The 144,179-nt window shown below is 42.5% G+C and overlaps 3 protein-coding genes and 1 long non-coding RNA gene across 4 annotated transcripts in view; all 4 read left to right on the forward strand.

Annotated features, from left to right (window-relative positions):
• Window positions 1-342: 342 nt before the first annotated feature.
• On the forward strand, window positions 343-23,905 carry LOC118360492 (serine/threonine-protein kinase H1-like). The gene is made up of 4 exons (XM_035739741.1): window positions 343-1,030; window positions 1,283-1,382; window positions 1,588-2,361; window positions 22,302-23,905. The coding sequence occupies exons 1-4, from the start codon at window positions 747-749 to the stop codon at window positions 22,737-22,739; spliced, it is 1,596 nt and encodes a 531-aa protein (XP_035595634.1). The 5' UTR covers window positions 343-746; the 3' UTR covers window positions 22,740-23,905.
• Window positions 23,906-40,162: 16,257 nt separating this feature from the next.
• On the forward strand, window positions 40,163-51,800 carry LOC118361558 (uncharacterized). The gene is made up of 3 exons (XR_004821017.2): window positions 40,163-40,473; window positions 50,863-50,957; window positions 51,194-51,800. It is a non-coding gene; the product is annotated as an uncharacterized LOC118361558 (long non-coding RNA).
• A 1,751-nt stretch (window positions 51,801-53,551) lies between these two features.
• LOC118361560 (enhancer of polycomb homolog 1-like) lies at window positions 53,552-100,920 on the forward strand. The gene is made up of 14 exons (XM_035741581.2): window positions 53,552-54,020; window positions 66,658-66,817; window positions 67,648-67,793; window positions 68,050-68,256; window positions 68,476-68,624; window positions 70,086-70,242; window positions 71,518-71,676; window positions 71,967-72,056; window positions 72,340-72,488; window positions 75,744-76,165; window positions 91,022-91,179; window positions 96,670-96,811; window positions 97,065-97,482; window positions 99,238-100,920. The coding sequence occupies exons 1-14, from the start codon at window positions 53,868-53,870 to the stop codon at window positions 99,308-99,310; spliced, it is 2,583 nt and encodes an 860-aa protein (XP_035597474.1). The 5' UTR covers window positions 53,552-53,867; the 3' UTR covers window positions 99,311-100,920.
• A 40,818-nt stretch (window positions 100,921-141,738) lies between these two features.
• The window catches only part of LOC118361561 (kinesin-1 heavy chain-like), a 27,953-nt gene continuing 25,512 nt past the window's right edge, over window positions 141,739-144,179 (forward strand). The window contains exon 1 of the mRNA XM_035741582.2: window positions 141,739-142,273. Within this exon, the coding sequence (XP_035597475.1) occupies window positions 142,148-142,273 (126 nt within the window). The 5' untranslated portion in view covers window positions 141,739-142,147. The remainder of the gene's footprint in view (window positions 142,274-144,179) is intronic.

Here is a 144,179-nt window from a genome sequence, read left to right on the forward strand (position 1 = left end):
CACAATGCATATGAACTAACAGGTTATGGAGAAAACAACGCAATTACACATAGGTTGTAATATGGCATTTTTTCTGGCTTTGCTTCCCCAGTCATATTGCCCACACACCGCTACTGCAGACAGACACCACACAATTTCATTTACATTTAAGTCATTTTTAACAGACGCTCTTATCCAGAGCGACTTACAAATTGGTGCATACACCTTATGACATCCAGTGGAACAGCCACTTGCATCTTGACAATTATAGAAGATGAAAGCTATAATAGGCCTATGGTAGGTTACTCTGTCATCAACCAGCATCATGGGCCAGGGTGGGTGGCAATACTACCAGAAATAGCCTAGTTCTAGAGGATAGCCCAGTTCGGAGATGATTATACTTTAACGAGCACAGTGAAAGAATGTCAAAAGCTTCAAAACAACTCATACTGACGTGTTATCTTTGGCAACTGACTGATGTGGAAGAGCATCCGCACCTTATGCACCTGCGTGACAGAATGTCGAGAAAATCCTTTTCAGTGAATCCATTCATTCACACATTCTAAGCGTTGCCTGCACCTGCTTACTCACTCCTCCAGACGTCTCTTCACCAATTTAGCCGTGTATGTGTATTGTAGTATAGGTGCAAGTTGGCGTTGCTGCTGATCGAGTCTGTTAAGATTGTGTACGTTTTTCTTAGCGCACGCAATTACGCAAGCAGCAACTGTCCCTTTTCTCTTCATGCCTTCGTTAGTTGCGCTTTAGTAATGGGCTGCGGAAGCACCAAGGTGCTGCCAGAAAGCTCGGTTAAAAACGGTTACGTGAGCTTCGTGAAGTCGGTAGTGGGCTACAGTCACAAAAGAAAAGAGTTAGACGATGAGCTACAGAAGTGTAAAGGGACGCAGAAAAACGTTTGGAGTGTTGTTCAGAGCAGTGGAGTTACGGGTACACAGGCGCCGTCACGCGTTCTACTGCCGACGGGCCCGGATGGGCAGAGGCACAAAAAAGTGGCCAAGTACAAGGCGAAGTTTGACCCCAGAGTCACAGCAAGGTAACTGTCTAAAAATCGTTAACGTTTGAAGATCAGTAGTAGCAATATAAATCAGTGCCGATTCATTGTAGGTACTTAGACTAATTAATTTGCTAATGTTGTTGATGATGATGATGACTCCATATTCTATGATATTTCATATTTATCTCCCATAGAAGACCTCACCTCACTAGAGTTGAATACAGTAGAACAGAACACTATTCTACTTCCCACTCGCCCTTTTCTCTTCTCCCTCCTGTCCTCTCTGTCCAGGTATGATATCAAGGCCCTGATCGGTAGGGGGAGCTTCAGCCGGGTAGTACGCGTCGAACACAGAGCCACCCGCCAACCCTTCGCCATCAAGATGATAGAGGTCTGTAAACTTATTTCTTCCAGTAGACCTAGGGAAGAGGTAGGGGGACAGCGAATGTTCATGAGGGGAGAAACAGAAGGAGAAGGAGGTGTGCAACATTAGTAAGGGCAATTACACCAACAAATTAAAAGGGCAGTAATATCAGTTGTCAAACTATTCAGGATTGTGTGTCGTTTTCTAAAATGAAATTCAACACCTGTTGCAGGTGGAGGCCAGGGAAGGGCGAGAGGTGTGTGACTCGGAGCTGGGGGTGCTACGCAGGGTCAGCCACCTCAATGTGGTACAGCTGGTGGAGGTGTTCCAGTCGCCCCAGAGGGTCTACATGGTTCTGGAACTGGCCACAGGCGGGGAGCTGTTCGACCGTGTCATCGCTAAGGGCCACTTCACCGAGCGTGATGCCACCAGAGCCCTGCAGATGACTTTAGCCGGGGTGGGGTATCTTCATTCTCTGGGCATCACACACAGGGACCTGAAACCTGAGAATCTGTTGTACTACCACCCTGGAGCCGACTCACGCCTGCTGGTGACTGACTTTGGACTGGCCAGCTTTGGGAACAGGGACCCTGGAGGGGGTAAGGATGGAGGTGGGGATGGTGTGGGCAGTGGAAGTGGAGATAGTGGAGTTGGAAGAGGCAGTGGAAGGGGTGCAAGTCTGGGTGGAGTTCCAGGTGGTAAGGTAGCAAATAGGGATGGTAAGGAAAGCTGTGATAGAAGGGATGGAAAAGGAAGTGGAAGAGATGGAAGAGGGGATGGAGGAGGTGGCGGTAGAAGAGACTGGTCCATGACGACCACTTGTGGGACACCAGAGTACATGGCCCCAGAGGTGGTCTTGAGGTTGCCCTACTCCTGCCAGGTGGACATGTGGGCCCTAGGGGTCATAGCCTACATCCTACTCAGTGGCTCCATGCCCTTCGAGGACGACAGCCGGCCCAGACTCTACAGAGCCATCCTCAGGGGAAGGTACAGCTTCCACGGAGAGGTGAGTTGTTGCGTTCCATCATGCGTTTCTTAAAGGGGCAATTTGGGATTCAAACAACAACAAAGCTGTCACCCCACTGCTTTCTTGTAAACAGCAGAGGGATGGGGCTGGAGCAATGTAACCACTCTCAATTCATAGAGTTATCGGTGCAAGGACTGACCATCCGTGAGATCCAAATCCTAGATTTCCTTCTTTAAATGTTTTTTTTCTTTCAACTTTGAATGGTCCGTCTGTCTTTTTGCTGGTTTGGCTATGTAGTCCCATCGTGCACAGCGGGACAATGATCTGAGTGAAGTCCTTCTACATCCACTGCCTGCCACGCATCACACACTTTCAAACACGGTCTTTCACTCATGCAGAAGACACACGCACACACACAGTCACACGCTCTCACACAATTTATCTCAACACGGAAACATAACCATACAGTTACACACATCATATCCTCATCATTATTTCACCAGATCATTTCTAATAGTCTGAATCACTGAACTGAATGTCTCACTGAACATCTCAGAACCATCATGTGAAGTTCTTCTCCATTGATCTCCTTCAGCAGATCAGCATGGTAACACACTTGAATGGACACATATGTTTGATTTAGCTCTTTGAAAACGCTTAGAGGGTAAATAGGGCCTTGTCGTTCATGTCCTCTCTGCTCCTTTCTGCTCCGTGCTGTAACTGAACTGGATATTTTAACACTTTTGTTAGAGCGCTCTCTCTCTCTCTCTCTCACACACACCCACACACACACACACACACACACACACACACACACACACACACACACACACACACACACACACACACACACACACACACAAGCTCAGTCTCTGTGGTGGTGTGTTTGTGGGGAGGTTTGGGTCCGTTCTTTCACGCTGATTACACCCCAGCCTGGGATTATTCAGTGGGCTTTAAAGCATGGCCCCATTCTGTTGTATGCAGCGGCTTGACATTTCAGTCTGCTCTATTATTCCAATGTTTACTGCGGCTACACTGACCAGACAGACCACCAAAGGAATAATGGATATGGCTGAAACCCTGGGTGGGATTTACAAAAAAAAACATATTTCACATATTTATGGCTTTCTAGAAATATTTCTTATGTAAAACTGAGAAAATATATTTGTGTTTCGGCTGTATAATAACCTTGTCTGCAACGGTTCCGAAATGAATAACTAGTCTACTGATTTTGCTGCACTATTTATGTCTAGGGGTCTTAGGCCTAGCTACGTGGTCTGTAACCTGATTTGATGTGTGCATAAATGTAAGAAGTAAGCGTGTGCGACTAGGTGTTGAATGTACACGTAACTGCCAAAGTAAAAGAAACACTTGATTAAATGAGGGAAAGAAAGTATTTTGAAAGCAGGTGCTTCCACAGAAGTGTGGTTCCTGAGTTAATTAAGCAATTAACATCCCATCCTGCTTAGGGTCATGTATAACAATGCTGGGCAGGCGGTTATTTTGGCCGTTATTTTGGCTCCCATGGCTATGCCCCCATAGGATGACAGTGCCCCCATCCACAGGGCACGGAGTATGTGAGCGGAGTTGAGCTGTCGGAAATGCCGCTCATCTCTCATGGAGTGGTGCTTGCGCACTGCTCCCGCGCTCCACGTCCTTTCCAACCGTTCCGCTAAAAAAAACGCTCCTTGCTCAAAAAATAAAAAATACCTGCCTCTCCAAATTCACTCCGTTCATTAAAATCACAATTTATCCAACAGCCACTGATTTTTGTGACTACCTGGACCTACCATTTGGATATGAAGCATCGAAACCAAACCATATGATTTGAATAAAAAGTATTTTAATAAACAACAGGAAACTTTAAGAAGCGCTCATCATTTTAAATAGGCTATGTGTTGTATTAAACAAGATATAAACACTCTCAATAGGTCAGGAGTCAGACAGGTAGCCTAAGAAGGATGAAAATGAATTATTTAGGCTATATTATTGAAATTATGTCAAGGCTGGCAGGGACATTAACCACTCAGCATTTAAACAACATTTCGTTTTACTAAATCATTATAGTCTATGAATTGCACATTTGGGCTGTGACTTAATTAGAATGAAATACAAATGAAACGAAAAAATGCCTTATTAAGCTACATCTACAGTGCCTTTGAATTCATTTTTAGAAACATGAGTTTGGCCAGAGTCTGTGGCTTCAGGCTCATGCGATGGTGCCATATGCCATAGCTGACTCAGTCACCAGATCACAACCCAATTGAACAATTATGGGAGATTCTAGAGCGGGGCCTGACAGAGTTTTCCACCACTTTCTAATAAAACACCAAATTAGAGGTACAGAAGCCCATCCTTATACATCACATGTTCACAGGTGTGTGCAACCAGACTGTCTGTCTCTCATACCACCCACACATACTTACAGTGCCTTGCAAAAGTATTCATCCCCCTTGGCGTTTGTCCTATTTTGTTGCATTACAACCTGCAATTTAAATAGATTTGTATTTGAATTTCATGTAATGTGAACACACACAAAATAGTCCAAATTGGTGAAATGAAAGGAAAAAAAAGACTTGTTTAAAAAAAAAATACAACATTTTAAATGGAAAAGGGGTGCGTGCATTTGTATCCACCCCCTTTGCTATGAAGCCCCTAAATAAGATCTGGTGCAACCAATTACCTTCAGAAGTCACATAATTAGTTAGATTGCACACAGGTGGACTTTATTTAAGTGTCACATGATCTGTCACATGATCTGATCTCAGTATATATACACCTGTTCTGAAAGGCCCCAGAATCTGCAACGCCACTAAGCAAGGGGCACCACCAAGCGAGCGGCACCATGAAGACCAAGGAGCTCTCCAAACAGGTCAGGGACAAGGTTGTGGAGAAGTACAGATCAGGGTTGGGTTATAAAAAAATATCAGAAACTTTGAACATCCCACGGAGCACCATTAAATCCATTATTAAAAAATGGAAAGAATATGGCACCACAACAAACCTGCCAAGAGAGGGCTGCCCACAAACTCATGGACCAGGCAAGGAGGGCAAAGAGACCAAGGATAACCCTGAAGGAGCTGCAAAGCTCCACAGTGGAGATTGGAGTATCTGTCCATAGGACCACTTTAAGCCGTACACTCCACAGAGCTGGGCTTTACGGAAGAGTGGCCAGAAAAAGCCATTGTTTAAAGAAAAAAATAAGCAAACCTGTTTGGTGTTCGCCAAAAAGCATGTGGGAGACTCCCCAAACATATGGAAGAAGGTACTCTGGTCAGATGAGACGAAAATGTAGTTTTCTGGCCATCAAGAAAAATACTATGTCTGGCACAAACCCAACACCTTTCATCACCCCGAGAACACCATCCCCACAGTGAAGCATGGCGGTGGCAGCGTCATGCTGTGGAGATGTTTTTCATCGGCAGGGACTGGAAAACTGGTCAGAATTTAAGGAATGATGGATGAGCTAAATACAGGGAAAATCTTGAGGGAAACCTATTTCAGTCTTCCAGAGATTTGAGACTCGGACGGATGTTCACCTTCCAGCAGGACAATGACCCTAAGCATACTGCTAAAGCAACACTTGAGTGGTTTAAGGGGAAACATGTACATGTCTTGGAATGGCCTAGCCAATGCCCAGACCTCAGTCCAATTGAGATTCTGTGGTATGACTTAAAGATTGCTCTACACCAGCGGAACCCATCCAACTTGAAGGAGGTGGAGCAGTTTTGCCTTGAAGAATGGGCAAAAATCCCAGTGGCAAGATGTGCCATGCTTATAGAGACATGACCCAGAGACTTGCAGCTGTAATTGCTGCTAAAGGTGGTTCTACAAAGTATTGACTTTGGGGTGGGGGAATAGTTATGCACGCTCAAGTTTTCTGTTTTTTTGTCTTATTTCTTGCTTATTTCACCAACAAAAATATTTAACATATTCAAAGTGGTAGGCATGTTGTGTAAATCAAATGATACAAACCCCCAAAAATCCATTTTAATTCTAGGTTGTAAGGCAACAAAACAGGAAAAATGCCACGGGGGTGAATACTTTCGCAAGCCACTGTACATCCATGAACACACACACACACACACACACACACAAACAGACGTGCATACTAGTGACGCGCAGGTCAGCAGTTTGTTCAACCACACGCCTGCAATAGCTAATAACCCATCTGTGATAGTGTGAAAATTTGAGGCCCCCACCTGACCGTAACTCGCAAATAGGCCGATAGAACATGTGCTGTTACACAGGTGCACCTTGTGTTGGGCACAATAAAAGGCCACTCCAAAATGTGCAGTTTTGTCACAAAACACAATGCCACAGATGTTTCACTTTTACAGGAGCTTGAAATTGGCATGTGGACTTCAGGAATGTCCGCCAGAGTTGTTTCCAGATAATTTTGTGTTAATTTCTCTACCATAAGTCACCTCCAACGTCGTTTTAGAGAATTGGCAGTACATCCAACCGGCCTTACAACCGCAGACCATGTCATGTGTATGGGCTCGTTTGGGCGAGCTGTTTGCTGATGTCAACATTGTGAACAGAGTGCCCCCTGGTGGTGGGGTTATGGTATGGGCAGGCATAAGCTACGGACAACAAACACAATTTTATTTTATCTATGGCAATTTGGATGCACAGAGATACCCGTGATTAAATCTTGAGGACCACTGTCATGCCATTCATCCGCCGCCATCACCTCATGTTTCAGCATGATAATGACCCCATGTCGCAAGGATCTGTAAACAATTCCTGAAAGGCTTGCATACTTACCAGACATGTCACCAATTGAGCATGTTTGGTGTGCTCTATATCGACATGTACGACAGTGTTTACCAGTTCCCGCCAATATCCAGCAACTTCGTACAGCCTTTGAAGAGAAGTGGGACAATATTCTACAGGCCACAATCAACAGCCTGATCAACTCTATGCAAAAGAGATGTGTCGCGCTGCATGAAGCAAATGGTGGTCACCCCAGTGACTCACTGGTTTTCTGATCCACGCCCCTACTTTTTTTAAGGTATCTGTGACCAACAGATGCATATCTGTATTCCCAGTCATGTGAAATCCATAGATGAATGGGCCTAATGAATTTATTTCAATTGACTGATTTCCTTATATGAACTGTAACTAAGTAGAATCTTTGAAATTGTTGCATATTGCATTTATATTTTTGTTCAATATAGTTGACATCAGTAAAGTTGTCTTTCATCTCTGCTTCTCTCGCTCAACAGACATTTAGGGACCGTGGAATTTTCAAATGACATCACTTTGGCCAGTTTTAAGGAAATTAAAAGCAGTGGAAAATACCCAACATGTTTCTGATAAGATTTCAGTACTGCTTGGATGCATATTATGGGATCCTGAGTGGCACGGTCAGCTAAGTCGTCACTACAGACCCGGGTTCGATCAAGGGCTCTATCACAACTGGCCGTGAGTCCCATAGGGCGGTGCACAATTGGCCCAGCATCGTCCGGGTTAGGGGAGGGTTTGCCCTGGGAAGGCCATCATTGTAAATAAGAATGTGTTCTTAACTAACTTGCCTAGTTAAATAAAGGTTAAATAAAAAATAAATACAAATATTTTATATGGTTGAAATACTATCAGCTTTTATGAATCTGATAGAGATAGCGCCTTTACAGACAGTCCCTAAATACGCATTCATTCTCTCAAGATGCTGAAAGAAAAAAAATCTTATTTCTCCACTCCTGTTCCCGAGTCAAAATGTACATTTGGTGTATCATTTTACTGCAAGATATGCTTAATTCTGCAGGAGTTTGTATTATATTGGTTATGTGAGAGGTTATAGACCTACACGCAGTGTCCAGATTTCAGTTAGGCTTTTATCAATTTAACCCTCTGGATAAGAGCGTCTGCTAAATGACTTAAATGTAAATGTAAATGTAACCCATCTAAACAGTAGGCTATAGTTCCCTTGACTTGCCATATTTGAAGTCCCCCGTCTTGTAACTCTCGAACGTGTGTAGCGCCTCACAATAATCACACTGCACACTTTTACCACTTCACAAAATCACACCCAAACATTACTTTTATGGCCCTCCTTTCTCTTTATTTTAAACTCTCCTTTTCTCTCATTGAATTCAACTTCGACATTGTCCTTTTTGCCACAGTGGATCGCCATTAACTTTTTCTGGCCAAGTTCCCAAAAAGCATTTGGCCATTGGCAAATATTTCGCGCATACAGTTAGGCCATAAAGCTTTGGCTTACATACTCCACTCAAAGCGTTAAAGGAGCCCTATAGTACAGTAAATTGTGAGGAGCCAGCCAGAGATGGAGAGAGATAGGAAGATAGAGAGGGAGACAGTGAAGAAGAGAGAAATGGAGACAGAGCGAGAGAAAGACGGACAGAGAGAAGGAGAGCGACGGAGAGGAGAGCGAAAGAGTGGGGGAGGAAATGGAAGAGGAATGATAGCCCAGGTGTCATCCAAACTTCTTCCTTTTAAGAATGATGGAGGCCACTGTGTTCTTGGGGACCTTCAATGCTGCAGAATAGTTTTGGTACCCTTCCCCAGATATGTGCCTTGACACAATCCTGTCTCGGAGCTCTACGGACAATTCCTTTGACCTCATGGCTTGGTTTTTGCTCTGACATGCTCTGTCAACTGTGGGACCTTATATAGACAGGTGTGTGCCTTTCCAAATCATGTCCAATCAATTGAATTTACCACAGGTGGACTTCAATAAAGTTTAAGAAACATCTCAAGGATGACCAATGGCAACCGGATGCACCTGAGCTACATTTTGAGTCTCATAGCAAAGGGTCTGAATACTTATGTAAATAAGGTGTTTTTAAATGTTTTTTTATGCATTTGCTAAAAATTCTAGAAACCTGTTTTCGCTTTGTCATTATGGGGTATTGTGTGTAGACTGATGAGACATTATTTTTATTTAATCCGTTTTAGAATAAGGCTGTAACGTAACAAAATGTGGAAAAAGTCAAGGGGTCTGAATAATTTCTGAATGAACTGTATGTGCCGGTACTCATTTTGGGTGCCGGTACCTTTTTATATTTAGTTGCAGTGACTCGTGAATACTTTTGAGCTAATATTCTATAGGAGCTGTCTTTATCCTTTTGACTGGTGTTTTTTTTTACCAAACTAAATATGCTTCTCTGCATCTCTGCTAAATCTGGGTAAAGGATTGAAAGGAATGTGAGTGTTGTTCAGTACATTTAGTAATTGCTTGCTTTTCTAAAGTCTACCAACCTTGCCAGCAGGCATGCCAGCTAACATAGTTAGACAAGCTAGCTACTCTAGCTTGATTGATAGCCTAAAATGGCTTCTTGGTGGCTAGTTATGAGGTTAGGAGATTGGGAACCTAGTTATGAGGTTAGGAGATTGGGAACCTATCTGGGCTGAAGACAACTTTATAAAAGTGCTAGGTGGCTAGTAGTATTACAGAGAAACAACAACAAAAATGTTTTAACGGGACAAATCTGAGGGGCACATGCCCCCTATGGGCATGACGCCCCGCATGCACACACACACACACATACACACACACACACACCACTTCTCCTTCCCTCACTGCAGTACAGCATCACAGGTGTCACAACCCTGGCCTCGGGCTGTGTGGTAGAAACTCTGAACTGTAGAGGTGAAGGAGGAGGGATGGGGGATGGGGGATAGGTGGTGGGGAGGAAGTTGCCTCTGGGCTATTTGAGCCTTATCACTCAACCTGTTCACTGCAAGCATGAGTTCATTGTGAACTTGCCTTACTTAGCATGGTGATTTTTCTGCATTTGAACAACAAATTACAACAGCTACACAATATTGACCTAAGCATCTGCATGGTAGATTTAGCAGCAAGAACTATGCGTGATTCTAATAGTTAGCCCAGTCTGCCACCTAGTGAGGGGACTGTGAATGAACTCAGCAGTCCATATAGAAAAACAATCTCCTCTTTATATTCCACTTGAGTCATGACATTTAAATTGTTTACCACCTGCATTTGATATTTAGACTTTGAATGGTCATTTATGTTTGGTATTACAATATACATGCAGGCCAGTTATTTGTTTGATTTAAAACACCTGGCTACATTCTTCCATTGGCCTTACTAGCTGTGCTATTATAGTGGTATATACTGTATGTACTAATGTTATATAAGGTTGACTTTGTTGCTATGGAAAATCTGTGCTTGGGTTCCACTTCCCATAACAGCAGCTAATAAATCTTTAGCAGTGACTGTCTGAGAGGCTTGCGTGCAGTTTTACATTATTCAGAGTGCATTATCCACACAATCACATTAGAGCTGTAATCCTAGCCTCTAGCGTTTTCTTTATTTGTTGTAATTATATGTTTGTCAGGTGAGGATGGATCCTGGCGCTAAAAGAGCCGGAGCGAAGCGACTCACTGACTCCTTACATCTTTCTGTCTCTCTAACAGCTAACGGCATGTTGCTCAATAAACCAGGCACTGTAGTGTTTTCTCTTCTAAGGTTGCATCCCCAAATGGCACTCTATTCCCTACATAGTGCACTACTTCTGACCACGGCCCTATTAGTAGTGAACGATGTAGGCAGGGAATAGGGTGCCATTTGGGACGTAGTGTTATTCACCTTCTTCCTCTGCCCAATACCTTTCCCTTTCTCTCCTAATCTGACTTTCTCCTCAGCAATGATATATGGTTCAGGCTCTTGTCCCTTTCCACCAAACCTAATAAAGCCACTGTTTTTTTTATGTGAAAATTTTACAAAATAAAACAAGAAAATATACTTGTATTTCAGGTCGTTGGTGCACCACCACAGACAGAGTTGCCACAACTCTTCCCTCTTCTTCAGTTGTATTGATAAAGAAGAATACTTGGGGAAAGTATGAAGATCCTTCATATTATTGTAGTGGAGGCTGCTGGGGAGAGGACGGTTCATAAGGACAGCCATGATTGGGAGTCCCATAGGGCGGTGCACAATTGGCCCAGCGTCGTCGGGTTAGGGTTTGGCCGGGGCAGGCCGTCATTGTAAATAACAATTTGTTCTTAACTGACTTGCCTAGTTAAATAAAGGTTCAATAAAAAATGGATTGGTATCAAACAGTTGTGGAAAAACTGTCGTACTTGAGTAAAAGTAAAGATATCTTAATAGAAAATGACTCAAAAGTGAAAGTCGCCCAGGAAAATCCTACTCTTAGTAAAAGTCTAAAAGTATTTGTTTTTTATGCTTAAGTATCACAAGTAAATGTTATTGCTAAAATATACTTAAAACTATAAATAATTTCAAATTCCTTATATTAAGCAAACAACACTCAGACATCATTGACAAACTATGCATGTGTTTAGTGAGTTCACCAGATTAGAGGCAGTAGGGATGACCAGGGATGTTCTCTTGATAAGTGTGTGAATTAGAACATTTTCCTGTCCTGCTAAGCATTCAAAATGTACTTTTGGGTGTCAGGGAAAATGTATGGAGGAAAAAGTACATAATATTCTTTAGGAATGTAGTGAAGTAAAAGTAAAAGTTGTCAAAAATATAAAAAGTAAAGTACAGATACCCCCCACTTAAGCAGTACTTTCAAGTATTTTTTACTTAAGTACTTTACACCACTGGTTTCAAACACATTTTGTTTGGTTTTCATGTGTTTGATACCATTCCATTATATCCAGACAGCTGATGTTCTGAAAGAGCTACAAAATCTGTATCCCTACAAATCAGCTGGGGTAGACAATCTGGACCCTCTCTACCTATTACCCGCCGCCATTGTTGCAACCCCTATTACTAGTCTGTTCAACCTCTTTCGTATCGTCTGAGATTCCTAAAGATTGGAAAGCAGTCGCGGTCATCCCCCTCTTCAAAGGGGGAGACACTCTAGACCCAAACTGTTACAGACCTATATCCATCCTGCCCTGCCTTTCTAAAGTCTTTGAATGCCAAGTGAACAAACAGATCACCAACCATTTAGAATCCCACCGTACCTTCTCTGCTATGCAATTTGGTTTCCGAGCTGGTCACGGGTGCACCTCAGCCACACTCAAGGTCCTAAACGATATCATAACCGCCATTGATAAAAGACAGTACTGTGCAGCCGTCTTCATCGACCTGGCCAAGGCTTTTGACTCTGTCAATCATCACATTATTATCGACAGACTCAACAGCCTTGGTTTCTCTAATGACTGCATCGCCTGGTTCACTAACTACTTCGCAGATAGAGTTCAGTGTGTCAAATCAGAGGGCCTGTTGTCTAGACCTCTGGAAGTCTCTATGAGGGTGGCACAGGGTTAAATTCTCGGGCAGACTATTTTCTCTGTATATATCAATGATGTCACTCTTGCTGCGGGTGATTATTTGATCCACCTCTACGCCGATGACACCATTCTGTATACTTCTGGCCCTTCCTTGGACACTGTGTTAACAAACCTCCAAACAAGCTTCAATACCATACAACACTCCTTTCGTGTCCTCCAACTGCTCTTAAATGCTAATAAAACGAAATTCATGCTCTTCAACCGATTGCTGCATCACCAATCCAAAGTTAAATCTAGAATCGGCTTCCTATTTTGCAACAAAGCCTCCTTTACTCATGCCGCCAAACCTACCCTTGTAAAACTGACAAACCTACCGATCCTTGACTTCGGCGATGTCATTTACACATTTTCCTTCAACACTCTACTCAGCAAATTGGATGCAATCTATCACAGTGCCACCCGTTTTGTCACCAAAGCCCCATATACTACCCACCACAGCGACCTGTATGCTCTCGTTGGCTGGTCCTCGCTACGTATTCATTGCCAAACCAACTGGCTCCAGGTCATCTATAAGTCTTTGCTAGGTATAGCTCCGCCTTATCACAGCTCGCTGGTCACCATAGCAATACCCACCCATAGCACGCGCTCCAGCAGGTATATTTCACTGGTCATCCCCAAAGCCAACGCCTACTTTGGCCGCCTTTCCTTTCAGTTCTCTGCAGCCAATGACTGGAACAAATTGCAAATATCACTGAAGCTGGAGACTTATATCTCCCTCACTAACTTTAAGTATCAGCTGTCAGAGCAGCTTACCGATCGCTGCAGCTGTACACAGCCCATGTAAATAGCCCATCCAACCAACTATCTACCTCATCCCCATATTTGTTTTTGTTTTTCTGCTCTTTTGCACACCAGTATTAATACACATCCTCATCTGCACAAATCACTCCAGTGTAAATTCCTCAATTGTAATTACTTCGCTACTATTGCCTATTTATTGCCTTACCCCCTTACTTCATTTGCACACACTGTTTACAGATTTTTCTATTGTGTTATTGGCTGTACGTTTGTTTATCCCATGTGTAACTCTATGTCGTTGTTTTTGTCGCACTGCTTTGCTTTATCTTGGCCAGGTCGCAGTTGTAAATGAGAACCTGTTCTCAACTGGCCTACCTGGTTAAATAAAGGTGAATTAAAAAATAAAAATAAGAACACAATTATCTGTAAGGTCCCTCAGTAGAGCAGTGAATTTATAACACACATTAAACAACAAAGATCAGGGACGTTTTTCCAATGTCTTGCAAAGAAGGTCAACTATTGGTAGATGGTTAAAAAAATAAGCAGATATTGAATAATAATGGAAAAATTATTAAATACGCTTTGGATGGTGTATCAATGCACCCAGTCACTACAAAGATAAAGGCGTCAGTTGCCGGAGAGGAAGGAAATCACTCAGTAATTTCACCATGAGGCTAATGGTGACTTTAAAACAGTAACAGAGTTTAATGGCTGTGATGGATCAACAACATTGTGGTTATTCCACAATTACTCACCTAATTGACAGAGTGAAAAGAAGGAAGCTTGTACAGAATATAAAATATTCCAAAACATCCTTTTTGCAACAAGGCACGAAGGTAATACTGCAAAAAATGTGGCAAGGCAAATGAACTCTTTGTCCTGAATACAAAGTGTTATGTTTGGAGAAAAAACACTACAACATTACTGAGTACCACTCTCCATATTTTCAAGCATCATGGTGGCTGCATCATGTTATCAAATCAAACCAAACTTTATTTATATGCGCCGAATACAACAAGTGTAGACTTTACTGTGAAATGCTTACTTACAAGCCCTTAACCAACAGTGCAGTTCAAGAAGAAGAACACATTTACCAAGTAGACTAAGATAAAAAGTAATAATAAAAAAAATAACACAATAAGAATAACAATAACGAGGCTATATACAGGGGGCACCGGTACCGAGTCAGTGTACGAGGTTACAGGCTAGTTGAGGTAATCTGTACATGTAGGTGGGGGCGAAGTGACTATATATAGGTAACAAACGAACGAGTAGCAGCAGTGTACAAAAGGGAGGGGGGGTCAATGTAAATTGCCCGGTGGCGAATTGTTCAGCAGTCTTATGGCTTGGGGGTAGAAGCTGTTGAGGAGCCTTTTGTTCCTAGACTTGGCACTCCGGTACGGGTACAGTGCCTTGCAAAAGTATTCATCCCCTTGGCGTTTTTCCTATTTTGCTGCATAACAACCTGTAATTTAAATGGATTTTTATTTGGATTTCATGTAATGGACATACACAAAATAGTCCAAATTGGTGAAATGAAATGGAAAAAAACAACTTGTTTCCAAAAAACAAAACAAAGTGGTGCTTGCATATGTATTCACCCCCTAAATAAGATCTGGTGCAACCAATTACCTTCAGAGGTCACATAATTTGTTTTAAAAAGTCTGCAGTCTATGTGTCACATGGTCTGTCACATGATCTCAGTATATATACACCTTTTCTGAAAGGCCCCAGAGTCTGCAACACCACTAAGCAAGGCACACCACCAAGCAAGTGGCACAATGAAGACCAAGTAGCTCTCCAAACAGGTCAGGGATAAAGTTGTGGAGAATTACAGATCAGGGTTGGGTTATAAAAAAATACCCGAAACTTTGAACATCCCACGGAGCACCATTAAATCCATTATTTAAAAATGGAAAGAATATGGCACCAGAACAAACCTGCCAAGACAGGGCCGCCCACCAAACTCACGGACCAGGCAAGGAGGGCATTAATCAGAGAGGCAACAAAGATAACCCTGAAGGTGCTGCAAAGCTCCACAGTGGAGATTGGAGTATCTGTCCACTTTAAGCCGTACACTCCACAGAGCTGGGCTTTATGGAAGAGTGGCCAGAAAAAAGCCATTGCTTAAAGAAAAAAATTAACAAACACATTTGGTGTTCGCCGAAAGGCATGTGTAAGACTCCCCAAACATATGGAAGAAGGTAATCTGGTCAGATGAGACTAAAATTGAGCTTTTTGGCCAAGGAAAACGCTATGTCTGGCACAAGTCCAAAACCTGTCATCACCCCGAGAACACCATCCCCATAGTGAAGCATGGTGTTGGCAGCATCATGCTGTGGGAATGTTTTCCATTGGCAGGGACTGGGAAACTGGTCAGAATTGAAGGAATGATGGATGGCACTAAATACAGGGAAATTCTTCAGGGAAACCTGTTTCAGTCTTCCAGAGAGTTGAGACTGGGACGGATGTTCACCTTCCAGCAGGACAATGACCCTAAGCATACTGCTTAGGCAACACTTGAGGGGTTTAAGGGGAAAGGGGAAACATATTAATGTCTTAGAATGGGCTAGTCAAAGCCCAGACTTAAAGATTGCTGTACAGCAGCGGAACCCATCCAACTTGAAGGAGCTGGAGCAGTTTTGCCTTGCATAATGGGCAAACATCACCAGGGGCTAGATGTGTCAAGCTTATAGAGACATGCAAGAGACTTACAGCTGTAATTGCTGCAAAAGGTGGCTCTACAAAGTATTGACTTTGGGTGGGTGAATAGTTATGCACGATCAAGTTCTGTTTTTTTGGCTTGTTTATTTTTTGTTTCACAAACAAATTATTTAGCACCTTCAAAGTGGTAGGCATGTTGTGTAAATAAAATGATACAAACCCCCAAAAAACGATTTTAATAATTCCAGGTTGTAAGGCAACAAAATAGGAAACATGCGAAGGTGGATGAATACTTATGCAAGCCACTGTATGCTTGTAGTCGCTAAGGACTGGGGAGTTTTTCAGTATAAAAAAACAAACAGAATGGAGTTAAGCACCGGCAAAATCTTAGAGAAAAACCTGGTTCAGTCTGCCTTCCACCAGACACTGTGAGATTATTTCGCATTTCAGCAGGACAATAACTTAAAACACAAGGTCAAATCTACACTGGAGTTGCATACCAAGAAGACAGTGAATGAGTGGCCGAGTTAAAGTTTTGACTTAAATCTACCTGAAAATGCTTGTCTAGCAATTATCAACAACCAATATGACAGAGCTTGAAGTATTTTGAAAATAATAAATGGCTAAATGTTGCACTATCCAGTTGTGGAAAGCTCTTAGAGACATAACCAGAAACACTCACAGCTGTTATCGTTTCCAAAGGTGCTTCTACAAAGTATTGACTCGGGGGTGTGAATACTTATATAAATGAGATATTTCTGTGTTTTATTTTCAATATATGTGCAAAAATGTATAAAAACCTGTTTTCATTTGGTCATTTATGGGGTATTGTGTGTAGATGAGTGAGAGAGAAAAATCTATTTAATCCATTTTAAATTCAGGCTGTAACACAGCAAAATGTGTAATAAGTTAAGGGGTATGAATGCTTTCTGAAGGCAATGTAAGCAATCATCAGTCAGAAAATTATGATTCTGAAGGACAGACAAACACCGGCATGTGGTGTGGGAGCTCAATCAAAAACTGCTTCTCTCAGGTGTGAAATAAAACAATGAAGGGAGTCTGTGAGGAGCATGTTTATGGTGCTTTGTGTGCAGTACTTTCTGCTCAGTTACAGACAGACAGTTGACTTCTCCCTCTTTCTCTTCATCTCTCTTCGCTCTCTCTAGTGTAGTACACTGTGTCTATGAGTGAGACCTGCTTCTCTTTAAATTCATCTCCCTGGCAACAGTTTTGCAATTGTCAATTTCATGGTTGATTAATTGTCATTACTGGGTGAGAGACACAAAAGGAGAAATGCACTTCTGGATTAAAATAGAGAGGAGCGAGACCTTCCCCGAAGAGCGAGGTTTATCTGCTTTTGCGAGGTTGAATTAAAGAATAAGAGAGAAACATTCATTCATCCACTGTTTTCCTTGGGTTGTTGTTGTGGCCCTTATTGTACAGAAGAACATTTTAAAGTGAGATGTTTGATATATTTTCATTGAAGGTATCATGCTCTATTTAGCAGTAAAGTGAGAAAAGCTTATCAATGTGCATTGACAGTAATAATACAAGTAAATGGCACTTAGCCTGAGGTAACAAATGATTACACTATTACCAATAATCAAAGCCTCAAAAGTATTTATAGAGAGAGCTTAGTGTGAAGGAAATTAGTCATTATTTTGGGGTTTATGACATTATTTTCTTTGTTGAATGACATTGATGAGTTTGAGTCTTGGTTGTTTAGGCGACAGGCAGATTTGGTAGATTTTGTTCTTGAGCTATTATGGTATTAAAGTATTATAATCAATATACAGTACCGACCGGTCAAATGTTTCCACACACCTACTCATTCAAGGGTTGTTCTTTATTTTTACTATTTTCTACATTGTAGAATAATAGTGAAGACATCAAAACTATGAAATGACACACATGGAATCATGTAGTAACCAAAAAAGTGTTGAACAAATCAAAATATATTTTATATTTGAGATTCTTCAAAGTAGCCACCCTTTGCCTTGATGACATCTTTGCACACTCTTGACATTATATCAACCAACTTCACCTGGAATGCTTTTCCAACAGTCTTGAGGAAGTTCACACATATGCTGAGCACTTGTTGGCTGCTTTTCCTTCACTCTGCGGTCCAACTCATCCCATCTCAATTCAGTTGAGGTCGGGTGATTGTGGAGGCCAGGTCATCTGATGCAGCACTCCATCACTCTCCTTCTTGGTCAAATAGCTCTTACACAGCCTGGAGGTGTGTCGGATTATTGTCCTGTTGAAAAACAAATTATTGGGATGGCGTATCGCTGCAGAATGCTATGGTAGCCATGCTGGTTAATTAGGGATAGCCCCCTTTTTTTCAATTTTCGCCAAAAATGACATACTCAAATCTAACTGCCTGTAGCTCAGGCCCTGAAGCAAGTATATGCATATTCTTGGTACCATTTGAAAGGAAACACTTTGAAGATTGTGGAAATGTAGGAGAATATATCACAATAGATCTGGTAGAAGAAAATACAAAGAAAAAAAACAACCATTTAATTTTTTTTTTACCACCATCTTTGAAATGCAACAGAAAGGTCCTACATCTAGCCATCACTCTGGTTGTAATTCTGATGGTGTAAACAAGATGGCAGCCGTGTGTGTGCCAACGGATAACTTGAAGTATGAGCAAACTACATGACATTTAGTGTGAAGTCACCCAGGTACATTTGGGCAAATCGTGAAGAAGACATTTTTTATTTATTTAACCAGGGAAGTCAGTTAAGAACAAATTCTTATTTACAATGACGGCCTAGGAACAGTGTGTTAACTGCCTTGTTCAGGGGCAGAACGACAAATGTTTTACCTTGTCAGCTCAGGGATTTGATCTAGCAACCTTTCGGTTACTTGTCCAACGCTCTAACCACTAGACTACCTGCCGCCCTATTACATTTTTCTGCAAGAATATCGTCAAATCAGAATACATGGACTTTTATTTAGCTTTTCCAGTATTAGTAGCCATATTATAAGTTCAACATTTGCAAAAAAAAAAAACAGTTTTCATAACTTCACAACTCTCCATATTCTAATAATTTTTGACCAAAAGGAAAAGTCTTGCAGTCGCACAGCTACATTTTGCATCAAATACGGGGTTTACTCCCGTAAAGCCCAGTTCATTGGCTATCTAGCTAGCTTTGTTTGACCCCGATTGGTGCTTATTTGACAAAGTTATAGTCAATCAAGTGAAGACTGCCCATGTCATCGGCGTGCCATGAAGGTTTCGCTCTCTGACCAAATTTGGTGTCCTATAGGATGTACTACACCCCTAATGATATAGTGAAGTCTGGTTACTTTCTAGGATCTCTGGGGAATAAATACGAACGTGATTTGACTGGTTGAAACAACGTTTAGGGTTAGATTTTCACAGATTCCTTTCTTTGCAAATTGAACGAGTGGAAATACAAAATCGATCATGCATGCTATATGGACTTTTTTCTGATATGATATAGGATTTTATCTAACAAAACTACACTTCATGTTATCTCTGGGACTATTTTGATGATAAATCAGAGCAAGTTTTCAGAATGTAAGTACAGATTTCACCTTCAGAGGTGAATTTACCAACCCTATCCTGGTGAAAAAAGTGTTTTAAATTGGACAGTGCAGTTATATTAACAAAACTTTAAGCTTTCAGCCGATATAAGACACTTATATGTACCGGACAGTTGTTGTTTCTCTAAAATCTGCGATCGTGACACAAGGCGCTGCGTGATTTACAACTGTCCCGTTGATGGGTTGCCTATCCCTAAGAAGTTTAAGTGTCCATTGAATTCTAAAATAATCACATACAGTGTCACCAGCAAAGCACCCCTACACCATCACAGCTCCTCCTCCGTGCTTCACGGTGGGAATCACACATGCAGAGATCATCTGTTCACCTACTCTTCGTCTCACAAAGACACGACGGTTGGAACCAAAAATCTCAAATAGGGACTCATCAGACCAAGGGACAGATTTCCACCGGTCTAATGTCCATTGCTCATTTTCTTGGCCCAAGTAAGTCTCTTCTTATTATTGGTGTCCTTTTAGTAGTGGCTCCTTTGCAGCAATTCGACCATGAAGGACTGTTTCACGCAGTCTCCTCTGAACAGTTGATATTGAGATGTGTCTGTTACTTGAACTCTGTGAAACATTTATTTGTGCTGCAATTTCTGAGGCTGGTAACTCTAATGAACTTATCCTCTGCAGTAGAGGTAACTCTGGGTCTTCCTTTCCTGTGGCTTTTGCGATTGATGTTTTTTGAAATTGACTTAAAGAAATGCTCAAATTTCTTGAAATATTCCGTATTGAATGACCTTCATGTCTTAAAGTAATGATGGAATGTCGTTTCTCTTTGCTGATTTGAACTGTTCTTGCCATAATATGGATTTGGTATTTTACCAAATAGGGGTATCTTCTGTATACCACCCCTACCTTGTCACAACACAACTGATTGGCTCAAACGCATTAAGGAAAGAAATTCCACAAATTAACTTTTAACAAAGCACACCTGTTAATTGAAATGCATTCCAGGTGACTACCTCGTGAAGCTGGTTGAGAGAATCCCAAGAGTGTGCAAAGCTGTCATCAAGGCAAAGGGTGGCTACTTTGAGGAATCTCACATGTAAAATATATTTTGATTTGTTTAGCACTTTTTTGCTTACTACATGATTCCATATGTGTTATTTCATTGTTTTGATGTCTTCGCTATTATTCTATAATGTAGAAAATAGTCAGAATAAAGAAGAACCCTTGAATGAGTAGGTGTGTCCAAACTTTTGACTGGTACCATATGTATTATTAATATTGATTTCACCTGTCACTGTTGTCAACGCCGATGCTAAGCATGCTATACTTTCTAATTGTCACGCCCTGACCTTAGAGATCCTTTTATGTCTCTATTTTGGTTTGGTCAGGGCATGAGTTGGGGTGGGCATTCTATGTTGTGGGTTCTATGTTTTCTCGTTCTGTGTGTTTGGCCGGGTGTGGTTCTCAATCATTGTCTCTAATTGAGAACCATACTTAGGTAACCTTTTCCCACCTGTGTGGTGTGGGTAGTTATTTTCTGTTTTGTGTGTCTGCACCAGACAGAACAGTTTCTTTCGTGCTCTTTGTTGTTTTTTTGTTAATCAGTGTTCACTTCAAATAATAAAGATGAACACGGACCACGCTGCACCTTGGTCCTCCACTCCTTCCAACAGCCGTTACACTAATACCAAAACAATTGCATTATTGCCAGCTGCACCTGTGAAGGTGGAGAGGTGACACAAAGGTCACTAAGTCACAGTGCACTTCAGGCTTTTTTAGCACAATTTGGGTTACTGTTAAGAACAACTTGATTATGAGGATCATTGTCTCTATGACAGAATGCCAAAAGGATTCTGATTTATTAAACAAATTATATATTCTTTATTGAAAAGACACTGCGCGTTGATGACGGTCTACTCATGAGTGTCATTTTATTCATTACAAAGGGGGATCATTTGTTATTTGAATTAACAATGAACTGAAAGACCCCATAGATGTGGTGTGAAGCAGGGTTGTTTTGTGAAGCTAGTGTAAATTAAATAATTATCCTAGGACCCATTCCCACATAGACCTAAATCCAGTTTTGTCATATTCAGGTTTCAAAGTAATTCAGCCAATACTGGTCCATTTACCCAGTGACATTTAGCTGTGCTTTTGTAGTTCTCATCCTGACTGTTGGGCAGCAGAGGTCAGGGAACACACTCGTAGAGACCTATTTAATCAAATCTTGGTCTGTGGGTCCCATATGTAGTACAATATAAAGGGAATAAGGTGCAGTTTGGGATGTATACCTGGAAGTTGGTGTCAATTTTGATTGAACGGGACTTTGAATACGTCCTGTCGTCGTCCAATCAAGTATTTAGAAACTAGATTCACCGAATCAAGGGGCTGTTACACTTGAAGGGTATCTAGGGAATAGTGAGAATGGACTCTGCTATTTTAGAAATGCAGTATAATCTGCAGTATAGACCATCTGGTATTAGTATTTTATTAGGATCCCCATTAGCTGTTGCGAAAGCAGCAGCTACTCTTCCTGGGATCCACACGAAACATAAAACATGACATAATACAGAACAGTAAAAGACATGAACAGCTCATGGACAGAACTACATCAATGTATGTGAGCAGTGGAGTCTAAAGTAAATGAGTTGAGGTAAGTCCTACTAGGACAGATAGCTGTTATTATGAAAGTTGACCTTTCATTTCTAGTCTTTATAACAGGTCTAAGTCTGTACTGTATACATAGTGTGAATGATTACCTCTCTCCTCTCCTCTTCCCATCATAGCCCTGGCCCTCTGTTTCCAACCTGGCTAAGGACTTCATTGAGCGCCTCCTAGGGGTGGACCCTTCATCTCGCCTCACCGCCATCCAGGCCCTCCACCACCCCTGGGTGGTCACCATGTCAGCAAGCTCCTCATCCATGACCAACCTGCATCGCTCCATCTCCCAGAACCTCCGGCGGCGGGCATCTCGGGCCTCCGTACCCTCCTCCTCGTCATCCTCCCGACGCCCCAGCAGCACAGGGTCCGGGGCCAGCCACAGTCGATCTACACATCTGCTGGAGAAGAAGCAAACCCAGAGACCCACCACCCAGAAACAGAGACGACAGCCAGGGAACCAGGCTACGACCCAGTCTCTAAGACCCACCTCCCAGCCCAACAAGCCCCCTGAGCAGGTTCAGCCAGCGTGCTCCACCACCACCACCCAGCCAGGGTCGCCCTGACAAAAACCCAGTCACAGTCAGGCTAACATCAGCAGCACCACAGCTGTTCAGGCTAAGTCTGCTGTCTTGCTGCTGCAGACATCGGCGTGTCTCCCAAATGGCACTCTATTCCCTATTTAGTGCATTACTTTTGACCAGTGGTGTCTGTGGATCAGGCTGAAAGCTTTAGCCTGTTCTGTTGCTGCCACTCTGTCTTAGTTACAGACCCATGCTCAGCTATACACTCTGATCCCACTCAGGCTACCTCAACACTTGGTTGCTCACAAACACGCCACACAGACTGAGGCTTTTCCTAAGACAGTACCAGCTCCAACCCCAGCAGAGATGATCAGACTTTGCCTTAAAGAATAGGCAAAACATCGGATCATTTTTAAGGTGTCGTATAAGTGAATCTCTAGTACAGGCCCTATTTTCTTTCAGGAAAGTAAAGGGTTAAGTAAATAGGTGTGAGTGAAACTCTGCGAGATGAGGCTTGACAGGCAGGGGTACGCTACCTCTTGAAACACCCAGCTCTGTAATAGTGTAATAAACTATCATCAATATTTAAATTGAGTACCTGAAAACTTTATTTCAAATCCAAAACGTTCTAGGAAAAGGCTATGCGGAGAGGAAAACAAAAATAAAATCAAAGTTTGAAAGTGCATCAAAATGCAAATAGGATGGGAAGAATAATTGCTCCATTTCATCTGGCATTATCACAAATTATATTCATGATTTTTTTGTGTTTTGTATTAATCTTGGTGATTCATGTTCTCAGTTGAAGATGACTTGGGGTATGTGCTTAATGGCACTCTATTCCCTATATTGTGCACTACTTTTGACCAGAGCCCTATGGTTCCAGTGCACTATAAAGGGAATAAGGGTGCCATAAGGGATTCAGACTTGCTGTCTGACTTACTTGGCTAGTTACCACTTTGGAGAGGAGAAGAGACAGTATAACTTATAGAGGACAATGGGTCCTCACTGATGCTGGTTCAATGGTGGAGTCAGATGTAACATATAGCCTATTTGTGTGGAAAGGCCTCACTACACCACCTCTTTACCCCAGTGAATGGTTGTAAATATAAGTATGAAATCTAATCTGCCTGCATGTTTGTTTTCTTAGTGTCTGCATCCTTTTTCTCATTCTGACGTAAGGTGAAATAAACTGTATATTACTCCAACAAGTTAATGTAACAAACTTTTTTAATCAAATGAACATCACCGTGTTTTGATGATATATAATGATCTGTATTATTTGTCCACAAGTTGAGCACCCTGTGGCATGGCTGAATGAATGCATCCTTAATGGAAATGATGAGAGGCACTAATGTGTGTTCTTCTATTGTCCCTTGGTGTTGAATTATCTTTCCCATCACAGGCTCAAGGGCCTAAGAGTGAGTAGACTTCGTGAGTTGGTTTAAACACGTCCATCATTTCTCCTTTGGATTGACAAGAGATGTGATAGCACTCTTGTAGATTGGCTTCTCACCCTGTAATGGTATAGAGGAACACTATCGGTACGCATATGATCCCCAAGGATTTCTCCCTCCACAATCCTCATTCACAGACTGTGAAGAGACAAAACAGCTCATGTACTGTATATTCTTGTGAGTCTGGTGAAACACTTTCCCTGATACGTCTGACCTGTAGCTTCCATGGTGTCTACAGCCACACCAGGGCAAGCCAGACAGTGGGAATAGGCCTACGTCCCAAATGACACCCTATTCTCTATATAGTGCTAGGGGGCCTGGCCAAAAGTAGTGCACTATATAGGGAATAGGGTGCCATTTGGAATAGAGCCTGGGCCTGCGGTCAGAGGGTATAGCAGGGCGGGCAGGACTCGCAATTAGCCAGGTCATCCCTCCCAGGTCTTTGTGGAAGCGGGCAAACTCTTGATGGTCGTGGGTGGAGGTGAGTCGTTACCAGAGCAGTACAGAGAACTTTATTTCAAATCCAAAACGTTCTAGGAAAAGGCTATGCGGAGAGGAAAGCAAAAATAAAGCAAAGTTTGGACCCAGACACCACTACAGTCAGCTGAACTACATCAGCACCTGACAGGCAGAAAATAAGATCAAACATTAAAGACACAACCTCCCATTTCAATAGCCTCACTTTGCCACTTTGAAGAAGCAATTGGTGTGTCATTAATTTAAATTACCTTCGAACAGCAGGAATTATGACAGAGTGTGGCTTTAAATCTGGGATTTAAACAGCAACAAACTGGTCACCCAGCACTTTTTTGGTGAACAACTGAGGTATGGGGCTGGAGAAATTAACCACAATCAAATGAATGAACATTCATGAGTGCAAAACGATTATTATCTTTGACAATATAGGTTTTAGTACCTCTCTTTAGGGCTGCGTGAATGTGGGCAAAGCCCTGTCTCTGTCTGGCCAGATACAAGAAGAGAACCAAGCACCCGTCCGTGTCCCTCTCCTTATATCTGTGGAAACTGTTGGAGGGGTGGTGGTGCTCAGAGGCAAGGGGTAGCTGACCAGGTTGCTTCCCACCAGGGTAAGGTTCAGGTGGGCACATCTCCTCTGACAGACCCTGGTAAAAGGCCAGACACAGGATGCAATCCCTGTGGAGGGAGGAAAGTAGGATCGATGCAAAGTCGAAAAGCACGATGGTTGACCTGACTGAGGAACTATTTCACTTGCGTTTTCTCTTTCTGTATTGCTATGTGATTATATGTATAACGTTTGATGTGTCTCTCTTTCATGAATACTTGTATGTAAACATTTAACATTTTTGTCATTTAGGAGACGCTCTTATCCTGAGCGACTTACAGTTAGTGCATTCATCTTATGATAGCCAGGTGAGACAACCAAATAGCTAAGCCATAAACTAGGTTTCCATCCAACCTTTTCATGCTAGTAAAGTACATGTCGGATAAAAATGTCACAACAGGCCTGATGGAAACAGAACATTTGTTGGGAAACTTTCCAAATGTCGACAAAACAAAATAAGCTAGACAAGGTGGGTTCTTTTCGTGTCGGTAAAATGAATTATGCGAGAAATGTCTGTGCGCAAATATTGATATAATAACCATCATAACAAAGTCAACTTGGAGTCACGCGATGACATGTTGTGTGGTCCATGTTGTGTGGTCCATGTTGTGTGGTGGTCCATGTTGTGTGGTCCATGTTGTGTGGTCCATGTTGTGTGGAAAGCATGCAGTTTATGAGGCTACAGATGAAATAAATGATGATGAATTTCACAGGGTGGTGTCACACCTGCTCCCGCTCCCCCCCAGGCTTGCCCTGCATTACGCACTCCTGCCATCATCAATTACGCACACCTGCCTACCCTCATCACACGCATCAGCGATTTTGGACTCACTCACATCACCTGTTTATTCCCTCCCCTATATTTGTCAGTTCCCTAGCTCTGTTCCCGGCTGCTGCATTGATCGTTATTTGTCTGTGTTAAACGGTGTGTTACACTGTTCCTGTCTCGTTCTAGGTCCGTTCCATATTAAATGTTTGACTCCTTGTACCTGCTTCACCTCTCCAGCGTCATCCCTTGGCAGGTGGTGAAAGTGCAAGGTGATGAGCTTGATGCTCCTTTCCAATAAATGTCCATGGGCTTATTTCGGTGGCATGATCATCTATGCTTGGCTGCGGTTTGGCAAATAAAGATAATCTCGCTCTTTAGTCCATAATGATCTCATCGTGTAGGCTATACCCGTGCTGTATCTGCAAGCTGTTGGCTAGAGTGCGCGGTGCCAATACCAGAGTGGGCACACTCGCTATGTGACGCAACAATTTTTGTGAGAAAACCATCAGTTGAGTTGAAAATGTGATGGAACCCCAACCCCAACTTTTTATTTAGTACATGGGAATTGTCATCACGCAAAGCCTTTTATGTCCACAAGTCAATGTGATGGAAACACATCTCTGGTGGGGAAAGGCCCATATTGTTTTTATGAGGATTTTATAATACTCACATGAAAATCTGTCGCCAATTGGATGGAAACCTAGCTATTGTAAGTAACATTGTCCTCAATAAAGTAGCTATCAGCAATGTCGGTGCTTCTAGGAAAAAGTCAAGTCTGAGTGTCGAGCTCTCCTTGCAGTCAAATTCCAATGCATGCACTTGTTCTTACAAGTGTTAGATATAAATGTTCACTTGGCTGCCACTCCGTATCTGTGTGCGGTGCATGCGCTAGGGCAGGTGGGGCAGAGGTCACAGGCAGGGCCCTTGGTAACGTCCGTCCTGGCAAAGACAGGCACCACAGCTGCAGACGCCCCTCCCTGCACAGGCTGCTATGGGACAAACAGTGGGCACTCAGCACGGAATCACAGAGACGAGACGAATGTGCACACACACACACTGACCATTACAAAGACAACGTTACAGTTGACCTGCCTATGTAAAGCAGTAGAAAACAACTGTATGTCAGATGTGAGAGAGAGCACACACCTACCTCCACATGGTAGGTAAGCCCCGGTACTGGTCACAGCGGAAGTCACTGCACTCACAGAGCTGCACATAGTAAGCATGAAATGTGGGATTTTTGTGGCTTTTATGGCACAAACACTTTCCACAAACATACTCCCCATACCCACTGCACTCTTCTGAGGCATTGTCATGGCAACACAGGTGTCTCCCATGATCCCCTTTGCCCGGCTTTACTTTCTCACACAACGTTCTGACACACCCCTCCCTATAAGTGTAAGAGACATGATGACCTCGTCATTCATATTCAGTGGGGTAGGATTTGCAACTAGCACTATATACGGAATAGGATGCCATTTGGGACACAGATTCTTACCTTCACACTCCACACTCGAGGGCACTGTTACCATGGCTACAGGCTGGGCAGTGTGGAACCCTGTCCCTCTGACATGGACGGTCACATATGGGCTTCAGCAAAATCTCCAGCTCCTCACTATACGCCTGGGGCTTGATGACCCCACACAACTGTCCAATACTTGTACCAGACAGACATGGAGGGGCAGTGGTTCCATTAAACTTCACCAAGACGGGAGATGTGACTATAGCCTGAATATACTGTAGTTATGTAGCCCTGAAATAAATCTGAAGTCAGGAGTTTACATACACTTACGTTGGAGTCATTAAAACTTGTTTTTCAACCACTCCACAAATTTCTTGTTAACAAACTATAGTTTTGCCAAGTCGGTTAGGACATTACTTTGTTCATGACACAAGTCATTTTTACAACAATTGTTTACAGACAGATTATTTCTCTTAAAATTCACTGTATCACAATTCCAGTGGGTCAGAAGTTTACATACACTAAGTTGACTGTGCCTTTAAACAGCTTGGGAAATTCCAGAAAATTATGTCATGGCTTTAGGAGCTTCTGATAGGCTAATTGACATCATTTGAGTAAATTGGAGGTGTACCTATGAATGTGTTTCAAGGCCTACCTTCAATCTCAGTGCCTCTGCTTGACATCATGGGAAAATCAAAATAAATCGGCCAAGACCTCAGAAACAAATTGTAGACCTCCACAAGTCTGGTTCCTCCTTGGGAGCAATTTCCAAACGCTTGAAGGTATCACGTTCATCTGTATAAACAATAGTACGCAAGTATAAACACCATGGGACCACGCAGCCGTCATACAGCTCAGGAAGGAGAAGTGTTCTGTCTCCTAGAGATGAACATACTTTGGTGCGAAAAGTGCAAATCAATCCCAGAACAGCAGCAAAGGCCCTTGTGAAGATGCCGGAGGAACAGGTACAAAAGTATCTATCTCCACAGTAAAACGAGTCCTATATCGAAATAACCTGAAAGGCCACTCAGCAAGGAAGAAGCCACTTCTCCAAAACCGCCATAAAAAAGCCAGACTACGGTTTGCAACTGCACATGGGGACAAAGATCGTACTTTTGGAGAAATGTTCTCTTGTCTAATGAAACAAAAATATAACTTTTTGGCCATAATGACTATTGTTATGTTTGGAGGAAAAAGGGGAGGCTTGCAAGCCGAAGAACACCATCCCAACCTTGAAGAACGGGGGTGGCAGCATCATGTTGTGGGGATGCTTTTCTGTGGATGGTGGATATATTGAAGCAACATCTCAAGACATCAGTCAGGAAGTTAAAAGCTTGGTCGCAAATGGGTCTTCCAAATGGACCATGACCCCAAGCATACTTCCAAAGTTGTGGCAAAATGGCTTAAGGACAACAAAGTCGAGGTATTGGTGTGGCCATCACAAAGCCCTGATCTCAATCCTATAGAAGATTTGTGGGCAGAACTGAAAAAGCGTGTGCAAGCAAGGAGGCCTACAAACCTGACTCAGTTGCACCAGCTCTGTCAGGAGGAATGGGCCAAAATTCACCCATATTTTTGTGGGAAGTTTGTGGAAGGCAACCCAAGTTAAACATTTTAACGTCAGTGCTACCAAATACTAATTGAGTGTATGTAAACTTCTGATCCACTGGGAATGTGATGTAAGAAATAAAAGTTGAAATGAATCATTCTCTCTACTATTATTCTGACATTTCACATTCTTAAAATAAAGTGGTGATCCTAACTGACCTAAGACAGGAAATATTTGCTAGGATTAAATGTCAGGAATTGTGAAAAACTGAGTTTAAATGTATTTGGCTGAGGTGTATATAACTTCAACTGTATGTATCTCTCTCACACACACACACACACCACATCACCAATGGATATATTGGAGAACCACCTTCCCTGGTCCTCTCTCTCCAGCAGCTCTTCATCATTGTTCTTACAATGGGAGCTGTATGATATCTGGAAGCCTGCAGGCAGCTATCTCTTCTCCATAACAACCTCAGAGGTCAGGTCCTGGGGTCAATAACAGAGTTAACCTTTTTAGCTGAGGAGGAGTGTGTGTATGTGTGGGTCTGTGCGTGTGTGTGTGTGCATGTGTGTGTGTGTGTGTGTGTGACAGTTAACCTCTGTAGCTGAGGAGGTGTCAGCAGTTCGTCAGCAGCATCATACACCCAGAAATAATGACCTGTGTAGGAAGGGAGTATTTTGCTGCACTTACGTTATATGCCTATTATACGCGGGATGTTTTGGGAGTTGTTGGAGAGCGTTCCGACAGCACTTTTTGAGAAGGTGCTCTTCGGGATCTGCCAGAAGAATAAAACAACACTACATCCATCTTGATAAAATACAGAAGAGTTACTGTTAAACTATATATACTGTATTGTGCTGTCAAAGATATTTAGTGTAATGTTGTGGTTGGAGGGAGGGAGGGAGGAATGGATGAGGAGGAGGAGGAGGAGACAAACATGGGTTTCTACCTCGTACAGGTGTGTGACGTCCTCGGTCACAGCAAAGATGATCTGGATATATTTTTTTCTCTCAGCTTCTCAGCAAGGTGAGCCACAGAGGGATAGTCCTACCAGGAAGACAGACAGTACATTCTCTCTATTCCTATCTCTACCCCCACTCAAACATTCCATGTCCTTCTCTGAGAAGGGATAAATAAATCCAATTTAGAAGGAGTGTGGGGATCCATATTTCACATGTCCATTCCCCACCCTGGGTGGGTACTTATCCAAACAGAAATGGTCTGTAACACACTCAGTAGCACAGTGTGGAGGGAGGCTCGATAAAACACACACACACACACACACACACATAGACACAAACACACAGACTTAGTTTAGGAGATAAAAGGCTCTGTCAGGATTATTCCATCGTGACCCCGGCTGTTTCAAATCAGGAAGTGCCTGTCAGTATCCTCTTTACAAATGATATTGACCTTTAAATCACTGCCGTTGACTTCTGTCTGTCGGCTACTTCTTCAGCCTGTACTGCATGGATTTACTGGCACTCCCTAATATCCTCTCACACTAGCTACTGTAAGAATATAAAGAAAGATACCACTATTTAGTCTTCCGTTAGAGACATGCTAGTGTGACCAATGGGATACAAACCAGGGTTTCCTGCATGCACTCTACAAGGCTGTGTTATCCCACTGAGTTTTAACCTTGGAATTAGCTCAAGGAACTCTGTTATACTTGCAAATCCTATTGTGTTTATTGAGGGGTTCTGGATAGAGCATAGCTGTACCCGGAGGTTACCTCTGGCGTACACATTGTTTTCCAGGTGACATTTCCCATCGTTGGGCAGAACGATCGCTCCCAGGTTCACTGTCTCCAGCAAAGTGGAAGCCAGCATCAGTGGAGAACACCAGCAAACGGGTGACGTTCCTCCAGCCAATATCCTCCAAAGAAAGAGAAAGAAAGAGAGAAGGACAAAGAGAGAGGCCCATTAATACGCACAGCCAATTGGTCTAAAAATGATCCCAAAAGGAGTTAGTTAAGGTAACACAAACACACTAACCCAGACAAAACAACATAACAATCCAACACAGCAGCTCTACTGGGTGTGTATCCGACCTCACTTTATTTCACACATGGCGGCCTGCATCAAGACATCCAGGCCCCCTCTGGTGAGTCAAGGTTTCCGGAGTTTCAATGCCCCCCTCATGCCCCCCTCGTGGTCTCGTCAGAATGGTTCAAAATAATGGCATTTAACCATTGTAGTTATATGTCCCCTCTGCTGACATACCGTATTAATTATATGTCACTATAATGACCAATGACTTATATATACATTTTATATATACACATGCCCTACCAGGGCACAGGTGCAGCAGGACTCTCTGGGGCTATAGCTCTCTGGGGTCCAGGTGTTTCTGGTCCTGGGGTCTGGAGGTGACCTTGTGGTTCTCCAGGAGGCCTGTGGAACCTCTGGGGTTCTCGAGGTGCTCCACCAGGCAGCCTCTCTCCAGCAGAGCCCTGGAGGTGTCACAATGCTCCCACATATGCTTACCTGGTTCTATGAAAGTCTACACATCATGGAAGAACAGTAAAACAAAGTATCATGCTATTTGGACATTATATGAAGAAAACAAATATTTTCTAAGACTAATGTACTCCAATAATTTAAGTAGCAAATGTAATTCAAGTAGGTCAGATGACTCAACCCTCTGTTACAAGAGCTTACAGTACCTCCTCCTTACACCAGGCACAGTGTGGTCCAGACTCCAGACACTCTCCACAGCTCTTGACCCCTCCTGTCTTCTCTGGCCTAGGGCGAGGACAACAAGTAGAACAACAACCTTTCACTGCCTCCCACCACAATGTGCTTTATCATTCTCTAGACTCAATAGAACGATCCTCCTGTAGTTAATGTATTATGAAATTGTGAAAGGGGAAAGAATTATGATCATCATAGTTTTTTTGCATTTATACCTCTATTATGAGAAAGGTATTGATTTCCCTTGATTTCTCTTAGTGTAGTCCTGGCAGCAAAATAACAGCACAGCACATCTGACCATAAACACAAAAACAATTTGCTGACTAGAATTTGATAGCCTTTCCTTTGTTGAGGAGAGAGTGGAGAATGATTGATCAGCAATTCTTTAGCTTCTGTAGCCCTTTCCTGCAGTCAATGACCAAAAGCGCCCTCTGATCTCATGGCTGGAATGTTATTAATATTATTCAAAATGTCATAATTAATAAAGACTTGTAGTTTAATTTTCGAAGAAATTTCTGTGTTCCTATGCAAACTGTTTTGTTATATTTCAATCTTCTGTGATGTATATAAAGTGTAATATTGGGATGCAAACTCAACAGAGACCTGACCATTAACCCCTCCCTCCTGCAGGACAGCCCTCCCCTACCACTAATCCAAGACCAGCTCTAACAGCAGCCAACTGCCCTGGGTGTCCCAAATGGCACCCTATTCCCTACATAGTGCCCTACTTTAGACCAGAGTCTTATGGGTCCTGGTCAAAAGTAGTGCACTATATAGGGAATAGGGTGCCATTTGAGATGCTGGACAAGTGTTAAATAATACACGGTGCTGAGCAGTGAACAATCTCTCAGTGGAGGCAAAGACCTGAAGACGAGGGACTCCTCCTTACTGAATATCTGGCAGTAACACAGCCTATGCGCAGTAAGTTGAGGAAATGAAGAGGACTCTCTCTCTCTCTCTTTCTCCTTCCATGCAGTGAAACTTCACACAGTGCTGCTCTGATGATATGAATTATAAAGAGGAAGGAACACTCACTTCGACTCTGCCACATACTGAATCGAAGGACATTCATTACACAGGCCTGCACTGCCCTCTAGATGAGGTCTCAGCCAGGTATGTACATTACAGTGCAAAGTAGAGAACAGTAAAGTGTATTGTACTTTAGTCTACTCTACTGAATTAAACTATACTCTACTGTACTCTACTAAATTGAACTACCCCGTTGAAATGTAAAGCGGTTATGGTTTCGGGTAGAGGCGTCCTAAGGATCACGGATAGCACTGGTTTTTATAAAGGGTAACACTAGTGACATGCAGTGGAATGACAGTTATTCCCTGTAAAAGATTGTTCATATTTAGTTGATATTGTAGTTTTTTAAGTTGTCAACTATGCAAAGTTAATACTTTATTTTGCATAATGACATTTAAAGTGTGAACAAAAATATATTGTTTTACTCAAAATATGTCATTAACCTTGACTCATGACCCGAGGGACAACCCAATTTCATGCTACTGACCATGTTCTTCAATATATATTTGTAAAAATGGTTGGCAATTTATCTGTCATACATATGTTTTATTAACAATAAAACACTTCAGTGCAGTGCTAGCTGTGCCACAAGAGATCCTGGGTCGAGTCCAGTCTCTGTCGCAGCTGGGAGACCGATGGGGTGGCACGCATTTGGCCCAGCGTCGTTCGGGTTAGGGGAGGGTTTGGCCGGCAGGGATGTTCTTGTCCCATTGCGCACTACCAACCCCCTTATGGAAGGCAGGGCACAATGCACTCTGACACTGTCGCCAGGTGTACGGTGTTTCCTCCGACACGTTGGTGCGGCTGGCTTCCGGGTTAAGTGGGCATTGTGTCAAGAAGCAGTGCGGCTTGGCTGGGTTGTGTTTTGGAGGACGCACGGCTTTCGACCTTCGCCTCTCCCGGGTCTGTACAGGAGTTGCAGCGATGGGACAAGACTCTAACTACCGATTGGATACCATGAAAATGGGGAGAAAAGGGGGTAAAATAATTAACAAAAACATATATATACAAAAAAATAAAAACACTTAAATTTGAACAAAACCACATATTTTGTGTCATTATCTGACACTTTTAAATGTTTTTCCTGGTGGTTAAGGCCAGGATAGGAAATCCGCCATTTTTGTAGAATGAACCGCCAATCATATCTTTGCTAGACTGTTCTCACTGTTAACCACAGGGCAGTTAATCTCTTTTTGATCACATGATGCCCAATTTTCACACTGTCAGTTTATCATAAACATTTGTATAAACCTAGATGGCTGCTGATGACATTGCTGAGAATGTAATAAATTGTCAGATTAATCATTATGTGCTGTTACCATAGTCCCTCAGTGACATTATGCAGACAGCTAGCTAGCACAAAACTCTGTGTGACACGCATAGTTTTTACAGCCAACAGGGGGTGGGCCATGACTAGAAGGGATCAAATTAACATCAAAAGTAGATTTTTGTTGGTTTCATTTTAGCTATAACCCTGACCCTAACCGTTTTCCTAACCTTAAGAATGTGAAATGTCAGAATAATAGAAGAGATAATGATTTATTTCAGCTTTTATTTATTTCATCACATTCCCAGTGGGTCAGAAGTTTACATACACTCAATTAGTATTTGGTAGCATTGCCTTTAAATTGTTTAATTTGGGTCAAACGTTTCAGGTAGCCTTCCACAAGCTTCCCACAATAGGTTGGGTGAATTTTAGCCCATTCCTCCTGACAGAGCTGGTGTAACTGAGTCAGGTTTGTAGGCTTCCTTTGCTCCCAAAGATGAACCAGACTTATGGAAGTCTTGGCTGATTTATTTAAATTTTCCCCATGATGTCAAGCAAAGAGGCACGGAGTTTGAAGGTAGGCCATGAAATACATCCACAGGTACTCAAATGATGTCAATTAGCCTATCAGAAGCTTCTAAAGCCACGACAAAATTTTCTGTAATTTTCCAAGCTGTTTACAGGCACAGTCAACTTAGTGTATGAAAACTTCTGACCCACTGGGAATGTGATACAGTGAATAATAAGTGAAATGATCTGTCTGTAAACAATTATTGGAAAGATGACTTGTGTCATGAACAAAGTAGATGTGCTAACCGACTTGCCAAAACTATAGTTTGTTAACAAGAAATGTGTGGAGTGGTTAAAAAACGAGTTTTAATGAATTCAACCTAGGTGTATGTAAACTTCTGACTTCAACTGTACATCTTTTTTTTATCACCATCAACATTGAATTGGTTTGGACATTTGAGAACTTCTCCAAACTACAGTACTCCTGCAATCAACTAGCTAGTTGTTTTGACTAGCTAGATCATTTCATCTTCTGGAGCCAAGGACAATTGTGATTTTCGTGTGTGCAGTTTTCTGTACATTGCTTTGGAATGGTTGCTTCAACTGATGGATGGAGGGGTTTTGCCATCAGAAGACTTTCAGCTCCATTGTTGCTGCTTTTGATGTGCTTTTCACCTGTGGTAACCATGGAAACTAAAGACGCAACTAGACACCGGCGCACATGGGATACCCTGTTTCGTCTTAGACCTCAATTCTACTCTGCACCAGGACTGGATGAGATGCTGAACATAGTCAAGCCACACCAACAAGCCCATGTTTGGACAGGACATCCCAGGAAGCCAGGGAGAATATGGGGAGTGAGGCACAGGCTAAAGAGACTCGCTGCGACCAACGCCGGCAGGTTACAGGTGGAGGGTGTGGTCGCTCCACCATCCGAGACAGAGGCTCAGTGCTGCATGAAGATGACAGAGTTGAACCCTTTGTGGGAGAGCGGACAGAGGCTCATTCAATGGTTCAGCAGCCTTCCTTGGTGAAGGGGAGAACTCAAGAGGGGGAACTCAACCATGTGCCCCAAACGGATCTTCCTGAGGTAGTCTCTTTCAAGCCACTCACGCCCAGAAATGTGCATTGTTTACATCTTAATGTATGCAGTCTACTGCCAAAAATATATGAGATTTGCTTGCTGTTAAGTGCAACAGGAGGAGGGTAGAGTGACTCTTCACTGTCTGCTATGAACCAGCGCATTGGCAGCATAATTGGATAGACCCCAGTGTCTGGCATCATTTGTGATGGTGATACTGAGGACCCTCTCCCAGACACTGAAAACCAGATACACCAAATGATAATGAGTCAAGCTTTATTTTCGCAACCATATTTAGACATGAAATCTTGACAGATGTGGGTGATTTGCCTGACCCCCTCATCCCCAGGCCTACCAGAACGGTGTCCTCTTTGGTGAGCGCTTCAGGACTGAATCAGTCCTGAAACAACAAGCAGAGGACAAAACATACTCTTGAGGATGTATGCAATGGCCTGAGAGGGATAAATCAATCATTGAAAGATCTTGATTGTGTCAAACATTTGAGACAATAAGTTCTGGTGCAATGTAAATGTGTTTTCCTGGTCGATTTGATTACAATATTTGGAAGAACAGATACCTAAAACCGATATTGACTATTGTCCTCAGTGCCAGAGCTATGGGTGGTGGGAAACACTCCCTGTCAGGCATGGGCTCATCGGGTCTGGGTGGATCCTTCAGTGGAACGCTGTTTTTGATTGCAATGTTGTGGAGCGCAATGCAAGCCTTGACAATGTAGCAAACCTAAAAAGGAAATTGTACATTCTATTACATTCACGTAATGGCATTTGAAGGACTGTCATTTCAGAGGCAAACCTTGCTAGGCTGGTATTGCAGTGTGCCTCCTGTCCCAGACAAGCACAGCCAACGCCCTTCCAGCAGGCTTATGGTGCGCTCCGCTGTTGTTCTTGTGCGTGTGTGGTCTTGGTTGTACCTGGCCACTTGTTGGTTTTGAGGGGTTTGTGAGGGGAGTCATTAGCCATGTTTTTAATGGGTAGCCCCGGTCTCCTGCGTTTATGAACACAACATTCAGATATCGTTTCCCAGTAGAGGTCTATGAATTTGTTCAATGATGGTGCTTTTATTGAGATGTGGGTGCAGTCAATTGCTCCAATGACATTGTGAAATCCAGCTATGGCATAGAAATCCCTTTTCACTCTGGCCTGTTGCACAGCAGTGTACGGAAACTGTAGGTATTGTGGGGTCAATGAAATAATGCCATGAAGGACTGCAGGCAATATTCTGCTCCTGGTTGGTTGTGAAATGCCAGACTGATCCGCAATCTCCCTTTGGAATGTTCCAGTGGACAAAAATCCCAGGGTGGAGAGGACTTGGATATGCACTGGGATGGTATTGGTGCGATTCGTCTCCCTTTCTAATACTGGAGAGAGTTGGTTGCAGAGATACAATAAAATATGCCTTGGAAAACGAAATCTACTAATAAGCCAAGTGTCGCTCTCAGCAAAAAAATCTGCAAGCTCATTGAAAACACGCTCCCTGCTTAATGCAGCTTGTGCCAGGTCCTCCAGCAATGCAAGATTTGCCATTTTTGACAAGTCACAATGACCCAGTGTTGCCTTTTATATTATTGAACTGGTTTAACTAAATTGACTCCAACCGTACATTCCACTCCCTTTTTAATTGACTTTATTATTCAATTAGGCTTAAATGGCTTCATGTTTATGAATTCGATAGCACCCTGAGAAAACTATTTGTGGCTTAAGAGTCTATAAAATAAATACATTAATAAACTATGAATGTATTATCTTTTATCGTCATAGTTTATGATTTGGTCCAGTATGTCAATCCTTTTTCCATTTGGTGGGTGGTATTTCATAAGCAGTTAGACTTTTCTACCACAAGGTGCTGTGCGTACGCATGGTCCGAGGCGTGCTTAAATTTACACACATTCTCAAGTATAAGTACAAATTGAAAATTCCACACTTTGCTTAGAAATGATTGCACGCATGGTTTACGTGTTCGTACGCAACATTGATAAATGAGGGCCCAGGACAATAAAAACGACCCCAGGGACCTCTGGAAGACTTTCAACAACCTAGGCAGTAGCAACAAGCCCCAAACAAAGTCAACCAGCATTGGACTGAACATCAATGGTACTGTAACCTTTGACAGAGCACAGGTGAGTGATCATTTAATGAGTTTTTCCCCATTATTGCCAGCAACCTTGTTGACAAACTCCCAGAATGCTCTGGCACCTTTGGAAACCATCATATAAAAAAAAACCTGTTATTCAGCTAAGGGCATCTCCGAAGGACAGTTTGCGTTTTCCCAGGTTTCAACTTCAGATGCTTAAAGATCTCGACAAACAGAAAGCCACAGGACTGGATAACATCCTCCTCAGTGACGCTGCTGATCATTTTGGACCTTATGTAACACACATCATCAATCTTTCCAGTCAACATGGAAAGGTACCACCAGAGTTGAAACATCCAAGAGTTGTTCCTTTATACAAGAAAGGAAGCAAAGTTGAACAAGGGAACTACAGACCAGTGTCAATCTTGAGTTTGTTGTTAAAGGTTTTCGAAAGAGCACTGCATGAACAGATCATAAAGTACATTGATGACCATAACATTTTATATGACCTTCAGTCCAGTTTTAGACAATCATATTCTACCGATACTTGTTTAATTTTAATGACAGATTTTATCAAGCAAGTAATTGACAAGGGCAACTTCTGTGGTATTGTCATGCTTGACCTACAAAAAGCATTTGATACTGTGAACCATAATATTTTGTTGTACAAACTGAGAGCAATTGGTTTTGCACCGACTCCTTATTATGGGTGGTCATACTTAATTGATAGGGTCCAAAGGGTGGATGTGGGCTGGACACTGTCTGATGCTAAGGAGATAAACGGTGGTATCGCCCAGGGGAGCATTTTGGAGCCTTTGCTTTCTTTGCTCTACATAAATTATATGGACTCTGTGTCTGTTCATGCCCTCTGTTCTGGGATGATTCTGCCCTCTTGGTTTTACATAAGAAAAAGGATATTGTTGAAAAGACCCTAGGCATCAAACTGACTAAAGTCAGTAAGTGATTATCCAACAGCAAACTGTCTCTGCATTTAGGAAAGACAGAATGTATCCCTTTTGGTTCTCAACACAAAGTGAGAAACTCTTCCAACTTCTTGGTCAAGTGTAATGGTGTAGAGCTGAAGGAAAAATGCTCTGCTACATACTTTGGATGTGAACTGGACCGACACACGACAGGTGAACTCATGGCTCTGAAGGTCATTGGGAAGGTTCACTCCAGGAAAACGTTTACAGCAAGGGTAGCCAAGTTTCTGGATACAGAGACTATGAGGACCCTGGCAATATCTCTGATACAGGCCACTATGACCATGCTTGTATCGCATGTTTCAGAGGCATGACAAAAAATCTTAAGTACAAATGTAAATGGCCCTAATCAAACTCATGAGAATTATGCTCATGCTCAGCCCTAGGACGGACATTGGTCCTAATAATTTCAAGGAACTGAACTGGCTTCCAGTTGATCTCCGGGTGGTGCAAATCGAACTGTTGATGTTTTTTAAAGTTATACATGACTTTGCCCGCAGTTACCTGTCTGGTTATTTTAATTTCGTTAGACTCTCATAGCCATCACACCAGAGCCAGTGTTGCTCATATCAGACTCCTGCACTATAGGAGCATGGCTGGAAAAAGCTATTTACTTAACACTGGTGCAGAGGAATGGAATGGTGTACCAAACAATATAAAATCCATCCCTACAATAGGGAGTTTTAAGATAAAGCTTAAGAAATGGTTTATGGGCAAAATGCTTTAAAACTGCACAGGCTTAAATAAAGTATAATTGTTTCCAGAACGTTAGTTGGTAATCTATTTGATTTGTTTTACGGTTTCCTCCCTATTGACGAGATGTATTTTGTTTTGATGTTATAATCTTCTATATATTTTGTTTTCATGTATTTACATGAGGGCCACAATGAAAATAAGTATTTGTTTAATTTTTTGTCATCCACGATTATTTTAATGGCATAGTGCCATATCCACATGTGTAGTTGTATTGTTTTAAAATGGTCAAATAAATATAATCAAAACTCTCATCTGTGGTTGATGGGAAATAATTAGCCCATCCAAAGGGAGGCAGAAACAGATGAAAGCAGGACAGATCTCCTCCCCCTCCTTTCCCTTGCATCACACTGCAAAAATCTATTTCAGAAGGAATGTTGTCACTGTGTATGTCTGATCAATGTGTCTACACTACACTACCTCTCCAATAATACTCTTCCACAATAAATCCATATTATCGGGTCAGATGACCCATGTACACAGTCTAGCCCCATTGAAGGAAATTTACATCAGATTGGCCATACATTTTTAAAATATAAAAGTACAACAATTCATTTGGTAATTTCACAGTTTTACGATTGACTTTAATTTTAATAAAAAAATATTATGATATCTGACCCTTTGTACCAGTTTTTTTTGTTGGTTTTTACTCAGTCCTTCGAAGTAAACTAACCAGTGAGCTCATCGTCCCCTAGCTCTCTACAGGTGATTGGTGCCACTCGCTGTCCAATCACAAACAGTCTGTTTGCCATTGCAAAGTTATGGCTTGGTCAGCTGTAAGTAACCTTTTGGGTGAACTGATTTTTCGCTACAGCTAGCTAGTTATCCCTTTCGAGTAAGTTACCCGACGTTGACAGCAAACATAAAATGTTGCTTCATTCTAAATACCGCATAGTGTTTGTGGATTGCGTGCTAGCCAGCAAGATAGCAGTACCAACCCAGCAAGAACTATGTATGCGCGGTTTGCAATGGATAACGTTCGCTAGCTAAGTACGCTATTGCTAGCTGGAATATTCGTCATGTCGACTAGATATCATCCTCCCTGGTAAGTAAATGTTCTTGTTTTGTCTTTTAGACCCAGTAACTATTATAGCTACGTTGAGTAACACATTTAATCATTTACGTTTTTGAATGTAGTTAACCAATACAATTAGACTTCGCCGAGACAATCGACGCCCATGCCGTTTTAAATCACAACCCTCGTTTTAAATAACTTGTTGGTGTAAAATAATCAAATGTCCTTCCCCATAATCTAGCCATCTACGTACACTTTTCATTATATATACGTTAATGTTGTAGCTATAACGTTAAATAATTAACGTTAGCTACCTGCTAGCAACCGCTCTCGTTCTTGAACTATTTGATGATAATTTCAGTAACTAACGTTAACGCCGCCCCAACATCTGTCTGACCATATTCGCTGAGGGCAAGCACTGAAAAACAATTCGTAAAAGCAGATTTTATAGTGGGCGGAACTCTACAAGAAGTTGGCTGGCTACTGTGCTGTTTGCTAGTCAACAGCTATCTAACGTACTTTTTGATGGCCGCTAATTTAGCTAGTTACAAATTAGCCAACCATTTGTAACCAAGTCAAGCGACCAAAGCGCAAATCTCACTAGCTAACTTTAGCTAGTTAATGTTGTAACTACCATTTTTGTGTCCGTCTCTAACTAACTGAAACGTTTGGTACATTTGATTCGCACTTGTGTCTGGAATCTGGTTGCGGCCAGCTCATTTCCTCAAATGGTCTTCTCTCTTTCCGCAGTTTTATTATCGACAGCAAAGTAACCTTCGTTCAGTTTATATTTTCTTGGCCATCATTGAAGGCGGGTTGTTTTTTTCAACTAACGTAAGGTAGACAGACCACTGCTTGTCGTTACCAATTCAGAAAATGAATCATAGTGGGCAAACAAGCAAGGTGGGCAGAGCCAAGAGCGAGCTAGCAAAATCCTATTGGCGCATTCTAGCATGTTATTTGCATATTTCCGTTCGAGAACGTCTACTCTGAAATGCGCATTTGCAGTAACTCAATTCGCCCTTGTGCTCTTAAACAACGCAATTTACTTAGGCAAAGGGTAAAGTCTACAAAACTTAGTCCATTCTGTTCGTAACAAAGCTGTATTGAGATCAAATGTTTTATGGATGAGAACATTTGCAGAATGTCGGCCAAAATCCATCTTGCCCAATCTTCTCCCACTGGGCATCCTTTCATCACCATATTTGGTGTTGAGTGGAAACGCCAACGGGATGCGTCAGATTTCTACATAGTGAAGTATCTGGGTCATTGTTCTATATGTGCTGTTGCTCTCTCATTGACTGACTAGTGGCTACTCATGCACATGGCTTGGCTACATGAAATCTAGCTAGTAACTGTAGGGTCAATAGCTATCTGGTATCTTTGGGATGTTCCTACACCATTGCCCATTCTAGTACAGTTAAATAGTTAACACACACATGGACGCAGCGGTCTACGGCACTGCATCTCAGTGCAAGAGGCGTCACTTACAGTCAGTCCCTGGTTCGAATCCAGATTGTGTCACATCCGGCCGTGGGAGTCCCATAGAGCGGATTACAGTTGGCCCTGCGTCGTCCCGGCTGTCATTGTAAATAAGAATTTGTTCTTAATTGACTTCCCTAGTTAAATACAGGTTACCCACACACCACACTGACCAAAATGTTATTTTGTTGGAATTTACGTATGTCCCCATTACCAGTAAGACATAACTGAAACCTATTTCTTTCACTTACTTGCTGTGCTATTTCGTTGTTCATTTGTTGAGTTGTTTCATTCTCAACCAGGATTTCTATGGGTGGCCCTATTTGACGTGTCAAATAACACTATGGCCAATCAGGACTTGAATATAGCTGCACATCACATAATTTAATGGGTTCATACATTTTTACGTAATTATTACAGATTGATTACACTATCATTCGTATTTCATGTCACAATGATTCATCGTATGCTATGATGCTGGTAAAGTTATCTTGCGGACCTACAGTGCTGGTAATTTTATTTTAAAGGTAGCTAGCTCATGGATGCAAACAATGTTCTTCTCCAAAAACATTGCAAAACTGCATCTCTTTCAGTTGCTATAGTTAGCTAGCTAACTACACTGCTCAAAAAAATAAAGGGAACACTTAAACAACACAATGTAACTCCAAGTCAATCACACTTCTGTGAAATCAAACTGTCCACTTAGGAAGCAACACTGATTGACAATAAATGTCACATGCTGTTGTGCAAATGGAATAGACAAAAATGTGGAAATTATAGGCAATTAGCAAGACACTCCCAATAAAGGACTGGTTCTGCAGGTGATAACCACAGACCACTTCTCAGTTCCTATGCTTCCTGGCTGATGTTTTGGTCACTTTTGAATGCTGGCGGTGCTTTCACTCTAGTGGTAGCATGAGCCGGAGTCTACAACACACACAAGTGGCTCAGGTAGTGCAGCTCATCCAGGATGGCATATCAATGCGAGCTGTGGCAAGAAGGTTTGCTGTGTCTGTCAGTGTAGTGTCCAGAGCATGGAGGTGCTACCAGGAGACAGGCCAGTACATCAGGAGACGTGGAGGAGGCCGTAGGAGAGCAGCAACCCAGCAGCAGGACCGCTACCTCCGTCTTTGTGCAAGGAGGAGCAGGAGGAGCACTGCCAGAGCCCTGCAAAATGACCTCCAGCAGGCCACAAATGTGCATGTGTCTGCTCAAACCGTCAGAAACAGACTCCATGAGGGCCCGACGTCCACAGGTGGGGGTTGTGCTTACAGCCCAACACCGTGCAGAACGTTTGGCATTTGCCAGAGAACACCAAGATTGGCAAATTCGCCGCTGGCGCCCTGTGGTCTTCACAGATGAAAGCAGGTTCACACTGAGCACATGTGACAAACGTGACAGTGGAGATGCCGTGGAGAAAGTTTTGCTGCCTGCAACATCCTCCAGCATGACCGGTTTGGCGGTAGGTCGGTCATGGTGTGGGGTGGCATTTCTTTGGGGGGCCGCACAGCCCTCCATGTGCTCGCCAGAGGTAGCCTGACTGCCATTAGGTACCGAGATGAGATCCTCAGACCCCTTGTGAGACCATATGCTGGTGCGGTTGGCCCTGGGTTCCTCCTAATGCAAGACAATGCTAGACCTCATGTGGCTGGAGTGTGTCAGCAGTACCTGCAAGAGGAAGGCATTGATGCTATGGACTGGCCCGCCCGTTCCCCAGACCTGAATCCAATTGAGCACATCTGGGACATAATATCTCGCTCCATCCACGTTGCACCACAGACTGTCCAGGAGTTGGCGGATGCTTTAGTCCAGGTCTGGGAGGAGATCCCTCAGGAGACCATCCGCCACCTCATCAGGAGCATGCCCAGGCATTGTAGGGAGGTCATACAGGGACGTGGAGGCCACACACACTACTGAACCTCATTTTGACTTGTTTTAAGGACATTACATCAAAGTTGGATCAGCCTGTAGTGTGGTTTTACACTTTAATTTTGAGTGTGACTCCAAATCCAGACCTCCATGGGTTGATACATTTGATTTCCATTGATAATTTGTGTGATTTTTGTTGTCAGCACATTCAACTTTGTAAAGAAAAAAGTATTGAATAAGAATATTTAATTCATTCAGATCTAGGATGTTATTTTAGTGTTCCTTTTATTTTTTTGAGCGGTGTATATAGCTAGGTGTCATCTAAAATAATCCTAATTTATAAGACAGTTCTTATTTGATTAATGGTGGTCAGACCATCTATGTGAAGCTAGCCACAATGACGATTAGCTAATAGTCGACTTTGCAGTTAGAGTTGAAAATGATAGTATGGCATAATTCAACTATTTGTATTAATTTGCATCAGTGACATACTTTTATTTTGAAGGCAAACTGCAAATTCCACTAAAGTGCCTACATCCTTATTGTGGCTAGCTTCACAACACATAACCCAGTCTGGTTGAGCTTCACTAGCCAGGTGAAGCGAACTGCCTGCTTATAACGTTAGCTTTGGGCAACAGGGTTAAGTAGCTGGCTAGCTATTTATTTTCATGAACTCAAGTTAAATTTTAGTAGGTGAACAACAAAAGGCAACCTAGCTAATACTTATCATTGCTAGATTCCTAAATCATTGCTAAGAATAATGAAAATGACTGCAGTTTCTACTGGTCATGGTTTTCAGGCTAGTTGTATTGGTGATATCTAGGTACCAAGCTTAAACTAACTGTCCCAGAAGTTGTGGTCAACAAATAATGCTTTATTACCAACGCGGTATTGTAAACACATCTTTCGTGGCCGGTGTTTGTTTGTTTGCAGACTTTTTTTGTTGTACAGCTTTGACAGTGCTACGGTGCCTGCTTTTGACACGCAAAGACCCAAACGGCGTTCTATAGTATGTATGCTGTGTAGCTAATAGCAGTGACGCTATTACTGTGTAACTCCGGTAGGGTGACATCTGAAAAATAACGCACTTGGTAGTGTGTACTGGTGCTCGACGAGTCGGCGAAAGCCAAAATCACCCACGACAGAACGGTTGATTGTCAAGGGCAATGAATGCCATTATCTTGGCTTTAATGGATTTCGTCTTTGAGTTGTCTCGCTGAAATGTTCTTCCTCTTTCAAATGACTGCTCGACTTGACTGCTCAATCCACAAAGCAGACATTGTGGGTGTCATTACGTCATGTTATCTAGGTATGCACGGTAGCTTTAAACATCGGCGTTAAACTAGACATCGGGTGGATACCGTTGTTGGCCTTTTTAGCTAATATCGCCCGATATATCGTGCATCACTAAATAAGTGTTTAACATGCTTTTTGAATGACAAGCATTCAGACCCATTGACTTTTCCCACATTTTGTTAGGTTACATCCTTATTCTGTATTAGTTTCCCCCTCATCAATCTAAATATAATGCCCCATTATGACAAAGCAAAAACACGTTTTTATAAATGTTAGCTAATTTATATATTTTATTCAATGGGACATGTACATAAGTATTCAGACCCTTTACTCAGTACTTTGTTGAAACACCTTTGGCAGCGATTTTAGACTTGAGTCTTCTTGGGTATGACGCTACAAGCTTGTCACACCTGTATTTGGGGAGGTTCTCCCATTCTCTGCAGATCCTCTCAAGTGCGGTCAGATTGGATGGGGAGCGTTGCTGCACAGTTATTTTTCAGGTTTCTCCAGGGATGTTCAGTCGGGTTCAAATCTGGGCTCAGGCTGGCCCACTCAGAGACATGTCCCGAAGCCACTCCTGCGTTGTCTTGGATGTGTGCTTAGGGTCGTTGTCCTGTTGGAAGGTGAAACTTCGCCCCGGTCTGAGAACCTGCTCCACAGCGATCAGGACTTCATCAAGGATTTCTTTACTTTGCTCCGTTCATCTTTCCCTCGATCCCGACTGGTCTCGCAGTCCCTGCCACTGAAAAACATCCCCACAGCATGATGCTGCCACCACCATGCTTCACCGTAGTGATGGTGCCAGGTTTCCTCCAGATGTGAACCTTGGCATTCAGGCCAAAGAGTTCAATCTTGATTTCATCTCACCAGAGAATGACCTCTCCACCATAAAAGGACTGATTAGTGGAGGGCTGCAGAGATAGTTGACTACCATCTTGAAAGAGGAACTCTACAGCTCTGTCAGAATGACCATCGGTTCTTGGTCACCTCACTGACCAAGGCCCTTCTCCCCCGGTTGCTAAATTTTTGCCGTGCGTCCAGCTCTAGGAAGAGTCTTGGTGATTCCAAACTTTTTCCATTTTAAGAATGATGGAGGCCACTGTGTTCTTGGGGACCTTCAATGCTACATAAATTGTTTGGTACCCTTCCCCAGATCTGTGCCCCGACCCAATCCTGTCTCGGAGCTCTACGGACAATTCCTTCGACCTCATGGCTTGATTTTTGCTCTGACGTGCACTGTTAACTGTGGGACCTCATAAACACAGGTGCATTTATTTAATACATTTTAGAATAAGGCTGTAACGTAACAACATGTGTAAAGTCAAGGGATCTGAATAATTTCCTAATGCACTTATATGCCGTTATAGGCCTAATGAATACAGTTCGTTATATTGATGTTCTTTTATTGGTCTTCATCATCATCCAACGTCAATACCACTGCCTTCAGAATACCCCAGGTTATAGATAGACTGCTGCGCCACTCGGGAGCCATAAACTAAGGCACTGCATCTCAGTGCTAGACTAGTCACTATAGACCTTGGTTCGATCCCGGGCTTTATCACAACTGGCTGTGATCGGAGTCCCATAGGGTGGCGCACAATTGGTCTAGCATCGTCCAGGTTAGGGGAGGGTTTGGCTGGGGTAGGCCGTCATTGTAAAATAATGATTTGTTCTTAACTGACTTGCGTAGTTAAATAAATGTAAAAAAATAAATAAAAATTTCCCTTTGTTTTTAAAGATCCTGAACACTGAAAATCATGTTTTTCATAAAATTGGATCTTATTTTAATGAAACCAGTTAGTGGTACATTGATCAGGGTGGATCATAAAGTTACTGGTCCCCCTCCCCAAGTCAAACACTTAGATTCAGGAGGCAGGCATTACTATGGATTTACTTCCAGCTTATACAACGTCACATAAACTGGAAATGTAATACACCAATGCTAGCATCATATTATCTTACCTAAATTTAAATACAGTACTAGTCAGAATTTTGGACACCTACTCAGTCAAGGGTTTTTCTTTCTTTGTACTATTTTATACATTGTAGAATAATAGTGAAGACATCAAAACTATGAAATAACACATGGAATCATGTAGTAACCAAAAAAAGTGTTAAACAAATCTAAATATATATTTTAGATTCTTCAAAGTATCCACCTTTTGTCTTGATAACAGCTATGCAGACTCTTGGCATTCTCTCAACCAGCTTCACCTGGAATGCTTTTCCAACCATTTGAGGAGTTCCCACATATGCTGAGCACTTGTTGGCTGCTTTTCCTTCACTCTGCGGTTCAACTCATCCCAAACCATCTCAATTGGGTTGAGGTTGGGTGATTGGAGGCCAAAAACAAATTATAGTTACACTGCTTGCTAACCAGATGGGATGGCGTTTCACTGCAGAATGCTGTGGTAGCCATACTGGTTAAGTGTGCCTTGAATTCTAAATAAATTACTGACAGTGTCACCAGCAAAGAACCCCTACACCATCAAATCTCCTCCATGCTTCACGGTGGGACACACACATGCAGATATCATTCGTTCACCTACTCTGCATCTCGTAAAGACACTGTGGTTGGAACAAAAAATCACACATTTGGACTCAGACCAAAGAACAGATTTCCTCCAGCCTCTAAAGTCCGTTGCTCGTGTTTCTTGGCCCAAGCAAGTCTCTTCTTATTATTGGTGTCCTTTAGTGATTTTCTTTGCAGCAATTCGACCATGAAGGCCTGATTCACGCAGTCTCCTCTGAACAGTTGATGTCTGTTACTTGAACTCTGAAACATTTATTTGGTGCTGTAGTCTGAGGTGCAGTTAACTCTAGTGAACGTATCCTCTGCAGGAGACTCTTGGTCTTCCTTCCCTGTGGGGGGTCCTTATGAGAGCCTGTTTCATCATAGCGCTTGATGGTTTTTGCACTTGAAGAAACTTTCAAAGTTCTTAATTTTCTGGATTGATTGACCTTCATGTCTTAAAGTAATGATGAACTGTCATTTCTATTTGCTTATTTAAGCTGTTCTTGCCATAATATGGACTTTGTCCTTTTTGGTAAAATACCATCTTCTGTATACCAACCTATCTTGTCACAACCCAACTGATTGGCTGAAACGCATTAAGAAGGAAATAAATTCCACAAATGAACTTTTAACAAGGCACACCTGTTAATTGAAATGCATTCCAGGGGACTACCTCATGAAGCTGGTTGAGAGAATGCCAAGAGTGCAAAACTGTCAAGGCAAAGGGTGGCTACTTTGAAGAATATTGTTTTGTTAAAATAAATCCTTGGATGAGTAGGTGTATCCAAACTTTTTTAACTGGTACTGTATGTATAGCCTTAACCATCATGTGCACCTACGCCTTGCTTTGGCTTTATCTACTAGTAGCTAGCTGAAACAGAGCGTACTGGTAACCTTTCATATGTGGTGTGATTGTTAGTTAACAAGCTACTTACCAGCGTGCCGGTAAAAGCACACCGACTGTATGCCGTAGTGTGACATTAACCGTACACAGTTTTTTGAAGAATGAAGACATCTGAGAGCAGTGGCTGCTTTTCATTTGGGGTGGACAGACTGCACTGAAAATTACCACCATATCATGTGTGTGCAGGGCACATTTTGGGTAAAGTTGATTTATTAATTGTGGAAAACATTCAATGGGTCTTGTCAGGAAGCTAATCCTGAAGATATCCATTCCATTTGGTATTTTATTAGGATCTTCATTAGCTGTTGCAGAAGCTACTTTTCCTGGTGTCCACATGGAACTTGTCTATCAATGTTCTGTATAATGTCAAGAACAGCTCGAGGACAGAACTACATACAATTAAAATGTCACACAGCCTACGTATCAGTACATACACACTAAATATGTAGGTCAAGTAGGGGAGAAGTGTTATGCTGGGAGGTGTTGCATTCACGTTTTTTAAACCAGGGTTGCTGTTCACTTGAACAATCTGAGATGGGGAGTTCCATGCAATCATGGCAATGTATATTTTCTTGAATTTGTTCTGGATTTGTGAACTGGAAAAAGACCCCTGGTGGCATGTCTGGCGGGTTACGTGTGTGTGTGTGTGTGTGTGTGTGTCAGAGCTGTGTGTAAGTTGCCTATGTAAACAATTTGGAATTTAACACAATGTTTCTTATAAAAATAAGAAATGCAGTCACTCTCCTCTACTTTTAACAAAGCGAGACTGGCATGCATAGTATTGATATTAGCCCTCTGATTACGGTGACGAGCAAGATGTGCTACTCTGTTCTGGGCCAGCTGCAGTTTTTCGAGGTCCTTTGCAGCACCTGTCTATATGACTGGCCAATAATCAAGATGCGATCAAACTAGAGCCTGCAGGACTTGCATTGTGTGGTGTCAAAAAGCAGAGCATCTCTTTAACACAGACAGACCTCTCCACATCTGTGTAAAACTATTCAATATGCAAATTTCGATCAATTTTTTTGCAGACTAACTGACCCTCATTAACCGGTCAATAAACGGTTACATTTTTTCCAAACAGTAAAATGGCGTGACCAACAAAACACTATCATAGATCTGTATGTAATGACAAGATGCTTATGTTTTCCCCCTAACAATAGGAGTAGTCCCAATGTGGGAAGGCAGGCGACAAGCTTATGCCCAAAATAAACCCATAGAAACACATTGGACTTATTTTGGCGGGAGTAAAACCTTGCACTTTGCCTCTAACTCTCTGATACTATGCATGCATACAAAGACCGGACATTGTTCATTAAGAGCTTCATGGAAACTTGCAACAAGTGCAAGCCTATAGAACAGGAGAAAATGGCTGGTTAATGGCATGAGGAAGTCTTTATAAAATAATTGCCTCCCAAGTTTCTATGGGTCGATTTCCACAAGGCTACTTTTAAGCAAGGTAAGACACCTCATTATTTAAAGTAAAACGTTCAGGTTTCAAACAATTATACTGCCTCAAGCTCACATTGCAAAGTGGTGGGTGACGCGCTGATAGTCAACGGTTGACAGGCTATATATAGCCTATGCATCCGAATGGGAGGTACGCTTTACAAGTTGAGATTGAGAAATAAAAATAGCTCCTCCATTCTAAAACTGATGCAACTCTGTTTATGGTTGCAGTGATTTCACTAGCTGTGGTTGCTGACGCGTATATCATTGAATCATCCGCATACATAGACACACAGGCTTTGTTTTAATGCCCGTGGTAGGTCATTAATAAAAATAGAAAAGAGTAGCGGGCCAAGAGAGCTACCTTGCGGTACCACACTTTATATGTTGAACATTAGAGAAGCTTCCATTAAATAATGCCATATAGATTCAGAGCTGAGGTTGAATAGCCGTAACACAAGTTTTTTTTATTCAACAACTCATTATGGTCAATCATCTCAAGGGCTGCCCTGAAATCTCAGTACGGCTCCCACAATGTTTTTAACAATTTCTTTCAAACAATCAGTAATTTGTGTCAGTGCCGTTCTCTATAAGCATGCTGAAAGTCTATTGTTCATTTGTTTGGAGAAATAGCATTTTATCTGGTCAAACAACTTTTCCTAAAGTTTGCTAAGCCTCGGCAGAAAGCTGATTGGTCAGCTGTTCGATCCGGTAAAGGGTGCTTTACCATTCACCATTCTTGTGTGTGTTGTCTTGCAGTTGATGTAGCTTGTCATTGGGTCTAATCATGATGATTGGGGGGGGGGGGGTTTATTTCACTACATCTCCTTTTGTCTTGCCACTTTCATCAAACTAATGAAATACATTATTTTTTAAATTCAAAATATACTGTCTGTCTGCACAGCTTCCCAGGCAACCATCACAGGAGGAATGCTGTAATACAAAAACAGCTTTCCCAAGGCAAAGAAGGATATTCTGTGAAGACAGACCCAACATTCTGTAAGTCATTTATTCATATCAAATCTGCATTAATTGTGCATTTCAGGCACACAGAAAATCCACATACAAACATTGAAAAGTTTCACAAAAGTGCCTGAACAAATATTGCATATTTCAATTTCAGCACTTGAAAACACATTGAGATTTCTACATTAACAAATTGATAGCATCATAAATCAGAACATTTAAATTCACTACATATTTAACAAACATTTGCCTTTTCAAAAACATTACAGGCTACGCAGACAGGCTCCTGGATCTCATCTTGGATCAATGTCCCCCTTGATCCAGCGCCGTATGTGGGGAAGCTGTGCGAGCTATCTCCCCAGTGTAAGAGGCCTGACAAGGAAGCCATGGCTGGATTTGTCTCCTGCTTCAGTCTTGAGGGGGTGACTGAAGCCAAGTGGGTGACTGACGCCTGCTTGATTGAAGCGGGGTACATGGGTCCCCCTCCTCTCCCCATCAATCTTTGTAGTTGGTTGCATTTCCTAAAGCCTTAGTAGTTCACTTTACTTGACATCACATAATTGTGTTACTTTTTATATAATTTCAAGCATTCGGACTGTAGATTTGAGTTACAGATTGAATAAATCAGTGTGTCCTGCGCACTGTAGGGACACAAGGGCGGCAGGGTGCCTATACTAGGTACCCTGCTGTAATTACATTTTTATGTCAAATGTCTCAACATTATTTCTCACTTTTTTTTTCTCGAGTTTTCATGTTGATCAATATTTTGGATATGCTAGCCTATTGTAAATTATCAAATGTCTGATCAATTCATACAATTCTGAATATAGTCATTTATAATGCTAATGCAGAGGAACCAATAAATAGTCCAGTCCACTTATTGTATGCTGTTTTTCATGTACATTCCCTTACGTCTAAGCTTCTAAGGTGATTCAGGCTTTATAAATTGTTGTGAGGAAGTGTATCGGTGAACTATATTCTGTAATATAATTACAAAACAATAGAAACGCAATTGTGTATTGCTGCGGTTCGTCTGATATCCAACAGTCCATGATCAACTCAGAGCATTTTGCAGAGAAAATGGGTTGAGGAATACATACTATTTAGGCTTGGAATGACGTGGCCCATTGTTTACCTTGTTACCTGTCAATGCCCATAAGGGTGTTTTCAAACAGCTGTCAATCAAGGCAAGGTCATGAATGTAAGCTCCCCACCCAAGATACAATTTCTTATTCTGAGGATTTTAATAGTGTACAAATATTATGGGTTTTGGTCATAGGCTATTTTTACTTGGGAAATAGGATGACTGCAAGACCTTAAATGTTAAAACGAGGGGGTCGAAATTGTACTTCACACTGAGCCAGCTGTGTGCGAAGGTAACTACTGAAACCCTATGGAGAGAAGGGTTTGAGAGCTAGGTTGGAGCATGTGCTTTCAGGTCCAGTAGCACTCTAGGATGCAGGTCCAGTAGCACTCTAGGATGCAGGCCCAAACCTATCTTCTGATCACCAAATGAACTCTTAACCTTAGCGGCAAAGCTTGTGTTGAAGGTTGAGCATAATGTTGCTAGCAATAATCAGGATATTTTGGATTAACCTTTACTTGTTGATACTTTCTTTGTTCTCAATTCAGATGGCACCAGTGTCTTAAAAAAATGTGTCCAGTTGCAGGTGGAACTCCGATAAACGAGGACCTTTTCTGTGTGTAACTATTTGAGTCACACTGACGCGATGTCATACCTCCTCTAAATGTGGCCGGGGGGAGCGGGCATCTTTCAGGTGGGATGTTAAACGGGTGTCCTGACTCTCTAGTCACTAAAGATCTCATGGCACTTATTGTAAGACTAGAGGTGTTAACCTCTTGTGTCCTGGCTAAATTTCCAATCTGGCCCTCATGCCATCACGGTCACCTAATCATCCCTAACTTACAATTGGCTCATTCATCCCCCTTCCTCTCCCCTGTAACTGTTCTCCATGTCGTTGCTGTAAATGATGTGATGTCAGTCAATTTACCTGGTAAAGGGTTAGGGTTAAATAAAACATTTTTGGGGAAGATCTGTTGAAGTAGGAAATAACCAATACTGCGCAGTACTCTTAGGTTATGCCACAAGAGGGCGACATTGACTAAGAAATGGGTCCCATAAAATGAGTTAACTCATCTTTGGTACACTGATTAGTGATTTTCTTTTCATATTTAGTTTGCAAATGATTTTCACAACCGTCTGCTGCACTTGTATACAACTATCCAACATACCATTCAAGTAGCCCATCTAGAGTTCGTGCAGCGTATCATTATACAAACTGTCAGTTGCTTTCGTTTATTTTACAGTTCAAATTAAGTTATTGTATTCCAGGTTGTTGGTTTTTTTTTTTTTTGGGGGGCTGCGTTTTGTGCAAACTATTAATAATCGCGCCAGGCCAGTCTGTCGCCCTGTGCTGTAGATTAAAAAAATAAAAATAAAAAACACATTTACAGCAAGTGATTTCGTTCGCCAGTAGCGCGCACTGGTTTGCAGCTGCCTCCTAGTATGAATATTCATTCCAGGCAGTTTTTACGGTGGGAACGTGAGTACTCCCCTTCCCCCCCAGCACCCCCTCCCCTGGGCTCCGCGAGCGCGCACGCGTGCAAAACCGTGTGGGAATGGCTGTTGTGTGACCGGGGGTTGGGCCGCTAGGAGCTGCTAGAGTTTGTAATGTCCGCCATGTTGGCCATGGCGTATTGAACCAGGGAGAGCGGAGCCTCGGAAAAAAGAGACCGACAGAGAGCGATCAAAACCCGGGCCTTCCCGGCTCCGTTCGCATCTCCATATACCTACCCTACTACCAATCGAACGGTTGACTTCTGGCGAACATCGCAGATCCATCCATGAGAACTCAAAGCAGTACTGTTGTGAACCTTAGGTTATCGGTTAGATTAATGCTGAATCTTACATTATAAAAAAACATGAGTAAATTGTCGTTTCGGGCACGGGCGCTGGACGCTACCAAGCCTCTACCCGTCTTTCGCTGCGAGGACTTGCCAGACCTGCACGAATATGCCTCTATCAATCGGGCAGTACCGCAAATGCCAACTGGGATGGAGAAAGAGGAAGAATCGGTATGTTTTATCGCTGGCAGATTCATATTTGATATGTATTCCACATTTTCACAATATGGGGGGCGTCGCTACCTTGCCTGCGCAACTTTGCACAAAATGGCGGCCATATCGGTTTACCGTGAACACGGTAGATAGCGACGTAATTTGCGTGTTACACCTACATTTTTCCGTTAATCTAATCCTAACCGTGTTTTGTTTCGAATTTGGGTTCGTTAGCCGTGTTGTGTCCACTTATTTCAAATGGAATTGTATTGGAAAGCACAAAGGGGTCACGTGATTCGTTTCGAATCCGCCATTTTGTTGACTTTCACTTTGCCAAAGACTGCTGGGGATGGGCTTTGAAGTGGTGCCCTTACCATGAATAAATACCAGGGGGAGACATTGAGTCGACATGTTTTGCATGTGCAACACATTTGGCCAGATCGCTAAAACCGACCATGTTCGTGTCTGAAAGTGTCACTAGTAGCAGTGTTGTCACGATACCAGAATTGATACTATACCAGGTTTGGTATCACGATACTCTATACCGAAACGATACCACGGCAAAAAAAGAGGGTATTAGCTGAAGTCAGAATAACCATGGATTTTATAAAAAATTTTACATATTGAACAATCTTATAGTATTTTCAATTCCTTTAAAAAAATAAAACTTCATATTACTCTTACAAAAATAGATTTCTGTTTTGAAACTGCAGTACGTGTAGTAACTGGTTTTGGACGCAGTAATTACAGAATAACTACAGTGTAATGCAGATACACAGCAAAATTACTACAGTAAAAAATGTATATATTGGAAGCAGTATTTGCTGCATTCTGCAGTGTTAATGCACTCATTTTCTTTGTAAGGGAATATCATAAATGTTTCTTGTGCAAAACCCTATCAGAGACTCGAAGCATACCATTGAAATCTAAACTGTTTTAAAATGTAATACGATACATCGGTTAATTTACTCATCTATGACCTTATTGGGTCAACTGCTATACACTATACCTATTATTCATTACAGCTAAATAATTGAATGCATTAAATTAATAGTTTAGTTCCAAAATGACTACACATTGAAGCTCATTTCTGAAACTTCTATATTGCAGTAGTCTACACACCATATGATGGATTTTACACAGCATAATGATTCCCAGGGTGCAATGCTCCGCCCAGGGCTGCTGGCTGGCTAGTGGCTACTGCTAGCAAGACCAGACAAAAGTGAAGTAGTCTAAATATATTGCTGTCATAGCTAATTTATGAGTGCATTTCACATTAATTTTGGGATGTAATCATATCAGGATCATGTGAATGTCAGGCTGAATATATGTTCATGTCATTGTTACTCATGAGCACTTTACATTTAGTTGATAGTAGAATGTTACGATGCAAATTAGAGGTTGACATAGTAACAGGACTCTCTCTCTGACACGTTGGATTCCGGTAGGATTGGTATAGATCTTTCATTCTCATTGAAAGCAAGTCTAAGAAGCAATAGCTCTGCTCTTTCCCATTACTGTTTTTCTTTTGTAAACCAGCTTCAAACAGCTGAAAATAATGTTTTTGGTTATGGAAAAGGGTACATTGATTCTCTACACTAAACTTTGTTTTGTCACACAAACTGAAATTTAAGTGAACTATTTTAGCAACCAGGGAAAGGGCGATTTCTGCTTATTTTTTTTAAATTATAACATTTCCTTCAGTCAGCACACACGCTCACCTCGCACCATGTTGTAGTCATTTACTACTTCACCTTCAATGCACACGGAGACGCACACAATTACACATGTCCAATATCCATGAGTTCATCCGACTCTTCAGTAAGTACAAGGGCTGCCGTCATTGCCAAAATCTCGTAATGTGGTTATCAACTGTGTACAGGCAACTGTCTCCTGAGCGCTGAGCAGCAAAATGGAGCAGTTGCTATGACTACCCAGAGCAGCTGTATTGCATTAGTGGAAACCAAAACTGTTCAGGGCATTTCTGCCGCTTTTGACCAGCAGAAATGACCTTTTCAGGTTAGGAGAATTAACGTGGCAGGATTTGGATGAGCTAAAATTGTCCCGTCGTGACTCTTAACATCTAGCTACAACGAGGCTTGCCCAGTGAAACATTTTGATTTCCACTTAATGCAATGCTGCAGAATTGGGATGGGACAGGAAAGTTCCAGAGTTATAGAACTATAGCAGTATGGGAATTTTGTTGACAGAACAGGAATACATTTTTACTCTTGTGTCAAACTAATGCAAATGTCACGTGTTAAAATAGTTTGTCGTTTGCAACTTGAACCTTCCTCGCTCTGCAGTGCTTTGTAACACTTTTTGCATAGTTGTTTCGGTGGACTGGTCCTCATCTGCTCTGTAAGCAAAGTATTCCCATAGATCGCCTCTGGAGCCAGTTTTGTCAACAAGCTGCAGCCGTGGATGTATGATGTTTTCGTTAGAAGCCATGCTGTCAGCATTTTCTCTCTCTTGCTTCTCAAGTGGCTTGTGCTGTCAGCTGCATGCAGAAGCACAACTCGCGAGCTTACTACTTCCCCCTTGAGAAGATTCAGACATATTACTAGCGACTCGATCCTCTCAATCTGTGTGTCATGAGACACATTTAACAGAAACGAGAAATTCTAGTACCAAACTGTTTTTCATGTTATAGTCTCAAAGGTATCGAAGTTTCGGTATACCGTGCAACACTAACTACTAGTCAATCATTTTGATTGTGAACAGAAAAATAAGCGTGACTGTCTTTTCTAGTTCAGAAGCATGCGCATAAGCTTTTCTTAGCCATGTGTCTCAGTGACAGGAGTAAGGAGAGATGGGGTCTGTTGTTGGAAGTTTGACCATAGTCTAATTCTTCATTCAAGCTGACTACAGCGGACAGAAAACAAGCATTTTAGAATCCAGTGCCAGTGTTCATAAAGCATCTGAGTAGGAGTGCTGCTAGATATTAGATGGGTAGCTACGGAATGAAGTAGCAATCTATGGGTGTAGTGAAGCCCAGACTCCTGAATGTAATATAGCAAGATCTGAGTGTTCAGGCCAGGGGTTGGAACCAACATGATCTTCCAGCGCTTCGTTCTGAACAGGACCTTTGTTTAGTTTTTTTTTTTCGTTTCGCGTTTCCGACCGGTAAAATACATTTCTAAACCCGTGCGAAACCCCACAAAGTACCGTTTTTTTTCTCGTTCTTTTTTAAAACTTGTAATCAAGTTTTTTTTTTACATTTAGCACATTGAATGACTTCACTGATCAGTGCTGCTCGAGCAGGTAAGCGAGTTCTTTACATGCGTGATGGACAGACAAGTGCCACCTATGGTGCAAGATGCAACTGAAATTTTGCGGGTGGAGAGCGAGTGAGTGGATTGAGGCTTGAAGCGCTGTGCATCTTATGACATGCATTATCTGACTTAGGTCAACAGAATAATACCTAGGGAGGAACTTTGAATATCCTTTGAGCTCGCTAGCTAACAAGCCTGTGTGCATACCGGCACCAGAATTAAAAACACGTCTTACCTTTTTGTAGTTAATAAATCTAACGTGAAATGTGAACTATACCTATAGTATCCTTAACTAGCATTGGAAATGTTAATCCATTCTTCACTCTTAATTAAAAAAATCTCCATCTTCTGAATCAAGCTTGTAACGTAAGTACAGTAGTCTATGCTTCGGAGGGGGAGGCGCAAGTAGCCTGAACACACACCGGCAAAGATTTTCAGGTTGCAGGCAGACACTGGAATATATTTGATTGACAGTGAAGGCTTTGCATAGGCGCTTTGTTTAGCGTTTTTTTGGGGGGGCTATTTAAAAAAATGCCTGGAGTGTAAAATAACGTTATTAACCGGTTCCCATGCTTTTAAAATAACAGTTCTGTTCCAGGAACAGTGTGGATGACCTTTTGTTCCAGGTTACATTTATTTCTGTACCTTCAAAAAAATGTTTTTGGTTCTGTTTTGTGAACCGGTTCCACCCCCTGGTTCAGGCTGATGCTGTGTGTGCGCTCACATTTTTACACTGTCAGGGGGTTTGATGCAAAACAACTTTGACCCAGATTTGGGTTATAATCCAAAACAAACCCAGTGGCCAATTTTGAGCATTGTGTTATGGTCTGAGAGACAGTGGGTTATTGCCTCTTCATGACCTCACCAGGGCATCAGAGGGGGGTGTCTTGTGCTGAGATGCCTCAGTGAACGCAAACAGAGGAAGGGACTGGGGGTGCAGTTAATTTTACTATCAGAAGAATCCCACCAGCCCCTCTGTCCTGTGCTTTCTCTGTTATGTAACTGCCTGGAGTGACAGAGACCGAGGAAATAGTGATATGCAGCGTGGCTGCTTTACTGTCTGACCCACATTTACACCAGTGGGAACTGGATGGGGAAACCCTGGATCTGTATCCTAAATGGCACCATATTCCCTTTATGGTGCACTACTTGTGAACAGGGCACACAGTGTTAGTGGTCAATTAGTTCATTATGTAAAGAATATGGTGCTATTTGGGACACACTCTGGGAGCTGATTGACTTAGGCAAACTGGATGGATTGGTAGCTAGCTTCTCCTGACCAGGAACTGTCTGGTGGTTTTAAATCTGGAACGCAAAGCTTTCTGGCTGGCGGGCTATTGTGAAACCATACCGGAATCAACAGGATGCATATTTTATACCGCTCAATGTTTTATGCAGTGTTTGTGGAATTCTGAAATGTAGGAAAGTGAGGGAAACAAAGTAATTGAAAATACTGTTTGGTTGCATCTATAATGTCCATAATAACTTTTCCCTTTACTGTCCTGTACCAAATTGATTGTCATTGTCTTGTGGTGGATTTGTCTTTGTACAGTTGGGCTACTTGGTTAGTGAATGGACTGGGTTAGTAACCAAGCGATCGCTGGTTCGAATCCCGAGCCGGCATTGTGGAAAAATCTGCAGTTCCGCCCTTGCGCAAATCAGTTAAGCCCTGCACTTCTCTGATTCAGATGGACTGGGTTGAATGCAGAAGACACATTTCGTTGTGCAACTGTCTAGGTATCCCCTTTGAGCGCTTTGCTATTATGTCCCATGTAGTGAACAATTTCCAACCCCTGCCTGCCTCGCACAGTTTGAGTTTTGTAATCTGTCAAGAGGAACATGTCAAGGACTGAGTGTTTCATGATCCTAAACATTATTACACCTAGCTAGGTAACATCAGAGTACACACAGCCTTATACATCCCTCCCTATACATCCCTGCTTAAATGTTGAGATGCTGCATGATTTGAGTTCAGTGCACCTGCTACTTTACTAGAATTTACTATTAGGCTACTATAGTCTGTACAGAGATCTACTTGAATACTGAGCTAGTCCTTGATCAGGCATGTGTGGGCAGTTTTAATTGAATGTAAGAAATTAATTTAGGGCTGTCACTGACTTTAAAAAAAAAAGGAGTTGGTCAACATTTTTACATGTGTATTTCTCCATATGGACAAAACCCTATAGGTTTTAATAAAATCAACAATATGTAGGCTACAGCCAGATTGTCTGATGCTTCAAGCAATAATTAAAACACAAATGACTAAGGAGGGAGCCTAACCAGAAGGGGGAAAAAACTGTTTCCGAACCGCAGATTCTGCCATTATGTTCCCAAAGTTGCCAGTAATGGCCTACACCAGGGGTCAGCAACCTTTCCCATTTGCAGTGCCAATTTATCTTACCATTTCAACCGATCTGCATGCCAGTCTTCGTATCTCAATCATTGGCATGTGGTTAATCAAAATTGTATCTATATCTAAAGGAAAATATACATCTAAAATTAATTTCCATTGCCAACGATGTAAAAACAGCCTACACAAATTCAACAAATAAAAACATTGCAGCCTGCAGGTAGAACATACACTGTGTGGCCTGTCTGCAAGGAACTTGAAACATTTTATCAACTGTATCAACCCCAAAAGTTAACAATCTTGCAACATAACATATAAAATGTTATGAACCCTCAGTTTCCCATGCCAGTGAGCTCCATACAGACAGCTGTATTTGTGCAAGGATAAGTAATCAGGTAGGCCTATTTTTAAGACGTATCCACCATATCCGAGCATAATTTCTCCCCTTACACGCAGAGTGGTTATCGAAAGGGGTGAGAGCTGGAAAGATCTTTCAAATAGCCTATATTGAACAACTATTGTCATTCTCAATGGATGTAAATTGTGATTGGGTGTCCCATAGGGCAGCTCACAATTGGCCATGTCGTCCGGGTTTGGCCGGGGTAGGCTGTCATTGTAAATTAGAATTTGTTCTTAATGGACTCGCCTTGTTAAATAAAGTTTTTATTTTATTTTTTTAAATGCCAGGTAGCCTAGACCTACATTTTATGCGTAATCAGGTGCGTGTCCTTACTCAACATTGACCAGAGTACTCCAAACAAAATAATTAATAAATTGACCACTTGTAAATGGAATGAAATGAACAAACTTTTCACAAGTGTTGCCTAGGTTGTGCACTCTGCAAACGTGTCCACTCTGACAATGAACTTTAAAAGTAATAATAATATATTGAATGCATCAACAGACATTACATTAACCAAACAAGCATTGTAGATTTATTTCAGCATTTATTTTTTTGTCACATTTACATACTCTCAATTAGTTTTTGGTAGTATTGCCTTTAAATTGTTTAACTTGGGTCAAATGTTTCGGGTTGCCTTCCACAAGCTTCCCACAATACGTTGGGTGAATTTTGACCCATTCCTCCTGACAGAGGAAACAAATTATCTCTAGTTTAGTCACCTCCCTGACAAAGGCGCCCCCCTCCCCAGATTGCTCAGTTTGGCAGGCGGCCAGCACTAGGACGAGTGGTTCCATACTAATTCAATTTAAAATATTTTTTTTATAAAAAAAATGTATTTCACCTTTATTTAGAGAACAACTTCTCATTTACAATTGCGACCTGGCCAGTTACACATGGAGTAAAACAAACATACAGTAGAAAAATAAGTCTATATACAACGTGAGCAAATTAGGTGATAAAAAAGGCCATGGTGGCGAAGTAAATGCAATACAGCAAGTAAAACACTGGAATGGTAGATTTGCAGTGGAAGAATGTGCCGGTACAGAGAGAAATTATGGGGTGCAAAGGAGCAAAATAAATAAAATCAATAGGGGGAGATGTAGTTGTTTGGACCAAGTTATAGATGGGCTATGTACAGGTGCTGTAATCTGTGAGCTGCTGTGACAGCTGGTGCTTAAAGATAGTGAAGGAGATAATTGTTTCCAGTTTCAGAGATTTTTGTAGTTTGTTCCAGTTATTGGCAGCAGAGAACTGGAAGGAGAGGCGGCCAAAGGGAGAATTGGTTTTGGGGGTGACCAGAGAGATATAGCTGCTGGAGCGCATGCTACAGGTCGGTGCTGCTATGGTGACCAGCGAGCTGAGATGAGGGGACCTTACCTGGCAGGGTCTTGTAGATGACCTGGAGCCAGTGGGCTTGGAGACGAGTATGAAGCGAGGGCCAGTCAACGAGAGCGTACAGGTCGCAGTGGTGGGTAGTATATGGGGCTTTGGTGACAAAACTGATGGCACTGTGATAGACTACATCCAATTTATTCAGTAGGGTATTGGAGACTATTTTGTAAATGACATCGTCGAGGTAGAATCGGTAGAATGATCAGTTTTACGAGGATATGTTTGGCAGCATGAGTGAAGGATGCTTCGATGCGAAATAGGAAGCCAATTCTAGATTTCACTTTGGATTGGATATGTTTTATGTGAGTCTGGAAGGAGAGTTTACAGTCTAACCAGACACCTAGGTATTTGTAGTTGTCCACATATTCTAAGTCAGAACCGTCCACAGTAGTGATGTTGGATGGGCGGGCAGGTGCAGGCAGTTTCCGCCTAAAGACACCCTAATCTAACTGCCTGTAGCTCAGGCCCAGAGGCAAGGATATGCATATTATTGGTATCATTTGAAAGGAAACACTGAATTTTGTGGAAATGTGAATTGAATGTAGAAGAATATAACACAATAGATCTGGTAGAAGAAAACACAAGGAAATAAACATACGTTTTCTGTTTTTTTATTGTTGCTGCATCTTTCAAATGACCAAGAACAGCCAAACCTACAGATAGGATGCTGTGGATGAAGAACATAAGATGGCAACAATAGCTGAGCAAAGTTTGACAGAACTTAAAAAATTAGCGAGCTACATGACATGAAGTCACCCAGGTGTCCCACACAAATGTACCCAAGTGGCCGAATTGGAACAGTGATACATTTTGAAGGAAAGAACTATATACAAAATACATAAATGCTATTCTAAACCCCCCAAAAAAAAAAAAAAAGATGAAAACAAACCATTAACAAGGGTAACTATTTACATATTTTCTATTTACAATATGTTGAAGACCCTCAGTCCTCTACACAATATTGTGCTGCTGGTGCCATGGCCCATAGCAGTCTCTTTCTGCTGTAAAGCAAAGGCTTGCTGAACAGGTGGTGCAGGTGATGGGGCATTTCCTTTGACAAAGGGCACAACGACGTCTCCTTACTGTGCCCTGAGGCACATTCATGCCTGCCGAGATTAATCTGGGCAGGTGAACACCACTGGTTGGAGCAGAAGGGACAGAGGTAGAGGGGACAGAAGGTGCTACAGTGGACTTGCTGTAGCTAGCAAGCTCCTGGATGAGCAGCTCCTGCATATGGCATCCTCGCCATGCAGAAACATGTCCTCCGCCTGGGTGTCAAAACTAGCTTCGCTGAAAGATTAATCTTCCCGAAGCAACTTGGTCTCGCTGTATCTATTTCCTCTATAATTTGGGTTAAATCTGTATACCTAGACTTTGTTTTAGCTTTTCCTGATTTATTTGCCACATTTTATATATATAAACTTGTTTAAAATGCTATTGAATATGTACTGCTATGCGTAACACCCGTGGCTCCGTCAAGTAGGATTTGCAATTGTGAATGAACTCTTTTTTTTTTTACCCCAGAGTTTACGACAAAGGCTGGTCTTCAAACGTATAACCATTACATATTGCCGTTTACCTCAGCTCATTGGCTATCTTCAAAGCTAGATTTCAAGATGATCATTGGGCCAAAATACAGTCAACCAAAGTTCAAAGTTGAATGAGACGGAAATCAGGATGCAAGCGGTTTACAAATGTTTCGTTAGGCTATAAAAATGGATTTTTATCAAACAAAACGAACATTCACTGTGTAGTTAGGACACTTGGCTTTGCCACCAGAGGAAGATCTTCAATGGTAAGCGATTTATTTTATGGTCATTTCTGACTTTCATGATGCTAATGCTTGGTTGGAAAATGCTAGTAATACTTGGGTGTGTGTGTGTGGCGCCGTCCTAAGAAAATAGCATGTTTGCTTTCGTAGTAACGGCTTTTTGAAATCTGACACAGCGGCTGGATTAATAAGACATTCATCTTTTAAATGATGTAAGATGCATGTATTTACAAGAATGTTTACTATAACAAATGATGTATTTAGAATGTTAGCTCTCGGCAGTTTCACCGGATGTTGGCCTGGTGGGACGTTAGCGTCTCACCTACCCTAGAGAGGTTAAGAGCAATTGGAGGCCACGGAAGGAGAGTTGTATGGCATTGAAGCTTGTCTGGAGGGTTTTTAGTGTCCAAAGAAGGGCCAGAAGTATACTGAATGGTGTCCTCTGCGTAGAAGTGGATCAGAGACTCACCAGCAGGAAGAGCGACATAATTGATGTATACAGAGAAGAGTCAGTCCAAGAATTGAAGCCCGAGGCACCCCCATAGAGACCGCCAGAGGCCCGGACAACAGACCCTCCGATTTGACACACTGAACTCTATCAGAGAAGTAGTTGGTGAACCAGGCGAGGCAATCATTTGAGAAACCAAGGCTATCGAGTCTGCCGATGAGGATGTGGTGATTGACAGTCGAAAGCTTTGGCCAGATCAATGAATACGGCTCCACAGTATTGTTTCTTATCGATGGCAGTTAAGATATCGTTTAGGACCTTGAGCGTGGCTGAGGTGCACCCATGACCAGCTCTGAAACCAGATTGCATAGCGGAGAAGGTATGGTGGGATTCTAAATGGTCGGTAATCTGTTTGTTGACTTGGCTTTCGAAGACCTTAGAAAGGCAGGGTAGGATAGATATGGGTTACATTGGCGTGTTACGTTCAGTAGTTCCAAAACATCCAGTGATATTGCAGAGAGCCACATGAATTCACAGAAATACTCATTTTAAATCTCGATGAAAATACTATTTTTAGACATGGAAATATAGATACACTTCTCCTTAAATGCAACCGCTGTGTCAGATTTGAATTTTTTTAACGGAAAAAGCATAATCTGAGAACGGCGTTCAGTGCCCAAACCAGCCAGAGAAATATCCGCCATGTTCGGTAGTCAACCGTATTCATAAATAGCATTATAAATATTCACTTACCTTTTGATCTTCATCAGAATGCACTCCCAGCAATCGCACTTCCACAATAAAAGCTTGTTTTGTTCGATAATGTCCATTTGTGTCTAATTGCTTCTTCTGTTAGGGCGTTTGGTAAACAAATCCAAATGCGCGACCTGGTCCATTCGGACGAAACGTTCAAAAAGTTATATTACAGGTCGAAGAAACTTGTCAAACTAAGTATAAAATCAATCTTTAGGATGTTTTTATCATAAAAGTTCAATGTTCCAACCGGAGAATTCCATTGTCTTTTGAAAAGCAATGGAACGACAGCTACCTCTCGTGAAAGCTCGTGACTGAGAACGAGGCTGTAGGCAGACCACTGACTCAGAGCTCCCATCCGGTCCCACATCACATGAGAAGCCCGAAACAACGTCCTAAAGACGCTTGACTTCTAGTGGAAGCCTTAGGAAGTGCAACATAACCAATATCCCACTGTGTATTCAATAGGGGTGAGTTCAAAAACTACAAACCTCAGATTTACCACTTTTTCCTCAAGTTTTTGCCTGCCATATGAGTTCTGTTATACTCACAGACATCATTCAAACAGTTCAGTTCAAAACTTCAGTGTTTTCTATCCAATACTAAAAATAATATGTATATATTAGCATCTGGGACTGAGTAAGAGGCTGTTCACTCTGGGCACGCTATTCATCCAGAAGTGAAAATGCTGCCCCCTTTCCCAAAGAAGTTAACCTCTTAGGCCGACCCACACCGCATGCGGTCGCGTAATCATAGCCTCAAGCTCATTACCATAACGCAACGTTAGCGATTTCTAAAAATCGCAAATGAAATGAAATAAATATGCCTGCTCTCAAGCTTATCCTTTTCTTAACAATCCTGTCGTCTCAGATTTTCAAAATATGCTTTAGACCCAGAGAAAATCAATAATTTGTGTAAGAGTGGTGATAGCTAGCTTAGCATTTAGCGTTAGCATTTAGCACGCAACATATTCACAAAAACCAGCAAAGGGATCAAATAAAATAATTTACCTTTGAAGAACTTCAGATGTTTCAATGAGGAGACTCTCAGTTACATAGCAGATGTCCAGTTTTTCCTGAAAGATGCTTGTGTAGGACACAACGTTCCGTTTGTTACTATGCATTTGGCTACCGAAACTAACCGAAAATTCAGTCACCTACACGTCGAACTTTTTCCGAATTAACTCCATAATATCGACTGAAACATGGAAAACGTTGTTTGAATCAATCCTCAAGGTGTTTTGTCATATATCTCTTCATTGAAATGCCGTTCCTGGAAGCCTGCATTGTTCTCAGATTCGGATGGAAAAATACTGGTAGGTGACTTTTGCGCACCAATTTCCAGACAGACACCGTGCGGGACCCCTGGTAAATGTAGTCTCTTATGGTCAATCTTCCAATGATATGCCTACAAATACGTCACAATGCTGCAGACACCTTGGGGAAACGATAGAAAGTGTCCGTTCATTCCTGTCGCATTCACAGCCATATAAGGTGATCATGGAAAACGTGCCGTCAGAAATCCTGTTGATTTCCTGGTCGCTCAAACATTTTGGTTTTGCCTGTAGATTTTGTTCTATGGCACTCACAGTGAAAATCTTTGCAGTTCTGGAAACGTCAGAGTGTCTTCTTTCCAAAACTATCAATTCCAAGCATAGTCGAGCATCTTTTCGTGACAAAATATTGCGCTAAAAACGGGCACGTCTTTTTATCCAAAAATGAAATACTGCCCCTATAGGACTAACAGGTTAATGATCCCGTTTAAACTTTCACGCCCCTAATGGCCACAGTGCTTAAAATAAAATAGACTACGGAGATGGTATATTTAAATAAAAAATGTTAAAGCAGGAATGCATCTAGTCATTTTGATGTGAAACACAAACCAGTGATGGTCATGCATTCTGGGCTGCTATATGTTGCTATAGTTTACTCACAGTTTACTCGCACAGCCAAATCAAATGGTCGCAAAATACGACTCAATGGGCAGCCTGGAGCCCTGCTACACAGTGAGACTGCTTCATGTTTGACTCCTTTCACATAAGGGTGCAAACTCCTGTTTTTAAAGGTGTCAGTCAGTGTGCTATGTGGTTTACATTTCACCGAAGCCATGATGTTGCTTTGTTAATGTAGCTGGCCTCCAGACTAACCTCGTTTAATGTTTTCCTTGTGTATGTCATTGCAGCTCACCAAAAGCACTGTTGTTGATGATGTAGGCCTAATGACTGACTCTATGACCTCTCCTTTGTTATATTCCTCCCTCACAGGAGCACCATCTCCAGCGGGCCATCTCTGCACAGCAGGTGTACGGGGAGAAACGGGACAACATGGTCATCCCCGTCCCCGAAGCAGGGAGCAACATCGCCTACTACGAGTCCCTCTACCCCGGGGACTTCAAGATGCCAAAGCAGCTCATTCACATACAGCGTGAGGACTATTACTATTCATGTAGCCTGTCTGTATTTCTCCTGTGCGTCTGTATTTCTCCTGTGTGTCTCTGCCGCGCCTATCTGTCTGCAGTCAGTCGGCAGATGTTTGTTTTTCTTGTCTTGAGTGTGCCTGGTGTGTCTACTGGTTTTCCTGTGTGTGTGCGCATACTGCAGTTTGTTTTTGTGTTCATGCTGCTGTGTGTTCATGCTGCTGTGTGTTCATGCTGCTGCGTGTTCATTCTGCTGCGTGTTCATGCTGCTGCGTGTGTGTGCTCTGTCTGAGGTATGTTTAAGTGATTGTGTCAGCCCCTGGGGTGTCTCTAATAGCAGCAGTGTGATCTCAGACATGTCCTGCTGTCTGAAAGCATTTGAGCTCACTCACTCACCCACACACACAATCACACAGGCTGCGGCGGGGGGAGAGTGGGGCACTCTGTCTGTCGGTCTGGATACTCAGTAAGCCCAGGGGACCCCCTCTCAGCCCCAGTTTACAAACACTCCTGTCTGCACTGTTTTTTTTAAGGACATTCATGTAGAACCAGATATATAAAGGGATGGCAGGCTTTTTGCAAGCTTAGCGTATTTCTGGAGTTGGCAGCATTACCCTGCTGATTGTGGGCAAAAAATAGAGACGTGTTATCAGAATTCCCATTTATAATCTTTCTGTAACACCTATTCACTATAAAGTACACTACTTTTGACCAGGGCCCTTAGTGCACTACCTTTGACCAGAGAGCTATGTAGGGTGCCATTTGGCAAGCACTCTATAAAAGTACTGCAAAGTGTTGTTGGCGTTATTTCTTACTTCAACCCGGTTCTCTATCACAGCTTTCAGTTTGGATACAGAGCAGCCGGACTACGACCTGGATTCAGAGGACGAGGCATTTGTGAATAAGCTGAAGAAGAAGATGGAGATCACCTCTCTGCAATTTGAGGAGATGGTTGACCGGCTGGAGAAAGGCAGTGGCACACAGGTACTTTAACCACACCACAATGGTCAAGGCATTTCTTAGTCCAGTGTTAGGACATAGGCCAGTGTTTCTCAAATCTCTCCTTGGGTACCCCAAGCCGTTCTGCCTATTTGGTCAAATAAGTGGAATGGCTAGGGGTCATTAAGGAGAAGTTTGGGAAGCACTTTTGTCGGCTGTAGGTGTTCATGATTAGTCTAGGTGGTTTATTGAGTACTAGAAAGAACAGTGTGACTAAATGTGTGTTGCCTCCTCTCCTCAGCTGGTGAGCCTGCAGGAGGCCAAGCTGCTGCTGAAGGAGGATGACGAGCTGATCAAGGAGGTGTTTGACTACTGGACGAGGAAGAGAAAAAACTGTAAGAGTAGCTCACTCATCCCCACTGTGAAGCAGGAGAAGAGAGACGGATCCAGCACCTCAGACCCCTACGTGGCCTTCCGCAGGAGGACTGAGAAGATGCAGACCAGAAAGGTGAGGCTTGGAGGCCAGTTCCCACAACAGGGTCTTAAAAGACCATGCCATCACCCAGACACAATTCTGGACTTAGCTGTAACCTATAGCTAGTTTCCTAGGGCCTGCATTGGGCATACATTTTAGTTCAAGAAATCTGGGTCCAGGAAACTGGCCTACAAAGTATAGTAAGGAGAGAATCTTGTTTACTTACATGTGCCTCCGTAAATCGATCTTTAGAACCGTAAGAACGACGAGGCTGGGTATGAGAAGATGCTGAAGCTGCGGAGGGACCTGAGCCGAGCCGTCACCATCCTGGAGATGATCAAGAGGAGGGAGAAGAGCAAGCGGGAGCTGCTACACCTCACCCTGGAGATCGTAGAGAAGAGGTGAGAAAGGCCTTCAAAGATTTGTTTTTTACCTCTGGTTTCTCACTGGGTTTTGGACCTTTAACAACTTTATTTGTCTCAGTTACTAACTAGGCTTTAGAATGCTATTTGCTGTGGGTATAAATGATTGGTCCCCCAAATCAAAGAAACAGTTGCTTTCTCCTTGATTGCAGGTTAATGACTGTCTGCAGCTGTTAGTTTTCAGGCTGATTACACACCTGCCATTTTGGTTCTGTGAATTGGGTAGTAGCCTGTGGATATAAACCTGCTGTTTGTTAACCCAAGGAGCCTCCTTTGGGAGTCAAGGCAGGCTGGGGATGCATCCCAAATTGCACCCTATTCCCAATATAGTACACTATGGGCCCCGGTCAAAAGTTGTACACTATAATAGGCCAGTGATCATCAACTAAATTCAGCTGCGGATCGATTTTCTTTTGAGTGGATGGTCAGGGGGTCGGAACATAATTACAAATAATTGGTGGACTGAAAATTGACCGCAAGAAGTTAAAACGGATATAATATTTGACTAAAACGTAATTATTTCAAACCTTGCTTACATTTGTAAATAATCGCACCTGTATCATGGGTATTAGCAGAGTAGACCAAGGCCATGTATTTATTTTTATGGAGTCAGGCTTTGCTGCTCATGTTAATTGGGGGCATCATTCAGTGCTCTTTTTTGCATGCATTATCAATTAGAATTTACCTTATTTGTGCAGTAAGGTCAAAGCAATGAGCTCATTTACTTTTACTCAATACACTGGCCATAAAAAATGGTTTTGTCAATACATAATTGAATTAGCTGGGCTTATTGTTGGTTAGTTGCATTTATCTCTTCATTTGTTTTTTTGGGGGGCTTGCTGTTCCCTTGTGGGGCACATTGTGTCCCAAATAGCACCCTATTCCCTGCAAAGTGCACTACTTTTGACCAGGGCCCTATGGACCTGATCAAAAGTAGTGCACAATGCAGGTTGCCATTTGGGAATCGCATTTCCAAACATGACATCAGAATGGGATAGATTCCATCTGAAAGTAGATGTTACTGCAAGTTTAGATTTTCCTTCTTACCTTGAGTGCTTTTGATTTGTAGTGACATTTCAATTTCCGCCTGTTATCAGCCTGCCCTCTGCTAGAGTCTGCATCCTGATGGTTTTATTTTTACTCACACAGTTGGATTGGCGTATTGTTCTATGATGGAAGATGTTTTGCCCTTGTATAGCAGAGACCCAGGTGGCAAACTTCCTTCACTACTTTTCGTAGTATTTTCTCTGATTTTTAGAAACTGTATCGCCTGCTCCCATCCAGTATCTTGCCTGTGCAAAGTACAAAAAGTACTTATGAAAGACTCATGGTTAGGCAGCACACTGCTGAATGCTCCTGCAGTTTAATTCTGCAACGTTATGACCTAAAAAGGTATTTCTCCAATAACCCTCACCCCCTCTTCCTCTGTGTCCTCCCTAGGAACGGCATGCCTGACTACGGTAGTGAAGTTATGGCAGAGGCCCTGGCCCAGAGGGCCCTGGTAAAGCCCGTTTACACGATACCCATCATTCCCCTCTCCAACAGCAACCAGTACCGCCACCAAGACCACATGGACATGAAGGAGTACAAAACTAAAGTAAGAAACGCATATCAAATCACATTTTATTTGTCACATACGCTGAATACAACAGTTGTAGACCTAAACATGAAATGCTTACTTACAAGCCCTTAACCAACAATGCAGCTCAAGAAATGGAGTTAATAAAATATTTACTAAATAAACAAAAATCTAATCAATCTAAAAGTAACACAATACATTTACATAACAAGGTTATATACAGGGGGTACCGGTACCGCGTCAATGTGCGGTGGTACAGGTTAGTTAAGGTAATTAGCTGTTGTATTGATAAGGAGATGGGACACTATTATGGTAGCTTCAAGAACGTCTTTATAAGATAACACCGGATATGTTACGCAGCATTATGGGTACTGTAGTAAATCATGCTACAGCTTTCGTGACTTATTTAGCTAGCACTACTATGGGTGCCATTGGGGGGACAGATCCTTCTCATTATGACTATTGAGCAGTCAATCAACGCTGGGCGATGAGTGACTCTCCTATTGTTTATCCCCACCCTCATCTATTGATGTAACTGTGCCCCTCCACACCCCACTTTGCTTTCATTCCTTCCATTGATTTAACTGATGCCCCCCCGCCCCCCGTACTGTACCTCTTCCCTGCTTGTGTTTCTAGTTCAGACAATGCAGTAATATCCAACAACCTAACAATTTCACAACAATTACCCTATACACACAAGTGTAAAGGAATTAATAAGAATATGTACATTAAAAAAAAATATATGAATTAGTGATGGTATAGAATGGCAAAGGCAAGACTAACCTCTACTAGTGGTATGGAGGAGTGTGTTCAGTCAGGGAGGGGCTGCGGTGCGGGGTCTGCTCTTTGGGAAGGCAGGGAGGGGTGGAGTGTGTGGTCAGTGGGTTGGGGTGGGGGGGGTGGCACGATCTGTCTGGGCAGAAGCATCTGGTGCATGCCTCCGTGCCTTGCCTCATCTGGATACCAATGACTCACTGTTCTGTTTCTGAATGGCACCACTTCCATATGAAATGCTACAGAGCTCGGAATACCTTTTTGTAGCACAGCCTCTCTATCCTTCATAGGACTTGCTATATATGTTTGTTCATTTATTGAATAGGACAGAGGTAGAGAGGAAATATGGAGGATGGAGTGTGTTGAAATAGCAGTGGGACGGATTCAAACCCTGCTGCAGCGGTATATGTGACCTGGAGGCAGCGGCTTCGACCGCGAGACCAACCTAGGCACGCTCTGAATCCCTTTGATAATGTAGACCCCTGTGTAACAGTTTTCCTTTTCTGCTCCTCCTTCCAGCCGGAGAAGACTGAGGTGGTCAGAACGAAGAGGAAGTACGAGAAGAAGCCTAAGATCCCCCCTCTCTCTGCACCCCAACACTCTGGCCCCTCTGTGTTCAACCCCAAGGACCTCAACCAGTATGACTTCCCCAGCTCTGACGACGAACCCTTCTCACAGGTAAACTCATAAATAACGCCGGTGGTGGTGAAGGTTGCGTCGTAAATGGTACCCTATTTCCTATTTAGTGCACCACTTCATGGGCCCTGGTCAGAAGTAGGGCAACTGTATAGGAAATAGGGTGCCATTTGGGGCGCAGATAATGATGGTGGTGATGTTTATCGGTCTATTTGTTGTAGCAGCGGCAGTAGCAGTTGGATATGTGATTGTAATCATGGCTGTTGTCTTGAGTAGCCAGCCCCATTTGTTATTGTCTCTGGCTCTTATCGTAACCCCCCGTGTTTGTTTAGATCCATTCAGGTTCCTCGGAGGCAGAGGAGGAGAATGACCCAGATGGCTGCTTTGCGTTCCGGAGGAAGGCCGGCTGTCAGTACTACGCTGTGAGTAGAGTAGCTCCTGTGACTCCGCTGCTCTATTTATAGCCCATACGCTGCTCTTTCGGCCAGCCACACACACAGCCAGGGCTGCCGCTTTTTTCTCTTCCACGCTCTGCTGACCACATCAACGCCTTACTGACGGAGCCTTCCCGCTTTGTCTCTTCTCTCTCCTCCCCCCCTCTCTTCACCCTTTTTCTATTTTCTTCTCTATTGCTCTCTCTCTCTCCCCCCCATTCTATCTTGCCATCTCCCTCGCGCTCTCTCTGTCCCTCTCTCCCTCCCTCAGTCTCGTCTGGACCAGAGTGGTAACTGGCCGTGGGTCAGCCCCTCTGGGGGCGGTTTGGGTGAACCTCACTTCCGCTACTGCCTCACGTCCCTGACGGTGCCCCGGCGCTGCGTAGGGTTGGCAAGGCGACGCACGGGCAGAGGGGGCAGGTGAGTTCAGACGCCCTTACTGCTGCCTAGGGTTGTGTCCCAAATGGCACCCTATTCCCTATGTAGCTCACTACTTTTGGGCTCTGGTCAATAGGAAATAGGGTGCCGTTTGGGACACATCCCAAATCTCGCCTTGAGGCTCTACTAGCCTGTTGTAGTAGCTGTTCATTTGCCAGGGGATCCTATTTCTGTGCTGGATGTCATTGAGGAGATTAAGTTGGCAAGTGGTGACAGTTTCTGACACACTCACTGCAACACACACACACCGATTGGAAACAACTATCAGGTCTTTGAGGAAGGCTAGAACTATACTACTCTCATAGTGTGACATGCAATTACAGCTGCAACATCTTATCATGCTTATACCAACTGCCCGGGGCTCTGAATTCAAGGTCTTCATGGGCCTAAAAAGTTGGGCTGTTCTGAAATGGACCTGGGGCTTTCCCATCCAGACCCAATATGCATAAATGTTTTAATCCGAACACACAGAAGAATAACTAGACCCGGTACGTAGAGACCTGAATGGATCCTGACCCTGTCCGATCTGAGGGAAACAGCAGAAAATGTATATATATTTTTAAGCTACTTAATAAACAGAGCTGATAAAGCACGAGGTAGAGGTACCGCTCTAGCAGGGACAGTGCTGTGTGTTTACTCTGTGTGAGTGTGTGTGTGTGTGTGTGAGCGAGTGACATGGGGAGGAAGGAGGGAGAGATGAGCAACCAACCAAGCAGACTTGCTCTACACTAGATAGTTTATTGAAAACATAGATACATTTGCACAATTAGCACTTCTTGTCTCTCAAATGCATTGTTACAGTTGGTTAGCTACCTAGTACATATTCGCATAGGCATGGCATCAGTCAAAACAAGGTATCGTTAACAAAATACAACAAGCTGAAATGATTCCCCACATGGAAGCTTCTTGTCATTGTTGCTCCCTATTTGACCGTTACGAATAATAAAGCACACCTTCCGGCCACATAGATCCGTGCGCATGATTTTCGTAACATTGTCAGTCAACCTGTCTATTGCCGCTTTGATGATTTATGATTGGCAAACAAGCTACATGTGCCACTTGTGAAAGCAGGAGCATAAATGATACAATTTATTTCTCTTTCTACTGCAGCAGTCTCGTTCGGATCTGGATCTGTACAGGCCTTTCTGGACAACTCAGTGAAAATTACACATACCCGTGACAATCATATCAGATCTGACCAAGACCTGATACTAGGGCTGTTGCGGTGACCGTATTACCGCCACACCGGTGGTTATGAGTCAGGAAGGCAGTCGAATTCCACGAGACCGTCACAGTAGTTAGGCTTCTCCAAGCTCTGATGCTGCTGCTGATCGTTAGTAGGCTACCAAACTTGCTAACTGCCTGCTACTCAGCACTCTATTGTCCCTCTAATCACTCGGACATAAATGAAAATGTCAATGAAAATGGAATCAAACACTTCATGAAAGCTCATGTTGCTCAACATTTCTATAGGCTATGCATGAGAAAACGCTACTAAAAAGAGGATCCCATCAGCTTTCTATCGACTAGTCCTACGCCTACTATATTTATTTCCCAATTTTCCTAATATTAAGCACATTGTTTATCTTTACAACAGGAGTATGGCATGAAAGCGTTCTCCATTCGTTATTTAAGTGCATAGATGACGTGTTTTTTCCCCACTGCCCCTGTTTCGAGGCATTCGAAATCAAAATACATTTCACACATATACTAAATAATATATGTAAAGACCAGATTATATCAAGAATAGTCTGATGGGTGACAATATTAGCCTATCACGTGTGAATTATATATTATCACTTGTGAATGATACCCAGAAACTGCCTTTTCCCGCCACTTTTTGAAGTCAGTCCCACACCGCATGTAGCCTAGGCCTATGTTTTAATACGTTTTGTATCACAACTAAAATGATCAAATAACTTCTTACAGTTAAGAACATTTTAAAAACAAAACATGCCTACCACTTTGAAGATGCAAGGTATTTTTATATTGTGAAACAAGCAAGAAATAAGACTCAAACAGGACTTTGGCATGCACAACTATCCCCCATCAATACTTTGAAGAGTCATCTTTTGCAGCAATTACAGCTGCAAGTCTCTTGGGATATGTCTCTATAAGCTTGGCACATCGAGCCACTGGAACTTTTGCCCATTCTTCGAGCCAAAACGGCTCCAGCTCCACTGGTGTACAGCAATCTTTACGTCATACCACAGATTCTCAATTGGATTGAGGTCTGGGCTTTGACTAGGCCGTTCCAATACATTTAAATGTTTCCCCTTAAACCACTCAAGTGTTGCTTTAGCAGTATGCTTAGGATCATTTTCCTGCTGGAGGGTGAACCTCCGTCCCAGCCTCAAGTCTCTGGAAGACTGAAACAGGTTTCCCTCAAGAAATTCCCTGTATTTAGCGCCATCCATCAAAAACAAAAATATATGTATTTTATTAAGCTTTGTTCAATTGTTTTCTTCATACTATAAAATAATATTAAATATTGCCACGGAATTCTAAGCAAATCTTGTCTGCTAAATGAACTAGTCTAGCCCACAGCCATTTGACGTATCCACATTAGGACCTAACTTGGAATACTCTGGGTCCTTATGTTCTTCTGAAATAGACCACATTTTCTTCATATCATGCTGCTTTAGACCTGTCGAAAATAAATAATGGATTTATTGTGACGGTGAAGGTTGTATTACATGTATTTATTATACTTATTTTTAATGTAGATGTTCCAACAGCCTACAAACCACTGATGCAGACCATGTGTGGAAACCAGGCGATGCTAAATTTGTTTGTTAATTACTGGTCAATTACCTTGGGACCGACAGTTATTTGCTTGACAAATCACCGTCTGACTAAATTTCATGACCGACACAGCCCTACCTGTGACATCATTTAGAATTCTGGGTCCCAGATCGGGTCTCGGGTATTCGGGTAAAGGTAGATCCATGAAGACCTCTGCTCTAAATATATCCACGACCTATTATCTCATGTTGTGTAAACAGGAGTCTGTGAATGTGTCCCAAATGGAACCCTGTTTTCTCTATATACTTTTGACCAAGGCATGTGTTCCCTATATAATGCTCTACTTTTGACCAGGGTTGCTATATTTTTGACCAGAGCCTTATGGGCCCTGGTCAAAAGCAGTGCACTATATAGGGAATAGGGTGCCATATGGGACTCAGTTGGGTGTTATCGTTGCTGTGATTGTAACGAGTCTCTCTGATTCTGTTTCAGAGTTTTGCTGGACAGAGCGCACACAGATCTGGACAATATTTTCCACAGCCTGGACTCGGACCCAGAGACCGAACCACTTCAAGCCTCATCTCCTCCCACAAGCTCTCCTCTCCGCAGCGCAGCGCCTGCCAGTACCTCAGACACCAATACCTCGGACCGAACCAATACTCCCAACAACCACCACCCCTCTTCTTCCTCTCCGTCATCTGTGGACCTCAGTGAGATTCTGTTGAACATTAAGTCGGGCCGCTGGAGGCACTTTAGGCCGCGGACGCTATCCCATCACCCCCTGGGTGGTGACATCTCACGCTACAGAGGATTTAGAGGATTTACGCGGAGTACGTCCTTGGGACAGAGCAGGCTCTTGGGGAGTGGAGCTAACGCCCTACCCCGCACTGGCCCAGGAGCTACACCCGTTACTGGTGAGTTGTGCTCCTCCTCCTTTGTGGTTTACGCTAGAATTCAGGTATTGTGGGCAACCTGCCAAGTCCTGCTTGAGATTACTGAAGGGTGTTTGTTTCTGTCACTTACCACTTCGCTTTACGGGCGCTATACAATGCAGATATAGGCATAGTATGTGCTATTTCTGAGTACTGGTTTGTTAAGTTTGCTGTGCCTCAGAGTCCTGAATGTAATGTACCCCAGCCCAGTGGCGGAGGAATATCTGCTATTCTGTGTTCCACATAGCACCTTATTCCCTATATAATGCACTACTTAAGTTTTGACCTGGGCCATATCCTCAAAGAATCTACGAGTAGGAGTGCTGTCCCTAGGATAAGTTTTGACTTTTAAATAATAGTTAAAAGGGGGGACCTGATCCTAGATCAGCACTCCTACTCTGAGATGCTTTGTGGAAATGGACCCATGGCCCATAGGGCTCTCGTAAAAAAAAAATATATATTTAAAAAAAGCTGTGCACTATAAAGGGAATAGGGCATCATTTGGGATGTAGTATTCCACCCCCTTGCTTTAGGGCACTATGTTGATGCTCTTGAGGACAAGTATTCTCTTTTAGAAATCGGATAAATATATAAGTGTTTGGCAGGGAGAGGAGAGGAGGCGTTTGTTTTGACCTAGTCACAGGAGCATTATTTCTTGAAAATACCTTTTTTTTTGTTCTGGCAGAGCTATAAAGGTTTAGTGTGAATCAGAATGAGAGAATTGAGCAGGCTTTGAGTGTGTGTGTGTGTGTGTGGTATGTGGGGAGGGGTGTAATTGGAAAATGTCTCCATGCATGAAATTGTGAGCTACCATTGTTTAGTGTATGTGCCTGCGTGTGCCTGCAAGAGGGAGGGTGCGAAGGAGAGATAAATGTGCATTTTTAAAGGCTCACTGTTCAGCTATTCTGTATCTGATCCTGATTAGGTATTTAATGGTGTATTTTTCTCCTTCAGAAAGCGACGCCTTTTCTGGCTGTAAACTAAATGAACATTCTGCATTCATACACTGCTTCCTTATAAGAGTACATTAATTCCTGTTCTCCCGGCTCGGGGAGTCAATTAGAAATGGTGTCGTATAATTAGATTCAGAAGAGGGCCAATGGCTGTAGAGCCGAGACTGCTGCATGCTAAACACTGTCAGGCTTACTGCTCTGGTCATTTGGTATCTCAAGCTAGAGTCTTGGCTTGTTCGAGTTTAGTCTTGATAGTCCTATTCTTCATGCTATGGTGTCTGAAGACTGCAATATGGAGAGCAATAGTAATGGTGTCATTTTGTAGGCAATAGCGGAGGCTAACTCCGCCATGGCATCGTTGGCCAAAGCCTATGGGGAAAGTACTGCGGTTTTTGGATCAATGCTGAAAATAAGGTCCGTGTTAAACACAGGCTTAGGAAATCTTACATGCTGACTACACCGGCTCATGTTGATTTTGTCTATCCCTCCAGACGCGATCATGACACACAGGTTAAAATACCAAACTCAACTGTGAATCAATTATATAGATTTTGTGGCAGGTTAAAACACAGGGCACATTCTTGGACATTTAGCTAGCTATCTGTTGTCCTGGGAGATGAACGTTGGGGTTGTTATTTTACATGACATGCATATTGTCATTTTAGATGGGTCTTTGTAGAATTTTGACTCAGCGTCCTACAAAATTGTGTTTCTCTTCTCTGACAATTAATCCACAGATAAAAAGGTTAACTTAGTTTGTTTTTAGGTATCTTTTATTATTCTCTCGTTTGTCTTTCACGCATCCTGATATCCAATAAGGAAGGAACTTGTGGAGCATTTCAAATAGATCAAAGTTCTATTTTAGCTCTTGTTCACGTGTGTGAGCGGTGTAGGTGAAAGTATTGAATAACATGTAATATGTAAATCTATTTTGCAACGCTCGCGCACGCCACATCCAGTGACATTTGCATGTTATATGTTTTGTTCTATGAAATCATCAACAGATAACATCACATTTTGTGCATTTTTAAGCATTTATTTATTTTGAACAATCATTTAAAGTCTTCACAATTCACGACGGTCTTGTTAACTGACTGATATTGGCAACTACACTGATCAAAAATATAAACGCAACATGTAAAATGTTGGTACCATGTTTCATGAGCTAAAATAAAATAATTCATCCACCTGAGGTGTGGCATATCAAGAAGCTGATTAAACAGCATCGTCATTTTACAGGTTCACTTTGTGCTGTTGACAATAAAAGGCCACTCTAAAATGTGCAGTTTTGTGATACAACACAATGCCACAGATGTCAACGGTTTTGAAGAAGCGTGCAATTGGCATGCTGACTGCAAGACTGTCCACCAGACCGTTTGCCAGAAAATGTCATGTTCGTTCTCTTCCATGTGCGGCTTCCAACATCGCTTTAGATCATTTGGCATTAGGTCCAACCGGCCTCACAACAGCAGACTGTGTGTAACTTGGACCTCCGCGTCCGGCTTTTTCACCTGCGGGATTGTCTAAAACCAGCCAAATGGACACCTGATGAAACTGGGTGGTTGCACAACCAAAGAATTTCTGCACACTGTCAGAAACCGTCTCAGGGAAGCTCATCTGCGTGCTCGTTGTCCTCACCGGGGTCTTTAACCTGACTGCAGTTTGGCGTCATAACTGACTTCAGTGGGCAAATGCTCACCTTTGATGGCCACTGACACGCTGGAGAAGTGTGCTCTTCATGGATGAATCCCGGTTTCAACTGTACCTGGCAGCGTGTATGGCTTTGTGTTGGCAAGCGGTTTACTGATGTCAAGGTTGTGAACAGCGTGCTCCTTGGTGATTTTGGGAATATGCAATGTGCCGGCATAAACTACGGACAACGAGCACAATTGCATTTTATTGATGGCAATTTCAATGCACAGAGAAAACATGACAAGATCCTGGGGCCCATTGTTGTGCCATTCATCCGCCGCCATCACTTCATGTTTCAGCATGATAATGCACGGCTCCATGTCTTAAGGATCTGTACACAATTCCTGTAAGCTGAAAATGTCCCAGATCTTCCATGGCCTGCATAATCACCAGACGGATCACTTATTAAGCATGTATCAATAAAATCAATTTAGCCTCAAATAAATAATGAAACATGTTCAATTTGGTTTATCTAAAGTTCCATGTATAATAGTTGTAACTTTATCAATGTTTATTGAGTATTTCTGTAAATTGATGTGGCTCTCTGCACAATCACCGCATGTTTTAGAACTACTGAACGTAACGTGCCAATGTAAACAACAGATTAAAAAAAAAAAAAAAAATATGAACTTTATCAAACAAAACATACATGTATTGTGTAACATGAAGTCATCTGATGAAGATCATCAAAGGTTAGTGATTAATTTTCTCTATTTCTGCTTTTTGTGACTCCTCTCTTTGACTGGAAAAATGGCTGTGTTTTTCTGTGGCTTGGTGGTGACCTAACATAATCATTTGTGGTGCTTTCGCTGTAAATCCTTTTTGAAATCAGACACTGTGGCTATGTTAATGAGAATTATATCTTTAAAATGGTGTGAAATACTTGTATGCTTGAGGAATTGTCATTGAGATTTTTGTTGTTTTGAATTTGGCGCCCTTCACTTTCACTGGCTGTTGCGGGGGATCCGCTAGCGGAATGGGGTTCCTAGACAGGTTAATTAATACAAATGCTGTGTCAGATTTCAAAAAAACTTTACGGGAGAATGCAAACCATGCAATAATCTGAGTACAGCCTTTCGACAACAAAGCAGCCAAAAAGATACCTGCCATATTGGGTAGTCAACATTACTCAGAAATAGCATTTTAAATATTCACTTACCTTTGGTTATCTTCATCAGAATGCACTACCAGGAATCCCAGTTCCACCATAAATGTTTGATTTGTTCGATAATGTCCATCAGTGATATCCAAATATCTTCTTTTAGGGCGTTTGGTAAACAAATCCAAAAGCGCGTTCAGGTCGCGTCGAACAAAAAGTTTCGTTACAGCCCGTAGAAACATGCCAAACCAATTATGGAATCAATCTTTAGGATGTTTTTAACATAATACTTAATTAACGTTCCTTTGTCTGTACAAATGAAGTGGAACGTAGCTACCTTTCACGTGAGCGCGCCAGACCGAGGCTGTGGCACTCTGCCAGACCACTCACTCAGAGCTCTTATGAGCCCCTCCTTTAGAGTAGAATCCCCAAAACAGGTTCTAAATACTATTGACATCTATTGGAAGCCTTGGGAAGTGAAACATAACTAATATCCCACTGTATCTGGGGGCTGAGCTGATAAACTACAAACTTCAGATTTCCCACTTCCTGGTTGGATTTTTTTCTCAGGTTTTGCCTGCCATATGAGTTCTGTTATACTCACATCATTCAAACTTTTAGAAAACACTCTGAAGTTTCTATCCACATTTACAAATTATATGGACTATTTCTCTCTATACGATTTGTATTTCATATACGTTTGACTATTGGATGATCTTATAGGCACTTTAGTATTGCCAGTGTAACAGTATAGCTTCCATCCCCCTCGTCGCCGCTACCTGGGCTCGAATCAGGAACACATCGACAACAGCCACCCTCGAAGCAGCGTTACCCATGCAGAGCAAGGGGAACATCTACTCCAAGTCTCAGAGCGAGTGACGTTTGAAACACTATTAGTGTGCACCCCGCTAACTAGCTAGCCATTTCACATCTGTTCCACCAGCCTAATCTCGGGAGTTGATAGGCTTGATGTCATAAACAGCGCAATGCTTGAAGCACAGCGAAGAGCTGCTGGCGAAACGCACAAAAGTGCTTTTTGAATGAATGCTTAAGAGCCTGCTGGTGCCTGCCATTGCTCAGTCAGACTGCACTATCAAATCATAGACTTAATTATAACACACAGAAATACGAGCCTTAGGTCATTAATCTGGTCGAATCCGGAAACTATAATTTCGAAAACAAAACGTTTATTCTTTCAGTGAAATATTGATCCGTTCTGTATTTTATCTAACGGATGGCATCCATAAGTCTAAATATTGCTGTTACATTGCACAACCTTCAATGTTGTCATAATTACGTAAAATTCTGGCAAATTAGTTCGCAATGAGCCAGGCGGCCCAAACTGCATTATACCCTGACTGCGTGCAATGAGCGCAGGAGAAGTGACACAATTTCACCTGCTTAATATTCCCTGCTAACCTTTCTTTTAGCTAAATATGCAGGTTTAAAAAATAAATACTTCTGTGTATTGATTTTAAAAAGGCATTGATGTTTATGGTTAGGTACATGTTGGAGCAACGACAGTCCTGTTTCGCGAATGCGCACCGCATCGATTATATGCAATGCAGAACATGCTAGATAAATTAGTAATATCATCAACCATGTGTAGTTATAACTAGTGATTATGATTGATTATTTTTTTATAAGATAAGTTTAATGCTAGCTAGCAACTTACCTCGGCTTCGTACTGCATTCGCGTAACAGGCAGGTGCCTTGTGAGGCAGGTGGTTAGAGCGTTGGACTAGTTAACTGTAAGGTTGCAAGATTGAATCCCTGAGCTGACCAAGGTCGTTCTGCCCCTGAACATGGCAGTTAACCCACTGTTCCCAGGCCATCATTGAAAATAAGACTGTGTTCTTAACTGACTTGCCTATTTAAATCAGCGTCCAAAAATACCCATTTCCGATTGTTATGAAAACTTGAAATTGGCCCTAAATAATCGGCCATTCCGATTAACCTGTTAGGCCGCCCCATCCCGGATCCGGGATTGTGACTACAGCCTCAAGCTCATTACCATAACGCAACATTAGCGATTTCTGAAAATAAATGAAATAAATATGCCTGTCCTCAAGCTTATCCTTTTCTTAACAATCCTGTCGTCTCAGATTTTCAAAATATGCTTTAGAACCAGAGAAAATCAATAATTTGTGTAAGAGTGGTGATAGCTAGCGTAGCATTTAGCGTTAGCATTTAGCACGCAACATTCACAAAAACCAGCAAAGGGATCAAATAAAATCATTTACCTTTGAAGAACTTCAGATGTTTCAATGAGGAGACTCTCAGTTACATAGCAGATGTCCAGTTTTTCCTGAAAGATGCTTGTGTAGGACACAACGTTCCGTTTTGTTACTATGCATTTGGCTACCGAAACTAACCGAAAATTCAGTCACCTAAACGTCGAACTTTTTCCGAATTAACTCCATAATATCGACTGAAACATGGAAAACGTTGTTTGAATCAATCCTCAAGGTGTTTGGTCATATATCTCTTCATTGAAATGCCAGTCCTAGACACGTGCATTCTTCTCTGATTCGGATGGAAAAATACTGGGACCTGACTTTTGCGCACCAATTTCCACGCAGACACCATGCGGGACACTTGGTAATTGTAGGCTCTTATGGCCAATCTTCCAATGATATGCCTACAAAGACGTCACAATGCTGCAGACACCTGGGGGAAACGATAGGAAGTGTCCGTTGATTCCTGTGCCATTCACAGCCATATAAGGAGATCATTGAAAACGTGCCTTCAAAAATCCTGTTGATTTCCTGGTCACTCAAACATCTTGGTTTTGCCTGTAGATATTGTTCTATGGCACTCACAGTGAAAATCTTTACAGTTCTGGAAACGTCAGAGTGTCTTCTTTCCAAAACTATCAATTCCAAGCATAGTCGAGCATCTTTTCGTGACAAAATATCGCGCTAAAAACGGGCACGTCTTTTTATCCAAAAATGAAATACTGCCCCTAGAGTTCTAACAGGTTAATCGGTCGTCCTCTACTCTGGATTGACGTGTACGACAGAATGTTCCAGTTCCAGCCAGTGGGACAACATTCCACAGGCTACAACTAACAGCCGGATCAACTCTATACGAAGGAGATATGTCGTGCTGCATGAGGCAAATTGGTGGTCACACCATATACTGACTGGTTTTCTGATCCAAGCCCCTACCTTTTTTTTTAAAGGTATCTGTGACCAACATATGCATATCTCTATTCCCAGTCATGTGAAACCCATAGATTAGGGCCAGGTTCATTTACTGTTTTTCCTTATATGAACTCGTGCCAATTTGTTTTGATGGAGCGAACGGTCGGGGACCGGAGCATAATTATAATAATTTGTAGACTGCAAATTTACCACAACTAAGCCCAAAAATAGATTTTACTTGAAAATAATAATAATTTCATACATTGACAGGATCATGTCTTTTTTTGTGTGGGAAAGAACAGATTTCCTAAATTATTTGCAGTGTTGATCCCAAAACCCCCATACACTTTTCGCATAGCGAACAAACCAGAAGTAGAAAATGCTAACTAATTTACGATTTTGGGACTACAAGCTGGTGAGCTCTATACTTTTATCGGAATTTTTACGTTTTAGAATTATGTTTGATGTCAGAAAGCTAACCTTGGTGTGTAGGGATGACCCCATTTAGTGGCCTGGTCGATTGTTTAGTTGTTGGTCAACAGATATTTTTTTGTCGATTGATGGCAAATATATATATATTTTTTAATGCATGACACACGAGACGCCTGTCTCAGTGGACTAATCCATTGCGGAGGCCGCAGGGATGGCACACCGGTATCACCAGTAGTACATTTACCATAATTTCTAATCTACCATGTTTGTTTGGTTATGATCATTTCTGTTAATGCATTCAATTTATTATTATTTTTTTATTGCAGGCTTACTGTTGTCATTGATGGAGTGGACAATTTGTTTGCAGAGCACACAACCTAGGCTACACTTGTGGAAGTTTTGGTTTATTTCATTCCATTTACAAGTTGTCAATTTATTAATTCATTTGTTTGGAGCTCTCCTTTCTATCTTGAGTAAGGACACTCACCTGATTACACATAGTAATAGGCCTAGGCTACCTGGCCTGCAAGTAAATGTAGGCATGTAAATGTGCCCATTTGGGAATCTGATGCGATTTCTGATCGTCTTAATTCACCACCACTGTGGAGCTTGCGGTTTGCTAGGCCACATGTTGAACTGCATTGCCATTTTGGGGAGGCATATTTTGCTGTGCACATGCTTCTGTCAGCACTGGTGTGTATGTTTATGTTCACTTAGTCAACTTTTGATGTCACTAAGTGTATATTGTATACGAGTAGCCTATCACACCTGTTTTGCTTAGATCGAAAGGATAACCATAGGAGCTAGTTCATAGCTAGGCCCAGTTTTTCTCCTGATAAGCTATCTTTCTGAAGGAGGTATTTTTATGGGCTCAGTCAAAGGTTTGACCCAGTGTAGAGAGTGGCCCAATAAGAGGTTACATGATTCTCAAACCACACCTGGAATCTGAAAAGATGTATTTACCCAAACCACAGCGGCTGGCTAAGTGTAGGATGTGGATTGAGAATATCTTGATTTGGGCTTTGAGGTTAACCTCTGTCTATGAGCTCAAACATGGGCCTTTACAGGGGTTCAGCACAGCCTTGTGCATCACCGTAACCTTAGGTTTAGGGCAATTTTAGTGTTATGGATATGACATTTGCACACAAAATGAGAAGCAGAATGTCTCTCAGAATTTCCTTACCAAGCATAAATTAAAATGTTAATGTGTATATTTGTAGAACCCTAAATGGGAAGTGTCGAGACAATTCTAAGTAATAACACAGTGACGCAACAACAACTTCCGTTATGGATGTGATGGAAATGGACAGGCATTTTAGGGACAATGGATGCATCAGCAAAAGTCTGGATCTCAATCTTAGGGTAAAATATTAATAGCCGCTTTGAAAGTAAGGTTTGACTACACAAAAAACAATGATGAAAATATTTAAAAAAATAGATATATAGATAGATATATAGATAGATAGATATATAGATATGTGTGTGTGTGGTATGTGTGTATATATGCATGCACGCATACACACTTCAGAGAGGACAATTGACCGTTATGATGTGACATTGTGGATAATTGTTAAGTGTTTATATATTAAGGTTTTCTTTACTAAAATTCATCGTACTTTTGTTATCTGACAATGCAGTGTACCTCAAATAACCAAGAAATCACCAGTATCTTGAATAATTATTGCATAGGCTCTAAGTGCACTTGTGGGTCCCATCTTAACCAACCATAAATGCATTGCATTTCATTTCTTTATTTGAAGGACTCCGTTTTCATTCCGAATTAGAGTGCTACATACCTCAACAATTCATAACACTAGAGGTAAATGTTATGGATGTGACATTCTGCGTTATGGATGTGACAGGGTCCCAAAAGACAAATTGCAAATGATGACACTGCACTGCATTTCAAATTTACAATGTTTGTCATTTCATTTTAGATCGTTAATGACTGTTTTATTTAAAATATTTGTTTATTATCAATCACCTACTGAGTAACAGAATAAACATACAAAAACGAAATAAAATAAAAAATATGACCTCATGCTTTATTAATCTCACACCCTTTAACCTCTCTGGGATATGTGGAACGATATAGCGTCCCACTTGGCCAAAAGCCAGAGAATGCAGAGCGCCAAATTAAAATAAATTCCTATAAAATCAAACTTCCATTAAATCACATGTAAGATATCAAATTAAAGATACACGTGTTGTGAATCCAGCCAACATGTCAGATTTCAAAAGGGCTTTTCGGCGAAAGCAAACGATGCTATTATCTGACGATAGCACCTCCATAAACAAAATAACATATTTCAACCCCGCACAATGCAGAAATAAAAATATAAATCATGCCTTACCTTTGACGAGCTTCTTCTGTTGGTACTCCAATATGTCCCATAAACATCACAAATGGTATTTTTTGTTCGATTTAATTCTGTCCATATTTATCCAAAATGTCCATTTATTTGGCACATTCGATCCAGAAAAACACTGGTTCCAACTTGCGCAACGTGACAACAAAATATCTCTAATGTTACCTGTAAACTTTGCCAAAACATTTCAAACTACTTTTTTAATTGAACTTTAGGTATTTTTTTAACGTAAATAATCAATGAAATTGAAGACAGGATGATTGATCTGTGTTCAATACAGGAAGAAAACAAACTGACGCATGCTTTCTGGTCACGCTCCTCTATCAAACAGTACACATGAAGTGACCCTCGTTCAAGATGGCTGTACTTCATTACACAAAGGAATAACCTCAACCAATTTCTAAAGACTGGTGACATCCAGTGGAAGCGGTAGGAACTGCAAGCAAAGTCCCTTAGAAATCTGGATTCCAATTGAAAATCCATTGAAAAGAGTGACCTAAAAAAAAAAAGTCTGAATGGTTTGTCCTCAGGGTTTCGCCTGCTAAATAAGTTCTGTTATACTCACAGACATGATTCAAACTGTTTTTTTAGAAACTTCAGTGTTTTCAAACCATATATTCTGGGGATGAGTAGCAGGCAGTTGAATTTGGGCATGCTTTTCATCCAAAATTCCAAATGCTGCCCCCTATCCCAGAGAAGTTAATCTGCCAGCACATCAGGCTCAAAATCAGGCTTTATGAAATGTTACCTCCTCCCCCTGTTGTCCACAAAAGGAAACGGACTGGACAACTTGACCTGCAGCCACCCAAGCCTTGTCCTCCTTGGCTGGGAAGATGTACACACATCCTGTGTGGTAATTACTCTTGAACAGCATCGGAGTCAGTCTTTCTGTTACCAGTCCCACAAACTGCAGAGTTTCTCTCCCACCCATATGGACTCTACAAGGTGTCAAAAGCATTCCACAGGAATACTGGCACATATTGACTTCAATGCTTCAGTTGTCAAGTTGGCTGGATGTCTTTTGAGGGGTGGATCATTCATGATACACACTGGAAACTGTTGGGTGTGTGTCCCAGTAGCGTTGCAGTTCTTGACACAAACCGGTGCGTCTGGCACCTACTACCATGCCCCATTCAAAGGCACTTGTATTTTTTGTCTTGCCCATTTACCCTCTGAATGGCACACAATCCACGTCAATTGTCTCAGGCCTTAAAAATCCTTCTTTAACTTGTCTCCTTCCCTTCATCTACACTGATTTGAAGTGGATTTAGCAAGTGACATCATCAATAAGGAATCATGGCTTTCACCTGGTCAGTGCATGTCATGGAAAGAGCAGTTAATGTTTTGTAGACTATGTGTATACGTCTAACCCTAGACTCAGGGATTGATACTCATTTCATTCTCTTGTTCATTTGAGATAGCTGTGCTCACTCGTCCCTTATCATCTCAACTATATCTTGATATATGTCATTATGTTAGATGTCTTTCCTGTGAACTTCATTTTATGCGAAATGGTAAAACAAATATGTTTCATTGAATTATAATCTACCAGTGGCACAGGGTTTGCACTTTCACACACATTTCTTGTCAGGTTGTAAATCACCTGAGACTTGACAGCTGCAGACTACACAGATGCAGACAAATATTGTCACTGGGGGGTACCCGTAGTTACTCAAGGAAGTAAACAAACTCAGCATGACCAGTGAAAGTTTCTTATGGATTTTTAAGACTTTAATTATGTTTATGAATTTAAGACCTTTATTATGCAATGTGATCTAAGGCAATGGTCCAGTTAGCAGAACGCATGATTGCAGTACATAAGAGAACGAGAGTACACCCGAAATAGATCACACACACACACACAGATTGCCCGCTAGCTTGTTTACTAACATAAACACACTTCTGAAGCTGTAGGAAGGGCATGAACATTCTATTATGATCGCGTTATGCAGTGCTGCTGACTAGTGAGTCATTGATCATGTTATGCGTCCGTAACGGTCACATCCGTTACGCTTAGAACGAGTACTGACAGAAAGGAAGCCCATTTATACATCACCTAAGCCCTAGATGAAAGTTTGCGTTGCACAGAAAGTTTGCATACAATCATACTTGAAACGCATCCACAGTAACAACCTTTCCTCAAAAACATTACGGATGTGACACTCCCTGTCCAAATCAGCTTTCTAGCTTCACTAGAATTCTATACTAGCACTCAATGGACAAACATTTGTTTGATATGGTTTCATTAACCTTATTATTTGGTGAGAAACACAGTACTAAAACAAGTTCTGTGAGCCATTGCCGAAAGCTATCATATCTGGTTGACAAATGCTTATTTTGAAACTTTGTATTCTATTTGTAGCAACAATAACATTCAATTTGGCAAATATATAGGCCAAATGTAGTCTTTACTTCAAAAGACACACATTCAAGGCAAATATGAAAGTAGTTTAATTAGGAAATAAGCCATTTTAGTTTTTTCATATTCCGGTTGATCTTACTATGAAATTGTTCTTTAGCAGATTTGTCATTGCTTTGTCAACTTGCTTTGGCAGTCTCTCGCACCAGAGACATGGTTAGTCTTCGATTAAGACTAATGTGCACTTTATAGTGAACAGAGCACTATTTGGGATGCGGTCTTGGCGTGCGAAGTGAAATTAATGAGTTTGTCGTCGGACATTGCATCAGCAGGTAGGCCTAGACTATAAAATATGATAGAGAACATACTGGTAAGTAGGTAGCCTATTCAAAACATACAGTATCTTGTACGCTCTAGTTAACTTTTTAGCTATTAATGTTTATTAATGTTTTCGTCATGCCCCAGAAAAATGTACTCCGACACTCACGAATAAGGACATATGAAGTTGATTTACTTTTTAAAACATCTACATACAGGATGTGTTCCCCCGCGGGACGGTTGAGCTAACATAAGCTAATGTGAATCGCATGAGGTTGTAAGTAACAAGAAAATTTCCCGCGACATAGTCATATCTGATATAGGCAGAAAGCTTAAATTCTTGTTAGTCTAACTGCACTGTCCAATTTACATTAGCTATTACAGTGAAGTAATACCATGCTATTGTTTGAGAGTGCATAGTTATGAACTTTAACATCTATTAATAAACCAATTAACCACATTTGGGCATTCTTGATACATTTTGAACAGAAATGCAATGGTTCATTGAATGTCTAAAACTTTGCACATACACTGGTGCCGTCTAGTGGCCAAAATCTAAATTGCGCCTAGATTCCTTAGTCATATATTGGCCTTTCTCTTGCATTTCAAAGATGATGGAACAAAACAAAAACAACATTTTTCTTGAAAGCTTGTTTTGTAGATGCTTCCAGTTGATTTGACCATCCAATGTATGGGACATTGCAACTCGATAAATGCTAGTCAGCCTGCAAAGTAAACACTTCTAAGGTAGCTAAGGGGAATTTCCAGAATAAAATTTGTTGGCTTGCTTCAGTTGATTAAAAATACTGAGTCTACCATGAGGCTTGGTCTGTATACCAGGGTATTTGGAAATAGCCACGGGATGGTTTTTCAATACCATTGAAACTATTTATTTAATGTTTCTGTACATTTTCATATTTGTTGTTACTTAAGTAAATACCTGCAGTCAACTTGTGCAATATGTAAGAAGATGAAGCAGTTTGCGTTCTTCATTTCACTTGTCACATTATTTTGCATTATGAAGCTGACCGTAGTTTCCCAGCAGGAGCAGGTGAGTCCAGCTGTGTATTGACAGGGCCGTGTATTATATTGAAAGTATACTTTATTTATTTACATTTTGGCTTCAATAGAGTGATCAGGGGCATTCAACTATAGTTTTCCTTACCAGAAAATACATTAGTGAAACAGCTTTGTCAGAAAATAGCTTCATTTTCATCAGATGACAAGAGAAGTGCAACGCTATGTGACTGGAAGCTAAATGAGCTTACAATTAAAAACCAAGGTATTTTGGGGAACAACTATGCATGGCTATAATCTTTCTGTTTGTCATAGAAAGAATGTAACCAGCTACATTTCCTTATGTTTTTCTTGCATTCTACCGGAGAAAAGTAGGCTGGCTTCACCAATAAAAGTACCAGAGAAAAGTAGAATTCTGCGTAAACGCGACACCTAAGTTTAATTGGCTAGTTATTAAGGTGACAGGACATCATATTGTTGGCTTTCTGCCATGGTGAAGTCAGTGTTTTGTTTGAGTTCTGTACAGATTTTTTTCCTCTCGGGTTTCAGCCTATCTGCTGCTCCTCCATCTTCTCAGAGCAGTCAGGCCTGTTGCCCTAGCGACTCCAGTGGATGTATGCTGCTCCAGAGCCAGTACTGTTAATTTGCATGATGTCTACCATTCGCTTTTAAATGTCCAAACTCACCAAAAATGACATTCGGTCGCACCTACCAATATACACTTAACAAAATGTAAAGTCTTGGTCCTATGTTCCGTGAGTTGAAAGAAAAGATACTAGAAATGTTCCATACGCACAAAAAGCTTATCTCAAATGTTGTGCAAAAATGTGTTTACATCCCTGTTAGTAAGAATTTCTTATTTGCCAAGATAATCCATCCACCTGACAGGGGTGGCATTTCAAGAAGCTGATTAAACATCATGATCATTACACAGGTACACCGTATAATGGGGACAATAAAAGGCCACTCTAAAATGTGCAGTTTTGTCACACAACACAGTGCCGCAGCTGTCTTAAGTTTTGAGGGAGCGTGCAATTGGCATGCTGACTGCAGGAATGACCACCAGAGCTGTTGCCAGATAATTTAATGTTAATTTCTCTACCATAAGTCACCGCCAACATCATTTGAGAGAATTTGGTAGTACGTCCAACCAGCCTCACAACCGCAGTATGGTGTCGTGTGGGCGAGCGGTTTGCTGATGTCAACATTGAACAGAGTGCGCCCTGGTGGAGGTGGGGGTATGGTCAGGCATAAGCTACAGACAACAAATACTATTGCATTTTATACAGTTACCTAACAGGTATTCTACTTTGATGTGTTGTACTTTGTGTGTGTGTGGGGGGGTTAATGACAGGAGGTGGGTGATCTGAGAGCTCTTCATTCATTCTCCTGTGACCAGTTTGTGTATAACCCATGTGTGTGTGTGTATAACATTGTTATCCTGTCTCTGTAGCATTCACAGCAGAGCAGTACCAACAGCACCAGGAGCAGCTGGCCCTGATGCAGAAACAGCAGCTTGAGCAGATCCAACAGCAGCAACAGGCACAGCAGCAGGCAAACACAGACCCATCCTCTATTACTACATCCACAGCACCACCACCCAACACACAGGTCAGTAGCACTCCTCTGCTCTGCTAAACCAGCCACTCACCTACTATAACTACATCTTTTCCAAAACGGCTTTGTGTGTATTTGTGTAGGTTTGCTTGTTTCGTTACGTTTCTTAGTCGAGCATCAGTCAAACGTTTGTTAACACATGGAATAATGTAGTTTAAAAAAGTGTTAAACAAATCACAATATATTTTATATTTGAGATTCTTCAAATAGACACCCTTTCCCTTGATGACAGCTTTGCGCACCCTTGGCTTTCTCTCAACCAGCTTCATCTGGAATGCTTTTCCAAAAATCTTGGAGTTCCCACAAATGCTGAGCACTTGTTGGCTTCTTTTCCTTCACTCTGCGGTCCAACTCATAACAAACCATCTCAATTGAGTTGAGTTTGGGTGATTGTGGTGGCCAGATCATCTGATGCAGGACTCCATCACTCTCTTTGGTCAAATAGCCCTTACACAGCCTGGAGGTGTTTTGGGTCATTGTCCTGTTGGGGAAAAAATGATAGTTCCACTAAGCGCAAACCAGATGGGATGCCGTATCGCTGTAGAATGCTGTGGTAGCCATGCTGGTTAAGTGTGCCTTGAATTATAAATAAATCACAGACGGTGTCACCAGCAAAGCACCATCACACCACTTCCTCCATGCTTCACGGTGGGAACTATACATGCAAAGATCATCCATTCACATACTCTGTATCTCACAAAGACACAGCGGTTGGAACTGAAAATCTCAAATTTGGTTTAATCAGACCCAAGGACAGATTTCCACCGGTCTAATGTCCATTGGTCGTGTTTTTTGGCCCAAGCAAGTCTTATTATTGGTGTAGCAATTTGACCATGAAGTCCTGATTCACGCAGTCTCCTCTGAACAGTTGATGATGAGATGTCTGCTAACTCTGGGTCTTCCTTTCCTGTGGCAGTCCTCATGAGAGTCAGTTTCATCATTGCGCTTGGTTTTTGCGACTGCATTTGAAGAAACTTTCAAAGTTCTTGAAATTTTCCGGATTGACTGACCTTCATTTCTTAGTGTACCACCCCTACCTTGTCACAACACAACTGATTGGCTCACATGCATTAAGGAGGACAGATATTCCACAAATTATTTTAACAAGTAACGTGTGTTCATTGAAATGCTTTCCAGGTGACTACCTCATGAAGCTGTGAAGAATACCAAGAGTTTGCAAAGCTGTCATCAAGCCAAAGGGCAGCTACTTTGAAAAATCTCTAATATAAAATGTTTTTTGTTTTAACACTTTATTTGGTTACTACACGATTCCATGTGTTATTTCATAGTTTTATCTTCACTATTATTCTACAATGTAGAAAATAGTGTCCAAACTTTTGACTGGTACTGTATATATATTTTTTCCATGGTTCACAAGACACCTGTCTGATCCACCTGACTAATCCATTGAGGAAGCTGTGGGGATGCCACGTTCCGAGAAGGGGGGTGTAGCTAAGATGCACAAGGTGCATCTCTCTCCAGAATGCGCGCTCCCGCCATTTCGTGTACATTCATTGTTTCATAACTTCATTCTGTGAATTGTTTGCCCTTTGATTGTTAATCTATAATTTCCCCATTACGTACTGTATATCACCGGTAGTATCTTAAATTTACTGTCATTTTGGCCACGGCTGTAGGTCATTTCATATAACGATAGATATTACGATAAACACATTTTCTGTAAATTCAATGAATAAATAGTTTATATAAAAGGACCACATGTCAAGGCCTATTTCTTATTACATTTTTAATTATACTCATCAAATTAAAGGTATTTGGTACCTTGGGTCGGGTGTTAGCACCAACTCATGAAACTCCGGTTTCGCGACCTTGTAAATTGAGGCCATGTCTTTGCAGGTGTAAGTTGTAACGGCAGCTGTTATCTCCTTCCATCTTCGTGGTTCTTTGCCATGTGCCACGGGCAAAAGCCTCTTGCAACGTCTGAGTTGGGGGTTTGTTTTGAGCATTCCGCTGTACTTTTTGGGATCTCATCCGTAGACTCTCTCCATACTGTTTCACATGATTCTTGCGTAGGTGGTAAAAGAGGTTTGTGGTGTGCCTGTGGCATATTTTGCGGAGGATGGATTTCTGGTCCGTGTCAGAATTTTCATACCCAAACCACGTCCATGCGTCTGAAGTATCCCCTCTTTTAGGTACGGTCTCCGTGCTCTGTCTCGCATTCTCTCCTCCGTGTTTGTTTGTGTTGCAAATTTGGAAGAACGCAAAGCTACGTCCAATTCATGAAAAATATTGCCGTAGAGTGATTTGCAACGCAATGAAATAAACGATAGAGCATAATATGAAAACGATAGAAAAAAGGTCTATTGCCACACGATATATATCGCCATGTCCCCTAGCCATATATACAAGTAAACAAAGTCTGTTTTTAGAGTACATTGACAAGGACGGCAGGTAGCCTAACAGTTAAGAGCGCTGTGCCATAAACCGAAGGCTGCTGGTTCGAATCTCTGGGCCGACTAGGCAAAAAACCTGTGTCCTTATTGCTCCTATAAGTCGCTCTGGATAAGAGCGTCTGCTGAATGACGTAAATATAACATGTGACAATAGTTTCTCCAATGTATTAGAAAAAATATTTCCTGGTCTCCCCTTTTGATAACTACTCGGCATGAAATGGAAAGATGTTATGCTCTGATCCAGTGGAAATGTCATAACACCTGATTTACTTCTTATCCTTTGCACAAGTTGCGAACAGCTGTGTCTGTCCCGAGCACACTGGCGGGGGAGGCTCTGAGGGCCCAGATCATGTTGCAAGCTTGTAAACCTGAGCTTCGGACCAGACACAGTTGATAGTTGATAAGATGTTTCAAGTTTTTTGCAGACAGGCCATGCGTAGCCAATATGATTTATAGGATGCTTTATTATAATCTGTATATTTTCTACCTGCAGGCTGCAATGTTTTTCTGTTGGCTTTGTGTGCTATTTTTACATCGTTGGCAATAGAAGTTACTTTTAGATTTGAGTAATTTTCTTTTAGATATAGTTTTGATTAACCCCATGACAATGATTGAGATACAGACTAGTATATAGATTAAATTAAACTGTTCTACGGAAATGTGCATATGAAAATCAGAACTGGCACGCCGGGTCGGTAGAAATTGTAAGAGAAATTGGACCTCCCAAATGGAAAAGATTAGCGATCCCTGGTTTAGCCGGCTACTGGCAACTTCAGGAGCGTAACAGTGGAGTTGGAGCAGGGTCAAGAACAGGTTTTTTTTTTCTGGTTAGACCATCTTGATCTCTGGCTCTCTTGAATAATTTGTCTTAATTATTTAATCAAACAGTGTTCTTAATAAGGTACAGGGGGCAGCATTTTTACTTTTGGATAAATAGCGTGCCCAAATTCAACTTCCAACTTTCTAGAACTGTTTGACTCATGTCTGTGACTATAACAGAACTTATGTAGCAGGCAAAATCCCGAGGACTAACCGTTCAGAATTACTTTTTTTTTTTGAGGTCTCGGTCTGTTCAGTGAGTTCTCATTGGGAAATTATATTTTTTAGGGAACTTGTTTTCTATTCCTACCGCTTCCACTGGATGTCACCAGTCTTTGGAATTTGGTTGAGGTTATTCATTTGTTCAATGAAAAAGTATGGCCATCTAGGAACTGTGTAACACTGTTGAGAGTTGCGCAAGACTTGAAAAGTATCTTGGTTTGTTGTCTTCCTTTATTGAACACCGATAGACCCGTCTTCAATTTGATGGATTATTAACATTTAAAAATACCTAAAGTTTTATTACAAAAGTAGTTTGAAATATTTTGGCAAAGTTTACAGGCAACTTTTGAAATATTTTGTAGTGACGTTGCGCAATTTGGAAGCTGTTTTTTTTCTGGATCAAACGTGCCAAATAAATGGATATTTTGGATATATATGGACGGAATTAATCGAACAAGGACTAATTGCGATGTTTATGGGCCCCCTTGGAGTGTCAACAAAAGAAGCTTGTCAAAGGTACGGCATGTTTTATTTTTATTTTGGTCCTTTTGTTCAATTAATTCCGTCTATATACAGTGGGGCAAAAAAGTATTTAGTTAGCCACCAATTGTGCAAGTTCTCCCACTTAAAAAGATGAGAGGCCTGTAATTTTCATCATAGGTACACTTCAACTATGGCAGACAAAATGAGGAGAAACAAAATCCAGAAAATCACATTTTAGGATTTTTAATTAATTGATTTGCAAATTATGGTGGAAAATAAGTATTTGGTCACCTACAAAAAAAGCAAGATTTCTGGCTCTCACAGACCTGTAACTTATTCTTTAAGAGGCTCCTCTGTCCTCCACTCGTTACCTGTATTAATGGCACCTGTTTGAACTTGTTATCCGTATAAAAGACACACTCCAAACTCTACTATTGCCAAGACCAAAGAGCTGTCAAAGGACACCAGAAACAAAATTATAGACCTGCACCAGGCTGGGAAGACTGAATCTGCAATTACAGGCCTCATCTTTTTAAGTGGGAGAACTTGCACAATTGGTGGCTGACTAAATACTTTTTTCGCCCCACTGTATATCCAAAATGTCCATTTATTTGGCACGTTTGATCCAGAAAAACACCGGTTCGAACTTGCGCAACGTGACTACAAAAAATCTCTACCTAAGTTACCTGTGAACCTTGCCAAAACATTTCAAACTACTTTTGTAATACAACTTTAGGTATTTTTTAACATAAATAATCAATAAGATGATCTGTGTTCAATACAGGAGGAAAACAAACTGGTCACGCGCCTCTATCTAACAGTACACTTTAAGTGACCCTCCTTCTGAACAGGGCTACTTCTTCATTACACAAAGGAAAAACCTCAACCAATTTCTAAAGACAGTTGACATCCAGTGGAAGCGGTAGGAACTGCAAGAAGGTCCCTTAGAATTCTGGATTCCCAATGAAAAACATTGAAAAGAGTGACTTAAATTCTTTTTTTAAAAATCTGGTTTGTCCTCGGGTTTTCGCCTGCTAAATAAGTTCTGTTATACTCACAGACATGATTCAAACAGTTTTAGAAACTTCCGAGTGTTTTCTATCCAAATCTACCAATAATATGCATATCTTATCTTCTGGGGATGAGTAGCAGGCAGTTGAATTTGGGCATGCATTTCATCTGGACGTGAAAATACTGCCCCCTGTCACCAAGAAGTTAAAGCATAAGACACACGCTCGGTACATGTAGTTGATTTTATTAGAACACATAGGGTGTCTTTTATATATTTTTAAAAAATACATGTTTCTAAAATTCAGACCAATCGATTGGTTGAAAGAAAAGACCACTATCGATCGACCAAGATTTGTTTTTAGTCGGGGAAAGCCCTTGAAGCCAGAAAGCCTTTGTGTTGCTTTGAGGGAGCTTTTCATCCTGTCTGGAAAAATAACCAGGGGAATGACTGATTTCACTGACTCTTCCATGTTTAATATGCTCAGTGGTTGTACAATCACATCACTCGGTCTGTCTCCATCTGTCCTTCCTCCAGTGTATAATATCTAAGACGTTAGACTCGGCCAGCGCCCAGTTTGCTGCCTCTGCCCTGGTGACCACGGACCAGCTGATGGCCTTCAAGGGCAAGGAGGAGGGGGTTCTGGGAACTGGCGTCAACGGAGTCTTTCCAGGCTCAGGTGAGCAGCAGCGCCAATGGGATCTGAGCTCTTTGGGCCCTGGTTAAAAGTAGTGCACTATATATGGATAGAGTACCATTGTAGGACGCAGACCAGATTTGCAAATTAATACAATTAAATATAGAAAGGACTGTAGAGTTGAGGAAGTGCTCTAGTCTTATCAAAGTATTTTCTTTACCCATCTCCTCACAGCATTTTACTGATGAATGACATGTATGGTATAGTCTAATGTATTAATGTCTCCCTCCCTCAGGAGTGTACAAAAGCTTACACCTCGCCAGCACCACCCACACCCACCACCCCAACACCAACCAGACTCCCACTCCTCCTCCATCAGCCCCCACTTTCCTCAAGCCCTCCACCACTACATCCCCTGTCACCGCCTCCTCCCTCAGCTCCCCAGCTAACACCCATGGGAATCCCCTCCACTTGGGTAGCAACGCTGCCAACTCCACCCCCACCACCACTCAGGTCCTGATAGGGAACAACGTCCGTATGAGCGTACCCTCCTCCCCTGTCCTCCCCAGTCTGGGCGGAACCACCACGCGCCACAGCCACATACCCAGGGCTCTGGGAGCCTTGCCCTCCTCTGCCTTAAAGATGGCTGCCAACACCAACTGTCAGATGCCCAACAAGGTCACCGGGGCTTCTACCATGGACATAGGATCCAGGTGAGATGATTTAACATATTCTAACAAATTCACTTTGAATAACATACTGTTTAAGGCATGCACTCGACTTTAACTGAATGCTATTATAAAAACATACTCTGACACAGACCAAGGCTATTCACAAATGATAAGGTTAGGGGTTGTGATGAATCTGTTATTTGTTTTAATTAATTGGTGCCATGCCTTAATCTTGAAACTACCCCTCCCAGATCCGGGAGAATTGTCATCAACTACACTAATTAGCATAACACAACGGACAAAAAAATCTTGCTCGAAAATATTAATATTCGTGAAATCACAAGTGAAATATAGTGAAATGCAGCTTAGCCTTTTGTTAATCACCCTGTGATTTAACAATTAATTTCAGATTTTGATATTATGCTTTACAGCCCAAGCAAGACCAGCATTATCGATAGCCTAGCATTATGTCCAGCTAGCAGCTGGAAAAGCAATCAAATTCAATCGTTTACCTTTTTTTTTTTTTTTTCTTTTAACCCCCCTTTTTCTCCCCAATTTCAATTGTTGTAGTAGCTACTATCTTGTCTCATCGCTACAACTCCCGTACGGGCTCGGGAGAGACTAAGGTTGAAAGTCATGCGTCCTCCGATACACAACACAGCGCACATCCAACCCGGAAGCCAGCCACACCAATGTGCCGGAGGAAACACCGTGTACCTGGCAACCTTGGTTAGCGCGCACTGCGCCCGGCCCGCCACAGGAGTCGCTGGTGCGCGATGAGACAAGGACATCCCTACCGACCAAGCCCTCCCTAATCCGGACGACGCTTGGCCAATTGTGCATCGCCCCACGGACCTCCCGGTCGCGGCCGCTTACGACAGAGCCTGGGCGCGAACCCAGAGTCTCTGATGGCACAGCTGGCGCTGCAGTACAGCGCCCTTAACCACTGCGCCACCCGGGAGGCCTAAATCGTTTACCTTTGAGCTTCGGATGTTTTCACTCACGAGACTCCCAGTTACACAGCAAATGTTAATTTTGTTCCATAAAGATTATTTTTATAGCCGAAATACCTCTGTTTGTTCTTTGCGTTTTGTTGAGAAATCCACCGGAAATTGCGGTCACCACAACGCCGAAAAATATTCTAAATTCGATCCATAATATCGACAAACATGGCAAACGTTTTTTATTATCAATCCTCAAGGCGTTTTTCAAATATCTATTTGATAATATATCAACCGGGACAATTGGCTTCTTAGTAGGAGCGAGAGGAGCAATGGCCGCCTTTGTCTATTACACACAAATCACTCTGAGAGCCACCAGCTGACCACTGACGCAATATTGTCGTTCACGCTCATTTTTTGAAATAAAAGCCTGAAACTATGTCTTGTGACTCTAGACACATTAGGGAAGCCATAGAAAAAGGAATCTGGTTGATATACCTTTCAATGCTCAATAGGGAGGCATAGGAACGCAGAGGTTTCAAAATAAGAGTCACTTCCTGATTGGATTTTTCTCAGGCTTTCGCCTGCAATATCAGTTCTGTTATACTCACAGACAATATTTTTACAGTTTTGGAAACTTTAGTGTTTTCTATCCTAAGCTGTCAATTATATGCATATTCTAGCATGTTGGCCTGAGAAATAGCCCGTTTACTTTGGGAACATTATTTTTCCAAAAATGAAAATACTGCCCCCTAGTCTCGAGGTTAAACAAATGTTATCAACATACAGAGTTAAAGTTAATAAGGGGTCTAATGGAAGCAGTTTTTGACATGGTGTTTGTCTTGTATTCTTCCAGGGATAATCACGATCAAGACAAACCAGCTCTGAACAGTATAGCGGACAACACAGTGGCCATGGAGGTGACGTAGCAGAGTGGTGGTGGTGGTGGTGGTGCTAGCTACCATGACAGTCCAGCCAGGCCCAACGCTACCCAACCCTCTGCTGGCCAACCAGTCCTCTGCTGAGAGTCTGCTGCTACTCTCTGAATCCACTCTTTAGGTGCTGTGCATCGTAGCATTGGGAATGCAAAAGGGACGGTAGGCGGGTGGTCGGCGGGACTCCACACACATACACACAACGGACTACATACGGAGTACGGACAGACACGTTTCCATGGCAACTGTGGGGATTACATGGGTTGCAATTCTCATCTCTCATGCTTTTTAAATGTTTTTGTATTCGTTACTGTTAATAAGAGTAAAAATTGACATTGTGTAAATTATGAATATGGCAAATTAGTATCTGTACAGTAACTAAATATTTGTAATACCCCCCCCCTTGTATATATGTTACTTGAATACAGAAACTTGTTTTATTTGATGTTTTGCACTTGGGAATAAAAATAAAAAAGCGATAAACTTGTGAGTGTGAGATGTGAGAGTTGTATAAACGAAAGAGACATTTCAGAAGAGACGTTTCATCACATGCATGGTGCAGAGCCTGCTGTTTTATCTATTTATTGTGCTGTGTTTACAGTTTCCTTTTTTTCCCTTTTGTTTTTGCACTGTACCTTCATTGGTTCCTGTGCTGTAGTAAATGTTAGGTAGCTACGGACTCCTGGGTATTTTGTATATTGTAAACACAATGCAGGTTTCCCCCCTTTGGGTCCCTGCGATTTTCTTTGGATCATGTGGAATTCAATGGTGATATACAGATAGACTCTGTGGGGAGGGGAGCCAGAGGTGGAGGACATGGTCAGCTTTGGTTCACTTCACTTAGCGGGGTTAAAGCTCTTCCTGGGATCTTCCATTTACGTTATCCCGACACAAGTAACAAACTAGGGATTAAGTCTCTTCCTAGAAGCATCTCTCTCATGCTTCTGATTCAAAGCACTTATCGATTTTGTTTTCTGTTTTTTTTATCAATATTAATGCTGCTTTTGTATAATTTTGGTCCCTTGTTTTCATGCAATGCCCCCCCCTTTAATTATTTTAACCCCACACACATTTTTGTAAAACAGAATTGAGTTATTTTTGTATTTTTCTCCTGTGTTTGTGGTAAAAAAAAAATGATTGTAAGCTTCTTCGTATTGACAGACTTCATTATTTTGTTACTTGTTTATGCATAGGTGATAAGGGAGGTGAATGGCAGTTACAATTGCTGTATGTATCATCATTCCAATTTCTGTCAAGAAAAAAAAAATGCTAATGCGGGGTAGCTATGGAGAAAGGCTAATTTTCTCTTATCTCACCGTTTCAAACTCCAGACGGCTGCAAGGCCAAAAACCACAAGTGTCGGGTGCCTTCCCTTGGGGGAAAAAAACGTGCTCTCTTCTGTGAAGAGTAAGGCACAAAAACAGTGCTACTCCTAGTAGTACTTTTTGTCTGTGTCGTCAGAATCTGAATGCCCAGTCCAATGGCAGGATTTATCCTTGAGGTTTTCTTGTCCCACCTGGAGGCTGAAAAGAATAATGAAAATAAAAAAGTGACAGAACTCTACGATAATATAAGACAATAAAGCCCAGGTCATTATATGTGGATTATGTGGCTCTTTGTGTTCTGTTGGGTGAATGTTATGGTCCTGTGTGTGTTTGTGTGTGAGCAAAAATTGGCATATTTTAAGAACGAGACGTTTTGAATAATGTAACTCATGCCATGCAGGGTTTGTGTAGGCCTATGGATGTTTCAACTGGGTGGCTGTGTGTGTGTGTGTGTGTGTGTAAGAGAGTGAGAGCACAATGTTTTGGGGGAGTTTTAAGATGGTTTATACTAAATTGTTTCATCTTGTTTACATTATCACATTTTTATGCTTTAATTAAAGCACAAGTATCACTGAGCTGAAAGCCATCCCGTTTCCCATTTAAAACTGATTACTCAAAGGGTAAATAAGTGTTAGTGTGATTGTGCGTGTCTGAGTGTATGCTTCGCAGGTTGACATTACCTAAACTATTAGCACCCTGTTTGAAAGGAACAATGACCTACTGAAAGAAAAGACCAGGCATTCTTTGACCAAGTGTAACCTCATTATTTGATTGTTATTGGGAACAAAAATGCCAAGCATTACATGCAAAGGGAATTATCCCCCATTCTTGCCCAAATGGTATCCTATTCCTGACGTAGTGCACTACTTTGGACCAGGACCTAGTGCATTAATAAAAAGAAATAATGTACTATATAGGGAATAGGGTGCCATTTGGCACTCGGACCATGCAGGCATGTTCATAATTGATTCCACACCAGCGGATCCCAACAGCACAGCCAAGATAATTCAGTCCCTCTGTAACCACCACTTAGATAAAACAACGAATCAAGTCTGCTTTCTCATTACAACAGTCTTAGGTAACATCCCAAACGGCACTGTATTCCATACATAGTGCACTACTTTGAACCTGGCCCTATTCCAAAGTAGTGCACTTTGTCAGGAATAGGGTGTTGGGCTGCTTCAAGCACTGACGTGAGAGAGAAATAAAACTGCACACACACACTCCCAACAATACACTCACACTGCTCCCAGGGACAATTCACCATGACAACGCTATGCCTTCAAGATACAGCTCGGCAGCACATGGAATTACTCTGCTTTCCGTTAACCCCTCCAAGCAAACAGCTGAAATATAAAGCTCATTCTCTTCGTCTGTCATTCACTCTCAAATTGCCCTCATTCTGTAAATATGAATTCTTTGGCTTGGGTTTAGCTTTCAGAGTATAGCACAAAATGGACCGTGTGACCAAGATAACCCTGGTGGAAAACAAGATGCATCTGTTCACAACTGGATCGGATGTCTTCTTCAGGGAGGTGATTGGAAGGGCTGACAGCCAAGCAGATTTAACCCCTTGCTCGCCACCTCACTCGATCTCCCCCTCTCTCTCCCTCTCGTCCCTCTCTCTTTCCCCCTCAGTGCCCCATCAACCCTCGCCCTGGCCAACAGGTGCAGTAGTTTGAAAGGGAATGGGGACTTTGTTGATTGATAGCCTGGTACTGTCTATGATATGACTTCTCAAAAATATAATTTTACCTCTGGAGAGAGAGAGAGCCTTTCCTGTATAACATGATCACGTTGCTCAGGGATGAATTATGATTTGCTTCTCAGTAGGGTTAGATTAGACTTTTTCGAAAGACATGGAAGGATGAAGAAGTTTAATGACTATGTTATGTTCCAAATAGCACCCTATTGCCTATGGGCCCTTGTCAAAAGTTGTGCACTATGTGGGGAATAGGGTGCCATTTGCAGTGGTGGGAAAAGTATCCAATTGTGATGCTTGAGTAAAAGTATAGATACCTTAATAGAAAGTTACTCAAGTAAAAGCTAAAGTCACTCAATAAAATACTACTTGAGTATATGTCTAAAAGTATTTGGTTCTAAATATATTTAAGTATCAAAAGTCAAAGTAAAAATAATTTAAAATTCCTTATATAGAGCAAAGCAGATGGCACCATTTTCTTGTTTTTAAATTTGATGGATAGCCAGGAGCACACTCCAACACTCAGACATAATTTACAAGTTATGCATTTGTGTTTAGTGAGTCCGCCATATCAGAGGCAGTAGGGATGACCACATGTTCTCTTGATAAGTACATGAATTGGACCATTTTCCTATCCTGCAAAGCATTTAAAATTTAATGAGTACTTTAGGGTGTCAGGGAAATTGTATGGAGTAAAAAGTACATTATTGTCTTTAGGAATGTAGTGAAGTAAATATAAAAGTTTTCAAAAAAATAAATAGTAAAGTACAGATACACAGAAAAAAATACTTAAGTAGTACTTTAAAGTATTTTTACTTAGGTACTTTACACCACTAGCCATTTGGGGCACAGCCTATTTCATTCAAGTGGGGTGATGTAGTCGGACTCAGCTCTGTTTTCAAGCTGGTTGTCTTCACTTTGACATGTGAGCAGAATAAAGTGCATGGTGTGAAGCTGTGGTAAACAGAGGGAGTGTCCCAAATGACACCCTATTCCCTTTATTGAGCACTACTTTTGACTAGGATCCATATTGCTCTGGTCAAAAGTAGTGCACTATATAGGGAAATGGGTGCCATTTTGTGATGTAGCCACAGAACCATTCAGGGCCAAAGCTACTATCCCCTGCTGTCACTGTGGACACAGTTGTGGTGTGAGATCAATCTGTACTGAGCTTTTCTATTTCACCGGAGACACATACAGATTTCAATGGAGACACATACACACATTGCAAACACTCAGTCACCTATGCTGGACTGAAACAAACTCAAGCTGAGGAGGGTCAAGCCAGGTTATATGTTGCAGCCAGCCAGTGCTGTTGAACTTCTTGTGCTTGCACGGTCCTTGAGTGAAAATTGCACTCAATAGAGAGTGGCCATTTTCCTTAGATGGCCATTCTCTCTAGATGGCCATTCTCTTTAGATGGTATTATGAGTGTTCCTCCGTCTGTGCTCAAGTGGAGAAAACACTTATGAAAACACTCTACTGTGGCAGCCTTTTACAGAGCTCTCAGTAAGAGTGGGTTTTTTAACAGGAACATTGGGTTTTTATTAGCTGAGTGTTGACTGTTGGATGTTGTTCTGGTTCTGTGCATATTTCAGCAAGAGAGCTCAACCAGTGATTTATGTGATGTATGTTTCTTCATGTATACTGATTTTTTTCTTCTGATCTAAGAATGTCTGCATGTTTGGACATTTGTGAGCTTCTATTTAGTTTTTTTCAGTGTCATGTCATTCTGATGCAGACGGCCTTCAGTGACAGTGAGGTGTAGGGAACAAGCCGGCTACGACAGAGCCTGGGCGCGAACCCAGAGTCTTAACCCCTTGCTCGCAGCTAGTGCTGCGAAGCAGTGCCCTAGACCACTACGCCACCCGGGAGGCCTTTCCCCTTCACTGTTAACAGAGGGCTAATATCAACAAGATACATGCCAGTCTCACTAGGCTTAAAGTAGAAGAAAGATTAATCGCATCACGTCTTGTTTTTCTAAGAAATATTACTGTGATGAAAATTCCAAATTGTCGGCATAATCAAATAACATACAATGCTAACAGACATACATATTCCACCAGGCATGTCACCGGGGGTCTCTTCACAGTCCCCAAGTCCAAAACAAATGTAAGGAAACGCATAGTATTGTATAGAGGCATGGTTGGATGGAACGCCCTTCCATCTAAAATGACCCAAGCAAACAGCAAAATCAGCTTAAAAACTACACCTCACAGAACAACGCCTCTCCCTAAGCAAGTAATGTTTTACCAGTCCAGCTTTAAACAACATTCAGCTTATAAAGGCTTCATAAATCCTTCATAATGCCTCCATAAGCACTACGTAAATGTGTTACAAAGCATCTATAAGTGTATGTCATGCTTTATAAAAGGTTCAGAAATGTGGTATAACTGTGTGACATAATCCTCTATGTCAAATGTGACATAACCCACTATGTCGAATATAAACATGTGCTTTATAAAGGGTGACATGTTGTGCTGAAGGATGGCATACGCTCTAAAGTGATGTCATATTAGTCACATTACACCTAATCTCAGACACTTCCGCCCAAATGCGCAGAAGGTCTGGTGGACCAACGCATCAAACTTGTCCTTCATTAGTTAGGGTTAGGTTTAAAATCACATTTTAAGAAGAGAAATTGTGGAAATAGGAAGGTTTAGGAATAACTATGACTTTTTGACTGTATTAAGTAGTGACGATGACAAATACTTTATGCAGTAAGGTCCCTCCTATAGAATTCTATGGACACTCCCACTAAGGCCACATTTTAATGGTTGATATCATGACTGACCTTCATGTCTTAAAATAATGATGAACTGTCATTTCTCTTTGCTTATTTGAGCTGTTCTTGCCATAATATGGACTTGGTCTTTCACCAAATACGGCTATCTTCTGTATACCCCCCTACCTTGTCACAATAAAACTGATTGTCTCAAAGAAGAAAAGAAATTCCACAAGTTAACTTTTAACAAGGCACAACTGTTAATTGAAATGCATTCCAGGTGACTACCTCATGAAGCTGGTTGAGAGAATGCCAAGAGTATGCAAAGCTGTCATCAAGGCAAACGGTGGCTACTGGAAAGAATCTAAAATATAAATATATTTTGATTCAGGTTTTAAATGTACTTAATTATCAAAAGTATAAAAGTATAAATAATTTAAAATGTCTTATATTTACCAAACCAGACAACACGATTTTCTTGTTTTTTTTTATTTTACGGATAGCCAGGGTCACAGTTCAACACTCAGACATAATTTACAAACAAAGCATTTGTGTTTAGTGAGTCTGCCAGATCAGAGAGGCAGTAGGGATGACCAGGAATGTTCTCTTGATAAATGCATGAATTAGACCATTTATCTGTCCTGCTATGCATTCAAAATGTAACGAGTACTTTTGGTTGGCAGGGTAAATGTAAAGAGTAAAAAGTACTTACTTTACACCACTGATGAAATCATGCACAAAGTAGCCTATAAAATAGCAACGCACGTGACATATACTCACATGCGCGCAACACATCTAGTTTCAACGGAATATAATCTGCAGGCAGCAAGAACACGCAGCTCTCAAATGGTTTTGGAGCAGAAAATGAATAATGTCATCGGTAGCCGGTAGGTAGGAAAGACGTTTCAACATATGGGTATGCAAACCGGGTATTGAAAAAGTATGGTCCGAAGTCTTGGTTAGTAGGCTATTTGTGATGTGCAATTCAGTCAACATGTGCTGTTTGCATCAGGGGCGTAGGCATGAATGGGCCTGGTTGGACAAAGGCCCACCTACTGGGGAGCCAGGCCCTGCCAGGCCTACCCAATCAGATTAAGCAAAACAAAAAAATAATACATTATTATTACAAAAAACACAGTTCCTTTCACCAGATGTTTACCTACCTCATCCCCATACTGTTTTTATTTATTTACTGTTCTGCTCTTTTGCACACCAATATCTCTACCTGTACATGACCATCTGATCATTTATCACTCCAGTGTTAATCTGCAAAATTGTAATTATTCGCCTACCTCCTCATGCCTTTTGCACACAATGTATATAGACTCTCTTTTTTTTCTACTGTGTTATTGACTTGTTAATTGTTTACTCCATGTGTAACTCTGTGTTGTCTGTTCACACTGCTATGCTTTATCTTGGCCAGGTCGCAGTTGCAAATGAGAACTTGTTCTCAACTAGCCTACCTGGTTAAATAAAGGTGAAATAAAAATAAAAATAAAGATGATGGTAATTTGAAACAACCCTTTCCTACAGTTAATGACCAAAAGCCCCCTTGGCCTTATGAGTAGAATATATTAATATATTTTTAAATAATTAATCAAGTTTTTTTATTTATTATGAAAATGTATGTTAAAATGTATTATGTTTGAAAACCAAACAACAGTGCGGGGCATGCTCACTGAATTAAAGGGCAACAAACTACAGAATCTGAATTTCTTCGATTTTTTTTTCCCAGACCTCATAACTCATCCCCTGATGTGGTTTAAGCATTGTTGTGAACACAGAACATCCAATTTAGTTGTTTTTCTATTAGAAAAGTGTGAAAAAACTGGGGTGAACCAGAAGTAACTGGGAGAAATCCGAAACCTGGGGGGAAAAAAATAATAATAATAAATGGAATTTGTGAAAAAACAGCAGTAGTCAAACAACACAAACAGATTTTAAAAGGCCCTGCCAAATTAACCCTTTATAAAGCATCGCATATGGTTATAGATTATTTGTAACACATTTATCTAGTGTTTATGAAGGCTTTATGAAGCATTTATAAACTGCATGTCATTTAAAGCGGGGACCTAATGTATTTCTATATTTATTTTAAATATTTGTAGCTCTGTCCTTGAGCTGTTCTAGTCTATTATTGTTCTATATTATGTCATGTTTTGTGTGGTCCCCAGCAAGGATAGCTGCTGCTTGTGTGTGTGTGTGTGTGTGTGTGTGTGTGTGTGTGTGTGTGTGTGTGTGTGTGTGTGTGTGTGTGTGTGTGTGTGTGTGTGTGTGTGTGTGTGTGTGTGTGTGTGTGTGTGTGTGTGTGTGTGTGTGTGTGTGTGAGAGAGAGAGAGAGAGTACAGAGTAAGGTAAGGTACGTAGATGGTATGTAGGGGCCTCAGAAGAACAGTCAGAGGGACATGATTGACTTTCTACTTGAGCTTCTCCAACTTGATACTTTCTGGATGATTAGTTGATCAATTTTCCAATCATTGAGTACAAGTGAGGAAGATTACAAATGCGTGTTTATTATTGCACATAAGACAGGGATAACAATTGAATTACTGTCATTCAGTTTATACTGCTGTTTAAGCGCAGTTGCCACAGCAACCTTTTAGGCTCATAATCGAGATCCTTACTTTTCCGATTCAGTCTTTTCTGAGTCAGTCTTTTCCGATTCAGTCTTCTTAGAAATGAATAAGGAGGGTTTGAATACAGTACATTTATGTATGTTTGCTCAGGGATCCAAGATTGCGTAACAAGTCAAACGTCTCTGTCCTTCGTCTTGTCGTGTCCCATGTATGTATCTTTTTAGATATTTTTCTTTGCATGTTTATTAAATATTTTTCTAAACCTCAACTTCAAAATACACTCCTGCAACCCGGCTCACCCAATGTGGTGTGGATCTGCTTTTTTCTAAAGTATATTTCTATACCTCTGAATTGAAGTCCCCCAACAGAGGCTAGCCATCTAACTAGCTACTAGCTAGTAGTCAGCTAACCACTGCTAGTGGTCATCAGCTACCTTTATCTCGGACGCGATTCAAACCAGAGCATACCGGACCTATTTTCTCTCCATATCCCCGGATTCCTACCGAAAGCTCTGAACCTTCTCACCTGGATCATGGCAGCTAGCTATCTGCAATCCGAGTGACTACTCCTGGCTAACGCCTCTGTCCCGAAGCAAGCACGAATTAGCCTGGAGCTAGCCCATGCTAGGCCCATCTCCCGGCTAGCTGAATAGGTCCATCAGCCACTCCTGGACCCGTTTTACTGCCGGTACGGGGTACAGAACCCCGACGATTCTTCACGACTGGACTACCGACGTAATCTGCTCGAGGAGGTTACTCAACTGGCTCCTATGTCGCGACTTCCCCTGAATGCCCATCTGCTAGCCGTGGCCCACTAGCTGTATAGGTCCATCGGCCAATTTCTTGTGTCACTATTCCTATTTTGCTAATTGGCCTGAGCCCCTTTTACCACATGAAGCCCTGCTTATCCATCACGACTGGACTATTGACGTAATCTGCCCAAGGTTTTTTTTTCCAACAGGCCCCTTTGTCGCGACGTCCCCTGAATGCCCATGTGCTAGCCTGCTAGCCGCGGCCCGCTAGCTGTCTAGAGCATATTGGACTGTTAGCTGAATAGATCCATTTGCCAATTGGACTGGACCCCTCTGCTACACGGAACCCTACTATTCCATCATGACTGGTCTATCGACGGAACCGCACGAGAAGGCTAAAAAATACTTTCCTCCATCGTGACGTCCCTCTAAGGCCATTCTGCTAGCTTGCTAGCCCCCGCTTTCTAGCTGTCTGAATCGCCGTGTCTCCAGCCAGCCCAACCATTCACTGGACCTCTATGATCACCTGGCTATTGGACTGGACCCCTCTGCTACACGGAACCCTACTAATCCATCATGACTGGTCTATCGACGGAACCGCACGAGAAGGCTAAAAAATACTTTCCTCCATCGTGACGTCCCTCTAAGGCCATTCTGCTAGCTTGCTAGCCCCCGCCTTCTAGCTGTCTGAATCGCCGTGTCTCCAGCCAGCCCAACCATTCACTGGACCTCTATGATCACCTGGCTACGCTTGCCTCTCCCTAATGTCAATATGCCATTTTCATTACTGTTCTGGTTATTGTTTATTGTTTTATTTCAATGTAGATCCTTTAGCCCTGCTCAATATGCCTTAACCAAACATTTAGTTCCACCTCCCACATATGCGATGACATCACCTGGTTAAATGTTTCTAGAGACAATATCTCTCTCATCATCACTCAATGCCTAGGTTTACCTCCAATGTACTCACATCCTACCACACCTTTGTCTGTACATTATGCCTTGAATCTATTCTATTGTGCCCAGAAACCTGCTCCTTTTACTCCCTGTTCCGAACGTACTAGACGACCAGTTCTTATAGCCTTTAGCCGTACCCTTATCCTACTCCTCCTCTGTTACTCTGGTGTTGTAGAGGTTAATCAAATAAAATCAAATGTATTTATATAGCCCTTCTTACATCAGTTGATATATCAAAGTGCTGTACAGAAACCCAGCCTAAAACCCCAAACAGCAAGCAATGCAGGTGTAGAAGCACGGTGGCTAGGAAAAACTCCCTAGAAAGGCCAAAACCAAGGAAGAAACCCAGAGAGGAACCCGGCTATGAGGGGTGGCCAGTCCTCTTCTGGCTGTGCCGGGTGGAGATTATAACAGAACATGGCCAAGATGTTCAAATGTTCATAAATGACCAGCATGGTCAAATAATAGTAACAGTCACAGTGAACAGGTCAGAGTGCCATAGCCGCATGCAGAACAGTTGAAACTGGAGCAGCAGCACAGCCAGGTGGACTGGAGACAACAAGGAGTCAACAGGCCAGGTAGTCCTGAGGCATGGTCCTAGGGCTCAGGTCCTCCAAGAGAGAGAGAGAAAGAAAGAAAAAGAGAAAGAGGTAATTAGAGAGAGCATACTTAAATTCACATAGGATACCGGATAAGACAGGAGAAATACTCCAAATATAACAGACTGACCCTAGCCCCCAACACATAAACTACTGCAGCATAAAGACAGGAGGGGTCAGGAGACACCGTGGCCCCATCCGATGATACCCCCGGACAGGGCCAAACAGGCAGGATAAGGTTAATCCAGGACCTGCAGTGCCTAGCTCCACTCCTATTCGCCAGGTGCTCTCATTTGTTGACTTTTGTAACCGTAAAAGCCTTGGTTTCATGCATGGTAACATTAGAAGCCTCCTCCCGAAGTTTGTTTTATTCACTGCCTTAGCACATTCTGCCAACCCACATGTCTTAGCCGTGTCTGAATCCTGGCTTAGGAAGACCACCAAAAACCCTGAAATGTCCATCCCTAACTATAACATTTTCCGCCAAGATAGAAATGCCAAATGGGGCGGAGTTGAAATCTACTGCAGAGATAGCCTGCACAGTTCTGTCTTACTATCCAGGTCTTTACCCAAACAATTCAAGCTTCTACTTTTAAAACTCCACCTTTCCAGAAACAAGTCTCTCACCGTTGCCGCTTGTTATAGACCACCCTCTGCCCCCAGCTGTGCCCTGGACACCATATGTGAATTGATTGCCCCCCATCTATCTTCAGAGCTCGTGCTGCTACGTGACCTAAACTGAGACATGCTTAACACCCCAGCAATCCTACAATCTCACACAAATTATCAATGAACCTACCAGGTACAACCCCAAATCTGTAAACACGGGCACCCTCATAGATATCACCCTAACCAACCTACCCTCCAAATACACCTCTGCTGTTTTCAACCAAGATCTCAGCGATCACTGTCTCATTGCCTGCATCCGTAATGGGTCTGTGGTCAAACGACCACCCCTCATCACTGTCAAACTCTCCCTAAAACACTTCAGCGAGCAGGCCTTTATAATTGACCTGGCCGGGGCATCCTTGAATGATATTGACCTCATCCCGTCAGTAGAGGATGCCTGGTTATTCTTTAAATGTACCTTCCTCACCATCTTACTTAAATAAGCATGCTCCGTTCAAAAAATGTAGAACCAGGAACAGATATAGCCCTGTAATGCAACTTTTAGGGAAGTTAGGGAAGTTAGGAACCAATATACGCAGGGATTTAGGAAAGCTAAGGCTAGCTTTTTCAAACACAAATTTGCATCCTGTAGCACAAACTCAAAAAAGTTCTCGGACACTGTAAGGTCCATGGAGAATAAGAGCACCTCCTCCCAGCTGCCCACTGCACTGAGGATAGGAAACACTGTCACCACCGATAAATCCACTACCCTGGTCAACTGCCCCCCACAGCAACTCGCCCAAGCCTCCCCATTTCTCCTCCTCCCAAATCCAGATAGCTGAAAGAGCTGCAAAATCTGGACCCGTACAAATCAGCCGGGCTAGACAATCTGGCCCCTCTCTTTCTAAAATTATCTGCCAAAATTGTTTCAACCCCTGTTACTAGCCTGTTCAACCTCTCTTTCGTATTGTCTGAGATTCCCAAAGATTGGAAAGTTGCCGCGGTCATCCCACTCTTCAAAGGGTGAGATACTCTAGACCCAAACTGCTACAGACCTATATATATCCTACCCTGCCTTTCTAAGGTCTTCAAAAGCCAAGTTAACAAACAGATTACCGACCATTTCAAATCCCACCATACCTTCTCTGCTATGCAATCTGGTTTCAGAGCTGGTCATGGGTGCACCTCAGCCACGCTCAAGGTCCTAAACGATATCATAACCGCCATCGATAAGAGACATTACTGTGCAGCCGTATTCATCGACCTGGCCAAGGCTTTCGACTCTGTCAATCACCACATTCTTATCGGCAGACTAAACAGCCTTGGCTTCTCAAATGACTGCCTCGCCTGGTTCACCAACTACTTCTCTGATAGAGTTCAGTGTGTCAAATCGGAGGGCCTGTTGTCTGGACCTCTGGCAGTATCAATGGGGGTGCCACAGGGTTCAATTCTCGAGCCGACTCTCTTCTCTGTATACATCAATGATGTCGTTCTTGCTGCTGGTGATTCTCTGATCCACCTCTACGCAGACAACACCATTTTGTATACTTCTGGCCCTTCTTCGGACACTGTGTTAACTAACCTCCAGACAAGCGTCAATTCCATACAACTCTCCTTCCGATGCCTCCAACTGCTCTTAAATGCAAGTAAAACTAAATGCATGCTCTTCAACCGATCGCTGCCCGCACCTGCCCGCCCGTCCAGCATCACTACTCTGGACGGTTCTGACCTAAAATATGTGGACAACTACAAATACCTAGGTCTCTGGTTAGACTGTAAACTCTCCTTCCAGACTCAAATTAAGTATCTCCAATTCAAAATGACATCTAGAATTGGCTTCCTATTTCGCAACAAAGCATCCTTCACTCATGCTGCCAAACATAACCATGTAAAACTGACAATCCTACCGATCCTCAACTTCGGCGATGTCCTTTACAAAATAGCCTCCAACACTTTACTCAACAAATTGGATGCAGTTTATCACAGTGCCATCTGTTTTGTCACCAAAGCCCCATATACTACCCACCATTACGACCTGTACGCTCTCGTTGGCTGGCCCTCGCTTCATACCCGTTGCCAAACCCACTGGCTCCAGGTCATCTACAAGTCTCTGCTAGGTATAGCCCCGCCTTATCTCAGCTCACTGGTCACCATAGCAGTACCCACCCGTAGCACACATTCCAGCAGGTATATCTCACTAGTCATCCCCCAAAGCCAAGTCCTCCTTTGGCTGCCTTTCCATCCAGTTCTCTGCTGCCAATGACTGGAACGAACTGCAAAATCACTGAAGCTGGAGACTCATATCTCCCTCCCTAGCTTTAAGCACCAGCTGTCAGTGTCACACCCTGACCATAGTTTGCTTTGTATGTTTCTATGTTTTGTTTGGTCAGGGTGTGATCTGAGTGGGCATTCTATGTTGTATGTCTAGTTTGTCTGTTTCTGTGTTTGGCCTGATATGGTTCTCAATCAGAGGCAGGTGTTAGTCATAGTCTCTGATTGGGAGCCATATTTTGGTAGCCTGTTTTGTCATTTTGGGTTGTGGGTTGTGGCTGATTGTCTATGTTAGTTGCTTGTGTCAGCACAGTTCTCATTATAGTTTCACGGTCGTTATTCGTTTATTGTTTTGTATAGTTTGTATTCAGTGTTCAGTGTTTTCTTTAATTAAAAAATCATCATGAACACATACCACGCTGCATTTTGGTCCGCTCCTTACGACGATCGTGACTGTCAGAGCAGCTCACAGATCACTGCACTTGTACATAACCCATCTGTAATATAGCCCATCCAACTACCTCATCCCCATACTGTATTTATTTATTTATCTTGCTCCTCTGCACTCCACTATATCTACTTGTACATTTATCTTCTGCACATCAATCACTCCCGTGTTTAATTTGTATATTGTAATTACTTTGCCACCATTACCTTTTTATTGCCTTACCTCTCTTATCTTGCCTCATTTGCACACACTGTATATAGATTTTTTCTACTGTATTATTGACTGTATGTTTGTTTATTCCATGTGTAACTCTGTGTTGTTGTATGTGTCGAACTGCTTTGCTTTATTCTTGGCCAGGTCACAGTTGTAAATGAGAACTTGTTCTCAACTAGCCTACCTGGTTAAATAAAGGTGAAATAAAATTAACAAAAATAAAATAGAGCAGCTGAGAGCTTTATGAGTGGGTCTGGTGCCGAGTGTTCAGATTGGGTTTACAGTGTAATGGCTGTTTAAATCGAGTGTGTTTGTCTGTCTGTGTCTGTGTGCAAGTGTGTGTGTGTGTTTAATGTGTCAGACAATCAGACAGTCAGCTCTCCCGTGAAGCAGAGAGAGGGGAGATGCTGCCCTGTCCTGCCACTTCAGAAGAGGTACTGGCTAACTGGGAGAGAGGTGGTAGGTCGATTGGTTGGTTGGTTGGTTGGTCGTGTGGGGGATTGAATAACAACCTCCTGTATTGTACCGTATTGTACCGTACCGTACAGCCTCTCACAATACATCCTCCTCAGGCCAACTCCCTCGCTACGTCTCAAATGCATCCTATTCCCTATAGTACACTTCATAGGGGATAGGGTGCTATTTGGGACGCACACCCATTACATCATTTTATCACGTCATGTCACTTCACACTGGGCACACATTTCAATATACACAATCTATTTATTTAGGTTGACAGCATGACATTGAAACAACGACGTTGATGCAAACATACAATTCTACTATCAACATTGAAACAAGGTCAAATAAAATATGTCTAATCAAATATAAAAATCGATGTAATTTCAACCACCCCAATATATCTTGTATATTGCATGTTTTTTTAGTTTCTATGTGAAATGTTCCATGCAATTTAAATGTATGTTGAAATTAGATTGATATAACAACCTGTTAGTCAGGTTAAGTCAATGTATTTTCAAGTCCAATGTATTTTCCGCGTTGATTCCATGTCACAATATGATGACAAATTATATTGAAACAACATTGATTCAACATTGTTTCAACCAGTGTGTTATCATTTGGCACAAAAGCCCTAGAATTATTCGACACTTTTCTGTTCACTACTCACTAATGCCTTTAATGGAAAAACGCTCTTCAGAATGACAAGCAGCGAATGACATGCTAATTCAGAATTAAACAGGGGTTGTGTCCAAAATGGTGCCCTATTCCTTATATAATGCACTACTTTTGTAGGGGATAGGGTGCCATTTTGGATATAGCGAGGCTTTCACATTCATACACTTGGCTTCCACAGTGTGTTCAGCCTGCTTTAAATGAGCCGCTTTATTGATAAAACGTTACATTCGCTAAAGTGAGAGGGATGGAAATCCATCTCGGTCCTGATTGCTTCATCTGGGAGAATGCACAAATGTATAGCTGTGTGTTGTGTGTGAGGAATCCCAATGAGGTGATGATGGAGGACAGAAGCTCTCATCCCTCAAATGCCAAATTAGATGCCTTTTCCCCCAAAATGATGTTTGGTTTATTTCCCTTCTGGGATAAATAAAGTAAATCATGCTATTTTCCTTTTGGAGAGAATACTGTGTGTAAAAGCAGTTCAAAAGAGGCAGGACATCTCCTTGACTCAAGATTGAGAGGTCCACTGGACACTGGTAGGTTTGCAAAATTGCGGTAACTTTCCCAAAAATTCGAGCTTTTTTAAAAATCCAGAAAGTTACCGGAATTTTGCAAGCCCACTGTGATGCCAAACAATACTTTAACAGAGCAATATTCAATGTGGGTTCCAGGCTATGGCTGCCCTTCCCATTGTCCCCAAGTGGATGTTTTGTGCCCACAGACAGATAGACAGAGTTAAACCTTCCTTCCATATCTTCTGTAGATAGACAAGTGGAGGAGTGATGTGACCTTTCCATCTGCCCCTGGGGACAGGAAAATTAGGATCTTTCCCTGACAAAAGATTGAAAAACGGCAGCCGGTACGCTTCTGTTGCTAGGCAGCAAGGCCTCACAGAAACAGTGTGTCAACAATAAAAGACAAATGAAAAATAGATTGCATTTCAGTGCGTTTGAGAATGGACACAATGGAATCAGCGATGTAGAGGCTCGTACTGTATGTATGACTGCATGACTTTGTAACCACTTTGTAACCATGGTTGCAACATAGCTTTTCAGAAGACATGAGAGCTGGTAGTAAAGGCTAAGGATGCATCCCAAGTGGCAGCCTATTCCCTATTCCCTATGTAGTGCACTACATTGGGAATATGGCGCTATTTGGGACGCACAACAGTTAGAACATGGCTATACACATCATGGCAAGACAGCAGCCAATTGTCATCTTTGGTATGTGTCAATAGACAGCCATTATTATATCTGACTCATACATCCTGCAGTCAAAGGCAATGTTAGGATTGGAATCAAATACTAGGAATACCTCCCAAATGGCACCCTATTCCCTATATACTGTGTCACACCCTGATCTGTTTCACCCGTCTTTTTGCTTGTCTCCACCCCCCTCCAGGTGTCACCCATCTTCCCCATTATCCCGAGTGTATTTATACCTGCATTCTCTGTTTTTTCTGTCTGTTGCCAGTTCCATTTGTTTCACCAAGCCTACCAGCATTTTTTTTGCGTGCTCCTGTCTTTCTTCAGTTCCTGTTTTCTAGCTTTCCCAGTTTCGACCATTCTGCCTGCCCTGACCCTCAGCCTGCCTGCCATTCTGTTCCTTGTCATACCACTCTGGATTACTGACCTTGACCTGTCGTTTGCCTGCCCCCCTGTTCTAGTAATAAACTCTTGTTACTTTGAAACTGTCTGCGTCTGGGTCTTCTCCTGGGCCTTGACAGTACGAACTAACCACGACGGACCCAGCAGACTCGGACCAGCTCCACAATGCCATCTCCTCCCAAGGAGCCACCATTGGAAGGCACGAGGAGTTGCTTCGTGGTCTTATGAAAGGGTTCCAGATCTTGGCCAAAACGCCACGACCGCGCGTTGAACACATTGCTGGAGCAATTCCGCGGGTTGTCTGTCAGGCAACCTACCACGATGGTAACCTCCCAGCCCCTCAGTAACCCGGCTGTTAGCAGCGCGGCGGCCGTGCTCGGGAACCCGTCGGGCAATTCTCGCGCGTTGTTCTCTCATCATCGAGCTGCAGCCCTCCTCCTTCCCCTCTGTCCGCTCGATGACTTGCGTACCTCATCATGCTGATGTCCGGAAGGGCTCTCGCATGGGCTACGGCTGTGTGGGAACAACAGTCGTATGCTTCAGTCTGGAGGAGTTGGTGGCGCGGTGAAGAAGGTTCTCGATTCTCCATTGTCCGTGAGAGAGGCTGCCCGGAGGTTACTCCAGCTTCGGCAAGACTCCCGCAGTGTGGCAGACTATGCAGTGGATTTCTGCATGTTGGCAGCTGGAAAGTGCAGGAACGTGTCAAACAGCGATTCCGGGTTCCAGGCACTTTCCCTCTCCACCGTCTTATCGACGGCCCCTCTGTTTTGGTAATAAACTTTTGTTACCTCGAAACTGTCTGCATCTGGGTCTTCTCCTGAGCCTTGACAGTACTGCACTACTTTTGACCAGATCCCTATGGGCCCTGGTCAAAAGTAGTGCACTATATAGGGAGTAGGGTACCATTTGGGATGCACCCTAGGTCTACTTCAAATTGACGAACTGAACTGATAGTATTGAGATAGAATGTAATTACGCAGTCTATTCGAAATATGTTGACTTGTTATGGATTGTACTTGGCCTCTGTGGTGCTCTGACCTCAGCAGGGTGTTGTGAACGAATCCATTCAGCATTATCATCATGTGCTATTCAACAACGCTGACCCAAATGGAAGTTTGATTGCTCTTTCATAGACTTTTATTGCCCCCAGTCAGAGCACTTTACCCTTGACGATGCTGTCATGACAGTGTAATCACCGTGACAATGTTGTCACGCCCGCAGGGTCCAGAGGGATTATTGAGCTCATGGTCAGGTAAAACAGGAGCTTGGGGCTGTGTCACAAATGGCACCCTGTTTCCTATATAGTGGGTAATCTGGTCACAAGTAGAGCACTAGGGTGCCATTTGTGATGCAAACAGGATTCAGGAGTTGCGTGTGAGAGAAAGAAACCTTGATGATGATGGCAATAATAGCTATATTTAAACTGGTCAATACACTGTGCATTTTAGAACAGCATGGGTGAGACAGCTGAAGCAGAACGTAGAGAGAGAGAGAGAAGAGAAGGAGATGGAGGGATAGAGGAAGAGAGTTGGCAGGCAGGGAGGCAGGGATTCACACATACACCTGTTTCCTAGTGATGGTGTGAGTGGGAGACAGAGAGGGTTGAGAGTGGAGGAGGAGTGAAGAGACTGAGATGACCCACAATAGAGTCCCTGTTCCTCAGCACCTGCCTCTCCTCCCTCCCTCCTTCCCTCCCTCTACAACCCACAAAACAGGCCCCCTCTTAGAACAGGCTTCAGTGGCTTTAAAGGGGGTGGTATATCCTCCCTCTCTCTCTCTCTCTCTCTCTCTCTCTCTCTCTCTCTCTCTCTCTCTCTCTCTCTCTCTCTCTCTCTCTTTCTCTCTCTGCATTTAAAGCTCTGACTCAAACCAACAAAGAGGGCTTTTTACTGTTGAGTTTAAAGCCAAAAGCATCACTCTAATATCTGCCAGGTAAGCTACTTCCTCCCACCAGTGGTTTTTGAGGTTGTCTGTCTCCCAGTTCATAAAATGCCACCTGCATGCTGCCGTTATCTAACATCTCTACACAGGCTCCTCTAGTCTACTAGAGATGTCATCTACATCCCTTTTCCTGAAAAAAAGACACAGTTCTTTAAGGGCGTTCTTTCTGTGAAATCCACTTTGCTTCCTCTTAGGAAATCAATGGAGGATAAAAGAAAAGAAAACATGGGAAAATGTTAAAAAGCAATTTTCTACAAGGACACACGTTTCTCCCCGTAAATGGTCATTCTCTCTGTCTTGAAATACAGCATGCAGGTTTGAACATAATAATTACCATGATTGCATTGGTTTATCTGCTGTCTTTGCTGCGGGGGGTTGCCTACAAATATTGTAAAGTGCTTTGCATCACCTGTTTATCATCCTGTTCAAGAGTTCTTACATACAAAAACTATAAAACAAAAATCAAAGAAAACTCAAATAAACTCAGCAAAAAAAGAAACTTCACTTTTTCAGGACCCTGTCTTTCAAAGATAATAATAACTTCACAGGTCTTCATTGTAAAGGGTTTTAACACTGTTTCCCATGCTTGTTCAATCAACGATAAACAATTAATGAGCATGCACCTGTGGAACGGTTGTTAAGACACTAACAGCTTACAGATGATAGGCAATTAAGGTCACAGTTATGAAAACGTAGGACACTAAAAGAGGCCTTTCTACTGACTCTGAAAAACACCAAAAGAAAGATGCCCAGGGTCCCTGCTCATCTGCGTGAACGTGCCTTAGGCATGCTGCAAGGAGGCATGAGGACTGCAGATGTGGCCAGGGCAATAAACTGCAATGTCCGTACTGTGAGACGCCTAAGACAGCGCTACAGGGAGACAGGACAGACAGCTGATCATCCTCACAGTGGCAGACCATGTGTAACAACACCTGCACAGGATCGGTACATCCGAACATCACACCTGCGGGACAGGTACAGGATGGCAACAACAACTGCCCGAGCTACACCAGGAAGGCACAATCCCTCCATCAGTGAGCAGACTGTCCGCAATAGGCTGAGAGAGGCTGGACTGAGGGCTTGTAGGCCTGTTGTAAAGGCAGGTCCTCACCAGACATCACCGGCAACAATATTGGCTATGGGCACACACCCACCGTCGCTGGACCAGACAGGACTGGCAAAAAGTGCTCTTCTCTGACGAGATGCGGTTTTGTCTCACCAGGGGTGAGGGTCGGATTCGCATTTATCTTCGAAGGAATGAGGCCTGTACTCTGGAGCGGGATCGATTTGGAGGTGGAGGGTCCGTCATGGTCTGGGGCGGTGTGTCACAGCATCATCTGACTGAGCTTGTTGTCATTGCAGGCAATCTCAACTCTGTGCGTTACAAGGAAGACATCCTCCTCCCTCATGTGGTAACCTTCCTGCAGACTCATCCTGACATGACCCTCCAGCATGACAATGCCACCAGCCTTACTGCTCATTCTGTGTGTGATTTCCTGCAAGACAGGAATGTCAGTGTTCTGCCATGGCCAGCGAAGAGGCCGGATCTCTCAATCCCATTGAGCATGTCTGGGACCTGCTGGATCGGAGGGTGAGGGCTAGGGCCATTCCCCCCCAGAAATGTCCGGGAATTTGCAGGTGCAATGTCTCAGTTCTTAAATCTTGTTATGTTCATACAAATATTTACACGTTAAGTTCGCTGAAAATAAACGCAGTTGACAGTGAGAGGACGTTTCTTTTTTTGCTGAGTTTATAACTGATCCCATTGTATACAGTGTATATAAATCCAACTACTTGGGCTCAGCTGAAACGTGGGATACCTGAATTATTCACTATTTAGTGCACAAATTTTGACCTACGGTATGGACAGTAAATAGGGAATAGGGTTGTCATTTGCGATGCTTTGATACGTTTCTGTGAAGTTGGTGGACCATGACTTGTGGCATCATGCAGGGATGAAAGAGTCATTACAACACATCTGGGGCATGGCGTGTGGCTACACATGCAGGCACATGTCGAGCAGGTTGACGTTTATTGTCATGAGTCTTGTCCTGGAGGCTGAGTGATTTCCCCTTGTCGGACATTACATTTACTGTTAGATGAATTGCATGGCTGTCTAGCACCATTATCATATTTACAGTTAGAAATCGAGCTAATGTGTTTTGAGTTGTTGCTTCCACAGGCGGTAAATAGCCTTGGCCATTATGCACAAAAAAACATGCAGGCAAATTCATCTCTAAAGGGCCAAAAAGAAATGTTGCACATCAAAATATATCCCGCATGAATTGTATGAAATAATAGATGACGTAGCTAACTTCTTTCATGTCTTGCTTGGCACTGGATAAAGTCAGTCTCGAGCCCTACCGCTTCACTACCTCTGATATCTGATTCACTGAATGAGGGAATTATAATTATAATTATTATTATTATTATTATTTTTTTGGTTGTCGTCCAATGTGACAGCGTCATATCTCCTGGAGAGCTACTGGGTGTTCCAGCCCCACTCGAACACACCAGATTCTACAAATCAACTACTCAACAGGACCTCGTTAAACTGACTCGGGTGTGTGTTGAGCAGTGATGGATCAAACGTCTGCACACCCAGTGGCCTAGCTCTCCAAATGGAGAGTTGACCACGTGTTTAATACAGTAACAGTGTTGTATATTTGACTTTAGGACGTTTCTTTCCACAGTGGTATCATTATGATATTATATATATTGAGTAGCATTAGTTGTTGTTGGTTTTGATTCAAGGCCAAAAATTCTGAAAACCTAGAGTGATCGAGCTAATGATTAGCCCATTGGGGTAGCCTAAATGCATATGATCAACCCCATGCTTCAGCCATCTATAGCCTAGCCACTATGCTACTACATCCTTTAGGCTACAGGAGAATGTACAACAAAAATGCTCATTGCTAAGATAGCGCACCTGCCTGATAATATGAGCCATGTTATAGCCTTTTTGTGAAAGAGCCGTTCCTAAAAATCCTACTTTTTGCCAACACGGGCTCATTTCTGGGGGGGAATATTAGCAGGTGTGTGGCGCACAGACTTCAAAATGTGTATTAAATTACATTCCAAGTGGCATTAGAAAGGTCTTAAAAATTCTACTTCATGGAACCTGCAGATACCCTGTAGATAGCCCAGCTGCAAAGTCAACATTATCTATAATAATAATAATAATATAATATAAAAAATTCATAAAAACAAAAACTAACATTTTGGTCTTAATTAAGGTTAGGCATTAGTGTTAGCAGTGTGTTTAGGGTTAGGTTTCAAATCTGATTTTAGGACTTTGTGGTTGTGCCAGCTAGTTGTGCCACTCTGCAGAGCTGCCTCGAGAACATGATAAAAAACACGAACATGCATGTGTCGACAAGGATCATCGTCTGTGGTCCTCCAAATGTCATAGTAACAAGGATACACTCCGATCAATACGGTCACAAAGGTTGCACTGTTCTGTTTGGTTATTTCAGTTAATGTTCTTCAAATCATAATAGACCTAAATGAATAGTAAAAATCAGAGGGACATTATATTGAACTTTATATCTATGAAGCCGTATGGTGCCATTGCCAATAGGCAATGAATAGGAGAAACGAATGGCAGCTTCAGTGAAAAGTATTAATCTTGCCAAACTGCCTCCAAATTCACACAGAAACACTATTTCTAGATTGTGACACAAAGGTTTTGCTTGTGTGTTTGTTACACCGGTGCAGGGCGCGCGCGTGCGTGCGTGCGTGCGTGCGTGCATGCGTGCGTGCGTGTGTGTGTGTGTGTGTGTGTGTGTGTGTGTGTGTGTGTGTGTGTTACACCCACACAGTTTGGCACAGAAGCTGAGGAGTGTATGTACCATATAGACTACTGCTGTGTGACTAAACATCTCTGGCTTTACTCATCTTGCTATTCTATTCCTTCACAAGATTCTATTCTATTTCCTCTATTACTTTATGCATCTTTATTACTTTATGCATCGATTTCCACGTGTTTGACACACAAGACGAGACACAGGTGCAGACACAGGACAGCTATAAATGAATAATAACACCATGACTGTTAGCGGACAGGCTCATTAGGTGGGTTATTTACGGGAGGACTAGAAAAAGGAGAAATGCAAAAAGCTGGAGAACTATACGCTGCATCCGAACTTACAGAAGAAACACAGGGATAAATTTCACGTGATCAATTACAGGTGAAACAGATCAGGGCGTGACAATGTGGGAGATCACGTGAAAGCAATTTTGATTTTCACATAATTACAAAAAAATCTTCTGAACATGTGAAAAAAATATAAAATCTGACAGACATGGTGGTGTGAAATAAATGTGATGACAAATGGGAATGCAAAATGTTTAAATCATAAACAATGTAATCATGTATTTTCCACGTGTTGAAAACATTATGTTAAAAGCACTGTTTGTGTGTATCCTAATGACACATATTTTTTTGCAGGGCATCACCTGTGAATTCTCATGTGAAAAATATTCACATGAACAAATGTGAATTGTCACGTTCTGACCTTAGTTCCTTTCTTTTGTCCTTGTGTTAGTATGGTCAGGGCGTGAGTTGGGGTGGGCAGTCTATGTTCGTTTTTCTAGGTTGTGTTTATGTGTTTGGCCTGGTATGGTTCTCAATCAGAGGCAGGTGTCGTTCGTTGTCTCTGATTGAGAATCATACTTAGGTAGCCTTTTCCCACCTGTGTTTTGTGGGTGAATATTTTCCGTTTCAGTGTTTGCACTATTCGGGACTGTTTCGGTTTTCATTTTTGATTCTCTTGTTCTTTTTGTATTTTGTATTCATTCTCATTAAAATACATTATGGATACGTACCACGCTGCATTTTGGTCCCCCGATCCTTCCTACTACTCCTCAGAAGAGGAAGAGGAAATCCGTTACATGAATCCACATGTGAAAGGTTATGTGATCACGTGAAAATATCGTCACGTTTTCCAAAAACACGATTTCACATGTGAAATTCCACATCAAACTTCATGTGAAATATCATCACATGAAGTGTTCCAAAAACACGTGAAATAAAATATCACATGGAAAACAATGATACATACAGTATGTGTGTTTCAGTGAATGATTTCCTGTGTGTTTTACCACTGTGTGACTGTTTGTTCATCAGAGTGTTTATGCTATGAAAATGGACACATACAAACCAGCTGTGTGTGTCTCTAATGATCGCTGTAGTGTGTGTGGTTACTGACGTATGAGTAGAAGTCCTGGGGGAGAATCCCCCCTTCGACACACACGCACACACACACACACACACACACACACACACACACACACACACACACACACACACACACACACACACACACACACACACACACACACACACACACACACACACACACACACACACACACACACACACACACACACACGTCACACACTGCCAGCTGGTGCATCTCACACTCGCATAATCTCTCCTCAATTTGTCACCCCTCTAAATCGCATTCATCTGGCTTCCTATCCATTGTGTGTGGTGGGCTGTTTACACAACTCTCCTCCCTCCAGTAGAGTTGATGTCTCTGTCTAAACCCCTGGTCCCTCAGGAGGATGACATTTATTCATGAGCAGCTTAGATGCCCCCTGTGCTGTTCGTAGCTATTATTTGTAGTGTTGGTTGGGGTTTGTGTGAGGGTGGGGTAACCATGAAAAAGAGGATTTGGATTTTAAAAATAGCCACACAGGCCTCATGGTAGGGATGGCTGAGGCAAGGTGGTTGGTTGGATGATCTAGGTATCACAGTCCCTGATCGCCCCTAGCTTTGTTTTGGGTGTTTGGCGCCCCCTACGATGAAGTAACGCTCAAGACATGAGCTTGAGGGAACTGACAGAAAGTAACACCGTAACTAGTGTCCAATATTTAGCCAAGCTATTAGTAAAGGTAAAGGTATTAGAAGCCTGTTTTATTAATAACAAGGGGTCTTCTTGTGCGATTCAGTTCAAGCATTTGTGGAATACACCAATCTCCTCTGCCTGCACAGTGCTTGTTGTGTTGTCTATTCAGATTTTACCGCTGAGTAAAGTACATTTTAATCCGTTAACCAATGTCTTAACAAACCGCTTAATGCTAATCTGGAGCTACCTTATGCTAACCGTGCTAGACTAGGGCACTAGCACAAATTATGCCCTGACCAACACTCTAGGTCTTAGGGTCCAATGAACAGGACCGCCACTGAGATTATGCGTGAACTCTGTTGACCTTTTACCAGATTACACCTGGTTATCCCATTCAGAAAATAAGATTGACAAATTACCAATCTGGTTCCCTAGTAAATCCCCTACGACATTTCCTCATGGCAACAATAGCTATTGTTATTACGTGCAGCCCTCATACTTAGAGTCACAGTATCTTGAGGATAGAGTACATGAATAACATGATGCCTTTTCATGGATTGAGCCACATTCAAAGACAAGAGTACACAGTCCCATCGATTTTCTAGTCTTGTTTCACATAGTTCCTAATGACAATGAGCAAGTCTGGGCGAGTTAGTGGATCCCCATCTTTGCTGTGATTGTAGTCTGATTATTGATCCATTCTGAGATTGAGTGTTTATCTGAACCATTCACTTCACTGGTTACATCACATGCATATCTCTCAATGAAAAAGAGAACTGTGAACCAATCCGAAAGCTTCTCTTCCAGAATATGTCGATTGTTTGGTTCTGGAGTCGTGTGTCCCATATTACAGTGGCACTGTTGTGATAATCTTCCCATCAAAGCATGTTTAGAAAGGAGTGGAGTTATATTTAACCTGTCTTCTGGATCAAAGTGGGTTAGTAGCCTTGAGGCGGCAGGCAGCCTAGTGGTTAAAAAGACAAGCCAGCAACCGGAGGGTTGCCAGATTAAATCCTGGGTCCGACAGTCTAGTTTAGCACGGTTAGCATAAGGTAGCTCCTTCCTGTCGGGAAGTGAGCTGGTATCAAATCCTATATGCCGTTGCCTCCTGTTTTGGCCTTGTGCAAGGCACTTAAGCCCCCACAACAACATATTCCTGGTTCCCCAGTGTGACTGATCCTGCACTTCTCCAAAATCTGTGTGTCTTCTGGAGGGGTTGGGTTGAAAGTGGGTGTGCAATTTCAGTTTGACCTTGTGTGAAATTGACCAAGAAAGTAAGCTTTGTGCTGGCACTTTTTTTTGCCAACTTTTGGAATTATGTGTGAACTGATAACGACAAAAGCTGAAATGGAGAATAACATCATCTTCCTCCCCGATAGTTGAATGTGTTCCCTTTTAAAAAAAATAAGAATCTGTGTCATATGGACACCCAGTATGGCACCGACAGAGATTGTCGACTCGCTTCGAGTCCTTAGAAAACTATGCAGTTATTTGTTTTTTTAAATGTATTATTTCTTACATTGTTAGCCCAGAAAATCTCAAGTGTTTTTTACATACAGCCGGGAAGAACTATTGGATATCATTGCGACCAGGAATACGTCTTTCCCGAAGCGGATCCTTTGTTCGGACCTCCACCCAGGACATGTGATCTTATCCCAGAGGCCGACCCAAAATAACACGGTCGCCGCAGGAGAGGCAGACGGAGCGACCTACTGGTCAGACTCAGAAGGTGAGCACACCATCCACTGCTTCCGAGCATATTACTCGCCAATGTCCAATCTCTAGATAACAAGGTGGACAAAATTAAATTAGGGCACGAGTTGCCTTCCAGAGAGACATCAGAGATTGTAACATTCTCTGTTTCACGGAAACATGGCTCACTTGGGATATGTTGTCAGAGTAGGTACAGCCACCCGGTTTCTTCAGAAACAGAAACAAACATCTCTCTGATAAAAAGGAGGGTGGATGTGTGTATGCCTTATGATTAACGACTCATGGTGTAATCACAACAACATACAGGAACTCAAGTCCTTATGTTCACCCGACCTAGAATTCCTTACAATCCAATGCCAAACGCATTATCTTCCAAAGAATTCTCTTCGATTATAGTCACAGCCGTGTATATCCCCCCCCAAGCAGATTCCTCGTCGGCCCTGAAAGAACTTCACTGGACTCTATGTAACCTGGAAACCATACATCCTGAGGCTGCATTTATTGTAGCTGGGATTTTAACAAAGCTAACCTAAGAACCATACTTCCTAAATTCTATCAGCATATCGAATGCACAACAAGAGCTGGTAGCTTTCTGGATCATTGCTACTCAAACTTCTGTGATGCATACAAAGCCCTCGCCCTCCCTGCCTTCGGCAAATCTTGCTCCCAGCCTATAAACAGAAACTAAAACAGGAAACGCCGTGCTCAGGTTAATACAACGCTGGTCTGACCAATCGGATTCCACGCTTCAAGATTGCTTTGATCATGTGGACTGGGATATGTTCCGCATAGCCTCAGACAATAACATTTACGTATACGCTGACTCGGCGAGCAAGTTTATTAGCAAGTGCATCGGTGATGCCGTTCCCTCTGTGACCATTAAAACCTTCCCTAACTAGAAACCATGGATTGATGGCAGCATTTGCGTGAAACTGAAAGCGCAAACCACCGCTTTTAATCAGGGCAAGGCGACCAGAAACATGACCAAATACAAACAGCGCAACTATTCACTCTGCAAGACAATCAAACAAGCAAAGCGTCAGTATAGAGACAAAGTAGACTCGCAATTCAACGGCTCAAACACGAGATGTATGTGGCAGGGTCTACAGTCAATCACGGATTACAAAAAGGAAACCATCCCCATCGCGGACAACGACGTCTTGCTCCCAGACAAATTAAAGAACTTCTTTGCTCGCTTTGAGGACAATACAATGCCACTGACATGGCCCGCTACCAAAGCCTGTGGGCTCTCCTTCTCCGTGGCCAATGTGAGTAATACATTTAAACGTGTTAACCCTCGCAAGGCTGCCGGCCCAGACTGCATTCCAAGCTTCAGAGTGGACATATTCAACCAATCCCTTCCCAGACTGTTGCATGCTTCAAGATGGCCACCATTGTTCCTGTTCCCTTGAAACCAGCTGCCATGCACTCACTTCTAACATCATGAACTTCAACTCAATCATCAAGTTTGCAGACGACACTACAGTGATTATCAACAGACCCTGATTCTCGACCCACCCTGTGACTGCGTCCACTTTCCTACAGGGAGGAGGTGAGGGCCCTCTTGAGCATGGTGTCACTCCAACTCAAATCAAGTTTGAAGATGCCTCTAACTCAACGTCAGCAAAACAAAAGAGATGATCGTGGACTTCAGGAAACAGCAGAGGGAGCAGCCCCCAACCACATTGACAGGAAAGTTTTAAGTTCCTCGGTGTACATATCACGGAAAAACTTAAATGGTCCACCCACACAGACAGTGTGGTGAAGAAGGCGCAACAGTGCCTCTTCAACCTCAGGAGGCAAAATAAATTTGGCTTGTTATCGAAAACACTCACAAACTTTTACAGATGCACAATCGAGAGCATCCTGCTGGGCTGTATCACCGCCTGATACAACAATTGCACCGCCCTCAACCGTAAGGCTCTCCAGAGGGTAGTACAGTCTGCACAACGCATCACCGGGGGCAAACTACCTGCCCTCCAAGACACCTACAGCACCCGATGTCACAGGAAGGCCATAAAGATTATCAAGGACAACAACCACCCGAGCCACTGCCTGTTCACCCCGTTATCATCGAGATGGCGAGGTCAGTACAGGTGTAACAAAGCTGGGACCGAGAAACTGAAAAACAGCTTCTATCTCAAGGCCATCAGACTGTTAAACAGCCATCACTAACATAGAGAGGCTGCTGCCAACATACAGACTCAAATCTCTGGCCACTTAAATAAACAGACTTAATAAAGGCATCGCTAATTACTTTAAATTACACCACTTACATATCCTACATTACTCATCTGATATGTATATACTGTACTCTATACCATCTACTGCATCTTGCTTATGCCGCACGCCATCGCTCATCCATATATTTATATGTACATATTCTTAGTCATCCCTTTACATTTGTGTGTATTTGTGTGTATAAGGTAGTTGTTGTGAATTTGTTAGATTACTCGTTAGATTTTACTGCATCGTCGTAACTAGAAGCACAAGCATTTCAAAAAGGGTTTTATTTTGAGTCCGTTTTTCCTTTTCCCAGTGCACAAAAAGGGAACAAAAAGAAGAGTGAGATGTGGGAATGATGTGAGTCTCACTGTAAAACATGTCACTTTCCTGCCAGCTACTCCCATTGCTTTCGGGCATATTGGTGGAGAGCATGTCATAGGAAGCAGAGATGAAATGGCCATCCAGAATGAATGGGAGTAATACAGGCACAACACATATCACATTTATTTCGTGCCAATTCAATTCATGTTTTATCCTGCTCTAGTATATTCCTTCCTTTCTGGTTGCCTTTTTTACAACCTTCAAATTGCCTCTTGAATCAATGTGATTGAATGGTTTGTGTGGGTGAGGACTGAGTTCATTCATACGCTCTCTTTCTCTCTAACTCTCCATTCACAAGGACTGTATGAGCACTGGAGTGTGGCCCTCTGTAACCCTTTGACCCTCATCTCTTTGTATGCTATCCATCGTTCTGAGAGTGAATGTGTGTGTGTGATTTCCAGCCCTGTGTGTAACCATCGCCAAGGAAAGAAGTCAGTGTAATGTCAATGCTCATTAGTGGATACAGTCTCAACATCCCCCTGGGTGTATGTGGCTCAGAGACTGTGATTAAGGATGGAGAAGAGAAGAGGGTTTCAGTGGTTTGGTCGGCTCTGTGCTGGACCAGAAACCACACCACATGCACGCACACAAAACACACACAGAAAATCCCCATTTTCTCCATCAAAAGGCACACCAAAGGGTCTCACGTTTGTTGCTGCATCGCTTCATCCAGACTGCTTTAGCTCAGAAAGGATAGTGTGACAGTATGGCACGGAAGTATCAGTAGCCTATTTGTTACTATTGGCCTTTGCAGTTCTTTTGGTTTGCTGTCTCTTTCCCGTTCTTGTTAATTGTATCATTGTAGTTCCCTTCTAGTATCATTGTAGGATCCTGAGAGCATTCATGTGAGTAGTAGATCTGTGCCAGGACAGAGGGATAGGCCAACGAGTGATATATGCTTCAGTAAGATTGGCTTTTTAGCGTTCATAGCAATGGTTCTTAACTGTACCGCAGGGATGGAATATAAGTCGCAGAAAATAAAGGTTGTGGAGACAGCTGCAGAAAAGTATTTGGGTGTGCAAGAGTTGACGTCAGGAGTGTGTTGAGAGGTGGTGTCCCGTCTTCCCAGGCTGAGAGTGGCAAGGTATTTGTATTTATTTTCAAGGAAAGTATAAGGGATTTATACCCCAGTCTAGTTGATGGCGCTAATGCAACATTTATCGGATCACAACCGCCATTAAACCTCATCGAAGAAGACACTGCTGCTGGTGAGAACATCGACCACAACTGGGTGTGAGGTCGCTAATGCTATCGTCGCCGACTCCGCAACCAAACCATGCTGCCGCCTTGAGGGGGATGGAGGACAGGGCCGAACGATGAGTGCTACGATGCACAACACCTGCTATTGACCAGATAAGAGATGGTCAATTTCCTGAACTGAGAGACTACGTGTTTCTGAGATTGCGCCCCCCTGACCCCTGATGTTCTTTCCCCCTGTGCCGGTGGCGAGGCAGCATGTACCGACGGTGACCCAAAAAGCAACCGGATGGGCAACCTACTGGCGGCAGCCATCTTGTTCACCTCACCAGCACCTGGGATTTAATCTTGGGACTGATTTGTATGTTTGGATTTTTTTTCATGTTTGTAACTTGCCCAAGTCTTACAAGTAAAAATGGTTGCCTTTCAAAAACTGTCCGTGGTGGCCTGGGATCCGTAGAACCTGTTGTGACACAAAACAGTTCTAAATTGGCTGGTAATTACTGTAGACCTGCAGAGCAGGTGGGTTAAAGAATGAGGTGGCTCTAGTCAGAGGTAAAGCACTGATTTCAGCCCAACTGACTTTTTAAAGGGTTGGCAGGAGACATTTTCTAAGAACTTGATTTCAAGGCATGAGAATGAGTCATCGTTCCATTGATAATATTGTTTCTAGACTTCAATGATAAATTCAGTGTAAATCAATAGAAAGAGCTTGCTTGTTCACAGAAAAACACAAATATTACATTTCTACCTCCTACTAATTGAGATTCTACATAATATTGTAGGGTCTGGGTCAAACATTGTTAATCTTACAGAAAGGGTTACAAAGACTTGTAAGCCTACCCAGCATCGTCAGACTAGAGCTCCATCTGCCATCTAGTGGCCAAAAGAAATACGATGTACTTTTCAAGAACGGATTATTTAAAAAATGAATACTCTACTGACACAATGTTTGCCCCTGCCTATGCTTAATACTCAGTCAGTCTTTTATTTCACATGTCTCCAATCATAATATTATTTGACTGACATTTTGATTTGTATTTTAACTTCCATTTATTGAAAAGCATTAACTAGGCAAATGTCAATTATTTGAGAGGTGAAAAGATTGCCATGTGTTCTTCACGATTCCAATTGACACCAGGCAGTCCCGGACTGACAAGTGTAGTTGCATCGTGGCTGACAGTCGTGCTGCTGTGTGTCTGATGATACCCTTTAGGTCAAGTAATTAACCTACAACAAATTGGAAGCAACAGTAGAATTCCAAGAACACCACAGCCACCATTACCACAGAAACTTTAGATGAATTCAATGGCTGCTGACGCTGTCTGGTACGTGGAGGCCCACATATTCACGTTTTCTGCATGTGTGGGTGGTGGGTTGTTCCTTACGAATGTACAAAACTAAAAATACATTAGGCATACACAAGTCTCAAGTACATTCCACTGTACATATAGAATATAATGCAACAAAGTACAACACAATTCAGGTGACAAACTCCCTCGTCGACAATCATCTTGTCGTTAGCTGGAAGCTCGTAGAGTTGCAGGGAGGGATTCTGTGAGGACTCAAAGTGAACCGTTAAAAATGGGTGACCAGCAGAGCCTACCCCGTTGTTCGGGTTCTGAGATGTACAGTATGTTCTCTGAACCTGTAAAACCAGAATGACTCATCTCTCAGACAGATACTCTTTTAGTTCTCCAACCGTGATGACAAACCTCTTTAGATGAAAGTCTAGAACATTCTCAGTGCCGTCGTTCACTTTATGAATAGCTCATAGGAATAGCAAGGTGACCGTCTACCATACCTCTTTGAATCATCCATTTCAATCATCAGCACATCCTGTTTTCATCCTTTGAAAAATATTGTGAATGAAAGAATAAGAATCTGCTCTGTTTAACAGCAATTGTGTATAACACGTTGTTTAGCATTATATACATGCACAGAGTGACGATGAATGAAAGGAGAATGTGTTTGTGTGCAGCCAGTGTAATGACAGCATGGTTTGTGTTGTAGTCATTATCAGTGTAGTTTGTATAATTAAGACCATTGGGACTGCTACACTAATTGGCTGCTGCAGAGGCCCCCCATAATTAAGAGGCTGTTCTGCTGGGAGACGGACAGGGCGGCATTCTCACAGACAGGGAGTGTGTGTGTGTTTTGGTACAAGCTGGGCTGAAGCGCATTTGGGTACGTTTTCAATCGAGAGAGAGAGAGAGAGAGAGAGAGAGAAAGAGTGAGCGCGCACAAGTTAAACAATCAACATAAGTGTCAGAATTTCATGCCAGGTTTAGGTATCAACTGTGTGGCCGGGGTGGCCCTCAATCTCATTACCATACCTCAGTGAAGGACTGATCCTAACCACAAGGAGGCAGTGTTTGATAGTCCTGGTTTGTGTGTTGACAATATATTTTCCATGGGGTATACCTGGATTCTATATCAGTTCATCTCCAGGACAGACAGTCTAAAAACCCATTTCACCTTCCCAAAGTGATGCCCAAAAAATCTCCTATAATCCCCATGTAACCCTCTCCGTTGCAGCAGGAAGCAGCTCTCTCCAAGAAAGCCATGGGATGCATCCCAAATGGCACCCTATTCCCTACATAGTGCCCTACTTTCGCCCAGATCCCATAGGATTTATATCTCTCTCGGGGCGGCAGGGTAGCCTAGTGGTTAGAGCGTTGGACTAGTAACCGGAAGGTTGTGAGTTCAAACCCCCGAGCTGACAAGGTACAAATCTGTCATTCTACCCCTGAACAGGCAGTTAACCCACTGTTCCCAGGCCGTCATTGAAAATAAGAATGTGTTCTTAACTGACTTGCCTGGTTAAATAAATGTAAAATTTAAAAAAAATTCAAAATATAGACATGAGTATCTATCTGGGGATGGGGACCACCTGTTCAGTTGGGCTGGTGCCCAAATCCCTGTCAACATAGGGCTGGGCACACACTTCAGAGGTGTCAGATGAGAGGGATGCTAATGTAGCTCTCAGATAACAACTGGCTCCATTGATCTTTTCTTAGACTCTCTTTTGTTACCTAAACATTAACATGCACCTCGGGAGGTTGTCCTTGGACAGCCGCACTGACAGCCGCACTGTGTGCAAAGGTGTACTGGACAAATCTGGGGTGTCTGGGGTGTACAGAGACAGTGTACAGCACACGGCTTGATGTGTAGAATGTCTTTTGGCAGTACAGTCTTCCATTACTTTCAAAGAGCCGGCCCAGGGCCAGGTTTGTATGTCAGCCCTCTCTGTCTAAGGTACTGTGTACAACTCAATCTCTGCAGAAAGAACCAAACAAGAGACTACAATGTAGGTAACGTGCCTATGCTTTTATATTACCAACTAAAGCCACTGGAATGGATCATTTAGGTCTGTAGCTAGTATATTACTTGAGAAATAAACACACAAACGCACACATACCCGCACATTAGGCAGATGCCTGTGGAGGCAGATTTTTTTATTTTATTTTACCCTTATTTAACTAGGCAAGTCAGTTAAGAACAAATTCTTATTTTCAATGACAGCCTAGGAACAGTGTGTTAATTGCCTGTTCAGGGGCAGAATGACAGATTTGTACCTTGTCAGCTCAGGGATTTGAACTTGCAACCTTTCAGTTATCTGGCCAATGCGCTAACCACTAGGCTACCCTGCCGCCCCAGATTGACGAGGGCTGTAGTTTCTGAGCTGAACTGACCAAGACGCACCTCCAACAACAACAAGCTTCACATAATCCTGCCCAAAAATAATGGCAATTTCTCTCAACCAGTGGCATGTGCGCTTTTGAGATGAGCGCTGATACCGCCCTGTGATATGTAAACTTGATTTAACTAGGCAAGTCAGTTAAGAACAAATTATTATTTACAATGACAGGTTACCCCGGCCAAACTCGGACGACGCTGGGCCAATTGTGCGCCGCCCTGTGGGACACCCAATCATGGCCGGATGTGAAACAGCCTGATAAGCAGTGCCCACTTTGTCAAAGGCAGGGATGGTGCTGTTGGAGAGACGCATCTCTGCGGTGCTCCAACAATGTTCCATCCACAAAAAAAATCACCTAACATAAATCATGTAGCAGATATAAGATAAGGTAGAAAGAATGTGTGGCCTTTTCTGTAGCCTCCAGACTGGGGATCAAATGTATGACAATGTAATGAGACTGACACTTTTTTACATCATGCAGGTTTCTCCGATCAAATAGCCTAATCCAATACAAAATGCTCTGTCATGTTAACACACCACATATCCTAAAATCAGGATAGGTCAAAGTAAAATGTACAATATGGAATGGACAATCACAGCTGTTGTCCAGGAGTTCCATCCCATTGTCATGATCAGTGGTTTCAAGTTTGTATCCTCAATATTCCACAAGCTGATCATGGTGAAACATAAAACACGAGTGCATTTCCTGCTGTGTAAACAAGTTGCAAATAGGCTAACAATAACTCCTGATAAAGTTGGGAAGCTGATGTAGAGAGCTTAAATAGCCACATTGATTAGTCACAGGAATCAGGTCAAATAAAGTCAGTGCAATGGCCTATTTTTACAAATGGTGGGCCTACCACATGGATGGGCATTCATAAAATTCCATTGCGGGCCACATGGTAGGCTACACCCCAGTAAGCACGAGCCAACGTCTTTTGGGTGTCTTTTTTGGTCCTGGACATGACGTCTTTTTTTGGTGTTTTACAAACGGTAGGCTTACCACATAATTGGGCATTCATAAAATTCAATTTCAGGCAACACAGTAGGATACGCCTCAGTAAGCACGGCCTTGATTTCCACATAAACGGACATTGGTTTTTGGTCTGGTCCGGACCAAATCTGAACCAATCATAGACGTCTATGTTTGGTTCAGATTTTGTCTGGTCTGGATCAGCCTTGATTTGGCCCAAAACATAGACATCAATAAATTACTTAATTTCAACTTTCATTCAGAACCAAAAACAAGCCTAATTTCAACATATGGAAAATATATATTTTGAAGGTCTGGAAAATACACATTTTCAACATCTGGAAAATAAGTATTATCAACTTTTATTTAGAACTGAAAATGAACCTGATTTCAATGTCCAGAAAATACGGGGTTTTGACACAACTACTCAGTCAAGGGTTTTTCTTTATTTTTTACTATTTTCTACATTGTAGAATAGTGAAGCCATCAAAACCATGAAATAACACATATGTAATCACAATATATTTGAGATTTGAGATTGTTCAAAATAGCCACCCTTTGCCTTGATGACATCTTTGCAGACTCTTGGCATTCTCTCAACCAGCTTCACCTGGAATGCCTTTCCAACAGTCTTGGAGGAGTTCCCACATATGCTGAGCACTTGTTGGCTGCTTTCCCTTCACTCTGCGATCCAACTCATTCCAAACCATCCAAATTGGGTTGAGGTCAGATGATTGTGTAGACCAGGTCATCTGATGCAGCACTCCATCACTCTCCTTCTTGGTCAAATAGCCCTTATACATGCTGGATGTGTGTAGGATCATTGTCCCGTTGAAAAACAAATGATAGTCCCACTAAGTACAAACCAGATGGGATGGCGTATCACTGCAGAATGCTGTGGTAGCCATGCTGGTTAAATATGCCTTGAATGCTAAATTAATCACTGACAGTGTCACCAGCAAAGCACCATCACACCTCCTCCTCCATCCTTCACGGTGGGAACCACATATGCGGAGATCATCCGTTCACCTGCTCTGCGTCTCACAAAGACAGCGGTTGGAACCAAAAATCTCACATTTGGACTCAAAGGACAGATTTCCACTGGAATAATGTCCATTGCTCATGTTTCTTGGCCCAAGCAAGTCTCTTCTTCTTATTGGTGTCATTTAGTAGTTGTTTCTTTGCAGCAATTCGACCATGAAGGCCTGATTCATGCAGTCTCCTCTGAACATTTGATGTTTGTATTTGAATTTATTATGGATCCCTGTTAGCTGTGGCCAAGACAGCAGCTACTCTTCCTGAGACATGTCTGTTACTTGAACTCTGTGAAGCATTTATTTGGGCTGCAATCTGAGGCTGGCAATTCTAATGATCTTATCCTCTGCAGCAGAGGTAACTCTGGGTCTTCCTTTCCTCATGAGAACCAGTTTCATCTTTGCGCTTGATGGTTTTTGCGACTGCACTTGAAGAAACACTCAAAGTTCTTGAAATGTTCCGTATTGACTGACCTTCATGTCTTAAAGTCATGATGGACTGTCATTTCTCCTTGTATATTTGAGCTGTTCTTGACATTATGTGTACTTGGTCTTTTTCCATAGGGATATATTCTGTATACAACCCCTACCTTGTCACAACACAACTGATTGGCTCAAAAGTATTAAGAAGGGAAGAAATACCACAAATGAACTTTTAACAAGAAACGTGTTCATTGAAATGCATTCTAGGTGACTACCTCATGAACCTGGTTGAGGATGCCAAGAGTGTGCAAAGCTGTCATCAAGGCAAAGGGTGGCTACTTTGAAGAATCTCAAATGCGTAGCCTCTTCTGTAGCCTGTCAACTATGTGTCAGTCTATCCCTGTTCTCTCCTCTCTGCACAGACCATACAAACGCTCCACACCGCGTGGCCGCGGCCACCCTAATCTGGTGGTCCCAGCGCGCACGACCCACGTGGAGTTCCAGGTCTCCGGTAGCCTCTGGAACTGCCGATCTGCGGCCAACAAGGCAGAGTTCATCTCAGCCTATGCCTCCCTCCAGTCCCTCGACTTCTTGGCACTGACGGAAACATGGATCACCACAGATAACACTGCTACTCCTACTGCTCTCTCCTTGTCCGCCCACGTGTTCTCGCACACCCCGAGAGCTTCTGGTCAGCGGGGTGGTGGCACCGGGATCCTCATCTCTCCCAAGTGGTCATTCTCTCTTTCTCCCCTTTACCCATCTGTCTATCGCCTCCTTTGAATTCCATGCTGTCACAGTTACCAGCCCTTTCAAGCTTAACATCCTTATCATTTATCGCCCTCCAGGTTCCCTCGGAGAGTTCATCAATGAGCTTGATGCCTTGATAAGCTCCTTTCCTGAGGACGGCTCACCTCTCACAGTTCTGGGCGACTTTAACCTCCCCACGTCTACCTTTGACTCATTCCTCTCTGCCTCCTTCTTTCCACTCCTCTCCTCTTTTGACCTGACCCTCTCACCTTCCCCCCCTACTCACAAGGCAGGCAATACGCTCGACCTCATCTTTACTAGATGCTGTTCTTCCACTAACCCCATTGCAACTCCCCTCCAAGTCTCCGACCACTACCTTGTATCCTTTTCCCTCTCGCTCTCATCCAACACTTCCCACACTGCCCCTACTCGGATGGTATCGCGCCGTCCCAACCTTCGCTCTCTCTCCCCCGCTACTCTCTCCTCTTCCATCCTATCATCTCTTCCCTCTGCTCAAACCTTCTCCAACCTATCTCCTGATTCTGCCTCCTCAACCCTCCTCTCCTCCCTTTCTGCATCCTTTGACTCTCTATGTCCCCTATCCTCCAGGCCGGCTCGGTCCTCCCCTCCCGCTCTGTGGCTCGACGACTCATTGCGAGCTCACAGAACAGGGCTCCGGGCAGCCGAGCGGAAATGGAGGAAAACTCGCCTCCCTGCGGACCTGGCATCCTTTCACTCCCTCCTCTCTACATTTTCCTCCTCTGTCTCTGCTGCTAAAGCCACTTTCTACCACTCTAAATTCCAAGCATCTGCCTCTACCCCTAGGAAGCTCTTTGCCACCTTCTCCTCCCTCCTGAATCCTCCTCCCCCCCCCCCTCCTCCCTCTCTGCAGATGACTTCGTCAACCATTTTGAAAAGAAGGTCGACGACATCCGATCCTCGTTTGCTAAGTCAAACGACACCGCTGGTTCTGCTCACACTGCCCTACCCTGTGCTCTGACCTCTTTCTCCCTCTCTCTCCAGATGAAATCTCGCGTCTTGTGACGGCCGGCCGCCCAACAACCTGCCCGCCTGACCCTATCCCCTCCTCTCTTCTCCAGACCATTTCCGGAGACCTTCTCCCTTACCTCACCTCGCTCATCAACTCATCCCTGACCGCTGGCTACGTCCCTTCCGTCCTCAAGAGAGCGAGAGTTGCACCCTTCTGAAAAAACCTACACTCGATCCCTCCAATGTCAACAACTACAGACCAGTATCCCTTCTTTCTTTTCTCTCCAAAACTCTTGAACGTGCCGTCCTTGGCCAGCTCTACCGCTATCTCTCTCAGAATGACCTTCTTGATCCAAATCAGTCAGGTTTCAAGACTAGTCATTCAACTGAGACTGCTCTTCTCTGCATCACGGAGGCGCTCCGCACTGCTAAAGCTAACTCTCTCTCCTCTGCTCTCATCCTTCTAGACCTATCGGCTGCCTTCGATACTGTGAACCATCAGATCCTCCTCTCCACCCTCTCCGAGTTGGGCATCTCCGGCGCGGCCCACGCTTGGATTGCGTCCTACCTGACAGGTCGCTCCTACCAGGTGGCGTGGCGAGAATCTGTCTCCTCACCACGCGCTCTCACCACTGGTGTCCCCCAGGGCTCTGTTCTAGGCCCTCTCCTATTCTCGCTATACACCAAGTCACTTGGCTCTGTCATAACCTCACATGGTCTCTCCTATCATTGCTATGCAGACGACACACAATTAATCTTCTCCTTTCCCCCTTCTGATGACCAGGTGGCGAATCGCATCTCTGCATGTCTGGCAGACATATCAGTGTGGATGACGGATCACCACCTCAAGCTGAACCTCGGCAAGACGGAGCTGCTCTTCCTCCCGGGAAGGACTGCCCGTTCCATGATCTCGCCATCACGGTTGACAACTCCATTGTGTCCTCCTCCCAGAGCGCTAAGAACCTTGGCGTGATCCTGGACAACACCCTGTCGTTCTCAACTAACATCAAGGCGGTGGCCCGTTCCTGTAGGTTCATGCTCTACAACATCCGCAGAGTACGACCCTGCCTCACACAGGAAGCGGCGCAGGTCCTAATCCAGGCACTTGTCATCTCCCGTCTGGATTACTGCAACTCGCTGTTGGCTGGGCTCCCTGCCTGTGCCATTAAACCCCTACAACTCATCCAGAACGCCGCAGCCCGTCTGGTGTTCAACCTTCCCAAGTTCTCTCACGTCACCCCGCTCCTCCGCTCTCTCCACTGGCTTCCAGTTGAAGCTCGCATCCGCTACAAGACCATGGTGCTTGCCTAAGGAGCTGTGAGGGGAACGGCACCTCAGTACCTCCAGGCTCTGATCAGGCCCTACACCCAAACAAGGGCACTGCGTTCATCCACCTCTGGCCTGCTCGCCTCCCTACCACTGAGGAAGTACAGTTCCCGCTCAGCCCAGTCAAAACTGTTCGCTGCTCTGGCCCCCAATGGTGGAACAAACTCCCTCACGACGCCAGGACAGCGGAGTCAATCACCACCTTCCGGAGACACCTGAAACCCCACCTCTTTAAGGAATACCTAGGATAGGATAAGTAATCCTTCTCACCCCCCCCCCCTAAACGATTTAGATGCACTATTGTAAAGTGGCTGTTCCACTGGATGTCATAAGGTGAATGCACCAATTTGTAAGTCGCTCTGGATAAGAGCGTCTGCTAAATGACTTAAATGTAAATGTAATATATTTGGATTTGTTTAACACTTTTTTGATTGCTACATGATTCCGTATGTGTTATCACATAGTTTTGATGTCGTCACTATTACTCTGCAATGTAGAAAATAGTAGGTGTGTTCAAACTATTGACAGGTACGGTATTTTTCAACGCCATTTTGTGTACTAGGACTATTCTGCCTAGGGCGGTATAACTAACCTTGTGGGGACACACAATTCAGTCGCATTCAAAATCCAATTTTCCCTAACACTAACACTAACCCTTGCTCTAACTCTAAATATAACCCTAGAAACCTGACCTTAACCCTAACCCTAGGTCCTAACCCTAGCTTCTAACACTAAACCTAATTCTAACCCCACACTAATTCTAACCTGAACCGTAAAACCCCTAGAAATAGCATTTGAACTTGTGGGGACTAACAAAATGTCCCCTGTTTGTCAAATATTTGTTTGTTTACTTTTCTTGTTGGGATTTATGGTGCCCACAAGTATAGTTAAACATGTCCACACACACATAGTGAGTAATACAGGTTTTTGGTTTCATTAGTCCTAGAGATGTTTGCTTTTCTCTGTGCTTTGTCAAGGGCCACACTGATAATCAGTGGTGTAAAAAGTACTCAATTGCCATACTTGAGTAAAAGTAAAGATACCTTAATATAAAATGACTCAAGTAAAAGTAGCAGTCACCCAGTAAAATACTACTTGAGTAAAAGTCTAAAACTATTTGTTTTTAAATATACTTAAGTATCAAAAGTAAATGGAATTGCTAAAATGTAAAAAGCAAAAGTATAACCCCTTTCAAATTCTTTGTATTAAGCAAACCAGAAAGCACAATTTTCTTGTATTTTTTGTTGTCGAGGGATAGCCAGGGGCACACTGCAATACTCAGACATCCTTTACAAACAAAGCATTTGTGTTTAGTGAATCCGCCAGATCAGACGCAGTAGGGATGACCAGGTATGTTTTCTTGATAAGTACTGTTGGGTGTCATGGAAAATTTATGGAGTAAAAGGTACATCATTTTCTTTAGGAATGGAGTGAAGTAAAAGTAAAAGTTGTCAAAAATATAAATAGTAAAGATACCCCCCCAAAAATGACTGAATTAGTACTTTAAAGTATTTTTATTTAAGTACTTTACACCACTGCTGATAATTAGGACATCCCAGAAAAAGAAGGGTGTATTCTTGGCAGGTAGGTAGCCTAGTGGTTAGTAATGGCTAGTAATTGAAAAGTTGCTAGATTGAATTGCAAAGCTGACAAGTTAAAAATATATGTTGTTCTGCTCCTGAACAAGGCAATTAACCCACTGTTCCTAGGCTGTCATTGTAAATAAGAATTTGTTCTTAACTGACTTGCCTCGTTAAATGAAGGTTAAATAAATAAATGAAAACCTCAAATTACAATACAGTGTTTTTTTTTGTGTGATGTCATATGAATTAGTATTTGCACACCACCTGGACAAATCCCATTGAAATTTGATTATATATCCTATCCTAGTGTATTAGAGTTAGGCCCCTCTGAAGTTTGGCCTGCCTAAAGCACATGCAACAGTTGTGATAAGCATTCCTACATCGTGAAATCTGTTCAATGTGACCACTTGTCTGAGTGTGGTAGCAGCCTACAGTCTAATAGGACACGAATAGATTGCATGTATAGTATAGTCAGTGATACTGTCCAGATTAGTAATGTCAATTAATTAAAGGTGGCGTGTTCTACAAACTGATCCTGACAAAAACCATTGGTTGAAGTTCGTTGATAATTTATGCCGCGTTCATGTGCTATTCGGAACTAGGAAACTAGGAACATTCCGACTTGCTAAATGTATTTCTACAAGTGTTGCGTTCAATGAATCAGAAAGTCTGAAATATCCGAGGCTAGTAATTCCGAATAGCATGTGAAATCGGCAGTAGGCTTTAATGCCACGTTCAAGTGCTAGTCGGAACTAGGAAACTCGAAAATGTCCCACTCGCTAACTGTTTGAAGTTACACACGTGCCGCATTCAACGAATCTGCAAATTGGACATTCCAGAGTTTCCTAGTTCCGACTAGTATATTAACTCCGCATAACTGCAGAGGTGACGTCACCGGGTTATTCAGACCACAGATAATCCGTTTCATTGACCAGATACTCTAGCGGCCGCTCTAACAACGAAAATAAATGTATCCAAAAATGGAATGCAGTCTGGAGGAGACAAGATCAGGTGGGACCATTTTAGCCAATGAGCGTGTAGATACGTGAACAACAGGCACAACAGTTTCCAGTCAAAATTGGTTATATTGTAAAAATTACAAACACTTTATTTTTTGGTTTTATTTAGGCGTAAGGTTAGCAGTGTGGTTAGGGGTATGTTTAAAATAACATTTTAAGAAGATACATTTAGAAATAGGCGGGGTTTATAACTGTGGCTGAGGTAATAGTGATGACCACGCATAACTCCGATATAAAGTGTTTTTTTCTCAAAGTTTCCTGGATATCACGTGTCCTACTTATATTAGTACACTGGTAATAACCGAATCCTTACGAAACTTCTATTCGGTCAAATAAAATACACATAGCAAATAAGCCATTTATTTTTTTGTTAACCAAATTGACCTCCACGCAAAAACACATCGCTTGGTGAGCGAAAAAAACCCGCCATCTGCTGGTTAAGACAGATTTGGGTCTAGTTTATACCTCTCGCTTCGTTTCTTCCTCTCTGTTCAGACCCGCATACACAGGGATCCCTCCCGACTTGAAGAGCAAGTCAGAGGACAGTACTTTACAGCCGGGTCGTCAACATGACTTCCATCTTTTGAATGGATGTCTTTAAAAAAAAAATATATATGTCTGATGAATAGTAGACCTGCTACGTTTTACGAGGGAAGAGATTGACCAAACTAAACCAACATTCACTGGGTGCGGCATCGTTTTGCCTCCCACAGGGGTGATCGATCGGGCGCTTCTTCTGTGGTAGCAGTTAGCTCGCAGCCGCTTGTCTGGTGTGACTCCATTCATTCACAGCGGCGGCGAAGATGGTGGACCCGGCGGAATGCACCATCAAAGTGATGTGCCGTTTCAGACCATTGAACAAGTCAGAGGTGGAGAGAGGGGATAAGTACATACCCAAGTTTACAGGGGAGGATCAAGTGTCTATCTCGGTGAGTTGGCGTTCAAACACGGCAAACATTGGCCTACGAAAACAGTCCCCGGCCTTTGTAACGTTAGCTAGCTTAAGCACTAACTAGCTAGCTAACGTTAGCTTGCAAGGGCACTTTGTTTACCCCTTCTCATAATACCTAGCCATATTGACGTATCACATTCAAATAGCTACAATTTCGCATGAATCTCGAATCGATTCACAACACATGACGCCCGCAACACCATTAAGCGCCAGCTAACGTTAACTCCGCTAGCTAGCTACTGTTTGTCTTGCTGTCTAATTTGAACTAGCAGCTAAAGTAAGTTATGTCCGCGGCCTACTTTTATTCATTGACTGCAATTTAAAGAAGTGTAACTAGCTTAGGAGGGGATGGCCGAACAACTGATTTGGCTATCAATCCTGTATCAACTCTCAGCCCTATTTTCGAAGTTGGCTACCTACTTATAATCGCACAAATGTGTATGTAACTACCCGTCCCTTGTGCGGTATTGAGTAGCTAGTTACTAACGTTAGCTACCTAGGGATAGCCACGTCGCAGATGCCATCGCCTTTTTTGTTTTACCTTTATTTAACTAGGCAAGTCAGTTAACAACCTATTCTTATTTTCAATGACGGCCTAGGAATATTGGGTGCCTGTTCAGGGGCAGAACGACAGATTTGTACCTTGTCAGCTCGGGGGTTTGAACTTGTAACCTTCCGGTTACTAGTCCAACGCTCTAACCACTAAGCTACCCTGCCTCATTGACAGCTGTCATTTTTTGGGCGTATCGAATGGTTTAACTAACTAGGCCCGACAATTTACTACAAATGTAATTTCCACATAACTGACTTCAGATACGGTAGCATAGAGCCGGTGCTTTGTTCTGGAATAACAATTTGAGGTGCAATACTAGGATAGAAAACTTGGAGTCAGGTGATCTCACCTGCTCAGTACACTACCCCACCCCTTCCATGGCCTTGTAAAAAGGAAAAGGACAACGACCATAACTGCTGGGACAACCTTTATGGACTTCTACGTTTTAATAACTTACCACAATAAAACCCCAAACACTTCCCTCAATTCTGTAGCCTAATGATGTTTGTTTCATAAATGATAAACTGTTTTTTAACATTTCCCAAAGAGATGTGGGTGAATGGAGGTTGAAAACTGGAGAAAGAAGTCCCAACAACAGTGTTAACTGTACTGTAGAAGCCAAGGGTGTGGCATCTGGTCATAGTGACTGAATACACATTTGTTATGTCATGTGGTTAGGAACAAAACTTTTGGCCCCAAGCATAACATATGATCCACAGCAGCTTAACTTTCTTCATCTTTGAAATATAAATTATCAGGCTTATTTATACTAAACTAAGAAATAATATTTTCCTTGTCTTTCCTATCTCTCTGGAAGCGGAAACCATGTGTCTTAATGACACCCTATTCCCTATATAGTGCACTACTTTTGACTGGGGCCATACCCAATATAGAGCATGGGGTGCTGGGCGCAATGTGTCCCACAACATTCCTCCCTATGAGCGAGACAGAGAGAGACTTATGTTGTCATTGGCACATTCTATGGCACATTCTATTTTACAGTGTAACTGGGAACAGTTGAATGGATGGATGAGGGGTGTGGTGTTTTTATGGGGGAGGGATGTCATGTCATTTGAGTAGGCAGTGACTACTGGAAACATTTCTTTGTCCAGATTTCTTTTAATAGAAGCTCACTATGCTTAGTCTACTTCCTAGTACATCCACCCAGACCTCAGGGTATGAGGCCCAAATGGCACACTATTCCCTACTTTTGACTGGGTCTCTGGTCAAAAGTAGGGTTGGACCCACTAGTAGCATTAGCAAGGGTGGACATCCCTGGGCAGGATACATCTTTTGTTGGTGTTGACCAGTCTCTGCCTTCGCGTTCATT

This window comes from Oncorhynchus keta, chromosome 28, assembly GCF_023373465.1.
Source record: "Oncorhynchus keta strain PuntledgeMale-10-30-2019 chromosome 28, Oket_V2, whole genome shotgun sequence".
NCBI classification, from domain to species: Eukaryota; Metazoa; Chordata; class Actinopteri; order Salmoniformes; family Salmonidae; genus Oncorhynchus; species Oncorhynchus keta.

Coding starts and splice junctions, on each gene's coding strand:
- LOC118361560 (XM_035741581.2), top strand. CDS start 53,868: ATGAGTAAATTGTCGTTTCGGGCACGGGCGCTGGACGCTACCAAGCCT. Junction 91,180..96,669: donor CACCACCACCCAACACACAG/GTCAGTAGCACT, acceptor TCCTTCCTCCAG/TGTATAATATCTAAGACGTT. Junction 97,483..99,237: donor ACCATGGACATAGGATCCAG/GTGAGATGATTT, acceptor GTATTCTTCCAG/GGATAATCACGATCAAGACA.
- LOC118360492 (XM_035739741.1), top strand. CDS start 747: ATGGGCTGCGGAAGCACCAAGGTGCTGCCAGAAAGCTCGGTTAAAAAC. Junction 1,383..1,587: donor TCGCCATCAAGATGATAGAG/GTCTGTAAACTT, acceptor CACCTGTTGCAG/GTGGAGGCCAGGGAAGGGCG. Junction 2,362..22,301: donor GGTACAGCTTCCACGGAGAG/GTGAGTTGTTGC, acceptor TTCCCATCATAG/CCCTGGCCCTCTGTTTCCAA.